At 39.3% G+C, this 144,179-nt stretch overlaps 3 protein-coding genes across 17 annotated transcripts in view; all 3 read left to right on the top strand.

Annotated features, from left to right (window-relative positions):
* SGPP1 (sphingosine-1-phosphate phosphatase 1) overlaps positions 1 to 10,639 on the top strand; it is a 20,650-nt gene extending 10,011 nt beyond the window's left edge. Inside the window, exons 2-3 of the mRNA XM_030484288.1 lie at positions 1,886 to 1,975; positions 4,298 to 10,639. Of these exons, the coding sequence (XP_030340148.1) occupies positions 1,886 to 1,975; positions 4,298 to 4,849 (642 nt within the window). The 3' untranslated portion in view covers positions 4,850 to 10,639. The remainder of the gene's footprint in view (positions 1 to 1,885; positions 1,976 to 4,297) is intronic.
* An 8,934-nt stretch (positions 10,640 to 19,573) lies between these two features.
* WDR89 (WD repeat domain 89) lies at positions 19,574 to 37,657 on the top strand. 9 transcript variants are annotated; one of them, XM_030484168.1, is made up of 4 exons: positions 19,574 to 19,614; positions 19,979 to 20,064; positions 23,886 to 23,945; positions 35,980 to 37,657. In XM_030484168.1, exon 4 carries the CDS (start codon positions 36,011 to 36,013, stop codon positions 37,178 to 37,180), a length of 1,170 nt encoding a protein of 389 aa, XP_030340028.1. In that variant the 5' UTR covers positions 19,574 to 19,614; positions 19,979 to 20,064; positions 23,886 to 23,945; positions 35,980 to 36,010; the 3' UTR covers positions 37,181 to 37,657. The 9 variants fall into 9 exon arrangements, with proteins under 9 accessions (XP_030340028.1, XP_030340025.1, XP_030340026.1 ...); XM_030484165.1 differs by lacking the exon at positions 23,886 to 23,945 and adding an exon at positions 21,149 to 21,329 and having other exon boundaries at positions 19,602 to 19,614; XM_030484166.1 differs by lacking the exon at positions 19,574 to 19,614 and adding an exon at positions 21,149 to 21,329 and having other exon boundaries at positions 19,821 to 20,064.
* A 27,490-nt stretch (positions 37,658 to 65,147) lies between these two features.
* PPP2R5E (protein phosphatase 2 regulatory subunit B'epsilon) lies at positions 65,148 to 141,069 on the top strand. 7 transcript variants are annotated; one of them, XM_030481830.1, is made up of 14 exons: positions 65,148 to 65,799; positions 68,584 to 68,744; positions 107,911 to 108,107; positions 120,219 to 120,320; positions 122,372 to 122,464; positions 126,951 to 127,081; positions 127,166 to 127,225; positions 127,867 to 127,975; positions 128,975 to 129,028; positions 129,126 to 129,176; positions 130,019 to 130,138; positions 131,263 to 131,390; positions 133,843 to 133,929; positions 136,532 to 141,069. In XM_030481830.1, exons 2-14 carry the CDS (start codon positions 68,588 to 68,590, stop codon positions 136,629 to 136,631), a joined length of 1,389 nt encoding a protein of 462 aa, XP_030337690.1. In that variant the 5' UTR covers positions 65,148 to 65,799; positions 68,584 to 68,587; the 3' UTR covers positions 136,632 to 141,069. The 7 variants fall into 7 exon arrangements, with proteins under 7 accessions (XP_030337690.1, XP_030337688.1, XP_030337689.1 ...); XM_030481828.1 differs by having other exon boundaries at positions 133,843 to 133,944; XM_030481829.1 differs by having other exon boundaries at positions 65,165 to 65,799; positions 68,581 to 68,744.
* The last annotated feature ends 3,110 nt before the right edge of the window (positions 141,070 to 144,179 follow it).

Here is a 144,179-nt window from a genome sequence, read left to right as displayed (position 1 = left end):
TTCACGTTGTGGAGCATGTAAGGATGTACTAGAAGCTCCTCTCTACTTCAGAGAATACAGGATATACCTATCCTTCTATATACAAACAGCATTTCTGCTTTGGTAGTCCTTGGGGTGGGGGGAAAGTGGAGCATCACCATGCAGGAGGTTGTGCGGTGAAGTGTCTTTCTCATGCAGGCAGCATTACTTGCACCCTGAGATCAGTGGAAATGATGGAAGAGGCATAGTGGTGTAATGTGTTCTGCAGTGGTGCTGCACAGGGTACAAGGATTGCTTTTATGGCTACTGTAACAATGTTGTCATCTGATGACTCTGCAGTCAGGTCTTGAGTGTGACCTAGTTACTGGTGTATTGCCCCTTATTAGCATAATTCTGAAAGGTAGGAAACGGAATTTGTTCCTTCATTTCAGTTAGAAATGAATCATTAAATACATAATTTTGTTGAGGGTACAATTTGTAGGTGAATGTCGTAGAAACAAAGACAAATGTTGCTATAGGAATTAGAGTTTAAACTAGATGTAACACAACTGTGAGGTGGGCATTTAGAATCGATTTTAATGTGGAATTTGTTTCTTATGTGAAGCATAAGCTTCCCAATTTTCCAGTAGTTTGAGAAAATTTCTTTAGGTTTGGCATGCTAACATGGTCCTGGAGCTGAGAATTCAAAGAATGTTGGAATAATGTGGAAGACTGATAATCTCTTCCCAAACCTTTCATTGAAAAACTGATTTAGAAGCTTGTCAATCTGTTAAGTGGCCTTCAAACGGGACATACGCCTTTCCCTAATAAGATTAAAGATACTTTCTCTCATTTGTTAGATATTCTACCCTTCAGGTTACCCATGAAAGGAGCAAGGGAGAAGGCAAGAGAACTGCCTGCAATTGTTAGTTTTTATTCCAAGGTACAGCTAGACTGCCTGTTTCTATTGAAAATGCTTATTATGTAGGAAGTGAAGCAGTTTTGGAAGCATGCTATTTTGTCTTGTGACTGTTTCTTTTATAGAACTAATAATTATTTTTAATACTGAAAGGAGGAAGCCATATCCTGTCTTGTACAATGTTTTGCAATATGGTAGTAGGGAAAGTATTTCATAATGTGCTGCAAGATGTGAATCGGTATACTTTTATCCAAAACCTGAGACAGTTAAAATGCTAAGTTTCTGCACATTCTGATAATGCTTATTAAAATGAAGTGTTTCGTTTGTTCCTGTTGAACAGTACTTATTAATTTTAAAATCTATCAGAAGATGGAAATAATTTGAAATAATTACTTGATTATTTTTGTTTGATAAATGTGGATTGCAATAGGAAATTTACATGGGTTTTGTAGAGAACAAAAACCATTACTATTCTAGGAGTTTGATACTGATGCTCAGAGATTGAGTCAAGGACTGCAGAAAGGAATTTAATTTATCTGTAAATTATTATGAGTTCTTCCTTTTCAGAAGACGGGTGAAGCTACTAGATTCTGCCTGGGTAATTGTTAACAATACTACAGTGTGAAACTCTTCTGCAGTTTATAACACAAGGCTTGTCTATGCCCATATTGCCAGTTTAGGATATCTTAGGATGGCAAAACTAACTGCTACTGAGATCTGTTAACTTCTTACTGCTTTGTCTGAGAAGATATATGAAGTTCAGGGCTTTGGTCATATCCTGAATGCAAAGGAAGAGGACAAGGAAAAACTTGAAAAGCATTAATAATGTTTAATTAATAATGAGGTGGTCTAATAGGCTTGGGTAGGCTAGGGCAAGGAAAAGGGTAAGCATAAGTTGCGTTAATAGGAATTAATTACATTATTAAGAATTCTTAGAGTGATTTCTTTTAAAATTTTTTTTTTTTTTTGAAACTCTAATACAATCTCTCACTTGTTTTTCCCTACCAGTATCCCCTTCTGTTTGGGCTGATCCTTGCATTCTGCTGGTGTTTGTTGGTTTGCTGTAGTCGAATTTACATGGGAATGCATTCAGTTTTGGTAAGAGAACAATCCTACTAAACTTTTATTTTAATGCTGTTCTAATTTCATAAACTTCCATCACACTTAAGTTTTTACAGTGCAGTAATTGTATATAGATCTTTTTATAGAATGTCCCACCATACAGGAACAGAATACTTGCATTTTTTCAGCAGAGACATGAGTACAATAACTAAAAGTAGATGTCAAACTTCTGTTAATTTATACTTTTCTTTCATAAACTCAATCCACAGCTGAAACTTAGCTGACGTTTAATAGCAGTTTTAGTGCAGAAATTGATGACTGCACTAAATCATAGATTTATGGTTTCCTCTACAGAGTAGGAATAATTTTACAGGATGAGAGAGTGGCTGTAAATGTCCCCTTGGGTTCCACATCACCTACTCAAAGCATGTGCATTTCAGAGTACCATGCCAAATGCTATTGTTTCACTTACCAAAGTCTCTAAAACCAAATAACAAAGTTGTCGTCTTTGAAAAATGGAATTGCTTATTAAAAAGGATTAAAAAATTAAAACTGAAACACAAATACAAGCAATGTAAAAATGGGAAAACAAGATCACTACAAAATGGTAATCAGAATTTAAGACCATTAATAGGGATGGTTAAAGAGGTTTTTGAGGATCACTTGCTAGAAGGAGAAAAGCTAACAGAAAACAGTAAAGCCTGGTAGTCAGTAGTAAAGCTGGTTGATGAACACAGTGTAAAAGGAGCATGTGAAAATAAGGCAGCTTGGAAAAACCGAGTGACGTATTTGCATTAGTGATTAGGAGGCTTCCCAAGTCAGAAACGTTGTGTGGGGGACAGTGGGATGAACTGATATTTTAGATGACAGTGTCAGCTGATAGATAATGTCTTTGAGTCATGCAACAAATAGTGATTCACCATTTAGAATAGGTTATTCAGCAGTTTTGTATCTGATTCCTCTGTAATGTTTGAATGAATACAATTAACCATGTGTTACCTGTAAGAAAATCAGCCACGGTGCCTAAGCTGGGGGGGAGGGGGGTGAGGTGGTAAATATGGGAGAAAGTTGTGGTTGCTTCTGAAATGAGAAAGTCTGATTTTCCTCTCAATTCTATTAGAGTTTTTATCAAGCATTCTGTTAGTGGAAGTGAATAAAAGTGATTCATTGAAGATGGAACAATACAAATACTGCTGATGCACGTCCTACTCCTGGCTCATGTGGAAAAGTTGATAAATGTGCATTAAGGTGATCTGGTTTCTACAGCTTGGATTTCTAAAAAGCTTTCAACAAATTCCTCCTTAAAAAACTAAAGATGACAAAAGCTGCAGATAATTCTGTGCATCTGAGTGATCAATCAGCAGTAACTGAAATTTAATGCTAAATTAAAAAATAATGAGGAACCTTTTAATTAAGAAAAGACATTTTAAAAACAATAATAAAACTGAAAATCAAGTATGAAGCCACAGAAGTTACCTTTTTCTCCCGTTTAATAGTGGGAAAAAATTCTCCATTCTTGCAGGGTTGTTAATTCTGAAGCTGGAGTGGAAAGTCTAAGCCGCTGTAATGCCTAGCTGCAGTGGTCCTTCACTGCCTTCCCAGCCATTGCTGCCAGTGTGCCTGTGTCTTGGCACCCAGGCACTCAGATCCAGTGTTGAGCTGTACCAGCAGACTAAGTTGGCAGAACTGACCCAGCTGGGCTAGCTAGCACTGTGCTGACTGTAGGCTGAGTGCCTGGACAAGGACCACTGTAGCCAGCAAATAGAGTCACAGAAGAATCACAGAATGGTTTGGGATGAAAGGGACCTTTAAAGGCCATCTAATCCTACCCCCTGCAATGAACAGGAACATCTTCAACATGTTGATGAGCAACCTAGATGAGGTTGCTTAGAGCCCTGTCCAACCTGACCTTGAATGTTTCCAGGGATTGGGCATCTGCCACCTCTCTGAGCAACTGGTTCCAGTGTTTGACCACCCTCACTGTAAAAAATTTCTACCTTACATCTAGTCTAAATGTACCCTCTTTTAGTTTAAAACCAGTATCCCTTGTCCGTTGCTGCAGGCCCTGTTAGAAAATCTGTAGATCTACAACTTCGATAATGGATCATTTGATCATAGTTCCATTCATGATCATTCATGATTTGATTATGATTCAGGTGTCCTATTAATAGGTGGTCAAATGCAATTCCTTATCTTTAACATAAAAAAGATGTAATTATGGACAGTAAATGGAAGAAGATGGGAATTCACAAGTTGCTTTTAACAGGTCAATGAGGCTTGTCTTCTTGCTAAAGTAACTTAAATTATTTTTTGTAATAATTAGTACACTGAATCCATATCTTTCTCTCTCTTCAACAGGATGTTATTGCTGGATTTCTGTATGCTATTCTTATCTTGGTTGTCTTCCATCCAGTTGTGGACCTGATCGATAACTTCAACTTAACGTACAAATATGCACCCTTAATTATCATCAGTCTCCATTTAGCCCTGGGCATCTTCTCTTTCACTCTAGACACCTGGAGCACGTCTCGAGGTGACACAGCTCAGATACTGGGCTGTGGTGCTGGAGTAGCCTGTGGCTCTCATGTTAACTACATGATGGGTCTAAATCTAGATCCTCCTCCCAAGACTTTACCTTTGTCACTTTCCTCTCTCACTGTGACTGTGTTTGGAAAAGCCATATTGCGGTTGTTGATTGGAGTAATAGTTCTGTTGTTAACAAAAGTAGCGATGAAAAAAGCCACTATTCCACTGGCGTGTAAAATATTTCGCATACCACATGACGATGTACGGAAAGCAAGACAACGCATGGAAGTTGAGCTTCCCTATCGTTATATTACGTATGGAACGGTTGGGTTCTCCCTCATGTTCATTGTTCCTTGCCTCTTCCACTTCATTGGTCTTTCTTGATGCAGTTTTATCACTTTCAATAGGGAGAACAGAGCTAGTTGCTTTTCAAAGAGGTGCGCAGTTTGCTAAGGCAAGGCTAGTGAGCTTGGCTTTGGCAGGGTCTTCACTTTAACAGCAATACGTAGAAGGCAAAGCATTTAAAGAACTTTGCACATCTTTGGGTATGATATGAGGTCAGAAGTCAAATATCAGTCCACAAGAAGTGCTGAACTCTATAAATGCTATGTCTAGACTTACTGCTGTAACAAAGTCTGTGTGTGTGATACAATGAATGTATATGGAATGTCTGTACCTGTATACATTGACATTTTAACAGGTATGTCCGACAGCTAATCAGAAAGCTCCATTCATGACCTGTTTGCCATTTCATAGTAACTTACTCAAGTTGTTGGACCATAGACTGCTAAATTTCTTTTCCTCTATTCTTTCCTGAAGTCCTGCTTCAAAATGTTTCAGCTAATAGGCACTTCTAATGGACCAAACTTGTAATGAGGTTGAATTTTTCTGAAGAAGTAAACAGAAGCCTTTTTCTTTAGCCCCCTCTAGAGAGTAAAATGTCTGAACTGGTATTGGTAGATGCCACTAAAGTGTATATGATCCAGGTACTGTATTTTATGGTTTAATAACTGTGCCTTTCTGTTACTAAATTAAGAAATGCCATATATACTGTGATGTAAAAATGCCAAATTTTATTTAAAATCTTACATAATTAGACAGATATTTTTAAATGTTAGATTGTCCATCATGTTGCTGGCATGGTTCAAGTTAACTGGAAAATATTCAATTTAGCCTGATCAAAATTGCATCAATGAAATAACCCGAGAATCATGTCATTAAGCTCAAGATGTTGTAAATGGACAATAATCCCTTTTATAAGTATTTTTAATGTGTATTGTAAGTTACTGGAAGAGGATCTATTTTTCTGGAGATTGTTTATATAGCGGACAGATTCAAAATTAATTATCTAAACATATAAACAATAAAAACACGCCGTTCTGCAAGAAATGGGCTTCACTTATTATTCCAAACTAATTTAGAAGGACCATTGTTTTTAGATACTTTCTTAGGAAATATAATCCTTATTCTAGAAAAAAATACATGTATTTTTATGCATTAACATATTTAAAGGTGATAATCACTTTTACTCAATTTAGATAGCTATAAGACAATATAATGATCAAATTAAATTTTTAATCATTCTGATAGATTGCGAGCAGTCAAGACAGTATGGTCAATGTATAAACAGTTTGTGCATATCTAAGTTTTACTGAATTATTATGCACTTTTCAGCTTTTCATGATCCTTTTCCCAGTGATGAGTAGAATATGACCCTTCAACTGTAATTTCACATGCCCCTCTCGTGTTTCATTTTGTCTATGTTCATGTGTTGCTTAATCTGTTCTTCCCATGTCAGGAACAGTCTTATTGTCTGGCCAGATGTGAATTACTTAGTTTTGTATTGTACTTTTTTTTTTCCCCCCCCCCCCCAGGAAAAACATAATTTGGTTAAAGCCTAGTGATAGAATACAAAGCTTAATTCTTTTTTGTAAACAATATTTGGAAATGGAAGGGGTTTTTGTATTGGAGCTCGTATCTCCAAACTGTTAATATGTAAATTAATAAAATTAATCTCTTCAGAGCAGCAAAGTTATGGTACGCCAGCACTAGATGATGTGAAAAACTAACTTTTCTGATGCATTTCTTCAGTGCACTCAGAATGCACCGCTATGAATGTATTCAAACTGATGTATTCAGAACTGATAGTGTATTAAACAACTTCTATCATTGAGAAGACCTTAGCTAGTACAAAATGGTTAACTTATTTCAGTGCGGATTTCTGGATTTGATTTTTCTATCCGTTCCTCTTTTGCAGTTTAATGCTGACTGTGCAGTAAAAGGTAAATTGGTTTCCAAGGTTTTGAGGGAGGGATTTTCACTCATTTGGCTTTGCACGCGAAGATAGGCATTAAATAAACAGCTGGGCGGAATGTACACAAAATGCCTTACACGTAAAGCCCTGACCAAGCAATGTAGTTCAAATTAGATTAAATTAGTCCGAGGACTGGTGAAAACAATATGATAACTTTCTCTGAACCTTAAGGCATATTCTCCTTAAATATCTTAGCTTTACATTTTATAGTGAAAACATGTTTAAATTCTAGCACGGAAGAGTCAAGTGAGCAAGACTGATCTTTTATGGTACATATTTGACTTCTAGGAACTTCAAGTTTGCAGCATAAGAGTATTTTTCAAGCTGTCTTTCCTAGCTGTGCTTGCTCTGTTGTACTATGAATGGAAAATAAAATCTACTGTGGAAGATCTAGGATGGGAGAAAAAAATCATACGCAGGTAGGGCTTTCAGTGGGCTAAGGAAAATTGCACTGTAGCTTATACTACTGTTACTCATAAAGATAGATTTTATATTTTTACTATATTGGGTAACTTCAAAATGTCATGTTTCATGTACCACATAGTCTAGTCCACAGGAAACGTATATCAGAATGTTTATACAGCACCTTTACAACCCTGTCTCTGAGACTGCAACAACTCTACTGAAGTTTACGTGAAAAAAAGTTACTATTTTATTTTCATGTTTTATAAGGAGTTACAGTCATGAGGGCAGTTGAGCACAAAATATCATGCAATATGAATACTGTTATAAAGAATGAAAATGCAAAAATTTAAAAATCCACTTTAAATATTTGTATTTTAATATGTTTAATAAGAAGCTGAGATCCTTCAAATCAGGCATAATGAAACAGCAGGTAGAACTGCAGCACTTCCTTTACACTAAGCAATTCGTAGAGTTGAACATGAAAACTGGTTCTTGTATAAGCATCAGCTGGTACCAAACTATTTATAAATAAATTTAACCTGACTTTAAAAGGTAGTTAAATGTCTCTTCAGAAGGACAGTACACTTGAAACCTTTCATGAAGTGGTGTGAAAACATATTTATCTCACTGCTAGTGAACTTGCTCAGTTCCAGGTCATATTGTCCCAAGGAGATAAATACTATTACCTTACAGAAGCAGATAGAAATACACATTTATTACAAAAAGCTACAAGTTAAATTTGTTTTCTTTGATTACTACATGAAATAAAACCTGAAACAGTCAGTCACGTAGAGTGTAATTTGGCACAAAATTCTATTTTCCAAGAGGCTGAAGAGACTTGAATTAGTCTGAGGCTGCATTAAACATAGGAGCGGGATTTTTTCTGACCTGGCCCTCAATCAGAACTAACATATGCATTGCATCTTGGGCAAGCTTTAGAAGCTATTCTTATGGAAAAAAAAAAAAATCATGTTTATAAAAAAACCTATTACTTCTGCTTCCCGTACCATGCACTGGGGTTAAAGCATCTTTCTCCTGAGTGATCACCTATGAAACCGTTTGGTCTTTGATCACATTTGCCTTACCACTTTCCTTGCAAACTGGGGGGAAGAGGAGGTGGATAAGCTAGTTTAAGTTAAGTTGGCAAACCAAAGGGAGTTGTATTTTGTTTACTTACTTGGAGATGTTTTTTAAGCTTATGTACAGATTTTCTGCTGTGTGAGAGAATAGTAAACAAACGAAAAACCCCAGACAAACAAAAAAGCAGAAAGATGCATTTCTTTTAAAATGGCATCTCTAAATGTGGTATGTGGCTTTTTTATTTATTACCAGAACAGTGTTAAATTGTCTGGATTTTAAAAGCTATTATGTTTTCCTTTAGTACTATCTTGTTAATACTGCTTTCAGTATTTTTTACTCCATTTCTTGCTTATTTCCCAGGGAGTGTCCTGAACTTTTTGTAAGCAATTGCTACTTATGTGAAGATTGTAATTTTAAACTTGTAAAAACTTAAGGGCTCTTAGTGGCTGTTAGCTGCTCAAATACATAGAAACAAACCTTGCATGCTGTAAGTAAATACATCTGTTGTGCTAAAAGTTGTTTCTATTTCAGTATTTACTTTCTCAAAAGAAAATCGAGATTTTCCTTTTGCACACAATACATCAGATACTTAATAACTGAGTAATATGAAGGGGCATTGCTGTCTAATTCCTGTTAACTTTACTGGGAGTTCTGCGCCTAGTTCCTTCCATGTTACATTGAGAGTGAATCCTGAAAGTCATGTCTATGCTCTAACATGTGTACACGCATCAGTGTGTGTGAAGTGACTTGCCTTCTAAGGTGTAAATGTAATAGTCTTGCTTTTGAGGTCTGAGATTGTTCTTTTTAAAGTCATACTTAGCCCAGTTTTTACAAGACTTTTAAAGGGCTTAACTTGGAAGCTGTTTCTGTAGCTGGAATTGGCTGTACGTTTGCAACACTTAATTCATGCTTTCTCTTCTGTACCATAATGGCACTGAATGACGAGATCCCAGAATAATGTCAGTAGGTAAAAGGGTGAGAGGAGAACTGATTTCTTGAGGTACTGTGACTCAAATTACTGTAATTGATTCTTGGGTGTTTTTTTGGTCAAATGTAGGATGTTTCTAGGTTATGCAATTAATTTCTATATTCCACAAATGTCTTCGAAGAAACTTTGACCTTTTTTTGTGGGAGGAAGTCTTATTGAATGACTTCATGCCAGAACTTTATTCTAGTGGAAAGCTTAAGTGGCCTTTTTGTTTCAGCAAAAATACATAAGCCTATTTTAAAGTTTACTGTAAATACTGTATTTGTCTAATTGATAGATTAGTTGGGTCACTCATGAAACAAAGGCAAACAAAGCTTAATTGAAACAGAATGTGATACTGTATGGCAGAGAAGATACAGCTCTGCAGGTGTTCTCTAGAAAGTGAATACCACATGCTGAAGTTGAAGCAAATATAACTATGCATTAGAAAAATTTCTCTGCACTCTATTCTGCACCAGAAATAATTGTACGTTGGTAAGAGTCCTTTTAACAAAACAAAGAAGTATGTGCTTGCAGTATATAATAGTAACAGTTCCCGTAGAATCAAAGAGGAATGGAGGAGTACAGAGACTTCAAGATATTGACCAATAAATGTAAGTAAAAAGTCCTGTCAAGTTCAAGAATTTTATTAGTCACTAAACTTCAACTAAATTAATCACTACAGTTTCCCCACAACTTAATTTCTATTAGAAAGTGTAATGAAAGACAAGGGTGATATTCCTGAAGTGGAAATTAGATCTTAAGGCAATTCTAGATGTCTAAAGTATTGTAACTGAGAATGATCAGCTCATGAGCCAGTAAACTGAAAAGTAAGAGCAAAGTCTAAGGAGGATTTTGTATTAATGCACTTAAAAACGATGCCAAAATTTGGCCTATACTTGATTTATATGAAATCTGTAGTATAATATAGATATATATGTAATATATTGCATATTGGAGTTTAATTTTTTATGTATAGATTTTTTTTCTTGTTACTGCATTCCCTGATCAAAGCAGGTGTTCATAAAATATAAACCAGCTTTGTCTGTATAAGGCAAGGTTTTGTGTTAGTAGTAGTTGAGGAAAGAATGCAGTTGTAACCCCCAGTATCTCAACCTCTTGGAGAACCATTAAAAAAACAAAGCAAAACAAACCAAAAAAACCCCAAACCCTTTCAAATGCAAGCCCTGAGTTAGTTGAGGATCATATAATGGTTGCTGTATAATAGTGTAGAACTGATGTTTTATAAATTAATACATCGGAACTTTTTGTTACATTATACTTAATGATTTTGTACTCATTGTACACTTCTGCAGTTGTCAACTAATATTTAAACTCATATTGACTGGTAACTGAAGTGTCTTAACTTCATCTGCAATGAGTGGGTAATAAAGCACTGTTGGATTCACTTGTGTTTTGTTGTCTTTATTCCTTCCAGTACTAAGGGGCATGTGGTTGGACACATACCACGAGCATAAAACACTGATCACAAGAAAACCTATCATCTATCAGTAACTGTTAGAACAATATTGTCTTTTAAGGTGTGGGCTTTAGATGCGTAAGTTTAGGAAAAAGAACAAGGGAATTCTGAAATGAGGTTTTTCTTTTTCCACTGCTTTAAAATCTGGACTATTCAGTTTCATATACTAAATAATGAAACAAGCTATTGATCAAACTGTAAACAAAGATATAAGTTCTGTCTTTCTACAGCTTTTGCCAATTGTTGCACGCTGATAAATGAATATGGAAGAAAGCTCTTAGTCTAACTTACAAGAAACTTGCTTTCTAGTGAAGTGCCTGTTTGGGGAAGAAGAAATCGTTTCCCAAGTTCTGGAACTATTGAGTTTCGATTTCTGGCCTGACAGCTGCTTAGACTTACGCTGAATGGTCAGTTTAATGAGGCAGCTCAGTCCTTGACTGAAATCAGAGTCCTCATGGAAAACAACCACATGAGTTTGTATCCTGTTGGATCCCCTTCTAGTAATTTCTACCCGCCTCCCGAATCTGTTCTGAAAAGTGGCCAACTGTGGGTATTTTTTTTCTCAGACTATTAAATATCTACAGATTTCCATGGAATGCATGTAGGCAATATATTTGCATGAGCTTTGCTTCCTTAGTAAACCAGACTAATTGCAGAATATTGTTAATTTCAAATGCTGTGAATTTTGTTTTACCATGGTCCCCAGATGCTTTAACTGCTATGTAATATACGGGCATGAGAAAGTATTAGTTCATGTGTGTATTTACATTACCTTTAAATAGCCTTAAGTTACTTGGAGAAGTGCAGCAAAAACACACTGGTCAGCACAACTCTTACTTCCTCTCTTCCTGCAGTGTACAGTGTCCAGTGAGGAAGTTCGAGCAGTTAAGTAATGTTTCCGAACATTGCAGAACACGCTAGAAGGGGTAGGAACTGCCCCTTGAAAAGAAGCTGTTAGGCCATTTCAGATCCATTGACTGGGCACTGTAGAGCATTCCTCCTTTTCATAGCCTGAAGGATTTATGTGGGGATAGTCCACAAGATTCTACTTGTTACATAAGGTGTAAGCACTTCTATGCTAAGCAAATGTCCTACAATTTGCAGAGATTGCCATGACTTTTTATTGTCCTACCAAGGCCTTTCTGTCCTGTTACAGCTGTCAAAAATGTAGATAACCAGGATGTTAACTCCAAGGACCACAGAAATGTATGATCCGTTGATTATGAGTTTGTTCTGTAAGTTTCAAGCTACTTCTGAAGATGCTGAGACAAATGGAGAGAAAAAAAGAGAAATCAACACAAAAACACCCCTCAAAAAACCCCAACAACAGCAAAACCCCAACAACACTCAAACCCCCAAAAGGATAAACTCAAAATATAGGATGAAAACCTCAACAAATGTAACTAAATTGCACCTCCTTGGTGGCAAGATTTTAATTCATCATTCCACTGATGTTTTAACTATGTATGGTCTTTGCTGAGGAAACAAAGGTTTATTAGAAGACTTCAGCTGTTACTAAAGTAAATCTCTGGTCCCTTGCTCCATGAAGTGGCTCGCTCAGAAGTGCTTAGTCTTTCTAATTATTAGTTCTAAATAAAATATTTTTGAAAGGATTTGGAGTAAACATTCCTCCTGCTTAAACAGCTGATGGAGCTTAATTGATAGACTCATGGCAGTTTAGTTTATGCTACTGCACTGAAACCAGAAAGGTGTAATTGGAACTCTTTTGATCAGCCAATCCTGACCAAATATTTCTGAACTGGTAATTAAATCTCCATATACCTGAGATGTGGATCTTCCTCAGTTGTGTATTGTTTGTTTCTCTTTCCATGAGACACTACAATCATAAAAGTGGATGAGATACAGGAGAACTACGTAAACCTTTATAGGTACAAATCATCTCTAATATTCCTCTGACATCAGTTTAGCCATGATTTACATGTACATTATCTAATTTGATTTTACTTTTTGCTTGTTAATTTGCAAAAATAAAAGCAAGTTCCTGCCCAAAAGCTTAAATTTGCATTCCACTGGGAACTGTCCCTCCATTTCACGTTTTGTTTCCTGTTTTGTTCCTCCATTTCACGTCACAGAGCCTTCTCTGTGCTTTGAACTTGGTCTCTGTAGAACAGCTGGATGTAGAGACACTTGGTTTTCTTTTTTGAAGGGTTTTCTTGCTATCCCTTTAATTGTCAAATATTTATTACCCCATATATTATTGACTTAACTGAATGCTCTGGTTTTATACAAGTGAATTATTCTGACTACATGCAATAAAATGCAGTAACTTTTCCAGATAGCATGGCAAATACTTGGTTTACAGATGATGTAGGTTTTGTACCGTTTATAGCATCCCTTTCCAAGTATGGCTGGTACGCTTGCATTTTACTTGCCTCTAAAGTTCCAACCGTCCCTCCCCTTCTGGGACAAATGCATTCTTTTGTCCCCACAACTAGTGAACATGGATTACACCCTGAAGAGAAATATTTTCCTTTTTTTACTACATAATAAATCTTTTAGGTATGGGAAATGATTCTAAATCTGCTAGGAATCTGGGTGGTTTGGTTCCCCCCCCCTTTAAAAGCATGTACATTGCAGCCATTTATAGAGGAGCCAAACTAGTTTTCTTAATCTCAGGAGGAAAGTAACAAGATTCCTTTACACTGCCATAAAAATCAGTGGAAAGCTGCTGCTTGAATAGATGCTTCATAATGAAATTCAGAGAAGTTTAGACCACTCAGGAGGATCTTAGTTCTGTGGATACTATTCTAAACTTGTTAGTTCAACAGAACTAAAGCACTTGTTCTACTCTAGAGAACACTACAAATTAGTGATAGAAAACAGCTAGTGTGCAGTAGGTGAAATCACCTTCAACTAGATGCCGATTAGCCTTTCCTGGGTGGGAAAGCAGTGATTTCTTGATTCTGTACAAGTGGCCACTCGCCTTCCAGCCATCTGGTGCTTTCCCGTGTGCAGCCTTCCCATGGGCTTCAGGCCATTTTCCTCACCTTCACAGACACCTACTTCTCATTTACTTTTCAGCTTTTTTCTTTCAGGTAGCTCCAAAGACCAGCATCCTACCAAGCTCTACAGCCATACTTCATGCTTGGTGACAAGCCACAGCACAAGGTTCCTTCACCTCACAATAGAGAGCATTCATGTGCCAAACTGATATCCTTCGGGTACTCATCTTCTGCATGGTCAGGTATCTCCTTTCTGCATTACGCAGTGTCTGTTCTAAAATGTGCAGAGTAAGATTGTTGAGGGTGAGAAACAGCAAGAAAGTATGTCACTAGATCATGGAAGAAAGCAAGCAGGGGAGGAATCTGTGTGTAGCAGATGCAACATATTGGCATATGGAGGAGAAAAGGGTTGTGGGAATAGATAAGGGGAGGGCATAAGGAATTACAGAGGTGTTGGGAAGTAGCAGGCTTGGGAACAAATTGAGAGTTGTGAATAAGGCAGGAGCTATAAATCCTTTCCCCTTTTCAGAACATCCTTGAGGTTAGGAACAATTCCATCTTTTAATGACTTTTTAAATAATTTTTCATTTTCTTTTTTCCCCCTAGCTGATATGCAGTTGAGTCTGGATATATTTAATGTTCAACAAGGAACTAGTTAAAGTTTCCTGAAGTTGGGAGAGTGGGGAGCAATTCTGGCTTAGAGTTGTGGTCATCTGTTATGGTAGCTAGAGAACAGTCCATTGCCTGTACTCATTCTAATGCAGTTTGATTACAGGTAGTCTCAGATTTGAGTGTGTAGATGGATTCAGCAGTTAATCTTCTCAGAATCTTAAAAAAAAAAAACACCACCCAAAAACCCCAAACAAAATCACACAACCAACCAAAAAACCCCAACCCAAACAAACAAAAAGTTTGTTTTCTGGAAGTTATATTCCTCTTAAATGTATAAGGCTAATTTGACATGATAACTTAGTAAGCATAAGCATAACATTCTGCTTCCATATCAGTTAAAGACAAAAATTCCTCTGAATTATTTAATCTATCACATGTTTGATCATCTCTCCTGGTGTGCCAACAGCCATATTTGGGTAATTCCTGCTGTGGAGAATTCAGTCCTGGTGGCTAATCAAGTCCACAACTGTCTTGGGAAGATTGCCCAAAAAATGCCTGTTATGAAGAATTACTTTGCAATTGCTGATCTCATGTTGTTAAGCAAAGGGATGTAATCATGTCTGCCTCGTACAGAATGACTGAATTTCAGAACATCATGACCCAGATTTTTACTAACTTGCAAACATTTTTAAACTGAAAATTCAGCAAGAGCATGTACTCTATAATCATTTTTGGTCATTTACTGTTTGCAGCATTAGTCATGCTGTAATGGCTACTCACTGCTTAGTGGTCATTGCTGTGGATCACAGTGGATCAGTTGCTGGAAACTATAAATTAAGTATTTATACGGATGGATGGAACTATAAATTAAGTAAAGCTATTACTCAAATTTACACTTGTTGCTTTTAGAGTTGAAATATTTTCTCTGGGCTGATGTTTATTGGACATAATGCTGTCCCTCGTAACTTTTAATAAGGTTTGAGGGAGTAAACGTTGCCAACACCTTTAAAACAGTGGTAACAGCATGAAGTCAACCAGTTCAGCATTCAGACTGCTTTCATACCAGTGCTAATTAGCACTGCATTGTGCTTGCCCTGCAGCAGCAGTTCTACTCGTTCCTGATGCGCTGGCCTTGTGACAGCACTGGTATTGTGTCTACACTTCAGGCTGACTAACCTCATTAATACATAATTGAAAGCAAAATAAAAAATTCTTCTGGTCAGATTTGGCTCTTTTCCCTTAGAGGCATGTCCAGGCATCTTTTTTAAACATCTGGTTGCTGAGTTTTCTTTCTTGTCAATGCAAATAAATGTCTATTTCAAAATTTACATAGGAGCCACTTCGGTACTTATGCAAACACTGTGTCTATGATACAGCAGTTCTGAAATGCGTACCTGGTCTGAGGGCCTAGTGCTGCCCTGAGCTGCTGCTCCTGAACTTGTTCAGGACTTTTGGGGGCTAGTCCTCTGGAATTGATCTCTATGTCAACCAATTTCAACTGCAGTTAGAACACCAGACCTTGAAGCAAAGCTAAAGATGGTACACACCAACAAAAAAGCATACAGTGTATGGGATCTGACAAATCCAGGCTCTTAAGAAATTGTCCCCAAAAAGTCAATAGGTAGCAGATTTCAGCAGCTTCATAATGCATATCTGTCCTGTATTCAGGATCCTCACACATGAATGTGTTGGCTTAATACTGAGGTTCTTAGGAAAAGCCAGGAAGAAGGGGAATAGCTCAAGCGAGGGTATCCTGTTAAGCCTTTACAAATAAAGAGCTGAGAATGCCTTTAGGTGAACTGTGTGGTTTGGGTGCCCTCTGCTACTGCTCAGATGGAAGGTTCCTGCTGTAGCATCCAGTTTGATCATTCTGCTTCAAGGAGGAATCAGGAATTCCTGCCATTAACAAAATTGCTAATAAAAACCCAAATCTCAACATGTGTGCCCCTAGCATGGGTATTCAGAGAGGATGACCAGGAAAACAGAAACACTTGTCTGCAGTCTATTTTCCCTGCCTGAACTCGCTTGGACCATCCAATCAGCCTTTTAGGGATAGTTACTAGTAACAGCTAGGGAGGCTGAGGAAGAGCCCACAGTGAATGGCCCAATCTGCTGCTTTCAACAGGATCAAATATAATATATTAAACTGGCATCCTGTGCTGCAGGTCCTGAGAAATTGTGAGCATCATTACCAAAGCAGCATTATTAAAATTAAGAATTCCTGCAGAAAAGAGATGACAGACACAGCTCTTCTACTGCAGGATGCACAGTTAGCTTAGGATCTCTTGAGCTGTAACTCTGAGCTGACCTCTAAAAACTGGTGTCCTTATCCAACAACTTGACTTTGCAATCAAAACATCCTTTTATTGTATGATGTAATTAGAGTATATAATTTAATCAACCTTTGATTTTGGTTTATTAAGTGCTTATTCAGCACTAAGTGACAATTAAAATACCTTCTGTAAATCCAAAACTTGATAATCATAATAAATGTGCCCCATTTCTACATTGTATCCAGTTCTGTAGGTAGAACTGCTAAAAGTGATTGAGGAAAGTTTGCCAACTCCCCGCCTCCCCCAATGAACAGACAAGAACTGAAAAGTGAAACGATCCAGTGATCTGTAACTTTAAAAGATGTTCAAAATAAACCTTTCTTTCTCCAGCTGCATAAATCTGCTAATGGAATTATGTCCATTAATCCCTGGTATGATCCCTGACATGGACCTGTTGGAGCGAGTCCAGCGTTGGCCATGAAAATGCTCAGAGGGCTGGAGCACCTCTCCTATGGAGACAGGATGAGAGAGTTGGCATTGTTCAGCCTGGAGAAGGCTCTGGAGAGATCTTAGAGCAGCTTTCCAGTACCTAAAGGGGCCAACAAGAAATCTGGAGAGGGACATTTTACAAGAGCATATAGTGACAGGACAAGGGGGAATGGCTTTAGACTGAAAAAGGGAGATTTAGAATAGACATTAGGAAGAAATTCTTTATTGTGAGGGTGGTGAGGCACTGGCACAGGTTGCCCAGAGAAGCTGTGGCTGCCCCATCCCTGGTAGTGTTCAAGTTGCTCTCAGCAACGCAGGGACAGTTGTGTGACAACGTGCGTTGTGGTATTATACGAACACACAGCAAAAAATTCTCACTCAGAGAACTTGCTGTGTGAGCACTTGACCTTAGTCCTGGAGTACATGACACTGAAACTCACATCTGTTTAGACTACTTTACTGTTTCTTTTTTTTAAGGTGGGGATCATAAACATTCCTTTCTCAAGATGTCTTTTGTTTTGAGTGATGTCTGTAAATGACTTTCAAGAGTTACAAGCGACCTCTGGAGCAACTGCCATGCAACTACTTTTGTGAACTTTAGATGCACTTCTACCTCATACATGCTGTGACTTCGCAGCGTTGGTGTGCTATCAAGAAAATTGTACTTTCTGTTAATATAGCTGGATCCATCTGGGAGTACTGAATAGCAAATCCGTGGCAGTAGAGCTGTATCATTCCAGTTGATCTTGCAGCTGTTTTTATTATGTTAACAATGAACAGAAGGTATTTGTTGAATTTGTGGCAATACAAACCACCCCAGGAAACTCAAGATTAAAAATTACAAAACTAAAAATATTTCTCATTGCAATATTGACATTATTATAATGTATATTGTGCTAAATTCAGTATTGTCTTCAATGAAATCATATACATCCTGTTTTCACATTTTCAGAACAGCTGTCACTAATGTGAGTAGTGATCAGTCCTGGGTGACAGACTTCAGCAGGACCAGGCTTCACCACAATGGCAGAAGGTATTTACTGTGAAAATAATAAGCATGTAATTTGGGTCTTTGATGTCATGTGCTTATATTATTTTCCTATCTTCAGTGTACCATGCAGAAACAAAATGGTCCCCAAAATGACTGTTAAGAAGCAAAAATAAAGGAAAAAGAGCTCCTCCTCAGGGCAGTTGGTGAGCTCCTGTGCCCCCTGTGATACCTGCTTGGCTAAGCAGCTGCTGTGACTCCACAAATACAAATGGCTGTTCTAGACTCTGGTCCTAACTATTTAGAGGCAGACTTTGAGCTGAAATCAAGGTGAATCATCAAGACATCTGTAAAACAGAAGCCAAGCTGACTATCTCATGGTGTTGCAGTGATGACAGAGTATTCTCTACTCATAGAAAGATTATTGTGCCAGAGGTACATAAATAGCTGCAGTAATAAAAATAACAGTAGTTATGCTGGAGCATAATGACTTAATTACAATTTTGCATGCTACTAGTGGCAGGCAACTGAAACGGTCAGTACTTTGAAGTCTCTTTTGATCAACTTTCTGCTTTCATGACACGTCAGAGGTAAGGACATGAAACTGAGGTACAATTCCTTTGTCACGTTCTGCCATTGTTATCCATGTGATCTGACCACATTATTGGGTTTAGATAAAGCTCTTTTTTATCTTGCTAGAAAAATAGTCAACTCAAAAGTTTAGATTTTAAAAATGGCAGTGGAAACTAAGCTGCTCTAAGTATTGTTTAAAAATACTTCTTGAAATAACGCATTTATGATACTGGTATTATTGCAAGAAGTTACAGCGTTAATCAGAAAAGACTACAAATCTGATTTTAACTGTTACAAAAATAAAGGTACAGATTAATTTATTCACTAACATCCAGGATTATGGACTAATGCAGTACTCTGCAGCTGCAGCCAAACTTGGTTGCTGGACAGGGAATTAAAAATAGGATTTTGAATCCCAACAGTTTCACCAGTATTAAATAAAAAGAATCAAGTGTGAAGTATGCTATCCTTTTTCTAATAACCTGTATGTGCTAGCCTGTCAAACCGTAGGTAAAAAACAGGAGGAAAAGATACTCTTTTGAACGTTGATAAAAATAAGGGTTTGTGAAGATGACAGGAGAAGCAAAGCCTCAGTAGCTCTCCTGTCCCTCTTGTTTCTCGGGTCGCTCGCAGGACACATCCTTTCCTCCTGTCCCCGCGCTGCTGCGGGGCTCAGCTCCGCGCAGCACCACACGCCTGCCTCCGCTGCACGGACCCGTCACGGCGCAGCGCTGCCCTCCCCGCGAGGCCCCGCCCCGCGCCACTGCCGGCAGCCAATACGGTCCTGGCGATTGAGACGTTGCCCCGCCCCCTCGCCTCCTGCACCAATCCCCTTCCGCTGGCTCACTTCCTCTCCCCGCCGCCAAGGAGGGAAAATGGCGGCCGGCGAAGCGACCGGGGCAGCCAATGAGGCGGCGGGGGAGGGCTCTGGGGGCGGGGCCAGCAGGGGGCGGGGCGGCGCGCACGCGGCCGGCTGTGTGGAGCGGAGGGGCGGGAGGGGCCGCGGTGAGGGGGGGAGGTCTGTGGGGCGCAGGGGCTGCCGGGGCAGGGCAGTGACTGCCGTGAGGGCCTTAGTGTGGGGAGGGCGGGGGGGTTGTGCCTCTGGGGAGGATCGTCTCTGGCGGGAGCCGGGTCGGGCGCGGGGCCTGTGTGGAGTGTGTGTGGGACGCTGGGTCCTGTGGGTTTGGTGCGGTTCGGAGAGGGGAGGATAAGGGGGTGGTTTGGGCTGGGAGAGCAAGCGCGCAGAGATGTCTCTGTGCACGGGGCTGCACATCTCTTGGTGTGTGTCATGCACTGTGCGGTGGGGAGGAGAAAAGCGGGGGTTCGTGGAGTTTCCCTATCTCACCGCTGTCTTGTCTCTTTCCATTAGGCTAAAGTGTGGCGTGTCATGCTTGGCTGATAGTGATGCTGCCTGTGTTGCTGGTAAAGTGTGAATGACAACACTCAACTTACACTGTGAGTTTATCCTTGTCCTGGCTTCAGGATACATCATCGTTGTTACTCGGTGATGCCTGGAAGCTTAGAAAGAGTAACAGCACTCTCAAAGCACGCTGGATGGGGACAGAGCAGGTGGAGGGTTGGCACTGGTCTGAGCACGCTTCCTAGCTTTGATGCTGTGTCTGGGAGGGAGTTGAAGGTTGAGCCTGGCGTGAGGATTGGGTCAGTGCATTGATAATTTGGGTAGCCACATCTGATGAGAGTTGTGACTGGCCACTTACGGGCTGTCAGGGTTAGAGTTAGAACTTGTATTGGCAGATAATATGTGTTTATTAAGCAGTTATGCTGGTAAGCACCAGCTGGCCCCCCCCAGGTCTTGTGAAGATGGGGATCTTTTAATAATACAAAACCAGAAAATCTGGAAAAGATCAGAAGGAGAAATAAACGTTTGATTTGGGGTTTTTGTTTTGTTGTTTTATTCCCCTGGGAAACAGTGAAAAGAAACTTTTTAATGTTTTTGAACCAAAACCCAGGTAAACTCCTGCTAAAGCTGTAATACGTATATCCTTAAATGATACAATATAACCGGCAGGTATTTCAAAATATGCTATGATGGAGAATTAACTTTTTCCTGCAAGATATAGGGAGTGGAATTGTCAGTGCTGTGTTATGTTACCGACTCACATCGGTTACAATTTACAATAATTACAAATGGTTACAATAATTGCAAATCCAATTTCCCTACAAACAGGTCGCATGCTTGGAAGAATGCAGAAACACAAGGTCTTTTGTTAGTAGGCTGCTTTCTGGGTCTGTGAAAACTTTGTTCTCAGAACTCAGCTATGTTATGCCTTTTATTTCCTAATATTTTAAACGTGTTTCCTATTTGAGAGCAATCACCAAATTCACTGAAGCATGTGTGTGGAGCAGATCCTATAAGATAACTGTCATTATCAATAGAGTGACTGAAAAGGTTTCTGTTTGTGTGTATCCCAAGGATTGCTTTCTAGGTGCTAATTTTACATAATGCTTGTTTAAAGTTGTGTTGGTTCCTGTTTGTTTAGAGTTAAAGGGTATGGCAGCTATTTGCGTTTTCCTCCAGCTATCTTTTTATGGGGTCAAGGAACAGCCCTAAGGCGGGCCTAGGGCTCCTCAGCAGCCTCTGCACACAGAGACAGTGACAGAGGGCCTGGCTCTTTCTTCAGCGTCCTCAGACTTCTTGGAAACAATTATCTTGTTTTTTTGCCAGTTCTGCTGTACATGGGATGATGGATGATGTTCAGGTAGATTTTTAAATGTCCTAAGTATAAGATGATTTTTTAATAATTGTTCTTTCTTTCACGGTATCAGTGTTGGGGACAATAGTCCTTTGCTGGGCAGCCCTAGGATCTGCTCTGTACCTGACTGTGGGAAGTCTCCTTGTTGTTATGTGCTGGTAGCACCTCCCCGCTGGGTTCTACAGCTTTGACATGCTTTTGCTGTAATTATACAAATAACGTGATTTCTGAGCATTTTGGGGGCGGGAGGGGAGGGGGGAGGGAGAAGCAAAGCACAAGGAAATCAGCACTACCATACCGATGAGCCATTTTGATGTAAAGTCACCTGTGTGGACTTTATAGGACTTGGCTTTAACTGGTGAGTGAAAAGATGTCTTCTATGTGAGTTGGCTTCTGTGTGGTGACAAGTCTGATAGTGGGTGTCACACCAGACATGAAAAAAGAGTGTTGAGATTTGTGAATGAAAGACTTGGCAAGGCCAGGTTTTGGAGATGAGTGTGCTTTGTGGCTTCCAAGCAGTTTGGGAGCAAGATGGACAACGGAGGACATAAGAAAGGGAGGAAGAGAGCGAGTTGCCCATAGCTGTGTGGGATTAGGAAGGTTCAATTAAAACACTCCTTCACCCTCTTCAGACATTAGCCTGACCCACTATCCACTTTTCCCTTTGCTCTTAACATTCGCATGTTCCCATACTGTCTCTTTTCCTTTAACAGAAGGCTTACATAAATTCTTGCTGGTAATTTTTCCTCTGTTACTTCCTCCTGCCACCTTTTCCTTCCCTTTTCTTCCCTTCCAAGCTGCCCTCAGACTGTTCCCTCACTCCCGCTTGCAGCTGTTGAAGCCTTTGGAAACAACAGTTCTACTGCAGCACTTTGCACCTACAAACCAAGTGGAGCTGGTGGTGGTTCAGATCTGGCAGAGGCATGTTTTGATAATTTGTGAGGCTCGCGCAGTCAGCATGTGGAGATGGGATGTGTTCAGTGCAGTCTGTAAAGAAGCTTAGAGCATTTAATTTAGGGTTGATTAGTTAAATACATGTGGAGGAACTTGGTGGTGGTCATGACTGGCCAGAGTGTGTTATATTAGCTTCCTTAGAACAGACATCCAAGCTCCTTTCCAGGGGCCTACAAGAAATATGGAGAGGGACTTTTTACAAGGGCATGTAGGAATAGGACAAGGGGAAATGGCTTTAACTTGAAAGAGCATAGTTTTAGATGAGATACTGGGAAGAAGTTCTTCACTATGAGGGTGCTGAGGCGCTGGCACAGGTTGCCCAGAGAAGCTGTGGCTGCCCCATCCCTGGTAGTGTTCAAGGTCAGGTTGGACGGGGCTTTGAGCAACCTGGTCTAGTGGAAGGTGTCCCTGCCCATGGGAGGGGGTTGGAACTAGGTGAACTTAGAGGTCCCTTCCAACCCAAACTGCCTTCAGATTAAATTTTGATGGTTTGGATGATTTGTTTCTGTGATGTATTTTTGCCTTAGCTGGTACTTTGATGCAAGTTTCAACTAAATATTCGAGTGAGAACAAAGCAGGAGATGGGGGTGGGCCCCTCACTGGAGGAAGAAAGTGAAGCCAATCTAAGGCACTGAAAAAATCATACTCAAGTTGCAGGACAAATAGTGAATAATTTACTAGGCTGTTCTGAAGGTTCGCAGCACAGAATGTGTTTTCTGTCCTGTTTCTAGGCTTTACAGGATATTTGAGTGTTTTTAAACAATCCAAACATTTTGTAAGTAGTGGCAGGAAGTGCAGCTGTCCATTGGAACAAGTTCACATTAATATTGTCTTAAAAACTGTTCAGTCTGATATGTTTTTATTCTGTTCATTATGTCAGGTCCAGAAGGACTATTGCATTATCTACTCTGAGCTGCTTTGCGAGATGAACCATCTGTACTGTTGCCTATACCCTTTACAGACTTTACATATATTTATCTCCCCTTTTCAAATTAATCCAAAGGCACTTCTTGCAGACTGTTATTCTTAGGTTTTTGTTATTATTTTTTATTACCTTGATTGTGTTGTTGAAAGTATTTTGAGGTGACCTTAATGTTTACTTTCAGACTGAAAGTTGCAACAGGTGGAGGAACTTAAGTATTTTAAAACCTCTTAGTCCCCATTGTTTTACTCTGAGACTTGTTGTTTTATCTAAGACTTCACTGTGGCTTTATAAGGGCACTTGCTATTTTTCTCTAGTTCTCTAGTTTTATACCTAAATCAAAGTTTAATGAAAAATGAAAGCTAAAGGGTTCTGGAAATCCTTTGTTTAATATAGCAACTGAATCTTATCTGTGAAAAAGCAGGTGTATTAAACTACTCATAGTTCTTATGGTGGATTGACCTAATTGCTTAAAAAAAAATCAGCTTTAAAGTAAAAGAACTTTCTTTTTCCTGTATTGTTAATCGTCTTTCTTGCAAGTTTGTGGGGTTTTTTCTTCAGCAGAATCTTCATCTTTTTTCTTTGCCTTTTTTTAGTTGATTAGCAACTTTTCACTTGCATCTGTCTCTGCAGCCAGCCATGACTCATGTGATCTTTCTTTTTCTCCCTGTGCTTATTATTTCAAGGCAAAACCATTGCTCAGCTTCTCGTGAAAAATAAGAAGATGTACAAGTGCTGTACAATTGGTAAGCAGTTAAATTGGTGAAAAGACAACCTGGCATTTAACTAAAATTGGCAACTGCTTGCTAGATGGAGCTATTTGCTGGCAGGACCTGGACTAGGAAGCTTCAAATATTGATCACTCCTCAGTAATCTTTTTGTAATAAGTATTTCTCAATGTTTGTTGCTATGGGAATGGCTGTAAGAGCTGGAATTGTTATTTTTCCTTTGTGGACTCAGAAGGGACAAGCAGATGACTGTGAAAGCAAGAATTCTTGTTTAGAAACATGCAGCTCTTTTACAAGCAAACTTGACTTACTTGGGTTTTGTGTATGGTTCGTGGAGGATTTTTCTTGAGGTAAGTGAAGTTGATTTTAGTTCACCCAATATTTGTCAATATATTTAAGGAAGTACATGGCCTGGTTTTAAAAGGGGGAAAAACATTTAAGCAAGAAAGAATTCTAGTGGTTTAATGTCTTGGGTAGCTACTACCATGAATGTGTATTGGATGTTCCTGCTTGAGGAATGTTCATAGCAGGCAGACATGAGGTGTAACAGACTGAGAGAGGAAGGGTTTTGTAGTTGTTGGATTTGGTTTGGTGTCATCTCCCCTCTCGCCTATTCTCTGGGAAAATTTAGCAACGAGCGTTTCTGATGCTTGCTGGATGCTTCAAGAGCAAACCCAAACACACCAGTCAGTTGTTCCCTGTGTGCTTCTGTGTGCATTGCATGGAAATGCGAGAGTCACATCTTGCATCCTCATGAAGTCTGAAAGATCAAAAGCTCTGAATTGGATTCACAAAAATGAGACTTTAAAGAAGTGTGTGTAACTTATTTTTGATCTCCCTGACAGATCAGAAGGAAAAGTTGCAATGTGGTTGAATTTGGGTTTGGTTTTTTATTTTCCAGGTTTTGGTGCTAGACAGTTCTAAGTGAAGGCTATGATTTGTCATTAATAGTCGGATTTGAGGAACTGAGGCTTTTCAAAGGAAATAAAAAATGCTGGTACCTTTAACAACGTTCTTTACAGTACTTCAGGCTAATTTTCTATGCCTTGCACTATAAATGAAGTTTTTCCTTCCTTGAATGCCACTCTGTTAAGGAGACAATTAGTGTATAGGAACCGATAAAAATTAGCGGATGAATATAGAGATGAAATGAAAAGAGTAAGTGCTCTCTTTTTGAGTCGTGGGGTCCAGGTCTGAAGGCTGCAGCTGCTGGACGAGGGAGCGAGCAGCTCGGGAGCGGTGGTCGTTAGTGCCATCACGCGGGCTGGGTGCGCAATGACAGCCGCTGTCCCTCGCACCCATGTCACCCAGCTCGCCGAGAGGCTGACGGTGCATGTGTCCTCTGCCACGCTGATGGCACGTTCGTGTTGCGCGGAGAGGTGCAGGCCCTGCAGGACGGACTTGAAATGTTGGACCAGATGATCCTTGAGGTCTCTTCCAACCTGGTATTCTGTGATAAATACTCAAGCTTGAGATGGAGGCATTGCATTTTCCACGCAACAGTCTTTGTAAAAAGCTGTGGCTGTTTGGAGGGGCACCGTGCAATTCCTTCAGCTTTTAGCCTGACAAATTCAAGGGCATGGGGAGAAGAAGCCACCGTAATCTGGAAGCTGCATCCTCTTTGTGCACGTACATAACCCCTTTTTACTACTGTCTTGTGCTGCTTCTGAAACTATGCAGTAAGCAAATATTGTGTCTTGTTATTGTCTGTCTGGCAATGTGGTATCTTCCAGGAAGAAGTGATGAGCCAGCTTATCTCGTAGTTGCTTGTTTTTCAGTCTGCCTTCCTATTTGTGTTCTTTGCTGTACAAGGGCAGTTGTGGGTGCCAGGCTGACGAGGTTATAAAAGTAGATGAAGATAGTCAAGGTTTTTGCCCCCACTGTTCTAATTGGGAACTGCTTTGAAAGATAAACTTTATAATTTCTGCTCTAAATTTTATTTATGGTCAGTTTATACTCTTAAACTATTGTGCCAGTATTGTTCTTGAGTGGCTCCCCTCCCTCCTCAGCATTTATGTCTTTGATGTGTTTGAAGATAGCAGTCGTATCCCCTCTCAGTCGCTGTCTTTGCCAAGCTATACAAGGCAAAGAATCCCAGCTACTTCTTGTAAAATAAACAGTCCATTACCTGGATCATCCAACCCATCCTCCTCTGCACTTGGTTATGGTTTAGTTGTCCAGAGGCTGGCTTCAGCAAAGAGCCCAGCTGGCCACATGCTATGACCCTGCAAAATATGGAGTGACTAAAGCATTAGAACCAACATGGCTTTGAGAGCAGGGTTATTAAAATGCGTAAAGCTCTCGACTTTGTTTTTGACCCTTACCTTGTTTTGGGGCAATGCCATCTGCTGAAGATGTTGGAAAGGTCTTTGTGGATCTCAGAAAAATAAATTCCCCACCCATGTCTTAGGGGTTTGTGGGTGCTAATGAAAGTATATAGTTTTTGTTGTCCTTTGCCAGCAGGGGTTGGCTGTGTTGCTGCATACAGTAGTGGTAGAGTATCAATGCTGACACACTTGCTCTTTTGCTCTTCCATTTCGTGATTCTATTTCTTACGACTGTGTCCTAAATCACTCTCATAGTGAAAAAGCAGTTGAACGTGAACTTCCAGTGCAGTGTGGTGGAAAATCACTGTGACCTTGGATGTTACAGAAAGAGAAAAATGATTTTTTTAAATCTGTGTATGGCATTGGTGAAGCTATACTGGAGTCTGCGTATGGCTCAAGTGTAAACACCATATAAAGGCTCCTGAAAACAAAGAGCTGACGAGAATGCCTTGCATGGGTACACTGTGCACATACCTGATGCCTTGTCATCTTTTGTGGAGACTGAAAAGTACGTTCTCTTGAAGTGTATAGAGTCAACATAGCTCTAAACCCCTTTATTTCAGCCTATCCCATGCTATTGTTTTCACTTAGATGACATGTTTTCCTTTTGTCTCCTCCAAAGTATTGGAAATTGACCTTAGGGCATGATAAGGATTCAGCAGAGCCTCCAACTGTCAGGCTATGCACAAAGAGCATGTTTGGAAATTGATAGTCTGTTAACTGTCATGGGCACACAAGGATCTTCAGCTTCTCCTGTTGCTTTGATACTGGAGAGGGTCTGACAAATTACCCTGATGTGGTGATGTTCTGGATTGACTAAATATATATATATATTTATTTTTGTAACCACAAACATAGGAGAGAAGATACAGAACTAATTAGTCTCCCAGTTACGTACAGCCAGCAACTGCTGAAATCAAACAGGGTACAATGAATATAAAAAGGATATTGTAGGATGTGACTGGCAAGGATACCTTACTGAGCTGCATGTTCCTGGGGAAGCAAATGAGGAAATTGAGGAGAATCTGTTTCTCCTGCTTAGCCTTGGCAGATGTTTGTACCTGTGTAATACATCTGGAACTGCAGAGAACGGCTTAAGCAGTGATGCTAAAGTAGTGTTAACAGTTGCCAAGCATACAGATATTGTGCTTGGAAAATCCTGGTGCTGCACATGTATAAGAATATCTTCTTATCAGATCACCAGCACCATCCCTAGTGAAGATGAGAACTGCAGCAACTGATTTAAGCTTGGGTTTTTAAGAAAAAAGTCTTGAAAGCATAATAGCCTTACGTTTTGAAGAATGAGCTCTGGTAACAAAGTGTACTTAAGCTAAATTACTGTTGTGAAAGAATTTCTAAAATATTCTGGTAAACAAAACATTTTATCTCATTATAGGTATTTTGGCACCAGTGTGTGGTAGTAGGAGCTATTTTTCCTGCTGTAGCTGAGTTTCTTTATATCCTTTTATTATGGTTGCTGCTAAATTTAGGCTGAAATTTCCCAGGCTTCCTGTGGTGTAGAAACAAATTCTTTGGAAGAATTTCAGCAAAACTTATTAACGTTTGGGAAGAATCTTCTTAGTTATTTCCAGTTAGTTTAATATGAGGATGTTGGTACCAAGAGGCAATGTCTACATTGAAGGAAATAAATGGTGTTATTATAGAGTCACTGAATTATTCATGCAGCTGCATAAGTAGTTTTTTCCTTTCACCTTTCTCTGTAGGGTGGATCACTGGGGTTGCCCATTCAGTGGTGGTTTTGTTCATCTTAAAACGGCTCTGAAACTCACTGCTCTTGGAGTCTTTTCTTGTAATCCCAAATTTGAAAGGACATCAGAGCGCTTTCTGATTGTGGAATTTGCAAGCGCATTGCAGTGCTACCCTGACTTCTGCATTTTATCTGGTAGTGTAGATGTTCAGAGCAAGGCTTTTTCTTTCAGAAGTCTGCTGCTTACTGTGCTTAGTAATGTTTGTGTACACAAGTGTTACTGGTTAGGCACGTACTGTCTTTTGTTTCAGTGATTGAGTGAACATTGCATCTTACTGGGAATTACTCAGTAAGCTCTTGTGCCAGAATAAGGACTAGTAAGTGTTCATAGGCCAGGCTCTTGTTCAGATGGACTCGGATGAATAGCTTTATTTCTCTCTCCTTTATCTGTGAGGTCGCAATGTTGGTGCATAACTCTAGTGCCAAGTCAAACAACAAGCTCTTTGACCTTTTAACAACAGAAAATGCTGTTGGTGAGGAGGCGTATGAGGAATAGTCCAGAGAAAGGTTTGAACCTTCTCTTAGCTGCTATATTGTGGAAATGCGAATGGAGAAAAACTTATTACTACACGCAGGATAACATTGTACCCTGTATGTTTGCTTTCCAGCAGTTGCTGCCTGTATGTAATTGGGAGACTCGTTAGTTCTCTATCTTCTCTCCTGTGTTTGTGGTTACAAAAAGTAATGTCAATGTGGTGTCTATGGTGGGAGGTGCTCACAAGAGAAGGGAAGTGACTTTTCTGTGGTCACTGTGGTCTGATGAGATAAGCACAAATGCAGAAGCTGAGACTTGGATTCTCTTCAAGTTTTGCAGCGGATTGGCTGAATAGCCATGGTTACATTACAGCACGCACCAGGACAGAGAGGTGCTGTGTCCTGAAGCTGTGAGTTATCTAGCATCTGCTGGAGTTGGGACCATTGGTGTCTGCACAGCACTTGGGCAGTGAAGTCTTCTGGAGGGGTTGGGTGTGCACATCATGCACCTTCTGTTCCTCATGAGGGTGTTAACCAGTATCCTGGGTCCCTTCACAGGAGGAGGTGGCTGCTGGAGAAAGAGGCTCTGTCGCAGAACTGGCCATGCCTTTCCTGGAAGATCCTTACCCTTCTTTTAGAGGGTGATCTGGATGCCTCACCCCATATGTTGTTTAGCGTGCTGGGTTGGAGTAAAGGTTAGATACTGTCTGTGCCTGGAGGAGAGGGGAGAAGGGAGAGCAGTAGGCACAAACCTCATATTTGACCCCCATCTTGGAGACTTGCTCCAGTGCAAAAGCCAACGCCTGGTGCTAGGATGGTTTTCCTGGCAGCTCCTGTCTGTTTTCTAGAATCTACCTGAGGATGCAGTTTGTTGTTTACCTGTTTAGAGGCTGTGAGTGTGCAATTTAGGCAGAGATGAGCTTTTGCAGAGGGTTTTTAAATACAGTATCCTTTACAAAAATAAATGAGAATATAGAGAATGTAGAAGAAAATGTCCCGATTACAGTATCTTTCTGTAATTGAACCTTTGCCTGGGACTCTTTCAGGTCTGCCTTTATAAAATAGGATTGCTTCTGCTGCCGCTTCTGTCAGCTTGATCTGAGATTTGCCATGAGAGTAAAATAGAGCATCTCTTATCCTCTTACTACTTTGCAGTCTCCTTTATTGGATGACCACCTCATCAACACCTGGATGCAGTAACATCCTGTACCTGGTGAGGGCACAGCTAGGAAACCTCCCCCTCGCAAGAAAGATTTCGGATCCAGCTGCTCATGTCATCAGTGTGACAGAGCTGACTTTGCTGCTCCTCTGTTAGTAGGTCTGTGTCACTAGCATGGAATTGGATGAAAAGAGAAGATTGAAAAATGAAAATTCTCAAAGGTGTTTGAAAGAATGTTTGACACAGCTGCTGCTTCTCTCTAGGGAAGGTAGTTTAGCTATCTGGGCATCAGATTTTAATAATTTTGGCTGAAATTTGAAGCCAAAATTAATTTGAGCATTTTTATAGCTTTGTATGGTGTTTTCTATCTTATTTGAATTTTTAAATTGTATATTGGTTTGTTTAGGATGACTTGCCATCTGGGTCCTTTGCAGCTCTTTACCGTCTCTTTAGTTCATGAATTTTATACCGGTGGGCTTTCGGTTACTCAGGCTTGAATGTTAATTCATTGCAACTTGGACCTGAAGTCATGCCTAAGTTTTCTGAATCTCGCCTGCCCCCACAGTATGGAATGGAAAGTAGAAAGGTCTTTCTACTTGAAATGCAATATCTTACACCAAAACCCAATTTTTAACATTTTCTTTTGATTAAAATATTTAATGTATGGCTTTTATGATTTATGCATTTAAAACTCCACTTGGTCAAATCCAAAAGTTGTTTTTGTGTTCTCTCTCCGTGGATGTCTGGTATAGTATTCAAAAAAAGGTTTTGTTTCTGTATTGACAAGAACACCTGCTTATGCCCCAAAAATGAGTACACAGAAGTTGTAGTTTCTTTTTGGTTTTGTAACTGTTGACCCCCAAAGCAGTGAGCACCTGTGAATTTTCCCCTCTGTTGTCTCCTAGTTCTGACTCTTATTTTTTTCCCCTCTAACCAATACTACTGTTTAGAGCCATTTCTTTGGTTCTCTCTCCCAGGTACAGCTCTTCTCCCCATTGCTGAGCAGGATTGTATCCCCAGGGTCCATACTGGTGGGATGGTAGGAATTGATTTCATGGAAGGCAGACAGTTTGACAGACCTGTTTTTCTGCTCTTCCCATAGACTTTGTGGCAGTGTTTTATCTTTTTCCTCCTTTCTTGGTACAATATTTTCTCTCTACTGCAAATGCAAAATTACATGGAGTTTTTCTTCTTGTGCTTTACGCTTGGAAACTAGGTGTAACTGATTTGAAGGGATGAAATAATTTTGTTGGCAGTTTACATCTTGTCAATGCACTTCAGTGTAGCCTCTCACACATCTTATTCCCTTCCTATTTGATAGACTAAATGCTATTCTCTTTGCTTTAAAATGGCTTTGTGGGAATGCTGGAAAAACACGTTATCTCTCTGCCTCGGTGAAAGGACAAAATCAGCTATAGGAGTTTGTATCCTGCAGAAATTCCGCATGCCTGATGGGTGTTCCGTGTTTCCCCTCAGTACTTAGATCATTTGGCTGCTCCACCTTCTGTTGGGAAGTGGTGCCAGTGAGGAGAGGTCTCTACAGGCGTTTGGTGTTAGTGAAGTGCAGCGCACTAATGCGTTCTCCTCAGCCAGCCTCGCACTTTGCATGTTTGTTTTAAAGTGCAAACCACATGTAATGTTGCATGCATGAACTGCTTTCCACTGCCCAGAGCTCCAGGTTTGTTCTTAGTTTGTTCTTGAACTTTGAATAATAGTGAAAATGAAGGGAGGGTCTGTTCGTATTGTTTATAGTAGGAAAGAACAGTGCAAGATTTCATCTACTGCTGTTCAAATCCCTTGCTATTTTTGGTATTTGACCTCTGCAAAGAAGATTGCCAAAACTACAGGTTGTTTTCATTTTTATTAGTGTTTCTACCCTCCTACTCGTAAGTTACTCTCATGTTACTGATTAAATCTTTGAGAAAGTTCCATTTCTTCCACATTTTCGATGGTATTTTTCGGAGAGGTAATTTTATGTTCCTGTATGTTGTTGAGCCGACGTTCCCTTTTGGAAATGAGAGCCATGCAATTTGGCAGCATCTTGTGTACACCACTAACAGGAGAAGGAAAATAACTTACAATTGCTCATTTATCTTTTGAAAAACTCTGGATTGAAGAGGGCTCATGAGTCTGTTGGCTTGAGTTGAGACTGCAGCGTTTAGAACACTGCACAAAGAGCACAGCACTATATGCTGGGACAGTATTGAGTGTTGAGTTTGTGCAGATGGGTGCTTACCTCCCATCTCTCTGTCATTGGAAAGGGTGGCTTTCGGCACCCCTGGATGTTTGCTTCTAATCATGCTGCATGGTTGTTTCCACACTCAACTAGTGAGAAATGTGTAACAAAAGCATCTGAAAATCCTGTCCTGCCTCTTTGGCATCTCTTCCACTTCATGCCTTCTATGGTGAAAAATCAAGCTTATTTCTTTTTTAAAGGAGCATTGGAGGTCAAAATATTTTAGGTTATTTCAGACTACTGTATTCATACTGAGTTCCCAAGATGTAATGAGTTTTGAGTGTCCTTCAAGAAGCTTGTTGTTCCTGCTAGTTGTGATACCAAGGAGATGTGCAGGGGTTGCATGTAACAGAACTTGGTTCATAGAAAAGATCACATGGATGTAGCTCCAGGCGGGTAGATATAGTTACACAGAAGTTTCTGGGTTAATTTGTAAAAGGTGGCTTTACCTTGCTCAGGGGGTGCAGATGTGAATGCAAATGAGATGCAGCTGTCACATACGAGGAATGGTGATCTCTGAGGATGGGACAGGACTCCTGTTCAAAACACAAGTGACTAGCCATAGCCAGGCACCTTCATAGAATCATAGAATCATAGAATGGTTTGGGTTGGAAAGGACCTTAAGATAACCTAGTTCCAACCCCCCTGCCACGGGCAGGGACACCTCACACGAAACCATGTCGCCCAAGGCTCTGTCCAACCTGGCCTTGAACACCGCCAGGGATGGAGCATCCACAACCTCCCTGGGCAACCCATTCCAGTGCTTCACCACCCTCACTGTAAAAAACTTCTTCCTTATATCTAATCTAAACTTCCCCTGTTTAAGTTTGAAGCCATTACCCCTTGTCCGACCACCACAGTCCCTAATGAAGAGTCCCTCCCCAGCATCCCTCTAGGCCTCCTTCAGACACTGGAAGGCTGCTGTGAGGTCTCCATGCAGCCTTCTCTTCTCCAGCCAGATACATATGTGTCATCCCGGTGGTAGTGTCTTCCTGGCACCTTAACATCATCTGGATTTTGTCTGTGTTGAGACTAGATTAAGATCGCAGGCAGCTGTGAGCTGGAATAAGTGAAGAACCTGAATTTAATTAACTACCTCACATTCTGAGCAATGGAGGTACCTTGGGGAAAGAAGAGGTTTTGACAAGTGCTCTCTGTGATCTCTTCTGAGACTGGAACAGTTCAAGAGCAAGCTGTCTGTGCCCTCCAGAGTCTTTATGTCAGCCAGTTTGTCTCGTTAACATGAGCAGTCTTCATTATTGATCATTGCAACTGGCTGTTATGCTATATCCAAAGTATGTCAGGTTCCAAAGGATTCTTCATGGCAGAAACAAAACAGATAGCTGTGGTGTTGAAGTTAAGGAGTGCTCAACTAGAAGCACTTCACTTCTGTGGTGCAGAGCACTATGTGCTTTGTAAATGGCTGCAGTCCAATGCTTAGTTATCTTCTATTGTGTTTGGAAGACCATTGTTTCCTATTTGTCTCATAAATTTAACACAGATCCTATTCCTGCCATTTAAACTTTCTCATCAAAATACAACAGTGACTTCCCCTCCTGAAAAGGAAGGGCTGGCAGCTACACCCTGAAGTTTGAGCATGAATTGTTTATATAACCTTCAATCACAATTTCATAGGAGTCTGAAGACTCTCTTACTAGGGCAGACATTTTACTGAGTTTTTAGCAAAAACCTGGCTGCCATCAAATGCAATTTTAAGGCTTCTTAGTTGTTGCAGTGGAATTGAATTGAAAACTGTACCCTCCAGCTTCCTGCTGGTATAAATTGCACATCTATCTGGAAACATGAACAGCGTTTTCTGGTATTTCTGAATAGCTGTACTGATGTCATTCGGGGGTAAAAGCTTAAGAGTTATCTTGGGCTAATTTTATTTCCCAGAAAATATTATTAAATCTGAATGAACATGCTTTTGCAGGCTCTGGCTTTTTACAACTTCTAGGTACTTGTAGAGTTTCCTCCCTTCCTCTCCCCGGCAGTAAAAGCTCTGACATGAGTGTTGTAGAAACAGCTTATTGAATAATATTCTCTATTGAAGTCAGTAATATTTAAATAACTGCAGCTTGCTTTCCAACTGGATGACATTTGTCAGGAACATGTCTGAGTTTACTTGGCCTTTTTAAGTATAAGAAGTCTGAATATTTAGAGCTTGAAATTCAGGTCAGTCTGGCAAAGAACATTTTTCTTACAAAAAGTTTACAGAGAACCCAATTTTTTTAGTAACCATAGCTCTACAGGATAGCTGGTTTATGAAGACTTCCTTCTCCACCTTCAAGCACATGCTTTTGAGATGTTATTTAAATTGAAGCTTCCATTGCAATTCTTCAGTAAATTGGATAAAGCAGAAGTTGTCCTTATTAATAATATTTAAATATTCCTTAAATTTAAATTACTATTTTGCATGGGAGTTTAATAGTTATGTGTTTAAGCAGCGTGGCACACGGGCTTTCAGAACAGTTTGCTTTATGTAATAGTTCTAGTAAAAGCTTGTTCCATTTGAGGACATACCCAGAAAAGCAAGTAAGGAGCAAGCTCTGTGCGTAGGGTTCTGCGCAGGCTAATGCCAGAAAACATGTTGAACTTCTCTTCAGAGGGGAAAGGAGTTTCCACAGGATGTCTGCGTTCTATGGCAAAAATTACTTGTAGATGTGCTCTGAAAGGTTGCTTTGATTTGAAGATTAACCTGAGGACCTCGTTGTCAGGATGTTACTGAAGCACATAGTTTAGTGAGATTATTTGTGACTTGGGAATTGAGTGTGCCTGCTTAAGCTGTTTTTAAGAATTTGCTCGTTTGTCACACGTTGTTGTGAATATTTATATGTACCAAATAGGAGGAGGGAAAGCAAAACCCTGAAAGTACAAGCAGCACCTCGAAGAAAAAAACCCCAACCAAACAGGAGAATGCAGTTTTGCCATAGCAGCCTGTACCAGTGGGAAGTCACGGGGGTGTTGACCCCCTAGAACCTGCTGTGATTCCCTCAATGTTCGGGGTGGGGGGAGTTTAACACAAGAGAGTAATCTCATTGAACCTGTAATTTTAACAGGAGCCATTCATGTGGATGGTTGTGCTTACTTAAGGTACCCGACCTACAGCTTCTTTGTCAAAATGGTTGTAGCTTGTGAACTCACTAAAACCATGTATTGTTTATGAATGCAAATATCTCTTTCAAATTTAAATTCTTCAGTACTTTTTCTGACTCTGAATTGCTGAAAGCCTTTACTGCAATCACAGAATTGAATTTGCCTTTGTGTTACAGGAGAGAACTCTCTCTTTTTTTCTTCTTGGGTTTCTAGGAGGATTCAGTTGTGCCAGAGGAGAATTGCCTCTGAAGGGAAGATTTTTATCAGTTGCACTAAGAGCCAGCATTATGTGGTTTTGTAGGAGGCTCAAAACCCATTTAGGTTCTTAGGAGAATTGATGAAAAAGGCAAAGGTGCTTAATTCCAGTGAATTCCACTGATGTCTTGTAGCCTCTTTAGGTTGTCTGTGGTATGCTCACAGGAGTTCATGTGCGTCATTGGGCACCTAAACACTTGTAAAATTTATCTCATCTGGCCATTTCAGACTGCAGTTGTATGTAATTTTGGTCTCATTGTCTGCCTACCCTTTGCACATCCCTCAGCAGAAAAGTTCTCACAAGAAGTCTCCTGCAGTTGTACTGAGGCAGCTATTTGTGGGCTGTGCCTCTAGCAAGTTCTTAGAGCACCTCCTCAGGTAGAGGTGATGACTTCGTTTTCTTTCCACTTGTGGAGAACATCACTTTACTTTGTAAAAATAATAAAGCGAATTTAGCTAAGTGGCTTCCACAGGATTTGCAGACAGACTATTGGATCTTTTAGGGGGGTTATATGACATAGTGCTTACAGTCACAAGAGGCTGAACTCCTTAACTCGGGGAGCCCTTTCCTTTTTCTCTGTTTCTGTAACTGAAGCTGTAGTGTGTAGGACATCAGGATAATTAAGTTTTGACTTCATGCGTCATTGCTGTGCAGGATGCTTTTTCACACATTTTTAAAGGTAGTATTATTTAAGAATGCTATAATTAAAACTCACCTTGGTTTGTATTTATCACAGGTTTCTGACAACATTAGGAACAGCATTTGAGATGACAGCAGTGGAGAAGATTGAGGAGCAGCTTGCTAGTCTGAGCATAGCAAAACGTTCTACGCTACTTGAGGAGCCTGCCTACTTGCTGGATATAGACGTTTCCAAACCAGCTCAATCCGAAAGCAGTCGCTTTGTGGCAGTTTCATGTTCTAATAAGTCAATTAGGGTCTATAACAGGGAAACGTTAAGCTTCTTGCGGGAGTACAATAGCCATCCTGGGATACTTAATGGAGTCCGATTTGCAAACACATGTGACAGCATAGTGTTTTCAGCATGCAGTGATGGTACAGTGAAGTGTTGGGATATTCGTTTAGCAACTCAGAAAGCTGTGCAGGTCTTCTATGGCTATCCTTCCAATGTTTTCATCAGTTTCGATATCAGCTGCAGTGATATCATACTTTGTGCTGGAACAGAAAAAGTCGAAAAGGACACATTTCTGGTGTTTTGGGATGCAAGAGGCGTTGCAAACTGTGCCAGCACAAGTAAAGAACCCTTGGGAGTCTACTCTGAAAGTCACAATGATGATATCACTAAAATTTGTTTTCATCCTATCGAACCCAGTTTGGTAGTTTCTGGGTCAACCGATGGGTTGGTTAATGTGTTTGACATTAACAAGGATAATGAAGACGATGCTTTGCTATCAACTTACAATTCAGAATCATCAGTAAGTTTTATTGGCTGGGCTGGAAAAGATTATAAACAGGTCTACTGCGTGACACATGATGAGGGATTTTGTTGGTGGGACATAGCTCAGGTAGATACCGAAGACCCAATAACACTATTGCATGTTGTGGATGTCAGAGAGGCAGTCCGCCCTGAAAACGACAGCTTACATTACCTGGTAGGTGGCTTGTACCACGAAAAGGCAGACAAACTCTTTCTTATTGGGGGAACGTCCAGAGGACACATTCACCTCATGAGCTGCAGCACCGACGGCCTGAGCCCGGTGGGTGCCCTTTGCGGAGGACACTCTGCTCCTGTTCGCTCTTTCTGCTGGAACCTGCCAGATGAGTCTCTGCTGACGGGTGGAGAGGATGCGCAGCTGCTGCTATGGAAACCCGGCGCTGCGGAAAGGGCCCTCGCAAAGAAAGCGTCTATGAAGATTGCATCTTCTGTGCAGAAGAGAGTGAGAGTTCACAAGAGCGCTCTCAAAAGCAGGAAAAGGTAACATCTGGAAAGTGGGGATCTCTGCTGTGTAGGGCTTTCCTGGTGTTTAATCTCTCAGGCAGTACTTGGCTGTGCTTTATTTGGAGGTGTTCTGTGGAAGGAACTGCGGTGCTTCAATTCTACCTGGGAATGATGTATTTCAGTCATCAGAAGAATGCCTTTTTGTGGGTTTTGTTTGTTTGCTTTGTGTATTTGCGTTTTTTAAAGTTGCTAATATTAATCAGAAAGGAGTAAATGTTTGCTCTTGAGTTCTCGAAAAATTTCTCTTACATTTTTTAAAAATGTTTCTGTGATGGTTTAATGCCTCAGCCAACACTTTTAATGTGTAATACAGGCCTGTGGCTTGCATCATTTGTTACCTTCCCACTGAAATTCCCTGGCATGTTTTAAAAGCTTTTGTATTTCATGCAGTATTTTGCTTTCTTTACAGAAACTTTAATGAAATTGCTCAGTATATTAAAAGATTTTATGTCCCATCTTTATGCCTGAAGGAATTACTTCTTGATAAAACAAAGTAAGTACCGTTTTGCACTGTCATGTCACTGGTTTATAACAGGCTCATAAAGAAGCAGTGGATTCAGCCGTATTTTTCATAGCGAAGATATGAATGTATTCAACCGTAGAGGAGCACAGCAGCTCATTTTAAGTGTATGAGAACTGTTAAACTGGCATTATTTAGGGCATATTTCCCCCATGAAAATAGCTAAGAATCTTGTAAGCAGCTTCATTCTCTCCTCGTAAGTACATCTCAGGGAGGTGCACCTGGAACATTGGGGAGATATTCCATTGGTTAAAGAAATAGATGGGTATAATTACACCAGTGGTGCTTAAAGTCCCAAGTCCTGCATTTGAAATAAGCCAGTACCACATGCTAAGAGGGGATGTTAAAAACCAAAAATGAATGCTGCCTTCTGAGACTAGATGGAGTCTCAGCCAGCCAACATAAGGAGACTATAACAAAACCTTTTAGAGGTTAGTGTGTGTCCTTTAAGAAATGTTTCTCTCTGCAGAGAGCTTTTATGCTTAGATATCTCCCACGGACAGCTTTGTTTTAGTATTCCATCAAATACCTATTATGTAATGCAAAAATTGCCCTGTACTTCCAAAACGGGCAACTCTTTATGTTTATTCTGCTCCTGTGGCAGACCACAATCTGTGCGTCTGGCTCTGCACATGCAATTACCTTCAGCCTTTTGAGGATTGTTGCAGTCACATGGTGGTTGGTAACTACGCCATAGTTAACATGTGTGGATTACAACTGAAGACAGCACAAGAGTGTTTCGGAATTGCTGTGGTATGGAATAGTTGGCAAAGGAGTTAAGAGGGGCTGGGTTTATTTTTTCACCTGAGAGCAGAGAGGTAATTGCTTCAAAACAAGCTTGAATGTCAAGTTTAGATTAGTCTGGAGTTCGGAAAGTTTCCAAGGCACAGAGGATACCTCTAGTAGATGGTTGCAACTGCGCTGAAGATGCCCTCATCATCTCTGAAAACAAATCCTATTCAACCACAAGTATCAAGTCTCCACATGATACAGTTTTATAAACTGCTCATGTCATTGAGCCACAACTATGCATCCATAGTTGTTTTTGGTCTGCCTCTTGGTGATAATTGAGATGATTCACTCGCCTTTGTTACTGCTGGTTATTTAAAAATGCAGCTTCAATTTACAAATCACATTTCTCCAAAGTCTGTTTTTTTAATGCCTGGTGTTAAAGTCAAGTTCCACCCAACATCCTTGTCTGGTGCTTTTCAAATTGCTCTGTGCTATTTTGAGACAATTTGAGCAGCGAGTGTCAGGACTGTGATGCACCTGGATCATGTGCCCTTTTGAGATTTATTCTCCCAGGTCACTTGTTATTGCCCATTTCTGTGGAATTCTGTGAGTGCACCAAAAGCCTCAGAGCCCTCTGAATTTACCGTGGTGTCCTCATGGGCCTGATGGGGTTCAGTACCAGTAGCTGGGGAGTGAGGAACTAAAGGATGATTCCGAGACCTATTTCATTGCAAGTACAGCACATCATAACTTGCTTTTCAGGTGTTCAGACACTCTCTTCCTGGTATCTTGATGCATGCAGTGGGGTAGGGTCATTGGCTCTGTCTAATGCTTGATTTGAAGAGTTTTGTTTGCTACATACAGGAATGCCCAGTGTGGGAGCTCCTGGTTGCCTCCGCCTGTTCCCAAGTGTCTGCTGAGCGAGGTGTGGGTATGTTCTGCCAGCTTGCTCTGATTTAAAGCAGCGGAGAAGGGAGTGCTGGTACTGGAGTGCTTGAAGTATGCAACCTGTATCTGGCATCTTGTTTCTGAATTAGATGGATCTGACATAACAAATCGATACCCATCACAGTTAAAGCCATGCTTTTCCCTAAGAAGTTGATTTCTCCCTTTTATATGCACAACTTCAACAGCAATGGGAGGTGAAAAATGTACCTATGTATCTTAAAATTCTGCAAAAGCACAGCAGCTATCAGGAGACTCAGGCTTGTGTTGCCTCTGAAAATACCTGATTTCTTTTGTGTTGACTTAATTTCAGGTTAACATCTATAAAATAAACACGGATGGAAACCTCATGTTAACTAGTAATTAGCATTGCTTGCTTTTGCAAACTGCAAACGCTATTTCATAGACCACAGAGCACAGGCACAATACGTATGTAATCATATAAGTAACAACAGACTTGAAATTAGGCAAGTTGACTTGTCTGACTGTGTTTAATCTCTCAAGTTAGTTTTCATGTGTGTAAATTGACTTCAGCATTGTTAAGAAACAGAGAATCATAGAATCACAGAATGGTTTGGGTTGGAAGTGACCTTTAAATGCCATTTAATCCCTTCCTCTCTGCAATGAGCAGGGACATCTTCAACTAGAGCAGGTTGCTCACAGCCCTGTCCAACCTGGCCTTGAATGTTTCCAGGGATGGGGCATCTGCCACCCCTCTGGGCGACCTGTACCAGTGGCTCACCACCCTTATCATAAAAAAGTTCTCCCTCATATCCAGTCACAATGTACCCTGTTTTAGTTTAAAACCATTGTACCTTGTTCTGTTGCTACTGGCCCTGCTAAACAGTTTGTCCCCATCTTTCTTACAAGCCACCTTTAAGTATTGAAAGGCTGCAGTAAGGTCTCCCTGGAGCCTTCTCTTCTCCAGGCGGAACAAGTCCAACTCTCTCAGCCTGTCTCCATAGGGGCTGTGCTCTCTGATCATCTTCGTGGCCTTCCTCTGGGCTTGCTCTAACAGGTTCATGTCCCTGTGTCAGAAGCTGCAGAGCTGGATGCAGTACTCCAGGTGGGCTCTCACAAGAGCAGACGGGAAGAATCACTTCTCTCAACCTGTTGGTCATACTTCGGTGGCTTTCTGGGCTGTAAGCACACGCTTCTGGGTCATGTCCAGCCTTTCATTCACCAGTACTTCCAAGTCTTTGTCCACAGGGCTGCTCTCAATCCCTTCATCCCCAGCTGGTGTTGATACCAGGGTTGTCCCAACCCAGGTGCAGGACCTTGCCCTTGCCTTCTGTAACCTCGTGAGGTTCGCATGGGCCCACCTCTCAAGCCTGTCCAGCTCCCTCTGGATGGTATCCTGGCCCTCAGGTGTGCCAACCGCACCACACAGCTTGGTGTCATCTGCAAACTTGCTGAGGAAGCACTCGATCCCATTGTCCGTGTCACTGGTGAAGATATTAAACGGTACTGGTCCCAGTACAGACCACTGATGAACATCACTCGTCACTGAGCTCCATCTGGACACTGAACTGTTGCCCACTACTCTCTGCATGTGACCGGCCATCCAATTCTTTGTCCACTGAGCAGTCCATCCATTAAACCCACACCTCTCCAATTCAGAGAGAAGGATGCGGTGGGGGACTGTGTCAAAGGCCTTACGGAAGTCCAGATTTGACCTTTATAAAACTTGCGTAATTGAAACTCTGTGCAGCAGCCGGCATTCAGGAATCATCGCCATGTGAATGTTTAACCCCAGGGGAAGCTTTCATTCCGGAAGCAGGATCAGATTTTTTCCAGTAAATGAAAAGTGAAAATCCAGATAGACTACCTAAGTGCATAAAAATGTCCATCTTCATTCAGAGATTATAGTAAACCTGTCAGGGAGTATTTCTGAACAGCAGGAGATTATCCTGCTGTGAACACATGAGACTAAACTGCCTTGCATTTGGCACGTTCCTCAATTTCCTCTTCATTTCTTTTTCTCTTCTCTGTAAGTAAAATCCAATACTTGCACCCTCACCACGTTGTGTTTAAGGTATGCTCCTATTGAATACGAGCTTGCTGTCTTTTCTTGAAGTACCAGTTTACAGTTTCATTTGTTCAAGTAAGAGGTGTATCAGGATGACGTCCCATAGTCAGTGAGTTATTTCAGCAATTCTTTCAGTAGAGTGGAGGCTTTTACCCATGCTTTGGGACTGCGGTGGAAATTATTTGACAAACTAAAGGTGTGAATTCATTTCTAGGTGGAATTCAGTTAGCTAGTTGTCAGCCATAAACAATTTTGTGACCAGATAGTGTATGGCATGTGTGCAATGTACTCAAATGGGCATAACTGCATATCTACATTGAAATCCTTATTAGCGAAGGTGCTGATGCAATAACAGAATTTAAAGACATAAAGTGCAAGCTTTATGCTATCTTTTCGAATGGTGGCTTTCTCTTGGCCAGTGATCTTGTGCAGCTCTGTGGGCCATACACTTATATGAAGTAATACATTTTGTCATGTGAAGTGCTGACTTGGAAATGGCTTTTTCATGGTGTTCGAAGCTGGGCACCTGCATGCTCCTGTAGCTACATCTTGTGTTTGGTGGTGGGGCACCCGCCTGTTGGGAGGGAGCCTGGCCCAGGCGTCAGGGGGGTTGGTATGGATGCAGTTAATTGCTGTGTCAGTTAATCAGCAAAGCGTTTGTACTCCTGAAGGAACTGACGCTTTTGGCCCACCTCATAAAGCTTGTCTACATTCGCCATGGCTAATTTTGAGTTACTTCTTTCCATCCCTTCAGAATAGTCTTCCCTTATTTGGCTGCTTAGTCCTTTTTTGGGGGTAGTTGTGAGGTGTGCCCTGGTGTCTGCTTTTCTGGGAGGGGAATGAGTCCCGTCCCTTTCGCCATGAGCTCTCCTGTCCTGTGGGTAGGCTGGACTCTGCACTTCATATTGCACCAAATGCAGTGTGGGAAGCAGAGAGAGGGAGGAGAGAAGGGAGGCTGGCCCCTGCTCACCAGGGCTGGGTGTTCCTAGCTTGCGCTGGCAGTGAGGAAAGCTGCTGCTCAAGCCAGTACTGTTGCTCCTTGGTTCTTCAGGAACCAATGGATTTGGGCATTTCAAGTTCCTTGGAAAAAAGGGAGGGAAAAGTGAGTGTGGAGATGACAGCTGAAGGCAGCAGTTCAGCCTGTGAACTGAGAGCTGTCAGGCGACAATGCAGTGCTGCATTCCTTGGTTCCTTATCAGAATTATTTGCAGATAACGTGACAATCAGTTGTGAGGATCTTTGGTACTTCTTATTTTCTGTTTCCTTTTTCGATACCAATTTGTAAACAGCACAGGTATGTTGGCTGATGGCAGCGGAGTGGGGTCAACTTCAGCTACTGCCACTGCCTGTGTCTCCTCAGCTTGCCGTTAATGTGTTCTGTCCTGCTTGATTTCAGCACATGCATTTCTTCCAGTTGTACATCCTCATGCCTTTAGATACTTTGAAATCTGTATTTTGGAAGTTACCTACTTTTCTGGAAACAGAATGACAGAAAATACTACTCTGTACACTTCTGCTGCAATCTTGGCACCAAAATTTTTATGGGAATGTGTTACATTTTCAATTCAGTATAAATTTCAGTCTTACTCTCTCGTGCTCTGATTGAAGACTTGATGCTGCTAAAATCCCATAAAGGTGATACTTGAGCAGCCTTTTGCCACAGGAACTCAGAACTGGCAGTGAGGAATGCTGGAGGTGTTCACGAGAGTTCTCAGTGCTTAATTGTAAATGATCATTTGGGGAAGTCTAGTAAAAGTGGAAAAAACCAAGGTCCAGGGAACTCAAGCAGTAGATCACCAAGGTTCTGTCGCATCCCAGATGGGGTACTTGCTATTAGTAATGCTAGCAAGTGTGTTAGACTGAAGCTGAAGCACAAATACAGACCCACAATTCACTTTTCTGGATGGTTATAATACAGGAATGCTTAATTACTGATGGAGTTGAGTACCTGTGGGTACAATGTACAGCAGTGCTTGCCACTTCAGGTCCAGATTAAAGATTACTGAATACACACAGGGCAGGTAAACCAGCTGGAAGGATCACTTAACTTCTACTGGGACTTCTAGAAGGTGCTGGAGAACAATGCCTAGAATTGATTTCTTTGACTCCAGTAGTGTGGGTGTATGAGGAATGAAGGCAGACAGGGAAACCAATGAAGTCTAGTAACACTACCTTCAACTGTAATGATTCCTGCCCCAAATCCTGGGCTGGTGTCTGTAACGTTTGCATTCAGAGTTTCGTCTCTCGTCTTAGAGAAAAATGGTTTCTTTCTTACGTGCTTTTGTTTCTGCTTATCAGGTCAGAAGTGAGGAGGAACTGTGGACCCTGGGCTGGGAATCGTGGTTCTGCTGATGCTCTGTCAGTGCCCAGCTGCACATGCCTCTGAAAGGTGTGCCTGTGTTTGCATCTGGGAACAACTGAAGGTGTCTCTCGGGTACCTCTCAGCACGGCAAAGCCTGCAGTGCTCGCCAGAGTGCTGTGGAGGATGCTAGCTGCTAGGAGAGCTGATTGCCATGTCTTGAGAGAAACTGAGGCTGGCACGTTTTGAGGAGGGGAACTCTTATATAGGGAGATCTTAAGTGTTGCTTTAAATTCTTTTACTCGGGCATCTGGAAAATGCATAGTGCAACATTTTCTGACAGTTATTTGGGGATCACTTGAAGAAGGGAGCCTCAAGACTTCACTATAACAACGGCGTTGGTGAACTGTCTCAATTTAGGACCAAGAAATGAGGGATCAGGAGAAACAGGGGGATGTCCCTTGCTGTGCTACAGTATTTTTTCAAGTTTGTGTAGCTATGGATTTTAGGAACACGTAAAAATAGACTTGCATTTGCTATGCTACACTTTAAAAAATGTACTTCAACGTGTAAATTTAACAATTATGCTACCAAATGAGCGCTTAGATCCTGAGCAGTTGTATGTTTCAACATTAGATCTTTTGACAAAATGAAGTAGGGAACAATTATGTTTGTTATTATGCCAGCACAGGAGAGATAACACCCATGAGGACAACAGTGCCTTGCATCAACCAGGGTGCTGTTTGTGCTTCACACCCCAAAAATCAAACTCTAGCTGAGGCCAATACTGGACAACCTCATGTTTATTAGAAATAAATGAGCATTTTATAAAACAATCTTGTTTTGCTAAATAAAGGACATGAAGCTGTTGGAGCAAGTCCAGAGGGGGCCACAAAGATGATCAGAGGGCTGGAGCACCTCTGCTATGGACACAAGCTGAGAGATCTGGGGTTGTTCAGCCTGGAGAAGAGAAGGCTCCAGGGAGACCTTAGAGCAGCCTTCCAGTACCTAAAGGGGGCCTAAAAGAAGGCCAGAGAGGGACTTCTAACAAGGGCCTGTAGTGACAGGACAAGGGGGAATGGCTTTAAGCTCAAAGAGGGTAGATTTAGATTAACTATAAGGAAGAAATTCTTCCCTATGAAGGTGATGGGGCACTGGCACAGGTTGCCCAGAGAAGCTGTGGCTGCCCCATCCCTGACAGTGTTCAAGGCCAGGTGGGATGGGGCTTGGAGCAACCTGCTCTAGTGGAAGGTGTCCCTGCCCATGGCAGGGGGTTGGAACTGGATGAACTTTAATGTCGCTTCCAACCCAAACCACTCTGTGATTCTATGTATGGGTCAGAAGGAATGTCTCTAGATAGCAAATCATTAACAGGATAGCAAGAAATATCTTGGGTAGTCTTCTATACGCATATGGTACTAGAGTGACAAGACGATTAATTCTTATAGTTGGGTTGAATTTATTGAGTCTTAACTGTTGCAAAATAGAAAGTATGAAGGCAATTAAGGAATGTAATAGGAGCATGCAGGCATCCCACCACATGCCAAGGAATGAGTGGTGGCATTTTGTTAGAACATCTTGGCTAAAATAAGCCCAAATGCTTATTTATTTTTATTAGTGTTATTATTTTAACATTTCTGTTGTGGTTTATTGCCAGGATGCCTAGACAGTGAGTGAACGGTAACTCCTGGTTGTTAGGAGCTAGCTCGGTGGCATGTGCAGCATGTGCGAGCTTCTCTTCCTTTTATCCACTCACCTGCCACCCAGGACACTCGTGTTTCCCAGTTTTCACCTTGTTTCTCTTCCAGATGTTCTAAGCCTACATGTTTATTGTATTTCAGTTAAGAATTTGACTGCTTTTATTTTCTAGACTATTAGAATGCCCCAAGACTGTATTCAAATGAGACATAGCTGAAGTATTCGTGGTTTCTTACAGGGATGTGTGATGTATTCGACACATTTGCTGATTGCTAGATTTATTAACATGGTAAAGTTAGCACATGGAGAACTACCTACTTAGGCATTAATATGGCAGTTTTAACTGTCCTGTCAATACTCCTGAAATACACCAAGAAAAGGCCTGAGGCTTGATGATAGTTGACAATTTCTGTAGGTGTGGGTGTTTTTAAAGAGTTTGGTTTATGAAACAATTCCGAAAGGCTCCATAGTATCTCATAATGAAAAGCCAGCGTTTTCCAGATGGCTCTATAAATAAATCTAGTAGATGCAGAAATAAGTAAAGGTATTTCGAGAGCTCCAGGCGTGTGTTCACACATGACGCTATGGTGAGCTAACAGAGGAAATGAACTTCCTTTTGTTTGCAGAATACAAAACCCCTCAAGTTCATAACGTTTCTTCCATCCTGCTGGGCGGGGTAAGCTACTGCGCAGGTTTGTCTTGTCCATCACAGGTTTCCGTGTGTACTGCATTCACAAACCCTCCTACAAAACCTCAGAGAAGGAAGGCCACACACCATTAGCTCTAGACAGTTCCTGCTCATGGAAACCAGAGCATTCTGCTGGGTCAGAATCCAAGGTATAGGAGAATAAAGCATACGCATGTAGCTGGCCTATAGCAGAAGATACAAAGAGCAGTTACTGCTGTGTTTGTGCCATGTCTCCGTCCTTTTTCCTAGATTTTTGAAAGTTGGTTTAACTCACTATGCAATACTTACTACATCTTACTACAAAAGAGAAAGCGTTACTGAAGTATCTCTAAGAACCTCCTGTATGTGTTCCCTGCCTTGCTCTTCTTGATCTCAGAATATTTCTGTTCTTGAGGCGAAGGTGAATTTGACAGTTACCAGGATGATTTCCAACTGTCTGGCTCGCCAGTGCAAGCACTGGGACAGCACCAAAGAAACAGGAAACATACTGGTTTAAAATAGATGTTTTTAATCCCCAAACTGCAAGAATGTTCCCAAGTGCTCTAAAAGCACTGGACTTGCCTGCTGACGTTCTGGGCCACATGGCTTCATGCAGCATATTGAAAGAGGAGTGCAAAGGGATCTCATGTGTGTGCCCGCCTGTTGAAATGCCTGTCTGAGAGGGACTTCGTGTAACAGAACACACGGAGGAGCTTGGAATCGCTTGGGAATGTGATCAGCTATCGGAAAGGTTTTAAGATGGTTGATAGGAAAGCAACTGTGTAAGTGGAATAGTCTAAATATATACTTGGAATAATAAACTATTGCTGATCTTCTGGTAGAAAATGGTGCTCTGTCATTCAAAGACTGTTTTCCCCAGATTTTAGACAGGATATAATCTTTTTTTTTCCCCTCATTATCTCCAGTATAACTAAAATAAACCAGCTCATTTTTAGACATATGTTACGCAGTTATTCTCAGGGAGTGAAATTAAAACTTCTAAACTTCAGAACCCAAGTGGAACCTGGGTTTCTAAAAGTGCAGCTTTTTTATATATATATAACACGCATTCTGTTCCATTAAGATGGTTTCATTATTATACATTTCATGAGCAGAATGGTCTTGAAAACCGTTACTATATATCAATTTTAGAGGATGATACAAAATAGCATCTCTCTTTAGCTTCCCTAAGCTAGGGGAACTAACTAACTTACTTCTAACCTGTTCGATTGCTTTGTCTGGTTGGGGGCACTGGCAGAGCCAAGGCCTCCCCATACAGATTAACTGCTCTGTACCTGCTGTACGTGGTGCTGTATGGATGAACAGTGAACTGTCCTGCCAGAGAGCTCATCACTTCAGTGTGTCCAACAGAGTGGATGATGTTGTGTTTTTCACGTTCACACAGGGAAAGTGAGGCAAAAAGCTCCCCATCTGCACTGTAAGAAATCAGTACTGGAACTGCAACGGAGCTGAGAGCTCCTGCTCCTCTCGCGCTCCCCTGCACCACAAGGCCACTGCTGCTTTGGCCTCTCCTGGAGTTTATAATGCTACCATCAGAGTTAATTTGTTTTGTTAATTTAAAGCTTTAAAGCTTCCGTTGAGGTCTAGTACCCCAGAGGACAGAGAGACAAGGAGCATGCAGTCAGCACACCAGAGAGAATACACCACGCATGGACAGGAAAGGAAGGGCGGAGAGCAGAGAACAGCAGCTAGCCAAGTCAGGTGTGAAACCAGAAAACCCTGACCTTTCCCCCAGCCCTTACCAATTTTCATCAAGCTTTTGCAGACATGGGTGGCAGGGAGGGGAACGGGCACATGGCTTTAAAGAGTGCTTGAAAGAGAACAACATCATGGTTTGGTGGTTGCTTCCTGGGAGCCCCCGGGCAGCATGAAGGGTGGCAGCAGGGGAGAAAGCAGGCGAACGCTCATTTGAAAGTCAGACGAAGAGGTGATAGGAACTCCTATTAGATGTGTATCAGCAAGGCAGGAGTAAGACGGGTGTAACCTGTGTGGCCTGTCATGTGCTCCATCAAGGCTAAATTGCAAACTCAAGGGCTTCTGTAAGGATGGCAGGGGGACATTAAGGTCCCAGAGTCTGATCTTCTTAAAGCAGAAAGCCTCAGAGAGATTGTGTGTATCCAAAATGCGCCAGAGTTGTAGCGATGCCCCTGTTGGTTGTGAGACTGCAGTACCGTGCTGCAGGCAACTGATGGATAGCAACGAGCCTTCGAAGGACCCAGTGAGCAGCTGTTTGGGGAGAGAGGAGGGAAAACTGCGATAACTGTGAACATGTGCAAGAGGAGCAGCCATGTAGCAGTCACCAGTGTCAAAGGCAACAGTACCACAGAGAAGGAAGCAATGCTGTTTGGGAATCAGCTAAGATGTCACCCATGGTGTTTTATGATGATGCCCTGCAATGTGATCTCTGTTTACGTTTAATAGATCTGTTTAACAAATGCCATGGTAGGATTCCTGCCAGCTCTGTTCAACCAACTTTGTTTTCCTTGCTGATGAGTGCTGGCGGAAGGCAAGCACAGGCAAGCGACTGCTTGTGCCAGTCCAACAGGTAGCTGGGCCTGGGTACGGGGGAAGCAGGGCTCAAGTTCATCTTAGATCAACTCCTCTCCCAAGTAAGGCTTTTCACCCAGCTCTGCCCTCGGACCTCCTTATACTTTGCACCTGTATGCACATGTCATGTTACCAGAGTACAGACGATCCCAGTAAAGCACCACAGAGCCTGGTCCTGCTTTCTCTCCCACTGCCCAGCCGTGAACCCCACACCACAAACATGAGTTGCCCATTTTGCACAGTTCAGTGACGTAGGGTTGGGGAACCCTGCAGTGGGATCTGCTTGATTCAGACTCAGCAGCTCAGCAGACACGGCAGTGCCTGCGGGACTGCTGCAGTTTCAGTAGGTGGCAAAAAATGTCCAATGGCAGAGCCTGGCTCAACAGTGGGTGGTTCTTGTTGAGTGCAAGAAGCAGAAACCTGTTCAGAGAAGAGTCTGAATGCTCGTAGAAAGAACAGTTGAGGTTGTCATCTTAAGGAGCCCTGAGGTAAAGTTGAATAAAGGCTTTTTACCATGGGTGATGCTAAAGCAATCTAGTTGTTTTTTTATTTGTGTGCTTTTGTCCTTAAAGAGCCATCAGGGAGAGCAGTAACAACGAGTCTAACACATGGATATGAAGGAGATGGTGTGAACTGAGAGACTGTGAGGCACACAGAGGTTGCCACCTTCTGACCTAGTGACTGATTTGCCTGCTGTATTCCGGTGTGGATTTTATAAATAGCTCTTAATACCACACACGCTTGAGCTAACAGTGTGAGGTGTGTGCAGGAGCCAAGGCTGTGCTTGGTTGCTGCTGTACATTATATAAGAAGAGATGATAAAACAGGTTTGCTTCATTTCACTTGTTTGATAAACCCATGGAGCTCTCCTGTGGATTTGTTTGGTTACTAACAGTTTAGTAGTATTGTATCTAACACCTTGAAGGCACTGACAATCCTTTTAAAATCATCATTCTTGGAAGCCAGAGCAGATCTTAAATGGCTGTGATCATTCATAGCCTCCATCACAGGAAGGCTGAAGGTGTTTTTTAGTTCTGTGTTGGGCCTGCCTGAGATGGAGTTATTTTCCCCGTAGCAGCGCTCACAGCGCTGTGCTGTGCACTGCTACCCAGAAAGGTGTTGGTAACACACCAGTGTTTTGGCTGCTGCTGAACAGCGCTCCACAGCAGCAAGGTGCCTCTCCAACATTCCCCCCCCCACCAGCAGGCTGAGAGTGGGCAAGATTTGAGGAGGCGGCACAGCCAGGGCAGCTGAACCCGATGGACCAAAGGCACATTCCATACTGTATGACGTCTGCTCAGCAATACAAGCTAAGAGAAAGGAGGAGGAAGGAGAGCATTCATTATCACGATGTTTGTCTTCCGGAGCAACTGAAGCCCTGCTTCCCAGGAAGTGGCTACACACTGCCTGCTGATGGGAAGTAGAGAATAAATCCGTTGTTTTCCTTTGCTTCTGCACATGGCTTTTGCTTTATTAAACTGCCTTTATCTTGACCCACAAGTTATTTTCCATCTTACTTTCTCCGCTCCCTGTCCAGCTAAGGAGGGGAATGGTAGAGCGGCTTGGTGAGCACCTGGTGTAATATTTATATTTGTGTCTTGTAAAGCTTTATAATAAAATTGTACTCTGGGGTGTTTGGAGTGTACCAGTGGGTTTCAGCCACCTTCATCAGTGCCAGTGTTGCCCAAAGCCCTTTGCTGAGGCAACTGGTAGGACACTCACCTGTAAGAGCAGGGGGTGGTGGTGTTACTGTACCACTTGCGCCATCAGCCTGACTCAGACTGTGCTTACTGAAATGGATTCCCTTAGTCCTGGTCTGTATGAAATAATGAGTTTTTTCCAGAAATAAAATGGGATTGGTTGGTCAAGCTGGCAGCGCTGAGTGAGACTCAAATGCTTTCGGCTTAAAAAACCCGCCAACACTAGCTTCCTGTGAAAATTCTGCTCTCATTTTGAGGGCATTTCTGGGGTTCTGTAAGTGGGGTAGTGGTACCAGGGGCTGGATTTTACACTTACTATGTAAAACAAACTTACCTAATGTGTTTTTCACCTGGGACTAAGAATTTCCCAATTTCTTCCTGTTCTTAGTTAACTTAGCCTGACCCAGACCTAGACTTAGCTTCATATGACATCTTTGTCATGAATTTCAACATTGTCTAAATGTTTGGAGTAAGAATTTGTATTTCAGTATCTTCCCTGATGTTTGCTTTACCCTTGTTTCATTCTTATTGAAGTTTTGCATTTGTTGCTTTCTCCATAAGGAAACAAAGAGTAACAATATCATGACATACCTGCAAGTTGTAAATCCTTAGTTGGCTTGAAATGTGCACATAGCAACACAGCCTGTATTAGCAACATAGAAATATACACAACAGAATGAACTCTACAAATAATGTCATTTCCCTAAACCGTCATTTGCGGTGCTTTAACTCAAGTACAGCTTATAATACAGCTTGTGTACCACTGAAATGTACTTACATATGAGAAACTTCCAGCGTTAAATGTATAAAACTCAATTTCAGCCATGTTTAAAATTTCGTTTGGAACAGAGGCTTCTGTGAATACATTAGAATTAATGATAAAATTAATTAACAGCCAAGAATGTAAGTACCTGATCCTGCCACACCTCTGTGAGAACTGCTGAATTCAGGTTTGGTGGGGTGACTACTCAGAGTGGGAGTCCTAAACTTTCCTCACAAAGGTCATAATGCAGAGAAAAAAACCCACAACTCCCCCTCCCCTGCAGCATGTTGTGGTTTACATGTGTGTATTATAGAAATCAACCTTTGTAGAATTATGTTGCATGTAACATTAATATGATAGGAAGCTTACAGTCTCTCTGAAGCGTATGTGAGTGCGGGCCATCTAAAGAGAGGGCGTCTGCCTGGTACTGCGGGAATGTGCTGTTTTGGGACCTCAGGTTCTAATATGATCCCCTAGAACATACCAGCCCAGCTCCATGGCCTCTCCTCTGCCAGACCCTTGTGGTCCTTCACCTCCCCCATGCGCTGAAGAAAACCATGGGAGAGAAGACAGAAGGCTGCTTATGCCTACTTGAACAGCCTGTGAGCTCTGCAGACTCTGCTCTTCAGTTCATGACTGCATATAGGAATAAAATTTGGTAATAGCAATGTTCGTTACAATAATCAATGTATGACAAGACAACTGCCTGGGAGCTGAAAACGTACATCATGTGAATGAGAAATAAGGTATGTTGTAACGGCAGAGGCCAAAATTAACCATTCCATCAACTTGTCTATACCCATGCAAGACCATGGCACTGGAAATACTAAAATTAAGATTGGATTTTCTTTACAAGAAATGACAACTACTCATTTACTACAGCATCATGTTTAAAAACTGATAAATAGTTTCTTTTTTATTCCTCAAACTCATTTCACTGACAAAATGCAGAAGAAGCGATCTTTAGCTCTTTAGCCAGGGGTATTAACTTCCATTGAATTCTTCTCCCTTTTCTCCCCTCCAGTTAAGAAACCGTCACTCTTGATAACTCAGTTTAATAATTCTCTAAAAGGTCTCAGGCCCTCTACACTCCCATAAATTCTCATCTTTCTTTAATTTAAAAGATTAAATGTTTGAACTTCAAACACTTAAAAAGATGAAACTGTCTCCCTTAAAACACCTGTGCTAGCCTGACCTTGCTAAATCTAGCTCTGAAGTGACATTTGAGCCGTCAGCATCACTGGATTGTTTCAGGAGTGCATAGATATGGTCCATGGTGCAGGTGCAGCCCCGTGAGTGAACAAAGTTGCACGTGTTTAGTCTCTCTTAGATTTTGAGACTTTTCATAATAAAACTACAGACAAGAGCTCCTCCGCACAAAGAAAGGAGCCAAAGGAGCAAGTAGCTTTTGCAACCACTTCCCCATTCACTTGCTTGCCTTGATAGCAGCAGGTCATGAAAGCATTACCAGTGCTGAATACATGTTGGAAGGATTTGGTGGGTACCAAAAGAGCAAATTGTGTACAGAGGTAGTGGAGCAATAACTAAAACGATTGCTAAGGAAGGTGCCATAACTGTTAGTAAAGAATCTCCACATGTAGGACAGTGTGACCCTAAGCAAGAAAGCTCCTGGATTCACCTTCCAGAGCAGAACCAGGTGTTCCAGCTGGAGAAATAAGAAGATACATCATTATTTAAGCAACTACTCCAGTGATATCTTCACATTGCTGTCTCCTGCTGCTCACTGCCACACTGGGAGAGGGTCAGCACTCACTGGGTTTGATAAGGAACTGAAGGAAGGGTGACACCTTAAATCTGGCTTTCAGAAGATGTCTGTCTGTGCTCGTGGTGTACTTTCCATGTGTTTTGCTCAGGCGTATCATTTACCAATCTTCAGGAAAAACCTGCAAAACTGCAGTAATTTTGTGCATCCTGGGAGATGGGAATGACCAGAAGCCAGTAAAGCATGGTAGAGGGGACAGTTCTTTTCTCCTTAGAATGATGTGTAAACACACTGAAGGTTTTTAACTTGCATTTGTAACACAGATGTGAGCAGCAGGAACAAAAATGTATTTAAATATGTACTTTTATATTTCATAACTATATTTAAAAGGTGTTAAAGAACAACAAAGTTATGGGAGAAAATGACCCTGAGAAAGAAAAAGAAATAAGCTATTCACAGGAAGAGAACTACAAGATAGGAGAAATTTTCCTGCTAAATTGTGTATCGCACAGTGAGGCAGTGAGTGGTGTGGTTTTACAGTCTAGTCATGTATGTTTGACTATGGTATTTTCGCCCCAGTTTCCTCATAAGTTAAGAGCTGCAAAGAAATAGTTCTGGTTAAGCTAAAAAGAATGGAGAAACGGGTGGTATTTCTAGAGGAGAGGTATTTATCAGTTACTGGGAAGGTCTGAGAATTCTGCTTGCAACACTGTTGGCCCTGGTTCCTCTCTCTTGTTTATATTTTGAATTTTCAAGTCACATACTGAATTATGCCAAGTGACAGAAGGGAAAATATCTGTGTGGAGCAGAGTCATGCTCCCATGAAGAATTGGCTTCCTTGGCATATCAGTGTTTTCAGGCACTAGTGACCCTCTGAGTGAGAAATAGAAAGAAGAATGATGAGCCAGCTTTCCAGACAGGCATGCAATATTAAACACATTTGAATGTGCCTTACTTACGCTCATAAGGAGCGTAATTATTTGTATTTCTCTCCTAACAGTTTGAACCTACTGTAACCTTCTTTAATAGCCTCATGAGTTGCTGCCCTCTCCAAGGGCTTGATTAGCTTGACCTTGCTTTCATCCTTTCCAGCAGGGATGTAGCCTCTGACTGGGCAGAATAGATTTTGGCCGGTGGTGAGGCATGCACAACAGTTACAAACTAATGGGGGAAAACCACAAGCTAGATGTAGGATAGACATATAATGCAGGATCTGTGTGTGAGTATGGAGCAAGAAGGCGAGAAGCTGAGTGCGGTTACTAAAGGCTTCTGGCAGCACGTGTTTTAGGCTGTGATTACGGTTAGTGTTTTCATATGAAGCTTCTCTCCCACTTAAAATTTGCAAGGCTGTACACATGGCCCATTGCTTCTTAATATAGCAAACATCAGTAGAAATTATATAGGCACTCATGACTTGGCTCACACTTGAATCCAATTTTTTTGGTAAAGAGTAACTTATTCTGATGCCTCATTTGGCCACTGATATAATTTATGATGTTTTTACTCAAGCACACGTGCCAGAACCATATTTTTTTGTACAGGTGGAAAAGTTAGTCTGGTTTAGTAGTACACAGGTTTATATTATTGTCCAGCTTTCCAGATGGGAAGTCCACATGGATAAACGTGTCTTACTGTAGTAGGCAAAATGGTTCACAGATGCATTTGTTGAGTTTGAAAAACTCCGTGCAAAAGCTGGAGTGGCATGGCTGTGGTAAAAAACTGCAACAAAAGGGCAAGAAGTAGATACAACTTTGTGGTTCATTAAACACACTCGCAAGGGGGTCAGTACAAGCTGTTCTAAAATCTTCTGGATTAAAGAACCAAACTGAGAACTGGAATTGCAATTAGCAGGATATACTGAATTATGGCAGAGTTCAGTGAATGCAAGTAGTCCACCTGATTTCAGCTCATCTTTCTGTGGCCAGGACACATGAGATAAAGCAAATGGAAACTCCTCTCTATATAATGGAAAATGTTGATAGGTTGTTTTTTTAGTGTAATATTGATTTTTCTGAGCACAACCTTTTGTAGAAAAGCCATCATCTCAAGAAACTCTGGCTGCATACACCAGTCAATGACACTTAGTCCCATTAGTGGGAAAATGGACATAACCACTCAGGGAGTCTCTCCTCAAGGAAGCAGAAGAGCTGTTGGAAGACAGGCTGAACAGTCTCATTTCTTACTCAAACTAGTTAGGAGATTTTGACCAATAGTGTATTCTGTTTAACCACAGAAAAACTGCTCCAAGAGGATGTCCCCATTATGGGGAGGAACACAAGAAATACCATTGTGACCAGAATGCTGGCAAGAGACCTGTAAAATCTCTGGTTTCACAGCTCGCATCTCCTGGGTCACTCTGAAATGACCAAATAGTGAATTGAAGGACTAGACAGCTAATGATAAAATGAGAGAGTGCAATGCACATGGTCCAGAATATCTTAAAATACAATGCAATTTGGCTTAACAATAGTTTAAAAAAAAGCCAAAAAACAAAACAAAAAGAACCCCAAACAAAAATGAATGGTAAAGGAAATTGGAAATATAAATAACTTTGATTTAGGAAGTAATAAAGACTTGATGGGTTTTGGAGTGTGACCAGTCTACTGGATCCTTAATGAAAATAAGCATTCAAAAACCACTGGGAGCTTTCTATACTCTTATGACAGAGGAAAATATCCCACGTTATACGCCTATTGTGTATTTGTTTTCATGAATCGGAGAGGTTCTGGCTAATGAAGGTACCCAAGGATAGCTAATGCTACGCTAACTTGCACTCAGCCTTTTTGGTAAACAAATGGGCATTTTTAGGGCTTCTGAATGCAACAGAACAGACGTAGCCCATTGAAGATCATCCAGGCAAAAAGGTTAGTACACAAATTCTAGAAGAATGAAAGGTGGTCTTTCAAAAGCTTTTTCCTTTGATGATGAATAATCCAAAATGCAATGGGAAGTGGGTGCAAGTAGCTGAGACCAAGCCTGTTATGCAGTGGAGAAATGTTTTAAACAAGAAAAGATGAGGCCCACTCCCAAACTACCTTTCCCTCGTGACAAAATATCCTCGACATTGTTTTTAAGACTTAACAAGGACTACTTGCCTGGACTTGCAGCCAAAGTAGCTCCCTTTTTGCTTCTTTTTAGGAAAGAAATTGAGATGGGAATGGTTCCCTGAACGCACACACACACAGGGTCAAGCCTCAAGCTGACATTGCTGCCAATTCACCCTGGCATTGAAGAGCCCTTGATTCCAGAGATGGGGCTAAGCACAGACAACATCAGTGTACTGCTGCTGCATGACAACCAGGCTAAGACACACACCTGTGGCATCTGTCTCCTGAATGTTAGCTGAGGTAGGGAAAACGTGCACCACCTCCTGCAGATTCAGCCGATATCCTGAGCAGGGACTGGCTCTGAGGATTAAGATGAAATCCAGTCATTCTAAGAAATACCATCCATCTCCAAAAAATACTTATTATTGGGGAAAGAAGTAAACACACAAAGATTCTAACAAACAGAAGTATTACACAAAGGACCTTTAGGCTTGATGATCACTGACCTACCTACATGTAGAAGCTATCAGTCCTCTAACAACTTTGGATGGATGAGCAATAAAAGGTGTGCCCCATTGTACATCCATTCCAGAAAGCAAGAGGGTCTGAGCTATGAAGAGTTGCCATGTAGGATTGATTTGGGCTAAACTGCTTTGAAGTTAGATCAGTGTTCCCACCTGCAAGAAGTATACTGAGTTGGATGCCAGAAATAAGTCTGTTGCATGGGAAATGTGAGCCATGCTATTCAGCACAGTTTGTAAAAGTAGCAGCCATCTGTTGGGGTTTATAGCAGGCTGAGAAACACAGGATGTTTACTTTTATTCAGATGTGCAGTGGATGTGCCTTGTATGAGCAGACTTTTTACCATCCTAATAAAACAACTGGGACATTAAACTCAGGAGAAAAGCTTGTTTTATGTAGTAAAACGAAACTTGAGCAAGATAGAAAACATTACAAATATACATGCACGCACACATATACATGATCACTTAAGTAAAGATCAGCAGAAAACAGGCCAGACAGAAATTCAGAACAAATACAGCATTAACTCAGACACTGAACTGGCTGCTTTCCAAGGTGCTTTATAGAAACCACTCCCAGAAGAAATAATCTGCAAAAGGTAAGATAAGGAAAGGTCCAGTTTCAAAATAAATCTACATGGCAAAATTATGAGCTGAGATTAATTTAGATAAACTCTCCAAAAGGAGATTTGGCATTACTGACAAAACCGAAATGTGGGTGCATACAGCAAGAATCCAAGACCCCCAAAGATGAGACAAAGGCATTCCCTTATGATTGACAGTGATCACCAAGACCATGTAAGACACTTGAGAAGGAACTGGGTTCAGATGTCTTTGACTACAGGAAATTGTCATCCACAATGTGAATAACTTGATGCTGCTGTGAATGTTAACCACCAAAGAGGAAAAATTCCCATGAGAGTTCAGAGGATGCAAGCAGAATTCTGCAAATGCTAAGAGAACGAATCCAAGATATAACCAAAGATGCAGACAGAGATGCTGGCAAACAGCATTAGCAACAGCTAAGGTTGTTTTTGCCAACAAAGGAAAAAGTTAACTATAGTAAATCAAATAAAATTAAACATGTAGCAGCAGTAGATGCCCTACTTTTGTCTGCAAATGTCTTTTATTTTTTTTTTTCCAGGAGGCAATGAGTATTTTTGTAAATCTCAGTTGAAAGCAGACTACCTTACTTATATTTCTGACTAATGGCTTGAACCAGCAGGTAGCGTTTCATAGGGCAACTATTTTTGCGACTAAAATAAAACAAAGAATTCTGCATGCATGGCTTTCTGGTTGAAACATCCTGTAGATGATCACCAGCAGGACCAATGCTAGATGGTAATTTTCTTGAAGAATGAATTTGAATGGGATGACAGGCAACGGTACCATATGAAAGCTTTGGCATGCATATTTGTTATAATTCTGTCAATTTGTTAAAAGCAAAAGTGGGGAACAGGAGGCAACTTAAATTGCTTACATATATATATCAAAACAGTTTGCTAAGTGCAATGCTACCAGGAATTACGAAAAAAAGTCTAAAGCATACTCACTATTGTGTATTACAATGGTAGTGTGTAACTTCCTATAAAATCCCCCCAAAATGGTGGGATCACGTAGGGAAAAGGCCTGAGGTTGGTTTCAGTGGGTGTGGAATTACATTTGATGCAATCAGAACACTTTGAATGTCAAGGAATTAAATTCTGGGTCAAAACCAGTGTACTTTGGAAGAAAGTTTGGTAATTCAGAAAGGATGTTTTATGTAGAAGATGGAGAAAATCTATTTTCGTATTTTCCAGGATGCGGCTTACGTAGTATTTTAAGATCCTAAATGAAGCTGCAGTGAGTTTTCAAGAAAGGAACATAAGATCATAATATGAATTTGACCTAGGCATAAATCAGTGAAAAAGAAAAAAATCACACTTAAAAATTGTACTCAAGCAGGCATTGAACAGTGCTGCCCAGGAATATCTCACACTCAGGCTACAAGATGGTGATAAAATTTTAAGAGCTAAGCTCTACAAAGATTACAGGACTAAAAAAAACCCATCTCAACAGCCTATCATTAAAATCCAGTAACTGAATTTAATTATTCTAAATTCTTCTAAATTCTTCTAAAACAAACTTGCGAGGGAGAGCTTGTTTGAAGGGTTCTCATTAGCCATTTGTGCCCTAAAAGCTCTCAGTATTAGAATTTCATTATCTAGTGTATTTTTCATGGACTTTAACACACAAAGTACAGATGCACACCTATAGAATCACAGTTAGAGATGAATCTGCTCAGAGGTAGGAGCTCACTTAGAAAGACACATATTGGAACTAAATATGACTCAGAAGTGCACAGTTTCATTAAAATATTTATTTACTCAAGACAAGCGAACACTCCATGAGATCTGATTATTTTTTATCTGTATCAGCTGAAATGGCTCAAGTGGGAGCCACGATTTCTTTGAATGTACTAAATATAGCTTAAGATTAATTTTCCAGAGGTGTCAGCTGGTGCTACTTGGTGCCTTAGCAAATCATGGTTTTAACTCCTCTATGCATCTTCTTAAAAAGGAAAATCTCAACTCTATTTTTGATCTTCTCTCATTCAAGTCTTGGCTATTGATTCTTTCTATAAACTCTTCCTGGACCCACCTGACACCAGATAATGTTGAAAATTCTCTAAGTGTGGGGACTGGATAACATGTCAAAGAAGCCAGTCAATAATAATATGCCAAATCTTACCACAGCATATCACAGATTTCATACTGGCTCAAATTCTTCTATATTTACCAAGTTTTCTTACCCTAAATCTGGTGTCTAGACTTGTCTCTAGAACACATTTTTCAAGTTAATAGTGGCGCATTTTTATTTAATGGCAAATAAGCTTCTAAACTTATTAATGTGTTGTATATGTCATGTATATTGCAATTATGGTAGCCTCTTAAAGTACAAGGACATTTAATCTCCTTGGTGCCCTTGGGTTTTTAAAATTTTGTTTCATTTTAACCTGTTCATACCTTTTGTTTCTGCAGCAGGACATGAAAAGTTGCAATATTCTGTCTTGTCAGATAACACAAGAACAAATAATACAAGCGATTTTGAAAAATAAGTCACTCACCCATCTCCATTCCATTGAAGGTCTTGACAGACCTCAAATTGAGCCTGGAGCTTTTTTCTTCTGAGCTCAATATCCCCCATGTATTAAAACCTCTCCCTGTGCAGGAATTGTAGCAAGCCATTTTATTTCTCAGTTTTCTCTGTATTCTCTTTTCTAAACACAGTCTACACCAAATTACACAGAGTTAAAGATAAGGAAGGGTGCATGATGGGTTTGCACAATGGCAGATTGATGTTTCCTGTTTTATTCACTATTCCTTTCCTACCCTTAGCATCCTCATCTCTCTTTGTCATCAAGTACTGGAGAGGCTTTAATGCCATTCCTCCTCAGAGTTTTCTAAATATCAGTTCTATCAATGTGCTCACTTAAAGTGGGACGTTCTCATCTCTTCAACCAAGTTTTTAAACACCAGTTTTGTTCTTGTTCCAGTTATCTATTTTTGTGTGGTCTGCTTGGTCAGGAGATTGTTCAGGTGGCTCTTTGCTATTTTCTGTCTAAATCTAATCAATTTCTTTTTCTAGGATTCGTACCTTTTGGATTTCAAGTCCAGTTCTTTTCTCATGTAAAATCCTTTACTACAGGTCATTTATAGGGTATCTGTAATTCCTCTACAGCATCATGAAGGAATTAGAAGCCTCCTTATTCACGTAACTTTCTCAGTGGTGAAACTATCCTATTTGTTTAACCTTGACAGTGGAACTGGGAAGATTTTAGAAGATGCTCTTATAAGCCTTCTTTTCCTGTCCTTCCTATTTCAGCAGTATTCAGGTTCCTTTCCAGTGCTTCCCTAGAGTAACATCTCTACTGCTATATCTGCCAGCCAGGGAACAGATAGCCACCTAAAGTGGATATGGAGGGGACTACTTGGTTTTGCTCCATGTGAGGGCATACCTGTGTGTGCAGCAGACTCCCAGGAAGATTTGTGTTTCGACCTGTAACTAACACTCAGCCACTTCTTTCCAAGTAGCTTTATTTCCAATGCTTCTTAACAAGTTGTTCAAAAGCTCTGTGGAAGCGCCCTCAGCACCTGTACAGCCCTTCCTCTGCCCAACTTCGTACCGCATGCTTTGGAACCCATTAGGACTTATATTTTAAACTTATTTAAGTGCAGTAAGACTCCCTCTGTTTTTAAGCATTCCCTACAATCCTGAGCTGATCTACAGAACACTTCTATTTGCCATAATTTGAAAACTCCAGAAGTATCTAATAGGGCACTGACAAGTATTACTGCACAGCTGATACAAGGGGGAGTAGGCAAAAAGTAATAAGCATGTGCTTGTTATTACAAAAACTTGGTAGGGCTGTTACAAATGTTGCCCAAAAGTTGAACAAAACCGTTCCTCCCCAAAATGTAAACGTACGAATCGGAAGTCAACTGCAGGGTAAACAGACTAAGTAGAATGGTTTTTTCTTACACATGAAATTGATTCAAAAGGAAACAAAAAAATCTCAGATTGTGCTGTTTCAATCAAATTGATGGAGCAGGACAGTTACTTTGATGCACTATTCCACCGTGTTCATTTCTGTTAAGAGGTGTATCAGAAAAGCCTTGTTCGCATGCTGATTTGCCTCTTCAAACAGCACTCCTGCTTCCTCCACAACACTTTCTCTTTCTGGTCTTTTTCTTGCTGGTCTGAATAATTAGTTCTCTGGGGAGATCAAGTCTTTTCTTGCTTACTGGTATTGGAACAGGGAATATCTGAACTAATCCCACAGCACCCCCGATAATGCTCCTTTTGACACATAGGAGATCCTTTACGGGGCATTATATGACCTTTACTGTAGACAAATACGTGTCAGATGTGCTACATGAAACATTTACAAGCTCCAGCTCGATCCATTTATGTTTATTGCTCAATGGAGCAGGACTTCCACAGTGGTATCTACGTAGCAATCCTGTTTGATAAGCTGCTACGTAAAGAGCGGAATGCCAATGTGGATGAGAGCTCTGTATTTCTGCCTGGGTGGCCATAACAGATGGTCTATAGTGGAACTTCAGTCACATAAAAAAAAAAAACCCATGAAGCGGCACAAATCTGAGTCACTGGTACAAAATCTCTGTTTTGGAGGACTCTTCACTGATATTCTGATTGTTTGGGTGCTAAAAAGCACAGTGCCTACTGCTGAGGAGCTGGCCTTGGAAATGCCACTCTAAGCTATATTTTAAAATCCCTTTTATAGGACAGTAAGGCAGTATAACTTTTTAAAAAGATAGGCTTGTCTTATGTCTTTGATAACAATGGAGAACCAGTGATCAAATAACTTATTATTGCTTGTGGGTCTTCAGGAAGGACTGCAGGTATTGAACACATATATATTTTTATATATATATATGCCTACACACTTGTCTGTGAGATGTTGGTCATGTGAACTTTATCTGATGACAGTTATTTTTTATACTTGCAAATTGATATTGTACGTATTTATACAAATGCATATATAAACAGATAACACATCTATGTAAAACACCTGTATTACTTGTTTCTTCTCCATCTTTGCTTGGGATTCATGTAATCATTTTTAAAGTAGCAATTTTTACAAAATACGGACTAAAGAGAGTAGCAGAAGGCCACATAACAGTGCTCCTTTGAAATATTAGCAGTTTTACATTCATATCTTCTGTTGTGGTCTTAAATCTCCTCACAGATGGAGACTTCAAAGACCAAAGTGGAAAAATAGAACGCAACCTGGAAATAAAAGGGAAGGCAACTCTGTAAACTCTGCTGGACAAGTGATAAAACAAAAAGGCAAGACTGCTGTTTATTCACTGATAAAGCTTGTATTTTTCTTGAATTGTTACCATACAAACATCACCTGATATAGAATACATCATAGAAATGCTTTACACAATCAAAATGGACAAAACATACCACATGATGCATTTTTCATATACGAAATAAACTAGCTGAATGCATTATTTACCAGCTTGTTCAGCTATACCGAAAAACTAATTCTGTAGCTTCTAAAGACATCATGAGAAGTAAAAAGCTTTGTGTACACAGGCCAGTGGACCTGGACAGTGGTCAGTCTTGATTTTTATCCCTTCTGTGGCAGTTATTTTAAGAAACGCCCACATCACACGCTTCAGGTTTAGATTCTTAGTGGTTTAAAAAGACGGATTTCATTTCATACTGCGAAGACCAAAGCATGACCATATAAAATGACATGCTCAGTTTCATCTATAAAGCCAGTCTAGCCATCAGACTGCACTAGGACTTACCATTTGCAAAGCACACTATCAATAACTTTACAAGCTGCTCATTGCACTATTCAGTCCAGATCAGAAGCAGCACACAGGGCAGTGAATAACTCTGAGAATTAAAGTATGCCACTGATGAACACAACTAACAGAATTAAGTACATATAACAAAGCAAAACACATGTATATGCAGGTTCTGTCCCTCACTGACAGGAGCAAAGGAAGTTACACCGTTTTTTGCCAAATGTTACCTTATATTGGTATAAAATCCCCTGACCTACATTCTTTGTTATCAGAGAATCATGAAGTCATAGAATGGTTTGGTTTGGAAGGTATCTTAAAGCTCACCTAGTTCCAACCCCGCTGCCATGGGCAGGGACACCTTCCACTAGACCAGGTTGCCCAAAGCCTCATCCAGCCTGGCCTTGAACACTTACCAGTTGTGGTTATCAACCACTGCTTGCACTTAGACTGTTTAGGTGGTTTGGTTTAAGTTGGTTTAAGTGAATTTACAAATATGTACACATATCTCTTCCAAATTTGACTTACACAACTATTCTGTAACCGTGGAACAGTTCAATTTTAGTTAAGTTTTGGCTTTTAAATACAATTCTTCGGAGGAATGCAACTGATTTACAAAGAATGACAAATTCTACAGTTTTCTGACATAAAATCATGTGGAATTTCATTTTAAAAGATGTCTTGACTGCTTGATTGTCCATCTGTCCAGCGAGAAAAATGAAAGGATAGTGTTTGGGCTGTTGCAGAAAAATCTCAAGTAGCATTTCTGTCTACTTGAGGGAGAAATGACTGGCATGGTAGGTCAACAGAAATGGATGCAAGGGTAAAACAGGTGAGCAAAATTGTGAGTAGATCATACTGACTCAAAAGTATTTGTATTGGCATGTGTAAACAGGAATGTAGTCTGCAACAGGCATGACAGCAGATGTTGGAGTTGTTGAGTCTTTAACTGTAGTACTGTTTCCAGTCTTGGGTGCTGCAGTTCAAAAAAGATGTGAATGATTTTGAAACAACACAGAGATAAGAAATAAGCATCTTAAGAGGTTTACAACTGCGACACACAAGGATTGAAATGATGTGGAATTGCTTAGTCTACAGTTAAAAAAAGATAGGGAGAGATGTACTTCTTATGATACGCAAGAAGCATACTGTTCATGTCCATTACAGCTGTACTTCGGTAGCATTGAGCTTTTATTTTAATTAATGTTCCAGGTTCCTCGGTGTGAGCTAGACCAGGGAATTTACCTGGCTGAAAATCAGCAATTATGAAAATAGCTTCACAACAGCTTAAATCACTCTAAATCGAGCCTGCCAGAGTCCCACATCCTCTGTTAGGCCGACATTGGTACTCATGTACCTGGAAGGTAAGCTGAATCAAGAAGCTGAGTGGGACAGAAACTAGGTGTCCTCTGTAGGATCAGAAACGTTCAGAAGGTTCAGGTACTCATTACCTGCACAAACAGGGGGGAATGTGATTGACCCATCAAAGCAACCAGCTCTCAAACTGCCCTTGAAGCCATTTCCTAAAAAAAAAAATGACTGTACCTCAGAGGTTTTTGGTCATATCAACACAGGAGCACTGCTGCTCATACGAATAGTTGTTTGGGTTTTTTTTCTTCCAGAAACACAGAGGAAATAGTGGATATTATTTACAAACATGACAGACATATCAACACCATTAGTTTTATTTGAAAAAGAAAAAAAGGAGCAAGAAGACAGAACCAGCAAACACCAAGCTACCAGGTAAATGAGTTTAAACAAAATTTATGATACTTAACAATATCTACAAACACTCGTTGTGCTGGCCGCTATATATATAAATACACTTAAAAAAAAAAAAAGGCGCAAGAGGATTCAGAAAGCAATCACACAGCGGCTAAAGAAACCCAAAGGCAGGGAATGCAGGGCTGCAGAACCCTGCCGCCGAGAAGCGAGCCGCTGCTGCGGGGCGAACCGAGGGCACTGCGGGCCGTGCCTCAGGCGGTTCGGTCCCTCCGGCGGCCGCACAGCCTCTAGCACGGCGGGGCCAGCCTCAGGGCTCGGCGTCGGGCCGGAGGGAGACGCCTCCCGCCCACTGACCTCCCCGGGAAGAGGGCTCTGGGCCCCCGTCACAGGCCCAGTGCGGCGGGACAGGAGCTTTACCTCAACGTTAGCAGGGTTTTACCTCAGCCTTGCCGGGTTTTTTACCTCAGCCGACGGGCCTCGCTCTGGCGGCAGCCGCCGCTGCTCGTCCGCCGCGCCCCCGACCCGCGGAGAGACGAGAAGAGAGATGGCGATGACGAGCCACCCGGCTCAGCCGCCGCCCCAGCCAGCACCGCCTCCTCCTCCGGCAGCGATCCCCTTTCCCGACTGTCCCGGCGGCGGCGGCGGGCGCCAATGAGGCGGCGCGTCCCGGCGGCAGGCTCCAGTGGGCGGGCGCGGGGGGCGGGCCGCGGGCCGGGGGGCGGTGGCAGCACGCTCGGTTGTGAGTGAGTGAGTGAGTGTGTGAGAGTGAGTGCCATGGCCGGAGCCCGCTGAGAGTGACAATAGGAGTGAGCCGGAGCGCGAATCCGAAGCCCACCGCGATCCCCCCTCTCACCTGAGCCAGTCGCCGGCGGAAGAGGCCTTCCCTCCCCTCGCAGCACCGCCGCGCCGCCCGCCCGGCCTGCCCCCCCCACGGCCGCCCGCGCCGCGCCCGCCGCTCCCCCTCGGCTCGGCCCGCACTCGGCTCCCCTCGCGCCCCCCCCCCCCCGCCTCCTCAGGGCCCCTCCGCAGGGCTCCGCCGGGAATGTGAAAGAGGCAGCAGCCATCGCAGGCAGCGGGCCGCGCCGAGTGCATGGGACTGAGCGGAGCCCGAGCAGCCGCCCGCTCCTGAACCCGCCGCCAACGCCGCCCTGCGCTGGGGAGGCCGCCAACGCCGCCGAGGCCTACAGGCTCCTGCGCCGCCGCCGCGGCAGGGACCGAGCCCGGCGCTTACTATACTCGGGCCGCCGCCGCCGCCAGGCATCGGCCGCGCTTCGCCAAGCCCGGCTCAAGCCGCCGCCTCCCTCCCGTCTCCGGCTTCTCTACCAGGAGAGTCAAGGTAACTCCATCCCTCCGTCCCTCTGCGCCGGCCCGCGGGGGAGCGGTGAGGCGGCGGCGGTGCGGGCAGGAGGCGCGGGCGGGCCGGGGGGGGAGGCCGGGCGGCGGTGAGGAGGCGCGGGGGGCTGCGGGGAGGACATGTTCCAGCTGCGGTGCTCCGCGGCTCCCTTCTGGAAATGACAGCCGATAGCAGCAGGCGGGAGGCAGCTAATTACACCTCTGCTTCCCCGGGCGGGGAGCGAGCCTCCGGCTCCTTCCCCGGTGGTGATATCCGTCGGTATTTTCACGTCCACTCGCCTCTCCGTGCATTGCACCCCCCCATCCCCGGGGACCAGCAGATCTGATGTGCGTGGCTTCCTATTTACCAAAATACTTGGGGAATAAATTAAGATCCCCTGCTGAAAGAACCAAGAAGCAGTGGCTGTGTTTGCAGCTTTCCCACTCGCACACAATAAATAATCCCCCCCCCGCCCCCCGCCGTTCTTTGAAACAGTGTATTTCACTGTGATAGTGTATTCAGGGAAGCGAATGTTCATTTGGAGAGATGAAAAAAAGATCAGTGTTTACTGTAAGGTTGTTAGGCTGGATGTAGTCTTGTTGAATTAGAATTAGATTTTAATAATTTATAAAGCAGGTTAGGGAAACTGTTACTAAATTTACAGCAGAGAAGTGTCAGTAAAGCTTCTTGCTGACACAATGATCCTGCAGTTTGAGTGATCTACTTTAGCCCCTGCCCATTATTATTTTTATTTTTTTTTTGTAATTTAATTTTGAGAGAGCATGGAAACATTTCTGCAGAAATGGTTCCACTTTACTGATGCACGTGATGAGGAGGTGAATCTTTTTTTATGAGATGAAGTAGGGCCAAGCAATTCAGGTTTTAAGAATATATTTTTGCTGATATTTCCAAAATTTGGTTTATGTAACAGGTAACTTTGTGTTTCTATGTTTTTTTGGTGGACTGTTGAAATCTTAGAAGTGGATTGGTAAAGTACAGGCCATTCCATTTCAGTTTATCTGACTTTTTAATTTATTAATCTTGGCTGGGGCCTGAATGCCCTGGTGATGGTGGCATTTTTTTCCCCCAGATGATAAACAAGACCAGTTTAAGGTGTGGGCTCATGTTGCTGATAGTATATTATATTTAGAAAGCGTATCTACAAATCAAAAAGATGGAACAAGGCTTTTTCATTATTGTAATGCCAGCTGCACAGTTCAGCTTCTGGGTGCTGCACATGCTTCCTTGAAGAAGCTATGGAGTTTATACTTCCATTTTTGATAGATTTAGTGCATGTATACGTAATTTTGCATTAAATAGTTCTTATCTTTTGGAACTTGTTTACACTGTTGCAATAAATCATACTTTCTAAAGCTTTTCTTACAAAAGACAAACCCAAACATGTCTCTTTCAATGGATTTAATAATTTATGAAGCATATGAGTAACCAAATATTTTAATAAAACCAGCACTCAAAAGTGTTCTCTATATTGTGGAATCAACTTCTTTTAGCATACGAGTCACTTTGGTAATTGAAGTCAACAGACACTGAGGATGAGTAATGCTTTCCAAGGACATGTTCTAAGACCCTGATCCTGCAAATGCTTATGCCGATGCTTAACTTTGAACAAGTGGGTAGCCTTACTGAAATCAACAGAGCTGCTCTTGTTAATGATCCTGTTATTAACACAGATAGCTCTGTCGATTTCAGCAGAGGTACACATGCCGGTGAAGTTAACTGTACACAGAGCTGCTTGGAATATGTAGGCCTAAATTCCTCCTGTCTCGTTTCCCTGAAGTATTACTCATGTGTTTCACCAAGATGTGATGGGCCTTTTTAGCAGCCAGGGCAAGGCTGGTAAATACAATAGCTGGATGATTAATTCACTGTTTAGATGTTTCCTTTCTGTATTTCATAGTAGTATGGAATCAGATGCAGGAGTACTACAAAGGCAAGTTTTTTAGGAAGGAGCAACACTTATTTCTTAGACTAGCTGACAGAGCTGGGAAACAAACTTTTGCTTGCGGAAACCTTTTTTTGGCTCTTTGCCTCTCCTGCAAACCTTGTCTGCTTTATGCCCTTAGAATAGTTATGGTTACCACACTGCAATTCTTAGAGAAATGCCAGAAGGTGGAATAACTGTATATAAAGAGACTCACAAGAAAATAACTGAGTATTTCTAAAATGGAGAATAAATAATAAAGTAATATGTAGAATTTGTCAGTGTTAGTGAAATTGTGAAGCATAGCAGTACTTTTTGCTATGCTTTCTTAAATTTCCATAAAATCTTGTATGCAGGTGTGGCAAATAAACTGAATATTTCTTCTGTCATATTTTTTTTTGTCCTGTGCATATTGATGACTGTAATGGCAAAAAACCAGTTGCGCTTTTTGTATACCCATCCCGTAACACGTGTGGTCCCTTGCAGAATAAGTTGAAATTACTTTAACCCAAAGAATAAGTAGTTAAGGCTACAATCCTACATCCAGTCTACAGGTTGATGAAGTTCTTTTGACTTAATGATGTCAGCATTAGGTCTGAATATTTCTGTGGCGGGATTTTTGGCAAATGGGAGACACAGATGAAAAAAGTGGGTGAGAAGAATTATTACACTGTTGCATTAAGTTTATTCCGTACAATTTGTTCATATGTTGGTGGGTTAGCTCCCAGTCTGTCTGGGTGAGTTCTCAATAGGACAGTGGTGCAGAAAGAAGATGATTTTTTGAAAATTTAGGTTAATCTTTACCCACTTGGAATATGTTGGTAACGTTTGTTTTCCTTCAGTAGGGATATGTCCTCAGCACCAACTACTCCTCCATCAGTGGATAAAGTAGACGGATTTTCTCGGAAGTCCGTCAGAAAAGCCAGACAGAAGAGGTCACAAAGCTCCTCCCAGTTTAGGTCTCAGGGCAAGCCTATCGAGTTAACTCCCCTGCCTCTGCTAAAAGGTAAGATCAAGAATGACTTTTAATAAATAAAACAATAACAATTTTACTCTACAGCCAACTTCTAAACTCAAAGTATTCTATTGCCAGAAATCGCAGGGAGATTTTGTCAGCAGTGAGAAGTGTTACATGCCAGAAATGTATGTATTTAAACTCTACAAAATATTTTATCTGTGATTTGAGGGTGTGGTAATTGTTTGCAATACTTTTGAAAGTTTTGAATGCTAATGGTGACCTGTACCATGACTTGAATTTTCAAGGCACTCAGGCTATGTATGAGTATTGTAGTGAATCCTCAACAGTTGATGTAAATGAAGAATAATTTTGGTAAGGGTAAATTGACTTGTGAGCAGAGGGAAACTGTTTTTTAGTATCTTTCCTTGACGTGTGGGTTTGCAACCTGAGACAGTGGTGCCAAATTCAGCCCACAGGCATATTTTGAATGCCCTACAGCAAGGTGTTAGTGGGGAGATGGGACTCCCTCTCATACCTTTTGTGAATGGATAGCTCCCAGCTCCTGGCTTCTGCTGAGTTTTGAAATTGAAAGGTCCCATGAGCTGCAGCCTCTCAAGGGGGAAGATGCTGCCAATCAGGCCTTAGGCAAGACACTGCAGTTTTGAGAGCCTGTGTATCCCAGCTCTGGTTGAGTTTCTGCTGGCAGATTTAACCTCTAATTTGGGAAAGAAAATTATGATCCAGCATAGTACTCTTGAAAGAATGCCAATATCTCTGTAATATCTTGAATGCTTCCCCTAAATTCCAGTTGTCACTGAATTTCAGTACAAATCCAGGGGCCAAAACCACCTTTCAGAATTATGTCTCCCTGTTAAAGAAGTGGGAATTGCCTTTCAGAAGCATTTCTTTTACACTGAATTCTCAAATGGTTTATTTAGATTTGTGAATCTCTTTCATTGCTATTCTTATTTTCTGCTATAAGTAGTGAAAATAAGCATAGTTAGTGCTGATAATTCTGGAAAATAGGAAGATTAATAGGTTTATTATTATGTTTGTCCCATTTTTGCGTAGTGGGCAAGTGTAACTCCCACTTTCCCTCCTCTACCTATTTGATAGATTTGTTAATCAGAGTATTGAAATACGTAATAAATGTGTAATTGCACTTTGGTTTCATTCTTAATCCCACTTTTTTATAAGAAGAGAGAAGTTGCAAAAATCCTCCCACAAAACAAAACCAGCCCTCCCCCCCAAACTTTACACCTTAATGTGCGTCTTTTAATTTAGTAAAAAGTAGGATTCCGGGATTAGTTCTAGTGGAGTTGTCATTAAAATATTGGGGACTTCTTTCTGTGAGATACCTGTAAGAATGCACAAATGGCCATACTGGGTCAAAAGAAAGGTACATCCAGCCCCACCGCATTATGCCTGACAGTGACCAACTTGGAAGCAGAGAGGAGAGTAGAAGAACAGGAGGCACAAAGTGATGCTATACCGGAATGCTTCACCTCTTCAGCATTTCTCAGTGTAGGATCGGTTGGTGCCAGTGGCTTTGACTTTGTAGTCTGCAGTGAGTATTATCTTCTGACTTTTTCTCATTTTGTGACAGATAAAGAAGCAAATGCACCTTTAAAGTAATTTTAAAGCTCAGTTTTATACTCTTGTAGGTCATTTTGGTATATAGGTGATTTCCTTTGAAAATACTAGTTGCTACACTTCAGAAGGTGAATGGAGTTTATCCTTTGGCTTAAATGGCTGGATTAGTGGGAAAAATTGAGATTTGTATAAATGAAGAAATTGATGTTACGATTATTCCATTCTATTGTGTAGCCCCATTCAGGGAATAAACCAGGCATGTGCACAAGCATAAGAAAAATGTTGCCTTTGTCTGAGGACCTGATCTTGCAGAAACAGAGGCATATACAAGTGCTTAATTTGATGGCTGTAGTTAGTCCCCTGGATTGAGATATAAAACTATAATAAGATAAAGTAAACAGATGGGGAGCAGAGATCGGTGATGAGGCATTTATGATTAGTGTCATAATGAGTTACAGTGGTCCAGCTTCAAATTAAGAATCTGATCCTGTGAGTTAGTTTTCCCTCTTTGACTTAATGCGGATTCCCAGAGGCACAGGGATCTACCTGTGCAGATTAATTTGCAGGATTTGGGCCTAACAATCTATCTGAAACAGCAATGGTGTCAGTCTCTGCTGAAGAGATACCTGCAGTTAAAAATCATGCTACTGTTTGGAAATATTCTTGACCTACATTAGATTTGTAACATTCAGGATTATTAAACCTGAAGGAAGTGAGGAAAAATTTTCTCCTGCATTTTTCATACTTTTCTTGGCCAATTGCCCGAAAATCCTAATTTTTTAAACTCTTAGGTTTACACTTACGTTGAAACAAGTGACTATTACTTAAGTCCGGTAACCATATGATTTCCAGTTTTATCCTTATTGTTTGGGTCTTTCAAACCAAACTAGAGCAGAGATTTCAGCAAAATAGCTTTTTAAAGCCTCAGAAAAATGAAATCTGTTTGGAAATCTATAGTTGCTTATTTAAACTTCTTATTTTGGGTGAATTTCAAGTTTAATTAAACCTCTTCAGAAATACTTCAGTACAGGAAATTTTTAGAGGACAGACTTTGAATTCAACCTTAGATGTATTTCATATTCATGATGCAGGAGCTTTGCTGACAGAAACATACATGCTATGCTCCCTCTTCTTTTTTTTTTCTTTTTTCTTTTTTAAATATCTGTGTTGCATATTGACATTTCCAGGCTGTCTTCTCTCAAACAGCACTTTTATGGACTTCAGTATCTTCTTTGATTACAAGAATCGTGTATGCAGAAAGCTAGATAAATGCTTAGTCCATTCTTTGCAAGTTTTTATACTATGCCTGTCACCATAATGATTTGAGCACCTTCCAGTAGTGTATTAAGTGACGTGACTACACATCTGTCACATCTTATCTGCTCTCATTCCTTTCCCTAGGGGCAGAGTCATATATAGTGAAATGGCTTGTTTTGGTACTGTTTTAATGCAGTCTGTTGCCTTCTGTGAACATACATGCCTGTATTGCAAAAACAGATAGATAAGTCAGTGTTGTTGTTCATTTGGTAATAAAAATGTTTCATGAAAGAAAAATAGAAAAGACACTATATTTTGATGCTATGTACAAGTCTGAAGGATAAGCTGCTACTTAGAAAATGTAATAAGAAGAACTGGAATTTTCCATATTGCTTATTCTAAGAAAAAAAAGTATAGAGAAATTAAGTTGTTGCTGGGGTGTTTGTCTGTTTTAATTAACAGAAATGTGTGTATTGTATTTTTTGTAAACAAACATTTAATGTATTTAGAAAATAAGATGAGGCTCTGCTGGGCTGGGTTTAGGCTTTCAAAAGCCACAAGCCAAAAAGCGGTTCTGTTTGCCTACTAAAGTCTTAACTTTTCAGAAAATTTAATTTTTATTTGTTGTGTTGTGACTCTAATTTGGAGTTATCTTTTTAAACATGACTAATGCCCAATAGAACATATTAAACCCAGCCTTTCTCCTTTGTTTAAAGCGTAGAGGAATGGGATGAGAAGTGCATATGGGAATTGTTATACATTTGTCCTTCATTTTCAATATGTGTACTCTTATGTATGTTTCAATCTCACATGCATTTTTAAATGTTTGCAGGCACTTGCCTGGTGTATGTTGCAGTGCATTATGGCTTTTGATTTTTGCTGTATTTTTAAAGGGGCTGTTGGTATCATCAATGCTGGCCGGTGCCCTAGGTAACTGGTATGTGGAAGAGCAGTCCTGGTGAAAGGCCCTTTTCCAGGATTGAGTATTTCCACCTCTGAGCCTAAGTCAAACCCAGCCCAAATTTGTCAACCAAGTTTGTGACATGCATCGAATCATGCTTGCTCTGTAGAGGAAGACAGTATTGTGTGTGCATTGGATAGGTGTATTATTTTACTTTTATTTTGTGCTCTTTTTACTTGGTCTCAGTAGGAGTGCAATGTTAGAAAGCAATTGGTTGGAAAAAAGTATATTGTAGTACTGGACACATGAAAACAGAGTAGTTTTAGTATTACCTGTATAAGGGGGAGTTAATTTGTGTTTCTGCCAGTATCTGTAATGGTAGGGGAGTGTTCAGAGGATGAAGACATACATATAGATGACTAAAAAGATCATATGCCTTATGAATACGTTTAGCATCTTGAGAAATTGGATGGAACGCTTCATAGAATTCACAGTATTGTTCCCATCCCGCTTGCCCTCATTAAAAATACAGAAGTTGGGTAAAGCAAACCATCCGAAAGTAAGACTGTTTTAAATTTTAAATCGATGTATCCCATTTTTGTAATTTCAAGGTGTGCCTACGTTTTCCTATCATCCTCCCACATTTTCCAGTGATCTAATATGATTAGTGTAGGTTACTTGCAGGTTTTCTGAAACTATTGTGTATTTTTGTTGAAAACAGCTCAAAGTATGATTTTTATTTTTAGATATTTTTTCTTCCTTAAAATAAGCACTTGGAACAGAAGTGCTCTGTCAACAAGACCAATTGCTTTGCTACCTCAATATTATGAAATTTATTGAGCTTCTAATACAATTGTCAGTTCCCATGGCATTAAAGAATTGCTGTAGTGGCAACAAAAGGGCATTGCATAGTCAAAAAGGGAAAATAGAAAATACCTTTTTCACTTGTTTGCTTTTGATCATTATATTATGGGAATAGGACCACAATCCCAAATGGGAGAAGGACTTCATAGAATCATAGAATGGTTTGGGATGGAAGCGACCTTAAAGCTCATCTAGTTCCACCCCCCCTGACACAGACAGGGACACCTTCCATTAGACCAAATTGCTCCAAGCGCTGTCCAACCTGGCCTTGAGCATTTCAGGGATGGGGCAGCCACAGCTTCTCTGGGCGACCTGTTCCACTGTCTGAGCTCACTTTCTTCCTAATATCTATCCTAAACCTCCCCTCCGTCAGTTTAAAGCCATCTCCTCTTGTCCTATTACTACTTGCTCTTACAAAAAGTCTCTCTCCAGCTTTCCTTATGAGGTATTGATGTATGAGGTTCTTGTTATATGTAATTAATTTCTTCACTTTTCTTGTGGTCTTAGCGGTTGTTTTTTTAATATATACTTTATTTTTTTCAACATCTAGTGGTTGTAGAATAATTCTTTGCAATAATCTTAAAGGTTTCTGATTGTTTCTAGAAAGTGTGTGTTTGATGGTGTTTAGAAAGGGCCATATACTAATAACATTCTGTCCTTTTGAATTTTTCTCTGCTTGTTATTGTCTCCCACAATTGAAATGTAGTTTTGTGTAGCTACATTTGTAGAGAATGTGTAGAAATGCTGACTTGAAATTAAGATCATAATAAAAGAATACCTCCTTATCTTAACAGTGTATTAGTGAAACTATGGTTGCTGAGAAACTCTGTCGGCTTAGCCTTGATCCTCTAATATTTTCATTCAGTTGTCTTTATTTCTAAGTCTCTTTGGGTCTGATGATTTTCCTATAGCTGTAGTGGTGGTGGTTTTTTGTTTGGTTGGGGTTTTTTTGGGTCTTTTTTGGGGGGGGGGGGGGAAGGAGGGTGAGAAAGTGGGGAAGGTGGGTTTGTTTTGGTTTGCTTTGCTTTTTAATTTGAAGCCTTCAGTGTAATTGTTTTACTTCCAGAATTTCTCAGTCTACCTGCTGGAAATGTGGAAATGTTAAGGAATGATCATCATTCCTGCATCTTCCTTTTCTCTTTTCTTTTTTTTTTCTTCTTTCTCTCTCTCTTTTTTTTTTTAAATTTATTTAAACAATTAAGTAACTTGTAATCACTACGTAAAATGTATTTCTGTACTTTTCACAACATTGAGTCTAAAATCTTGGTAATTTTCTGCAGGAGCACTTAGACTTTACCGTCATTAGAAACTTTTGTTTTCAGTCTGTATTTGTACAATGGGTCTCTCTAATATGTTTACCAGCATTATTTATTTCTATAATAATCTTACAATTTTCTTCTCTGTGTTCAAGTGTAACCCTATGGGTCTGTAATAGAACCTCCTATTTCTGTAAGAAGTACCTCCTTTACTTTCCTTTCCTTTGAGAAATAAAAGTTCTGGCTTAGCCATGCAATTATTTCTATGTAGTATACATGATTGTTGAAGTATAGTGCTGCCTTCATTGATTTTGCTATGGAACTTTACTGTTGTGAGAGGTAAATTTTTTCATATCTCTGGAATTTTGTGTATGTAAAATTTGTATTTGTATATCAAATGTGTATAATAGTAAGTATATATAATTTATATACACAGATATATGTCATATATAAAGTGTAGAGTTTGAGCTTATTTAATTTTCTGTTCTGTTTTTAAAACTAAATACTTTTAGTGAGGTACTAATCCTGTTCATTGATAAAGCTCTATAGTAAGGAAGCAGTCCCTTCACATTCATCTGTTGTAAGCTATTACCTCCCTGAGAAAAGAGCACTTTCATTTATGCTTTCTGGGGAGTGGGAGGAGGACAGAAAACTATTTTTACATGCAGGGTAACTCCCTTTCACCTACAGTTTTTTCATTCAAGTTATTACTGTTTCTTTGGCTCAATCAGGCAAAAATCCTTAAAAGTAATAGATGAGGGGACTCGGAGTTCAATGAGTTTTGGTAGGGTTGGACATTTATGGATTAGTGGTGGGACTGTGTAATCTTGGTAATCTTTGCCTAATTCACAAATATCAGCAGTGGGCAAACATTAAGAAGTTAAAGAAAATCTCTTAGAAAAATACTACAGTCTTCTTTCAGAAGGATATGGCAGAGCTTGTCTTAGTTTGAAACTTCACTGGTTATGTCAGTCTTCATTGCAGGTGCAGTTACATGAGGGGTTTTTTCTGATGGTGAAGCTTCTTTGAGAAGTTCCCAAGCACACACCACAGTGCACTGCCTCTCATCTGTGCTGAGACAAGTGTCTGTGGGGCCACAGTATAAACAGATTGTTAAAAACATCTCGCCTCCTCCAAATTTTAGTGATGTGGTCGATCCAGTGTCTTCTCAAACAGTTAATTCAGAAGAACTGAAATGGTGGTGAACTTTTACATAGGGTTGATGGCTTCTGTGTGTGTGGTTATCTACTTAAAAATAGAAAAACCAAAAATTGCTGCAGCTACAGTCTCAGGATCTTTATCAAGTGTTTTCAAAAGATAAGGTGGCCGTCCAAAGAACTGGCATAAAATACTTTTGTGCCCTTAAGTTGTTGCACTTGATTGAAAAAATTGTCTGTTTTGAACAGTCTTGAAGTCAAGCTACAGAGAAATCAGTTGTCACAGTATGTCTAATAGTAACGCTTATAGGAAGTTGGATTGCTTGAAAACAAAGTATGTAATAGAATTATTTTATTTTAAAACACTTTAACTGGAGCACCACCCGTATGACTACAGGCTGAGAAAGTTGGGGCTGTTCAGCCTGGAGAAGAGAAGGCTGCGTGGAGACCTCATAGCAGCCTTCCATATCTGAAGAGAGCCTATAAAGATGCTGGAGAGGGACTTTTCATCAGGGACTGTAGCGATAGGACAAGGCGTAATGGCTTTAAACTTAAACAGGGGAAGTTCAGGTTGGCTATGAAGAAGTTCTTTACTGTGAGGGTGCTGAGGCACTGGAACAGATTGCCAGAAGAAGTGGTAAATGCTCTGTCCCTGGCAGTGTTCAAAGCCAGGTTGGGCAGAGCTTTGGGCAACATGGTCTAGTGTGAAAAAGTATGTTTAGTGTCTTTAAGAAAAAATAACTGTGGTTTGCATTGTATGTGGGCTGTAGTTTTCTGTGGGATTCCTGAAAGATTTTCAGGAAGTTCTAACAATACGTTGTATGAGAGCTCTCATTTTTTCACCACGCTTGTGGTATTTATCTACCTGATCTGAACTGGCCTTTTGTGGTTTGGGCTTTTTGTACCTCTTTGCAGTGTCATGAGTTTAATATTATCGTGACTTTCTTAGCTTCTTTTTTGTGTGTACTTGTGCCAAACTTGGATTTTCAAGTTTTAAAATGCAGGTGGCAGTAAATTCGTTTGTTGCTTTCAAGGTTTTTAATATAATGTCATATGGATTAGGTTGTAAAGGAAAACTACTGCAAGTAAAGTTTCTCACATTACAAATTGATATTGAGAATAGTCAGAAACTGACAAAAGGATGATTCCAGATTTTAGAGGAATTAAATATTGTTATTTTTCTTCTATGTTGCCCAGTAGGATGTAATGTGAATGCATAAACTTCCATTAGTTTTCTTGGCAAGTTTAGCTCACATGCTCTCCACTTTCACATTCCAACAGCAGGGCACAGATGTTAGATGCGGTCTCTTTAGAAATTATAAAGTCTATCTTGTATGTGTTTTCTGACTTCACACAAGGTTAACTGTTCAGAGCTGTTTACAGAGAATCTGTTTTCCCATCTATGTGGAAACAAAGGTACAAAAGATGGTGATTACAGCTGAGACTGTACTTGAATCACTGTAGAGAACATAACTTATTTGTTGAATATTGTCAGTGTTACTAAGGGAGTAAATTTGGCAGCGTGTTATCTTTGGTGTTTTCAAATAACATTTTTGGGATAGCTTTTTGCAGAAGTTGAGGTGGTACTGTGTGACTAGTCATATTGGTTCTCCTTCACTTTGCCTTGATTTCACCTGGCCCATACTTCTTTCGGTTCTTTGCTTGTTTATCACTGCTTTCCTTACTCCCACTTCTACTTCCTGGAACGTCTGATGGATACAATTCACTTGTTTTTCCACAAGAGGGTGATAAAACTCACCGATACATGTACAAACAAGCTCCAGGTGGGGTGGATAGCAGAGGTTATTGAAAATCTCAATATGATGAAATTAGCTATATTTCTGAAGAAAAAAGCATAGTCTGTTCTTCTTCCCAAGCTCCATCACTGTGTTATAGTGGTTGTTTGCACTTCTGGAGACAAGACTGGACCTGTCAGGATGGAGATCCACCCCGTGAAAAGCGTGCCAGCTCCATCCTCCCTCTGTTGCAGTAATCAGACCATACTGCAAGACAGTCTTCCCTTTCTGTTATTCGTGCCATAGTTTTCCCTGTCCTTTCTCTTCCATGCACTCTCTTGATTTCCACACCCCACCTCCCCCCCCCATGCCTATTATTAGAGGAAACAGAACCTTCTTCTTCACCAGTGCTAAGAAACTGCAGTGGTTGAAATTTCTATTCATGTTTTAAGAGTGCAAAAAGGGTGAAAAGGCAAGGCAAAGCGGGCGAGAAAATAAATAACCACTGCTGTGATTTACCTTTTATAGAGGATCTTAGTAGAAATCTGTATCTGTTTTTTGGCAGAACCTAGACCTTAACAGGTATTTTAGTCAAGATTAAACGCCACTCTAGTTTTAGTTTCTGTTTTTAGTACTAGAAACGATGATGGAGAGAAGTGGTTATTAGTCCTTCTGAGAAGAGTAGCTCCAGAATTGTCTGTCTTGTGATGGATATTGTGTCTAAAGTTCTGGCACCTGCCTTTGGCTCTTGGAAAAGCAGTGCAATTGTCTCATGTATGTCAGATGCAAAGGAGCAGATCTGTTAGGTTTGTTGGGAGGGCTGGGATGCAAGGCTTTTTAGATGCACTTTGAGGAAGAGACAGCATATCAACAAGGTTGTTAGCCTGTATTTTGGATGCTATCATCTTAAAAAAAAAAAAACCTCCATTGCTGTAAACTGCTTTAGAATATCATCTGAGCTGCCTGATTTTACTTGTGGCTAACGAGATTTAAAGAATTGCAGCGAGTCCCTTAATATTAAGGGAAAAGGGCAAATGGAATCTATGTTGTGGGTTAGGCATAAGCTAGGCAGTGAAAAGGCTCCTGGAAAATTCTAGATGCTTCATTGTGATGAGTCAAAGGAATTGTGGCAAGGAAGGAGAAAGGAACAAAATGTCTGAGGTTATGTTTACCCCATCCTCCTATTAACTGTGAAATTCCAGGTCACAGAGGGAAATTTCTCACTCTTTCTTAATTTCAGGAAGAACAAATGGCTCAAATAATAAATCAAAAGGATTCAGTCTTTTAACAAAAAGACAGCCGCAGAGTCAGTAATCTCATTAGAGTATCTCAATATTTTGTCTCCTTCTAATAGAAGGGAATTTCCAAAGGCAGGAAAAATGTGTTGAATTCCACAGGACAAGTCTGTTCCTCTTCCTGTTCTTTCAGAGTCCTGTTGTCCCTAAACTACCTCATCCATAATGCACACAGTCAAGTTCAACAAACAGCATTTGGAGCACCGTTCTTCATGGGCAAAAAGGGCTAAGTTTAAAGTTTGGTTCAGGTAGCTCTGAATCTCAAGTGGGACAGATTCTTCCAACTAACACACTCGAGGGGGCTATCCCCACCCCAAAGCAGCCATCTACAAAAGAAGAACTAACCCTCATGAAACCCAAATAATGCTTAGGCTTTCTGTATATACTTCTGAGCTGCTTCTGAGAGAGTGTAAGGGAATTGGAGAGACTCAAATTTATATTAGCAATGTAACAGTATTTTTCTTACGTTTTCAGGGTATTCTCCACATGAAAGAATGGCATAATATCTAGAACAGAGGTGGCTAAAAGCAGGTTTTGAAGTGTGTCCTCAGCAAGTTTCTTTTATTTTCTGCTTGGTAAGGAACAATCATTCATGTTGCAGAAACTCTCCCAATCCAGAATTTTGCAGAGATGAGGATTGACATGCCCTTCAGAACAGACGCTGAGGTGGCCTCATTTGACAGGAGTGCATCATTGGTCTCCCCTTGTTTTGCAGAGTTGATCCTAGCATGAACAGGTATTGCACTACAGCAAAAAGTCATTTGAGAGCCAGTGTCTTCAAAGTTATTTCACTTGTGGTGAAATGTGCCAAACCTTCATGGTCAATAAAAAGCACATAGTTTGGAAATGAACATATTTTCATGTTTATTTGGTTTTGGGGTACTTCTGGATGAAAACCCCCTGATATTTCCAATATAACAGAAAAGCTCTACAATACCACATAATATTCAAAAATAAAGCACAGACTATTTTTCATTACAGTTAGTCTTTTTAGAGGAAGCATTCAGTACTTAATAATATTTTTGTCCATGTTGTCTTAAATGTCTAGAGCAACAGGACCTATCTTGTGTCCAGAGCTGCAGCAAAGATAGTTGGATAGAGTGCCCACCCACATGTGCTTATTTTCGGGAGAGGACTCAAGTAAGTGAAAGGAAAGTAATTCAGCCTTCTCCCCTGTTCCTAGGTTCAGTGGCCAGATAGACTTCCCCTCTTTTTGAGCTCATGCTGCATTTGTGGTTAATGCAGTTCTTCTGCATTGTTGTTTCCCAGGTTTCTTGTCCATATTGAATATCTATATGTGGGATTATTTTTCCCAGATGTATTAGTTGGTGTTTTTCCATACTGAGTTTCACTTTATTTTCAGGCCATGTAAGGAATTTGCTTAAGTTCCTTTGTATTATTTCTGACTTTACTGCTACTCAAAGTTCCTTATTTAATATCCTCAGTAGATGTTATCTATATGCTATTTTAATCATATAGATCATTAAGGAAGTTATTAATGTCTGGACTAAATTGAATCTTATATCTCACTGGCATTTCTTTCCAGCTGGGTTCTTTGAGATTTTTATCCTTTTATTTCTAGACTTTTCGGCAGTACAGTGTTTCTCAGCCTCTCCTGCCCCCAAAAATTGGAATGAGTTTTAGACGTAGGCCTGTAGGGGAAAACAGAAGTGTGATTCATGGTGGAATAGAGTAAACTTTGTAAATCCAATCACAATCAAAATTGAAGCTGTATTATAATTCTGTATATATCTTCACATTGATTTCAGCATGCTGTCTTTGTACTTTAATTTGTACAGTAGTAGTTCTTAAATGATAAATTATTAAGTAAATATTTTCCTAGTGGAATGTGCTTTCTATTTTTATATATCATCTTGAGAACAGAATGTGATTCCTTTCTGTAGGGTCAGCTATTTGAAATACTTGCCTGTGTTTGTTCTAACTGCATAATCTATAATCCTCAATATGTCTTTAATCCACTTTATCTCCTACAGAACTACGTCTTTGGAATAGGGAAGAATATAGTGTGAGAGATAGAATCTAGGGGTATAAAGTTTAGGAAGATTAAATCCATTTCTGAGGTCAGCATTGATAGATTTTGCCAAATAACTGGTAGAAGAAATAACTAGTGAAGAAAATTAAATACTACTCATATTTTCATTCCTATTAAAGGAACAAATAATAAATAAGTTTTACAGTATTTCATATCTGGAAATAGGATGAAATTAAAGGTGGAATTTACCACCTGGCTAATCTGAAACTTCTACAGTGTTAAGGGAAAGGAATTGATTTATTTTTCTTCTGATTCTTTACGGTTATTGTGTGAAGTTGAATCGAACTTAAAAATGTTTACCTTTGTTTACCTTAGTGTGCATGACTCAGGTAGAAACCAGAGCGCATGTTTCTTAGCGCTGACCGCTTGAGATTGACTGGATGCATTAATGTGAAACTCATTTAGCTGTGCGTTCAAGGAGGGCAGTGCATGCACATGCGTCTTTAGAAGTCTATTCTTGGAAGAATGAGTGTGCCCTGGTCTTGGTTAGTAGTCTTTTTGCCAGTTTGGTGTGCTGGTTTTGTTAAGGATTGCACAAAGAGCTTCTGTTGCGATTGCTTCGTTCGAATAAGGGAGGAGAAAAACCTTGGAAAAAAATTGGCTGTAGCTTAAATGTAATAATAGGCAAAACGTGACCCTTGAACAGAATTGTTGGTGCTGCTGGGGATGTCTGTTTTGAAGGACTTGATAAGCCACACATTTTTCAAGTGGGAGAATAGGGAAGACCAGTCATCAACAATCAGCTATCAAAATTTCAGGAGCTTTTTTTTTTTTTTTTTTTTTTTTATTAACCCCAAACAAGCTTTATTTAAAACTACTATTTTGGGGTGTAAATTTCAGCTAGAGTATTTTATTAGGTGAGTATTGCAGTATTAAATGCAAATACAGCTGTGTCTTTTTTCCAAGTGTTGCTGTTGCTTTTGTAGTTTTTGGTAACAGACAGCAATTGAAGATTATTAAATGAAACAAGTTGTTAAAGGTCAGGTTTCTGTGTTTGTCTGCTACTGAAGTATTAGGTACCATTTGTCAGGGGACGATTGATTTCTCATTTCACCTGGTGACAAATAATCTGATCTTACATGGTCTTTGGGTTTGGGGAGGGATGCGGATAGTGATCATGTGAAACGACAAACTTCCATAGCAGTTTTTTGATATCGAAGCCACACTACATAGCAGGCCTGGGTTCAGACACCATCAGTACTTCTGGTTTTTTTTTAAGTAGTTGGTGTTAAGCACAAGTATTCCTGGTTTCATATTTAGAAGATGATGAAGATCAGCAATGTTAAATAAATCTGGCATATCTCTCCTAATGTTTGTTGTTCTTACAAATGGTTAGGAACATGCATGACACTGAAACTCCCACATTCTTATAATACTAAACAGAAGGAAAAAGATAGTGTGGAATTTCAGCATTCTATATTTGTAAAACTTCTGAGAATCCTGTGAGGAGATGTAAATTGCAGGGAAGCTTATTTAGTTGAGTAGAGATTTACTTTATATAAAAAAAAGGTACCGTGTAAAGCAGCATGGTCATAGTCTGCTACTTGCCCTTACATGATTCCATCTAATCCATTCCCTGGAACGGATGGGAACTGGCTAGCAGGGCAGCAAGGGAATCTGAACACTGAAATGTTTATTTTGTGCCGGCAGATGCCATTGCAATAGCGTCCATGTGGCTGTAGGGAGGGACGGCCTGCGTTTTAGTTTTTCCAGTGAGGAAATAAGTGGGAATTTGCATTTTTTTTCCATTTAGACAACGAGAAGTTTTCTACCAGGTTCACTGCTTAAATTCATGTTGTGCTTTCTGTGATGCCGTACCATTTTCAGTAAAAGAGCAGTTGCATGGAGACAAAGAGGCTGCTGATTTAAGTCTCAATAGAGAAGTCTGGTAGGCTTCAACTGTGGGAGGATACTAAATGTAGCTAAGAGGTTGGCAGATGCTACCTGGACCAAAACTACTTGACAATATTAAGCAGCTGTTTAGTAGGTTTGCCTAAAAACCATTTAATGGCTGGAAGAATTGCTGGGCAAAATATGACAGAGGAGTTTTGATTTAAAAATGTACTTATTGCCTGGATGCATTTTCTGTTCAGGTTGAATAAAAAAGGCAGAGTTCAGCTACAAATATTTTGCTAGTGTTGATGTGAGGGAAGAAAAATCCGACTGCAAGCCCTTCTTTCTCTTCTCACCTGTCCTTTTTTTTTTTTTTTTTTTGGTGAATTATGTCAGTTTATGCAACATTTTGACTTTCCTTTTCAAGGGGAGTAATACCATTTCTGATTATGTAAGTTAGGCTGAAAGCTGTGGAGTGTTGTCTTCTGAAGTTTTCAGAAAGCTCAGAGCAGCAGCTGCTGTTAATGTTTTTCTAAGCTATAACAATGTGAAAATTTACTTCAAAGGGTTTATTTTGCACTGCAACCTGTGAGAGCACCATAAGGAGGCCAGAAGTGAGGTAGTGGGACTGGGCCTGAATTTCTACTGGCTGCATGTGGAGCTCTGTGTGTAGCCCAAGAGGGAAATCTTTCTCCATCTGCACCTTCACCATCCCTTGCATTGGCCTCCTCTGCAGATTGCATGGTCCTGGGAGCAGCCCTTGTTTCTTGCCGAGCCAGAGTGTGAATGCTCTTTAGCCATACCATTTCTGACCTGTGAGATGCTGTGTGGGACTCATGAAATAAGCTACCCCAGCTTTTTTTGGTTTTGCATTTGGTGGGTGAAGGAGGAAGATAAAGAAGTTGTGTGAAGCTGTTGTGCAGTGTGACTAAGCAGAGAGAAGCAGCCTAGGAAGCCATTGCTCAGGACCAGGGTAGTTGATTCTAGCAGGGAGTATGAACTTCTAATTAATTTCTAAGTGCGGTTCCCTTTATGACCTGTTCCGTGGGGAGACTTGATTACAGAATCTCTGTGCTGGGTCATTAAATAGTTAACATCAATGGAGATATTTATGCTTCAGAAGCTGAGATTTGCACACGTGTGGGTATAAGCATTTCCAGATCCACTTAACCTGGAAAAAAGTCAAAAGAGGTGATTAATGTTTTGTACCTTTTGAAATAGGTTTAATTTTGTGTGCCTAAAGCTTCTAGCAGGTGCTGTATAGAAACTGAGGGAAAAAAAATTACCTTTTCAGTGTGTCTTCACATTGAGCCACAAAATAATATTCAAATGAACAAGAATCTCTTGTCTGAATCTAAATGAAAAATGCAGTTTTCCATGTCCTAATGACTCCAGAAATGATCATTTTATTGTAGGCAAGTTGAACTAAAACCTAGGAGATTTCTGCAGAACTACCTGAAAGAAAAAAATACTATCCTTTTCTAAAGTGAGGCAAAGAGAGAGCAAGAACTTTCTTACAGAGTCTTTGTTGATCTGTCTCAGCTAGTAGTTCTGCTTCTGATAGAAAAGAGTTTTCAGTTTTCATAAATATGTTCTGTGTCATTTACTTACTATTCTGCTTGTTACTACACTATACAGTAATGTGGCTAAGGTTTCTGTACACAGTTTCATAAATTTTCACTATTTTTTGCAGAATTTCTAAAAACTTATTTCTGAAAGAGTGCCCCTCTGCCCATGTGAAATGGTTGCTTTAGAATTTCTCTAGCGGTCCCTTGTTATTTGTCAGGGATGGTTTTTGTGCCCTGGGTCAGCCTTTTGCTTTGTCCATGAATACCAGCCCAAATTTGACAGAGTTCTGAGATGACGTAAGATTATTTTGTGAGTAACAGAGAGAGATAGGGTTATCATAATTAAGAATCATCATGCAATTTAGCATCTGTTATTAACCAGAGCGTACTTGCAGAGCAAATGATTTGTTTCCTCTTAGGTGTGACAGAGGCATCAGTGTTACTCCTGTGTGTGGCCCTAGTAAGATCAATACCAGGATGCATCATGGAGTCTGGGACTTGGCATAATTGAAGAAGCTATAGGAGGGTGAGAGACCCCCATTAAATGATCGAAGACCCAGAGAAAATGCTTTATTCAATACAACTAAAAAAATATAATCTTTTTGAATAGTTTATCAAAAAGCTTGAGGTCTGATATAGTCATAGTGTCTTATGTGGAGAAAATACTGGTCAAACATAAGAAGAACTAATGCTGTCGGCTAAAGCCAGAAATTAGGCATGCGTTTTTAATGACAAGGAGAAATATGTGCTGGCAGGAACTATTAAAAGTGATTTCTGGTTCTATGCTTCCAAATCAAGAGTCACGACTGTTAGTAAAGTTGTATCGTAGTTGAGCACAAGTTATTAGACTGAATTCACAGAGGATTGCTTCATTAGGGAATCTTAGGGGCTGTTTCATTTAGGTTGGGCTATCTGGTCTGGTAGCCCCTTCTGGCTTGCAGTTTCCTACATCTGCAGCTCTGACAGCCCCAGCTTTACCCATTTCAGAAGCTTTAAAAGTCTGTAGGAAAGGCAGTGAGGGATTTGGGAAGAAAAGCGAGGCTTTCACTTGTTAGAGTAGTTGGATTATTTCCTCGAGGAATTAGAATTTGTTGATTCCTCTGCTCTTTATATCTTCAATTATACTCTGCTTGTTGTTCAGAAATGCTTGCTCTTTTTGCTGCTCAGTCTGAGACGCTGGGTCGTGATTTACAGAATGGGTGATGACTCAAAATACAAGTGAACTTGGTGGGAACTAGTCCTAAATACTACACAGTGCTAAGTAAACATTCAGAAAAATCAGGATGTCTTAAATTGGGCATTGAAAATTAATGGATGCTTTCAATCTGAATCTTTTTATTTCTCAGTGTTCTTTTAAATTAATATCTTGTGAGTAATACAGCATGAAAATGACAGTCTTCAAAAATGTCTTTTGGTTTGAGAAAAACAAGAGATAAAAATTTAATACGACAGTATACAAACTCTGAGATTCTTTGCTTTTATTACAGCTAAGTAACTGAAAGATTGCTCTAATCTTATTTTAATAGAAACAAATCTGATTTAATTATTTTTGTTTTTCTTTTCAAAAATCACAGACTGTCATGAACATTTTTTTAAAGTCCAAGCTAAAGGTGATGATACAGCCTAGTGAAATTTGGGTATGAGCCAGACTGGAGCACTGTTGCTTCATTGGCTCATGTGGAGCATGAGGTTCCTTCCTTCTCAATCAGATTTTTTATTTGTTTAAAGTAATAAAACTTCTAAATGAATTATTCTGGTTTTTAACTCACTATAATAATTCATTGTTGCATTAATTTTTCTTCCTGAGGGTAGTGTAGTGTGGGTTTAAAAAAAAAAATAATTTCTTTTTTAACTGAAACCCATAGTTGGTTTTGTTGCTTCACAGAATCTGTTCCTTCTCATTAGCACATGTTTAGCAAACCTCACCAGGTTAAATTAGGGCTGTAGATTTAAAATAATTTTAAACTGCGATTCTGCTTAAGCTCTTCTATTTTTCTCACTTCCCTCTGCCTGTCCTGAGCACAACTGTCTCTGCATGCCCTTTCTCTCCTCTTCCTTTACTGCTGGGGAGAATGCTGTTGCCACCTGCATTTGTGATCTTCATTGTTAGCTGTAAACGGTTTGGTAGCAAATGCCTCTATGTTTGCTTTGGTATTCCCTTCTTAGAGAACATTGAACAACATTTCCCAGTGCTGTGAAATAATATTTTATAGAGCCAAGAAGTTCATCTATGTGGACTTTTGGTATGTTTGTTCCACTAATTTTGTGGTGTTACATGCAGTAATTTATTGTGATGTGTTACATGTCCTTACAGTAACTTTTGTCCTTCTTAGGCATTTGCCTTCCCATTTCTAAACATGTGTTAAAAACAGTCAAGCAGATCATTGACGGTAGAAGGGAACCACAATGAAATGAGAGAAACCTCAGATGATGTGATTTAAAAAACAAAAGAAAAAGAAAGAAAAAATAAAGAAAAAAGAGGTTTAATGGCTGGTGTATACAGACTCCTTAAAACTCACTTTTTGATTTGTTCTTTTTATGAATTTGGGGAAATGAAACACAATATGCTGATGAATCCAAAAGTTGTGGGGATTTGATATATACTTACATAGAGGCAGTGAGTTGCTGAAATGAAAGCTGTTCAGTGTAGCTTGTTGAAAAATGATTATGCTTTTGTGTTTGAAAATAAAGGGCTGTAATCTGAGGCTGCCTTTTTAAAAGAAGAGTTTCTTCTGACGTTGTTTCAAAGTAGAGTCTGAGAAAGGAAGTCATTTGTGAGCTGTTGAAATACAGTTCAAAGCAACCGAAGAAGAAAATTACTCAAAATAAATAGTTGCTCTTATTTTGAAAGAGTGTCAAAGTGGAGGAGCTTTATGCATAGTTGCTACTGGCTGCACAAACCTCTCGTTTCTGCGGCTAATGATAGATAGGAATAATATAATTCATGCCTTGTCATATTTTGCTACTTAATCATCTTGTTTGGCACTCCCCTCGTCATGTTCTATGTGGCCATAATTCAGGAATGAAAGCTCACTCGGGCACTGGTATTACAGTCCAGTAATCAAAGAGGCTTGGGATTATGCAGATAATGAAAGGACTGGCCAGCGTGTGTTTACCCACGAGAACTGGAATGAAGTTAGAGGCAGTAAACAGCTGAGGAGCTGCCTTCAGTGCCGGACGATGGCCGTCACTCCTACGTCACGGCTGCTCTAGAGATCCAGGGTGGGTAAGCAGAAACCGAGAGCGCTCTCGAGTTCAGAGCCGTGTGTCAGCACTACTACTTGGAGTTTCCGCCATGAAAAACTTAATCTCTTACAAATCTATAGTAATGTTGTCTTTTGTATGCTGTTGCTGCTGTCAGAAGTAGTATTTGAAGGAGGTTACTAACATTTGGTTAGAAAATACTTGATTTATAAGCCAGCAGTTTCCTGGACATTAACATAGATTAGAAAGATAGAGAGGGGGTGTAACATGAATCTGAATGCAAATAAAATAGAAAACCAGTTTTGGTTTCCTTTTTTTTATTTTTTTTTTTATTTTTTTTTTTTTAAACTATGTTTTTTTTTTTAATTGACAACTACAATTTTAGATTCTAAACCTAACATTTTTCTCAGAGGCCAGCACTGAACCTTTATGAGTCACTTGTCATTCAAAGTGGTGTTATCTTTGAATAACTTTATTTTAAATTTTGGAGTAGAAGGCAATTGCTTGGCTTGATACTTGAATGTGGGTGTAGTTGGGGGGCAGTGTAATGGATAAAGGGAAGTATCTAAACAAGTGAAAGGGGAAAATAAGTTTGGTTGGGGTTTGTTTTGTGGTTTTTTGTGTGGGTTTTTTTTTTTTTTTTAACTCAGGCCCTTTCCCTCTCTTGTTTTTTAAATGGTGTTTCATCTCTAAGCAGTGTAAGTTCTTCCAAGCTACCTATGATTTTTTTTTGTGAAGTGGTTTTCATGCTCTTGTCAATGCATGAATAACAAATAATAGAATGGGTGGGGAGGAAGTTGATTGTAATTTGACTTAAAAGCATGGATGTTTTGACCTCAAGGATTGGCAGTTTGAAAAGAATGATTTGCTGTGCTGTTTGTGTGAGTGTTGGGTTGTTTAATGTTAATCACCATCCAGTTACGAATATAATTCACTTGTTAGACAAGTGAATTAGTCTATAGGCTAGTGTTGGACTTTCAAGCATACCTTCAGTCAGCACTCAGGTTAGAAGGAGGTATGTTCTTTGGAGTGCTACATTGGTGGAAAGAAGCGATACTCATCCTGTGGATGTAATGAAGGTAAGGTTCCTAAAGGTGTAGAGGTCTGAAAGATAAGATTTTTTTATTTTTTTTAATTATTACTGTTTCTTATATACTTAAAAGATGAATTTCCTAAGATATTATTTTGAGTGACTACCTGTCAAATTTTCAAGCATAAGCAAAGGGTAAGGTGTTGTCGGGTTTTTTGTAGGGCTTTGTTGTTTTTTTAATTTGCTTTTTCTAATTATTCACGTTTCAGGTGCTAAGGTTTGAATGGGATGCTTTTTTGTTTGCTTTACAACTTGAGACGGCTATCTTTAGCAGCTGTAAACTTTCAGTGGCTGGTATCACTTAAAAATACTGTCTGTGCATGCTGTAGCAAAGCAGTGGACTCAGAGGAAAGCTGATCCTTATTTTTATATAATGGTTTTGTTTGGCTTGTATTTGCAGAGCTTTATGAGACAGTGAGTCAAAATTAGATCAACTTATAACCTGATCCTATATTCAGAATTCTTCTAGCCTTGAGAGCCCTAAGATCTAAGGATGCGTAGGATCAGTCTTCACGTTGTAACAGTTTTTCCTGCATTTCAGAATGAAGGCCAGTTTCTGTGTTATTCAGAACCAAGCGTAATTTGATTATGTTAACACTTTGCCTGATTAAGGATTGCTGAATCAGGTTCACTATTTGACAGGTAGGCATGTAAAGGGAGATGTGTGTTAATGTGTGTGTTACCCTGGCTAGTGGTAACATCAACAAGGCAAAGTCTGATCACTGTGTTGAAGAACGTTAAGAGGGACTGTACTTGTATTTATATTCAAAAGAGAGATTGCAGTGTATTTTATTTTTTGCACATATTTTTGCTGAAGTGGAGATGAGTTTTGAAGTTGTCATTGAACATGCCAGGTCCTGACTTGGTTCTCCTCCAGTTGGAGGTAGCGTATTATGTGCAGAACAGAGGTAAAATTGTAAAAACAAGTTGGATTAGCAGTTTTCCAAGTTTTTATGTGAAAGTTATAAATCCAGATGCTTTTGTACCAGTCATGTGTTCTCAAATATTTCCATAGGAAAAAATACTGTGTTTCTGTTTGGTTTAAGAAAGGACATCAGCATTGCTTATTAGGTATAATAAAAAAGAAGCCTACTTTCAAAATAGCAGTCCAACAAGAATTTTGTACAGCTTGTGTTTTCTACTCCTTGAACATTCAGAAAACGTTAGGAGTTTCAATTATTATGATTCAGACATTTCTTCAGTCATGAGGTTTTGTTTTGGTGGTTTGTTTTTTACCTAAATATTTTCAAATAGTTGTAAAATTCTTCTTCCTACAGATTTAAATGAGTTCATTACTTATACCAAGAAAAAAAAAAGCGTCCTTTTTTTATTTTTTTGTTTTTAATTTTCTTTTTAATTTTTTTTTTTTTTTTTTAAGGTGCAGGAAGCCCAGAAACATAAAATGGCCAATGTTTGTTAGCTTAGACCTACCCAAAAGTAGGTAGCAGCTTGCTAAGTAGTGACAAGAAAAGGTAGGATGATCAGGGAAGGGAAAGCAAAGGGGAGTTATTGCTCAGTCACAGAATCAGGAAGCAGAGAGAAACTGGACAGACCTGTTGTATGAGAGGAATTGGGCTGTAACAGGTGCAGGGCAGCGGAGGGGAATTCAAGCATACTGGTTCCAGAACTGGGCTGAGTACTGAGGAACAGAGAGCTCTGCTTGAGTGAATATATTCTGTGTGAGACAGAAGGGAAGTGCTACTGCAGGCAAACTGCTGAGGTATCTGAGCCTGCTCTAATATCTAAACCACTTTTCCCTCGACTTTTTAAAACACTGAGCATTTTGTAACATTGGAAAAATAAGAAGAAAATTCAAGGATTACTTAGTATGCTGTTACTTGGAGATAGTGAGGATGTGGAAAAATGATAATAAAATTTTATTCCTGAACAGGTGAAGTACATTATCGTAGTTTTGTTTACCTTACAAGTACTTTAATCAAAAATACCAATGAATTTGCATCTGCCTACAAGCTGGTTGAGTTTTGGGGTAATTAAATTTTTTTTTCAGGTGATCTGAGCTATTGCAGGGAGGGCCGGGGATGAATACTTGCACCATGAGTGCCCTAAGGTGGTGCTGATGCCTCAAGCAAGGATTATCTCATAGCTGGGAAGAGTAGGGCCCAAAACAGAAGAACCTGCCATTTTCCTCTTCATTGCACAAGCAAGCCTTTTTTAATTTCCTCTGCCTTGCTGTATCCTGATCAAACCCTTGCATTAGACCAAGAAAACCTGTGTGTCCAGGTAAGGCTGCGTGCAGTGAGAGAGGACAAACTGGGCTGCTCTTTGCACCTTATCTCAGTGGGGACAAACAACTCAGGAGAGCTCAGCCATCTCTGGTAGGCCTGGCTGAGTGCAGGAGATGGCACTGAAATGGCAGAAAAGCCCCATGGGCGGCAGGGACCTGTGAGTCCCAAGCCGGGAGGGAAGCATGCCATGGAAAGTCAGGGGGGTGGTGTCTGCTCCTGTGGCTGAGCCCAGCCCAGGACATTTGGGTTGATTGAAGTAGAATATCCTCAGAGATCCCTTGAGTTTCTAGGCTGGTCACAGATCACTATAGCACTTGCCTGCCACATCTGCTTTGAACATTGGAGAATAGCCTCCTGTAAAATGATCAACAACCATCAGGTCTTCGTCTCTGTAGAAACTACTTTGGCTGTGCCTGTACACCCCATGGATAATCCGAGAATGTAACTGGGAATAACCATGTCCTGTCCCATCACAGTTGTGTCCACAGCTAGAAACTCCTACATTTTTCCAACATTTTGGATCAACAAGCATGAGGTTTAGGACTCGAACAGTGAGAGGGATGCTCTTGAGCTGGGTTTGAGGGCCCAGATTGCCTGGTGCTCCTGTGATGGGCTCTGCTTGTCCTGTGGGAGCTTGCTCTCCCTCTGCTCACTCCTTGCTCCTTCCAGGAACGGAATGTCCATTACGGTGCTGTCATAGGAAGCAAGGATTCCTCGTTGGTTTTGAGGCACCATACATTTGAACCCAAATAGATGTGCATACCTTTTCTGTAATATAATTAACTGGAGTTCTTGCTGTATTACTGGAGTCCTCACTCTGGACCAAAGTTGTACACAGCCATACAGACCTGTTTTTTTAAAGACAAAAATAACTAGACCCAAACCAGACTAATTGAGGGAGTGGGAAGTAGGGATGTGCAGGGCTAATGGTGGTGGTTTGCAGGGCAAGGATTTTGCAGTCTGCTGTACGTGTTCATGCTTTTTAGCAGAATCACATTTAAAGCAGATCCTTTTTTTCAAGTGAAAAGAAGTTCCTTTCTCAGCAAAACAGACCATCATAGGAGCATTCAGTTTCTCATTTGCAGAATAAATGATTTCAAGTTCTCTTGGGTCCACATGGAAAACGTACTCCACCGTTTTACCGGATGCTGTGTTCTCCAAAACATCCAATTTTTTTAAATGGCTGTTTCTTAATGATCCACAGCTGAAGGCCCTTCCCTGTTCTCTTGGCAGTGTGTGCCGTCTTCATGGGGTGGAGCAGGATCTTACTTTCGTCCTAGGAAATAGTATTAATCCTGCCAGTATTTAACTGGATCCAGGATTTCCAATGTGTGGAAAAGCTCTGCTTTTAGTTTTTACAGATGATGTTCAGGGCATCTTATAGTTGCATTTATGTTGTCAAAAGCGCATGCTGTGTTTGTCTGTGGTAACCTCAGAATTTCTAGAAGGGATTCATTATATTAGTATTAAACGATTGCGGTCTTCATTAGTGAGAACGATCCAAGTTCTCTTAATAAATGGTAATTTTCTCATTTATGTTCTATATTTCTGAAGTAATGGCTTTTAAATACTCAGCATTTAAATTTGCCTTTCTAGTCGAATAATAAAGTATTACCATGACTTTAAAGTAATTTAGAATGAATTTAGATAATTTAGTTATTTAGTTTTCCCAGTGTTTTCCTAGCAAAAGCTGCCTAACTAGCCTGTCTGTTTCATGATCTGTTTTTCCTGTTCATACTAATTTGGTTGATAACTATGCAGAAGCAGAATAGTTAGGAGGAAATTCCAAGATGCTTCAACTTAACTTTTCGTGAGCAAAGTGATTAAGAAGCAAGCAGGGCTTGCTGAGTTGTCTGAAACATCATTCTGTAGCTGTGAAGTCAGCTGTTTTCTGTCAAGTACATAAGAAAGAAGTCTGTGTGGAAAAACACCTGTTTCAGAATGGATTGCTTGTGTCTGTGCATTGTCATCACTTGTTTCACTCATTAAAAATCTAACTTAACATGTTTTCTGTCACTTCTTTTGAGTAGATAGCTGCAAGTTTACAGGTCAGTCTAGGTAATAGGTGGGGAAAAAAAAAAAGACTGGTGAATAGGTCGAGTACAATTGATCTCTAGTACTACAGTTATCTCCTGTGTTATGTGGTGCTTCCTTACAGGATTTAGAACTTTAAATGCATAAAATTCTTGTGTGGGAAGGTTATTGCCTCAAAAAAAAAAAAAAAAAGGTGTGTGAGTGAACTCGATATAGAATCTTAGAGGCTAAATTCTGGTTAAATTGTGTTACACTTTGGGCTTTATATTGCATGGGAACAAATTCACTGAAAGCTTCCTCATTTGAATTAATGCAAGTACGAGACATACAGATTCCTCAGTGCAGCAGCTCAGAAAGAGTTACTCAACTAGGTTATTTCTCCAGTTGTGACTAAGGGGCCAATTAGCAGCATCCGGAGTGAGACGGCAGCGCCTAGGTAAAAATAGATGGCATTTGGAGAAGCTGGGGGCTGTTTTGGAGAAGGTCTTCAGCTGCAGACTGAGAGAAGCAAGACAAAGAGGCAAGCTTCAGAAAGGAGTATTACAGACATGACTGTGAGAAACTCCACAAGCAGGCAAAGGTAGGAGCAGCCCAGAGAAATGTCATGAGGCAATACCAGATTGGACCCGCAAACTGAAGGGCCTCTGCTGCTGACGGAATGCCTGAGGTGGATTCTTCACTCCCTTCTGACAAGACAGATAATGCTGGTCTTGATATTAAAATGAAACAAGCTGTAATATCCTCTGAAAATGACAGGAACCAGAGGGATGGGTGTGCAGCTCTCCAGATTGTTAGGTCTTCTGTTAGGGATTGATACTTTAATGCCTCTGTCAGAGGAAGGAGTAAGGCACACAGAAGTGCTGCTTCAGTAGGTTTACTTGAAGACAAATTAGTTGACTACTGCCAGAGTCTCCTAGACCAAACAATTAATATTCCAGGTACAGGGCAGAGAACTTATGGCACGGGATTGTATTTTGCTTTCTAGTCTTTACAGTTATAACTTTGTCCTGTGACGAGAGTTTTGGTGGTCCTTGTCTGTCATTTCTGTAGGATACTGAAGCCACTGGATTAGTGTAGTTTAAAACTCTTTTGTTCCTCACTCACCTACTTTGACTGTTAGACATTGGATTGGGGAAAGGCCATCTGTACATGTGCCTGCTGATACAGCCTGAATGTAAAGTAAAGAGAATGTAGAATGCTATTCTCCTCCTCCTGATAAACTTCAGTTCAGTGGCGCTAATTACTTATTTTTGTTTTAAATGGCATGCTTTACTTGTCATTTAATAGTGTATTAGTGAATTTGATATTTCATGGGGGAAAAAAAACCAACAAAGGCAAGAAGGATGCATCTGAAGTCCTAGCTTTAAATGCACAATGGATGTGCGCCAGTTCAGAGTTCTTGCTGGTAGTCTAATAGTGAGACTGCCAATTCCTGAAAAGTATGGCCAAGCTAGAGAGTGTTCTATGATCTATGTATTCATATGATCAGGTAGAAAGCATGTTTGCTGTACTATACATGCATTCCTTATCAGTGATCTGTACCTGCAGAGACTCTCTAAAAATGCCCTTTAAAGGTTATGCTAATTCACCAATAGTGTATTTGGATCCTCTCACTTACGAAGAGGAGCTTTCAGATTCTACCTATGTATGTATACACCTGCAAAATACACGCTTTTCCTGCTGAGTTTTTCTCCATTAATTTTTCATGGAACACAAAACTGCTGAGATTGCTCTTCCTTTTTTTGGTTAGTAAGCACTGAGCGTTCTGCCAATTAGAGCAAAGGTGTAATTGCAGTTATAAAGAACCAGTGTAACACTCCCATTGACTTCAGTTTGGCCAGGATGCCAACTGAAGATGAAGTGTGTGACCACAGCATAGCTGAGGATAAATGCTGTTGGTAATCAGCTTATCTTCAACAGAGAAGCACCTTTACTGATGAGTAGCTTGGAAGATATAGAGAGGGTAGCAGTGTTATTTGGTAACCACGGAAAATATGTTTTAATTGTATTTAATGCCTAAACTGTTATGTCTGGTTAATATTTGTAACAGTCTAAACTAAAAACGTTTTGCTAAGTGACTTTGCTAAGCACAGCAGAGCGATACCTTTGGTTGTATTAGTTGTGTGACATAACCTTGTCTCTGTAGTTTTCAGTTTTCTCAAACTTGTTTATGAATCTGAAGAGCATAATACTCTATTTGTAATGGGTCAAATATTTATTTTAAAGGTGATACACTGTTGTAGAGTGATAGTCATATTGCAGAGGAACTAAGTAATCTCTAGAGAAATTCACTTCAGTTGCCAAGGCCCAGTGATAGATTTGTCTGTCCAGTAGCAGGTGGCATTTCTCAGGCACAAACCCCCTATGACTGATGTGTTTGCATGCAGGTAAATATATTCTCCCAAAAGAAAACTGCATTTTTTAAATTCAGTGTTTCTGGAAGAAGTCAGAAGTAAAGCTGTTTTGAAAAAAGCATCCATGCACATTATGGTAATGCAGAGCTATGATAAGGGTGGTTCTTTAGACAGTTACACATATTCAGAAAGGAAGTCTTTGCTCTCTAGAACCTTGTGTTGGGGAGATAAAATGTCTACCCTGTTTAGGATTCCAGCAGCAAAAATAAGGTTGCTGTTTAAAAGGTAGAAAAGTGGCCTAAATATTCTATGTCAGTCAAGTTTCCAAGTTTTAGCAATAATACCTGGTTTAGGTATAACAGAACAGTGGACTCTAAAGGTGAATGATAATTACTAGTAAATGAGTCTCTCATTTACATTCTTTTAAAACTGAGCTGAGCCGTTCTGTGATGGAGGAGATCCTGATTTTTAAAGGAACAGCTGGTATTTTTATTTAGATGTATGTAAAGATACTACAAGTAACATAAAATATCCAGCATAACACAGATTTAACTTGACAGGGTATAGGGGCGAGTTATATAAAGTCATGTTTTTCCTTTCTATTGGTGAATTGTTCCAGATCCTGAATAATCTGAAGATCAAGACTGCTGTAGACATGGTCTGGAATGGGGATGTATTTCTGTGCACCAGGGAATCTGAGACAATCTACAGTAACTACAAAAGCAAAATAAAATAGATTTATTTATTTATTTTCTGTCATTCAGACAGATCTCCTGGGCTTGGCCACATGAGAAGGGCGTTCCCTTAACTAACAGCTTGACTAATTTGAGTTATTGTCATAAGGCATTGAATAACATAGACTGAGCCTTACAAATGGCCATATCGCAGGGCAGCTGGTTAAGCCAAAGCACTGGAAGGCCTTATGCAAGGAACGTATCTTGAAGGAGGGAATGATGTGGTAACCTCCTTTTTTGACAAAGAAACCATGTGGTTTGCTTGTGGGTGCAAAGTCCTCACGTAGCATCTTTTGAGTAATGCTTTCTAGTTTCGAAGTTGTCAAGGAGATGTTATTCCAGTGTGATCAAGATATACCTTCAGGTTTTCCTGTGTTTTCTCGTGGCTCAGCCAGGATGTAGCAGGGGTTAGGTTCTTGTGCTCAGGAAATGCAGATGAGCAGTGAGTGCTGTGACTGGTATTCCTGAGGGACATGTCGCTGCAGATGCATCATGCCCTGCAACCCCAGCTTGTCTTTGGCATACATTTGAATCCAGCTTGAGGTGTTGATTCTGATCTCAGAAGATCTCAGTGGGCTGAAACTATTATTTAGAAGATTAAATGAATAATAAAAGCCAAACCAAATAATTCTGTCATTCTGTCATGCCCAAGTTTCTGCAGCAAAGAAGGAACGTGTGTAAGAAGTTGAGCATTCAGGGGGGTCCATTTTGGGACTTTAGATTGAACTCCCAGCTTGTTTCCATGTCTTCCATCATAACTTTGGGGTATGTTTATTAAATCCTGTCTTTTTCTTTCACAAACATAGCATCTTACACATGTGCACTTCCATAAAATCATAAAATTCTTAATCCATTACAAACATTGCTCCTTCTGTGGAAAGAATGAGAGAGCAAACTAATGACAGACAATTGGATTGCATAGCGCATTACTGGAAAATGCTGGGAGACTATTGTGGTAAATTAGCATAGAGTAGAGTATGTTCTTGACTAAATTTATACTACCAAATGAGAAGGGAATGGAAGTTATGTTTTCAGGGTTCAATTAAACTCTTTTCAATGTATAAATAGGGTTAGAGAAATCTATATTTTATATGTATGTATATTATTTAAGTTAATAAATGTAAATATTTTTAAATATAAGTCTGAGCTCTTACTGGGTTGTGTTTGTAGAATAGTTTTCACTTAGTTACTTCTTTCACTGGGAATGAAATACTCCTGTGACTTCTGGGATAAATTAGCGGGTCAGTATCAAGCAGAGTAGCAATCCTGGCACTGATTCTGACCCCATTTGGGTGAGAGTTATGTTTTGGGTTTCCTGTGCTCTTAGTTCAGGTTTTTTTGCAAGAGTCTAAGTGTTTCTGCATAAGTTTCATAGAGCAACTCTTGTAGTTTGAGCAAAATGAATACTGCATTTTTTTATTTGGAGGTTGGAACTAGTTGATCTTAAGGTCCTTTCCAACCCTAACTATTCTATGATTTGGAAGGATGGCAGTTTCAGAGCACTTGCTAAGCAAGGTGTAATTTTTGGAGTCTCAGAAAACCCAACTACAAAGATTTTTCATGTAGAATCAGTTTTTTGTTTGTAATGGGGCATGTTGTTAGAATTCTTAGATCTTTAAGTTTGTGGATATTTTGATTCTTAGACTAAGGATGTCATAACACAGCTCTGGGAGCTGATGAACTGGGTCTTAGTGTTGTCTCCCAGGAAGCATGTACAGATACGTAATTAATCATTATTTTGTTATGTACTTAATGCACCAGACAAATAAATTCCAATGCAAATCCTGAACTGCCTTGTGACCCCAGTTAGAATGGAAAGTAACTGTAAGACTGCTGTGACATGTTTGTGTTCTTACATACAGTGATCATTATAGTGCAAAAGCTTCTCATGTCATGCAGGAAAAATAAGAAAGTCATCTGGTAAGAATCTTATGAAAAGGAAGACAATCCTCTTCGGATTCTTCTGTCTTAGTTCAGCAGGCCGTCATGGGTTTTTTTGCAGAGGTGTTTCTTACTAGCCTGGAACTTAGAAACCTTTTTCTGGGTTTTAGATTTCTTGCCATCCAAAGAACCTGGAATCATAGAATGGCTTGGGTTGGAAGGGATGTTAAAGATCATCTAGTTCTATGGGCAGGGACACCTTCCACTAGACCAGGTTGCTCAAAGCCCCGTCCAACCTGGCCTTGAACACTGCCAGGAATGGGGCAGCCAGAGCTTCTCTGGGCAACCTGTGCCAGTGCCCCATCACCCCCACAATGAAGAATTTCTTCTTTATGCCTAATCTAAATCTGCCCTCTGCCAGTTTAAAGCCATTTCCCCTTGTTCTGTCACTACATGCTCTTGTCAGAAGTCTCTTTCCATCTTTCTTGTAGCCCCCCTGTAGGTACTGGAAGGCTGCTGTAAGGTCTCCCCAGAACCTTCTCTTCTCCAGGCTGAACAACCCCAGCTCTCTCAGCCTGTCTTCATAGGAGAAGTGCTCCATCCCTCTGATCACCTTCGTGGCTTTCTCTGGACTTGCTGCAACACATCCACATTCTTCTTGTGGGGGCCCCAGAGCTGAACAGAGTTCTCCAGCTGGGGTCTCACAAGGCCAGAGTAGAGTGAAATAATGAGATGTTCATTATAAATTGCTAATCTTGTCATCTTGTGATATTTGCTGTTAATTTACATTGGGGAAAAAAAGAAAAAAAAAAAAAAGCACATGGTGTTGGCAGAGAAAGTTGGAGCTGCAGTGTAATCCATCATTCTCCCTAAAATTAACAGAAACAAACTATAAAAGTGGTTTAAGCATAGCATGGCGAAGTAATGAGCTGAGACTTGTGTCTCTATTGACGTTTGGAATTCCTGTGCTCTACTAAGAATTTAGGAATGGATGGAGGATGGCAGGGTCCTAGAGACTAGCTAGGCAGTTAAAAATATGCTGAAAACCAGCCTGAAGGACTGGTGGTGATTTTAAAGGAAAGGAAGATAACAGGAGGGTGACCCAGTGGAGCACTAAGTTGCTATTGTGTAGCTTTGCTCTATGCTGTAATTTGAGGAATCACTTGGAAAACTGAGATGACTCGGTTTACATTGTGTTCCTATCTCTGGTCTTCTCCTTTAGTGAAGAGGAGCTGAGCAAGTAGGTAAGTTCAGCTTGGTTTAGATTTACATTTGTTCTACCTATAGCTTTTGCTGTTGAAATGTCTCCAGGAAAACCTGCCTTCAGTTCTGGTGTACAGCTCCTCCTGCAACAGGTGAAAGGAACCAGTTGAAAGTTCAGCACTGAAGGCATTACCAGCTAGAATTGTGCAAAGGTGTAAGGAGTAATGCTTACTAACCCTGGAGTCTCAGAAAACCCAACTACAAAGATTTTTCATGTAGAATCAGATTTTTGTTTGTAGTGGAGCATGTTGTTAGAATTCTTAGATCTTTAAGTTTGTGGATATTTTGATTCTTAGACTAAGGATGTTATAACACAGCTCTGGAAGCTAGTGAACTGGGTTTTAGTGTTGTCTCCCAGCATAGCTAGGCATGTTAAAAAAACCAACCCAGTATACTAAATTAACAGGTCAGTGCCTAAAAAATCCTTAAGAAAACACCAACCAACAAACAAAACCCTAAACAGCCACAAATCCTGTAAGTATAGATATGCTTATGTTTATACAAACATAGAAAAAAGATGACAAACAGGGGTTTTATCCTTCGATTGGTTTTGGGTTTGTTTTTTTGGTTTTGTTTTTGTTGTGTGGGGGGTTTTTTGGGGTTTTTTTTGTTTGTTTGTTTGATTTGTTTGAAGAACATTTGGAATTAGTCTCTTTCTTTTTTCTCTCCCTCTTGGAGAAGACTTTGAAAAATAACAATTATGTCTTTCATATCTAATGGTAGAAGATGAGGCAGAAGGTTAGGCAGAAGGATGTCTGGGTATTTTCACTACCTCAGGTCAGTATTCTCAAGTGACAGGCCAAACATGGGCAGCAGCTCTCTCTGGTGACTGTTCAGCAAACCTAGTGACTTCGACTCTTCTGAATAAAGGTTAGCTTGTACTTAAAAAGTGCAGTTCAGTAATAACCTACTTACCTAGCATATAAACTTTCTGAGCCAGTATAAAAACCGTTGAGTCAGTCCAGGAAAATTGGCCACAATAGCTCTCGGTCTTTCAGCAAAGTATTTTTGTCTTATTTTGGGATTTTATGCCACGTGTTCAGTTTGGGAAATTAAAATGACATTTCTGTATTTTTGCCAGCCTTTTTGTTTCCCTTAAAAACAAAAATTGCTAATAATTGTTTTTGAAATATTAGTAAAAATTTGGGAGGTAGGGAGCAGAGAGAAAGCAACTTACAAGACGTCATCAGCTTGGAGCTACAAAATAAGTGTTCATTTGATGTCTAGGCAAACTTACCATAAATAATATAATGGGATATATTAAAGATGTCACAAGACTCTCAGAACCTCCAGGTATGTAGATGTTTAATCAAATCTAGCCCCTAACAACTAACTCATTCTTGTTTGCTTAAACGCTTTGAGTTCCTGGTTTTTTCCTTTAAAAATACTCTGCTACTTTCTTTGTGTTACCTATTCTCCAAACAATTTTTTCCTCTCTTTTACAAGCTTTTTGCTCATGCTCTACCTCATTCTTTTTCTCTCTTGATCTTTTATGATGTTGCTCTGCCTTCTTTGGCTTCCCATTCTGTCCCTTTCTCATAATACTCACAGCTGCTTTGCTGTTCTTCCATCTCTTTTGAAATTTTTTGGTCCACTCATCTATTTGCTTTTCTCCTATCAATTTTTGTCTAAAATTAGTGTAATCTCAGTCCTTTTCCGTACCTTCTCTGTTATTTTCTTTGACCTGCATGATTTTGGCTTGAACGTACTTGTAGGTAGAATAGGTAAACTTTGTCTTGGATTACTCCATTAGTCTAAACTCTTCCCATTCCTTGAAGAACTCGTGAGGAGGGGTTGAAAACTGCTGTCAGCTTACCTGAGGAAGAAGACATTGCTGCTCCACTATGAAAAGACATGGTTACTACTAAGTGGTTATTATTAGTACTAGTGTGACAGACACTGTATACTACCAAAACTCTTGTGAGTATTTTTGTGGGACCCAGAACAACAATTGGTGTATCCAAATACCCTCATAATTTTGTCTTCCATTAGTTGCTCGTGAATTCAAGTGTATTTACTTGATTGCTTATTATTGTCCTAGGTGTTTGATATAACTCTGCTTCATAATGTATTCATCATGTTGGGTTAGTGATGAGTAAGAGGACCCAAACCTTTAAAACCTAGGGAACCCTGGAGCTCTCTACTCACTTGAGGGTGACACATCATTGGTGCTAATTTGCAGTAATACAGTCTTTTTGCAACAAGTATGGATATAATAGTACTTTGCTATGGCCCATCAGTAGCTTTGACAACCAAGCTTGTGATCTTTGTGCACTTTCAGGTTGAAAAGTGAACAGCACAGACACCACTGATGTAGTCAGCAGTGGGATGAACAAGTGTTGGTCACAGATTGACAAAGCGTAGCCTAAAGGATTCTTTTCACTGACTGCTTTACTGCTGTGGCTCTGGATTGAGCCATATGGGTGAAAGTGAGGAGGCTTAAACTGTCGCCTGCACTTTGACTGCTGTGGAAGTAGGAAAAAAGTATAATTGATGTTTAACAAAATTTAAAAGTATGTGGTTTAAAAATACGCTTTATTGAAATTCTTTTTTTTATTGTCCATTTGGTTTTAATTCTTGGTCTTGTGGTGGAGACAGGAGCCCTTCATCCATGTGTTCCATTAAGGAGCTGAAGCTTGTCAGATTATATACATGATTAAAGGCAGAATTTCGATTAATATGTTTAAAAGTGTATCTATGCTATAAAATTCGGCAGTGTATATATCTAATAAGGAGTATCCCCTGTTGCTTGTAATGCTGCTCCATGTACTCAAGGCACTCAAATGCTAGATCACTGCATTCAGACTACTCATCCCAGTAAATGATGTTTGTTGAAAACCTCTGTGAGATGATCGGGGGTCATTGGCAAGCAGTAGAGGGATTTGCAGTATCCTGGATCCCTGTGAAACTACCCAGGAGACTCCCACTTGGTGAGAACTTGGTTCAGCTTGATCAGAAGAAATTTATGGTCAGGGAACTAATACTCAATTTTGTGATTGATTATCTGGAGAGACACTGATTAGCAGGAAAACTGAGTATGTCCTATGTTGCACTTCTAATAGTGCATTTTGAATGTGCTGGAAATAGTATGTTCATGTTGTACTTACCGTTTTGTGCATGTTCACTCATGAAAGTTAGCTTGAGTTTGTCACACTATATTTATTGCTGTGTGAATGATGTTGGTAGTGGTTAGACTATGTATTTTGAACACAGTGCCTAACTGCTGCCCTGCCTGTATAATTATTAAGTAGAGAGAATGGTTTGGGAAAACAGCTTTGAAAAAAGCACCTATTATAAATGAATGATTACTGACTTCACAAAGCGTTCATAATATTGACAGCCAGTCAGGAAAATTAAATGAACGTAATCAGAATAGTGATTACTTTTCTCAAGAAGTGTGTGTAAGAAAGAGAGGGCAAACATTTGTACTTCTTGGCATCTTAAGACCAATATTCTACTGTGAAAAGTGGCTTGTAGAAATGTGGCTTGTTATGTACTTGGGTATATATATGACAGGACCTTGAGTTAGTGAAAGCTTTGAGCTGGGTGTTGCTAGACCTCCTCTCGAAGTCAGCTTCTCAAAGCAGAGAAAAAGGCTTTTAAATTCAAATTTGCAAGTTTTATTTGAACAAAAACTAGAAAGTTAGCTTCTTACAAAATAGAGTCTTCATAATGACCTGCGGGGGACAGATTTATGCACAACTGCCTGCTTTGTTCAGGTAGGTTCTTGCTTCAATAGTTGGTTGTGTTTAAGTTGGCTTGGCAAGTGGCAGCAAAGTGGGAGCAGTTTCTTTGGTTTTTTAGGGCTTTTTTGTCATAAGTAAATTTTAGTCAACTAGAAAAATACTAGTCCTAGGTTTATTTAATAACTGGGAGATAGGGAAACTGAAGAAAAGTTGGGGAATTATTTTGCCATTAAGTTGATAGGGGAAGAATATAGGAAAGAATCCCAGTGCGCACACGCAATTGAATATGGAGTTCTCAGATGTTGGGAAATTGTAAGGAAGTTCTTAAAATTGACGTAAGAAAGTTACTGTTAATCTCACTGTCCCACATTCTGGACATCCTTTGGGTTTGGTATGTGTGTTCTTACTTTTCATGCTTAATGTGGTGGTTGCTTTTACTATCAAACAAGAAGGTGATGCTAGTTCCTTACGCAAATGTCACCTTCAAGCTGATTAATAACAGTAATTTATATACTGGAAGCAATAGTTAATTCTGTGAGGGCATTTTGGTTTTAATTATTAATAAAAGTTTGATAGTACATATGTGGGTGCAGGGTAGCATGTGTGAGCATATCCTAGTTTTGCTTAATATTTTATATGTGATCTGCATAATTTGTCCTGTTTTCTTTTAATTCAAAGCCCTATTACCTCTTGCGTGTGCAATTCTGGGACTTTTCCTTACAGTTGCCGCGCTGGTCTTAAGCAGCTCAGTCCCTTCCCCCATCTTCACTTTCTGGCATTATACCCTTCATTGGAAAACTACAGGCTGAAGTGGAACAGGGAACTGATCCATGTGTTTAGTTTCTCCCCATTCTTGGCTTTTCACTACCACTGAGAGGAGAACCACAGCTCAGTTCTCTAGATGCAGTTTTGCTGGTCTAATGCATAGTTTTCTATGATCCAAAATCATTTACTTGTAAATAACTTTAATTAAAATATGAATGTAGTCTAAACATGAATATTTTTTATGTATGTTAGAGATTTGCAGTAGAAGTATGGTATCAGATTTTTATTCTTTCTTTGCTAAAAGATGCAGAAGGCAGAAACTGCAGAGATGGCTGATGAGAAGGGATGGGCTGCTTGGATTAGGATTATTTTGGGAAAGGCTATTAAGAGAGAAACTGGGATTGCTTTGGCCGTTTTAGAATTAGTATTTCAGCCCTTGTAGTAACAATTATTTGTTCATGTCTAAAAAAAAATTACACTACTTTCAGACAATTTTTCTGATAACTTTATGAAAGAGTTGCTTTTGTTAAAGGCTCTTATGCTTTCTTGATTATCATTGTTCAGATGTATTAGTACTTGCTTTCACTAAGCCAGTTTCCTTTGAATCTTTGAATATGGAGTGTATTTCAAAAGCTCTGTATAGGTTTAAATGGCTAGAAAGAAAACTGATAAGCCTGAAAATTAACTTGTAGCAAAGACCTGAAAATGAGAGAGTTCTCACAGTCATCCAGATGGAAGTTTATCTTTCTTTAAATCCTTATTTTAATAAATACATACTCTCCGGTGCATTCGACATAAATCACAGGTACCACTTAGTTGTATCATTTCAATTTTATTAGATTATTAAAGTATTATAGGTATTTACACAGATTTATCAGAGCAGTTGCTCAGTTTTCAGTTCTTTTAACTCAAAGTAGTTACAATGTAATATTGCAGGTTGTTAAATTTTGGGGCCTAAATGTTTGGCTGCAAGTTAGCGCGAGAGTAAGATGTTGCAGAATTGATTGAATGCTCCAAGTATCCTTCTGCCAGAAGAAAATGATTCGCTGGTTTTCATCAGCGAAGTGTGAACATCTGTAAGGAACTGCATGTTTTGTTTCAAGTCATTGGATTAAGGAGCTCAGCTCTGCTATGGAGCTCAATAGGTCTGTACCCCAAGCACCAGTGCGCTTTCTGCTCCAAATAGCAAAAGGGTGGCTGGGGAAGTCTGCTCTTAGTGATCTTTTGGTAAGGTCTGTACAGCTGTGAAACACACACAAAAAACCCCCAAACCACACCCCTCTCTCCTCCTCCCCCCCGCCTCCCCAACAAACAAACACACAAACACAAAAAAAAAAACCCCAAACCCAAGCCAACTAATGACATGGTCTCTGTGAGAAGGTTGGGAACATGGAATGCTGCTTTTACTGATGTCTGCTGCCCTTTTCTTGTGCTGTGCATATTAGGATCCCGTTAAAATTTATTCTCATATATTTTTGCTGTTTCCAAGTAGGAAAAACGGAGGCATGAGGTGTTACCCTATTCCCAAGGCACCCCGAATCCTCAAGAACAATGAGAAATATTATTGCGTGAAATTTCTTCCAGTTTTGTTTTGCAGTGTAAATGGCAACTTGCTTAATAAAGAAAAGCAGATCTGACCAGAACAATTGATTTGTGGGGTTTTATTTTGTGGGGCTTTGGTGTTGGTTGTTTTCTTTTTGTTGGTTGGTTGTGGAGTTTTTTGATTGGGTTTATTTTTTTAGTTTACCACTATAGTTCGCATGGCTCGTTGATGTAGTAAGGCAGCAATGAATTTCATATACTGTTCTAGAGTGGTTTTTCTTGAGAAGAACTTAATTATTTTTTTCATTCTGTTCCCACACCTCCAGACACTTAACTGGAGGAAAAATGAAAACAAACTTTTATTAGTTATTTTAATGCTTTAGTAATTTTTAAATTTTTATTTAATACCAACCCTACCTTAAAATGAGTGTTGTCTTGAGTCATATGAGTCTGGTTATAACTTGTGCTGAATTGTATCTTAATGGAGTCCCATTTGATTTCAGCCTGTTTTTTTCTTTGACCGTAATACTCTTGTTGGTCAAAGTGAATGTGTGAAAGCCATGTAGAACAATGCAACTAAAATGACGTTCATGTAACATCATAGATTTTGTGGATACCATTTACATGTTGTGAAGTTCTTTGATGGATTATAGATCGTATAGGAAAGAGTGGAAGCTAGAATTAAAAATAATACTCTTGAAAAGTAACTAATTGCAATTTTATCTCTCTCTCTTCTTTCGTCTTGTTCTTCTTTTTTCAGCCTGGATTTATGGTCTGGCTTTGGAAAGAAATTGTTAATTGATTAACTGTTGCCTGCATGCTAATAACACTGAATTCTGAAGCCCACTCTACTTTCTTGTATTATTTGAAGGCAGGTAGTCAAGAAAGCAGTCACAAGTACTTTGCTTCCCCAGGCCCTTTATCTCCTGTGAGGCTGAAACCTTAGAAAGGCTGCTCACAGAAGTGGTCGGTTTTTGTTGTGGATGGAGGCTAATGAGTTTCTCTGGCTCCCTGGCTTATCTTAGGTTTCAGCACTGCCTGCTGTGAGGCATTCGAACCTGTGAGAGAGAACTGGCCAGTGGAATGGCTTTAGGGTGACCTGGTTTTGGGACCTTCATTTTTCCAGAGGTGTTTGGGGAGGATTCTTTTGCTGCATAGCTGCTGTTGTTGGCATTCTGTGGGACCATGTTTCTTGCATCTTCTGTGCCACAGATGTTCCACTGTTCCTTTGGGAACATGGGGTGAACAATTCCAATGATATGAAGTGTGGTGTCATAACTGCAATGCTTTCCTCCTCCCCCTTAATTTCCCTTGGACACAGCTGTTGCAGAGCTTACCCAAGCCTAATGATTAAGAGATTGGTGTGTACTGCCTGATACCATCAATTAAACTTTACCCAGATCCTGGTTGGTTTTCGTGGGATGCAGTTTACACAACCTATGGGATCCTGTCACTACTGCAGTACTATAAGCAGAAAAAGGTTGAATAAACTGTTGTACCTCATCATGTCAGGTCAGAAACCATGTAGCATCTTTATTTGTACTGCAATCCATATTTATTCTTTCCAGTGTTTAAGCAATACAGAGAGTTGATGTGAAGTGCCTTGGGGTCCTTGCATCTCTATCAGTACTTTTAAAAACTATATACTATGATGTTGTAATATTTCATAGGTCTTTTGAACTTCAAACTAGTAACTGTTGTGTATGTTTTAATGAAAACAGATTCATGCTAACTTTGTCCTTAAAACTACTATACAATTACTAACAGTTTCCAGTGTTTGACAAGTATTCCTTAACTTGACATACTCTTGTGTCAGCCATAAGAAGTTCTGTCTTAGGCTGGCTTTTTACAAGTATGTCCAAGTTTTAGGAAATGAACATCAGTTCTTTACTATTACAATTTTCTGGTTGAAATCAGTAAAAGTTCTCATTTACATGTTGTATTGTGGCTTGGAAGGTCGTTTGCTGTTTTCTGGTGCTGACAGAGCATTTGTGCCTTTAAAAAGTTGACCAAAGGAAGTGAAGTGCTCTCTTGTTTAGGGGCATACTTTCAGAGTAAAAGTGCATATTTCATTTCTGCAACTTTCTGCTGTTGTTAGCATCTTGTGTACATGAATGTTGGATAAACTAAGCTTTCTGTGTGCTCTTTTGATGCACTTGGTAAACTAACAAACCATGAGAAAGTTTACATTCATTTTCCTATTTTATTAAGTAAGTCTTTTATCTGCTGAGAATTAAGAAAACAGCAAAAGTAGTAAGTAGTACATTCCGCTTACTGTACTGGTCAAGCACATACTATTATTTTCTGTGAAAATGTTCCTATTGATCTATGTTATGTCTTCATAGTACAGCAAATAGTCCTCACTGTGTTTCAGTAAAATTGATTTTGCTGTGGAAGTGTCAACATTGGGGTAATGATTGAATCTGAAAGCTTGTTTGCAGAATTATGGTCTTGCTTTGTATTCATATACATATTTATGTATATTCATATAGGGGTTTTAGAAATATAAATTAATCAAGCTTGATCTGTTTGACAGTTCTTTCATCCTTCTTCAGAGTGTAAGTTATTGATGGGGAATGTCAGCCTCCAGTGAAAGCAGTGGTATATCACAGAATTACATCTTGAATGCTGTTGTGTGTGCATTGGCCGCTTCAGCCTGCACTTTTTTGGTGAACTTTATTTTCTTAATAGCAGGTGATGATTAAATGACTTCTACAGCATGTTGTTTGAGATCTGAAACACACAATAGTAATAGAGTTCCTATAAGGGGTTTGTTAATCTGAGCTCTGTTTTACAAAAATTGTATGAATGCTGCTTTCCTTTGAAATTGATCTTCAAAAAGAAATCCTGTTTTGTATAATAAGATGCCAGACTCACAAAGATTTCCTTTCTTGTTTCATAGACGTTCCATCTTCAGAGCAGCCTGAACTGTTCCTAAAGAAACTTCAACAGTGCTGTGTCATTTTTGACTTCATGGACACGCTTTCAGACCTTAAAATGAAAGAATACAAGCGCTCCACTCTTAATGAACTGGTGGACTACATTACAATAAGCAGAGGCTGTTTGACAGAGCAGACTTACCCTGAAGTAGTTAGAATGGTGAGTTCCTTCTTTCTCATGGTCTCTTTAAATCCACTTGCAATTCCAGTTACGCATTGTGGGCGAAATTGAACGCTGGAGTAGGTGGATTAAATGAGGCCTTTGGTTTGTTTTTTCTAGTAGACATCACTTGGAGATAATTCTCCAAAGACAAAAATATTAATTTTTGTATATTCTTAATTAAAGTCAAGTAGATGATGGTTATTACAGTGTCACAAATGCATGAAAGGAAACCTGGATTGTTTCTTGATGGAGAAAGACAGCAGCTGTAAAATCAGAGTTCCTCACGTTTTCCCTATCTATCCACCCGCTCCCCCACCCTAGTATAAATAATGTAATGTCTTTGAAATTTATCCAAGGTCTCGAGAGCATACTGTAGGTGGAGATAGCCTAGAGTACACACAGGTAATGATTTTTAAAGCATACATGCTAAAAATGTTGTATATGGTCAGCGTGGAAATTTCCTGGTTGTATTATGTGGGTTCTTTGTAGCTGCCATTAGAGTGAGCAAGATTATGTGGCAATAAAGCCATACCTTGTATATATAGATTGTAAAATAGTAGTGTTTTGAATGTAAAAATGGAAACAGTAGCAGATACTGGCTATATGGTGAAGAACGTTTATTGCGATGGGCGAAATTAGTCACTACTTTCATAATGTTTATTCTATACCATCATACAGAACCCTTATAACCTGTTATCTAAATGAGAAGGCAGTTAGTTAAATATAAATCTGATGATGTTGGTTTCCTAATGGTAGTGTGTGATCATGGAATCCACTGGCTATGTGCTGTAAGAAGGAAAACATGAATAGATTTTACATTGCATTATAGATGCTCATTATTTCTTTTCTGACACATGGACACATGCTGTGTTGCTTGTCTGAAGTACTTAAAAATAGCTGTAAATAGTGACAGAACCATCAAGCAGTTAATAATGAAGAAAAATAAAACAGTGTTAAGGGTGTATAGAAAAATCTTGATATGGCTGCTTTGTGTGTGTGCATTGTCAGAAAGCCTATAATTATGTGATCAGATTCTTTCCCTTCTCCCTCACCCTCTCTTTCTCCCTTCCATACTGGACCAATCTTCTGAATGAACTGCTTTCAATCTGTTGTGCTATTTTATTCAGCATGTGGTCTAATGCATCATTCAAATACCAGTCTGAATACAGAATTACTACTACTTTGCTCAGTTCTTCCACTGGTGCTGCACTGTAGTATCTAAAGGGTTTGCAAATGTTAGCTTAATCTTACTTGTACCCCTTGTGATGAACAAAGTATATCATACCCTTTGTATAGACAGGACACTGGTGCACAGGTAACTTCAATAAAATCAGGTATTTTTTCTGTGTGTAGGAGATGCCTCCAAACTCACCTCCTGGGAGAATTTGGTATTTATTTTAGCATTTCTGTTATTGAGGTTGTGTTCTCGTATTGACTTTGGTTATAGTTGTTTACTGCAGCAATATTTGTAGAATATAGATGCTGCAAGTTAGTGTTGTCTGTTGGGTCCCAAGAAAGAAGAATTTGATCTGTAACTGCTCATCAAGTTCAGTTTGAATCATAAATCATAACCTGTAAAGCAGTCTGAACTTGAACTGTAGAAGAGACACAACACCTCTTTGCTGTGTGTCCGACTGTCTTTGCAGTCACTTATGTTCATTCATAAAACAGCTTTTATCTTAAGGAAGTGACACATTGCCTAAATAGTTTGAAAAGCATGGTTCTAAGTAATTTTCTTTAAATATAGTTTGTAACTGCAGTATGGAGGAGTCGCTGGAAGTAAAGATACCGTGTGAATTTTTCCAGTGGATTTTACAAATACTTGCTAATGGAGCTTCAGGAGTTCCAGTTTCAGCTTTACTCATTTTTGATGGAATACTGTTCTGTCTTTTCTCCAGTATTCCCCTGATCCTTTCATTGCATCATGCCCTTCATATTTCTTGCTTCTGCCTTGCATTTGGGCTTCAGTGCTGAGCTCAAGGTATGTTTTCTTTTCAGTGCCAGGGTACCTAAGTAGGAGAGGACTGAGAATATTCTCAAGTCCTGTATCTGGCTACTCTGTGGCACCTGACTGCCCAAACCTGGGGTTTTTTGTTTGGAGGTTTTTTTTTTTGTTTGTTTTTTGTGTTTGGTTCCCCGCCCCCCCCCCCAATAAAAAGATACCTGAATAGTTAGGGAAGTAGACATGCTTTTTTCTCTAAAGAATTTCCTGAGAAAGTCCTAATATTTAAGTTTTGTAAGAAACTCCAGCCTGCAACAGACACCTGTGTGTTGATGAAGCTGTTGGAAAGTTGGAGTCCAGTAATTGTGCCTGTTGCAGCCAGCAGTGTTCTTGGTGCATGTGCTCTTGGAAAAACCCTTTGGTGGTTGTATTCCATGTGGGCAGGATGCTGTGCTCCGGAATTGAATTTGTGAGAGTGAATCCATGGCAAACGCATGAATGATTTCTGTCTATCACCCCAGCGAATGCTAATGAAGTGTTTCCATTGAACCACATCATCAGGGGTTTTGTGGGTTGCAGGTATTTTGTATTTTACAGGTAAAAATGCTTTTTTCCTCCTTGTCTTTGCTTATAAAAGCGAGACTTCCCCATCACATTGACTTCAGTTGTACAGGCCCTAGAGGGAAAGGAAGGACTTCTAATATTGTATGAAAGAAGTTTTCAGTGCATATTGCTTAGTGAAGAGACAGCATTAGTCACTTTGTTCTGAAGCATGATGTTTGGTGTAACTTGTTTTTTCAGGAAGTGCATGTTCTTGTTTCAAGAGGAACTGTGCTTGTAATCATATACCAAGAGAGACTCAACTGCACACAGTTGACTTCGTGAGTGCAACTGCTGCCTTTATCTGCTTTTGCAGATTTTCATCTAGGTCTCCAACTGTGTTCACAAAGGAGCTGTCACATTGACAATCTCAGATCTGTCATGATAGTGAAGAAAACAGCAGTATCTATGTCCTGAGCAAATGAGTGTCCCCATGGACTGCCTGCTACAATTGTCACAGGAGTGTTGTGATTGAAAAAACAGTATCTTAAAACTGATCAAAATGGAGCACAAGTGTTCTTTGTCCCGTTGGAAGGTCTCCTCCCCGTTACATTTTGTGTTTTTGAATCCAGGAATTAATATTTCCTGCTTGGTCCTTTGGGCTTCACCTTTTAGAGGTGAAGGGAAGTACTGTAAAGAGGGAAAAAAGAAAGAAACTATTTTGTGAGTTTTGTTATCATTTAAGAGCATAAGACAAGGTGCACCACTCCAAAGCTGGTATTTTAAAAATTAGTAGTATTTATAAAGAAGTATTAACGGCTAAAAAGTGTTTTCCTATCTTAATTATTTAAAACATCAAAAAAAAGTAGTATCTGTTGAAGAGCCTTTTTTGTTTTAAAGTTTTATAAGATATGTTTATGTTGGTGTTCTCTGTTCATGACCTAAAAGGAGTTTGGCTTTGTAGATGCTAGAATAGAGAAAGGTTGCCTGTAAAGTTCTTCAGAAACTCTGAGATTTTTAATTACTTCTAAAATGTAATGGTGTTATGTTATAAGGGTCTGAAAAAGTCATTTGTGGTAGCCAGCATAACAGCTCCTCGATATTTTTACTGCCAGTTATCCTAAGTTCATGGCATTAAAACCTAAATCCCTAATTGTAATATCACGTTTTCATCTTGTTCTCTTGAGCATATAATATGCTGCTGTATATAGCTAAATGTGAAATCATTTGGCTGTTTGTCACCCTGTGCTTCTTTAAACTGCTCTCTTTAGCTTGATAACATACACAAGTGCTTGGCATGTTATTGGTTATTTTAAAAAAGAGAATGAAATTGAATTTACTAATGGCCACCAAAGCAAGCTTGCAGTGTCCTCGTCACTGTCATCAATATCAGTTGATGGGAAGAGCAGTTGGGATTTGTGTTAATGGCCATAAGCTGGACAGATTTATTCAGGAGGGTATTGCTCAGCGTGCTTCCCCTGCAGTTTGATGTGTTGTTCAGAACGGCATATGACATTCTTTAGAATTAGGCTAGTCCTAGGAAAAAAGGCCCTTGCCAATTAAACCACACTCTGCTAAGAAGGAAATGCCAGTAATGTGGCTTTATGAGCCAATAATTGGACGCTTAATCTAAAATGTGTTCCTGTCTGAGCAAAATGTGGAGGCTAAACTAATGATGCTGATATTGCTGGTAGATTAAGCAATGGTAGTTGAATGAATTAAATGTTTGTTATTATCTGTGGTATCCTAAAGGGTGTATGTAGTAGAGCTTTTTGTTTCCTGGGTATTAAAACATAGATTGAAGAAGCTGATCTCTTTCAATTTAAAAATCGGATGGGAAAAATTGACAAGCTGTTAAACTGAGAAGTCTCGGTGAAGCTCTTTGTTGGTGAGCAGCATTTCAGCTCTCCTGTTGCTGCTTCAAAAATTGTAAACCTGACTGCTGACGTTTACCATGCTTTTTATGCAGCAGCTGTGGATGATTGGCAACCCATAAGAGATGGCTAATGAAACTTTTTTGAGATACACCTTTTAAAATGGAATAGTATTACTTTGTTCTCTCTTTTAAGTGCAGAAATGCCTTTGGCTTCCTGTTGTCTTTATTTTTTCTGTAATGACAAATCAAGTTAAATAAGACTCTAATCTCTATAGCCAAAGTGAAGCATCAATTTAGACATCTTGTGGCTTAGAAGCTGTGTTGAGGTACACAGTGAAAGAAACTTGGTTAAATGAATACCCAGATAAATACCAAATCTGCATTTTTATTTATTTTTCTTCTCAACAGAAGGGAGGGCAGAATCTGATCAGGAGTTTTTGTGACAGACCTGTTAAACATGAAGACTATCTTGTTAACATGATAAAACCCCCATGTCTTAAGGCATGTTTTTGGAAGTGTTCTAGCTGTTCAACTTCATAGGAATTATGAATTTTTAAATTTTCAATGGCTTTAGCTGTAGTTTCTGGCTAAGTATGATACCCTGCTTGCTAACTGGTCATCCTATATAGGGTTTTCTATGTTAAAATGTTCTTGGATAGAGATTTTTGTGCAAGTGTACCTATACTCAGTCTTACCTTTTTGATTTAGCAAAAACCATGTGTGTATGTTCCTGTTGGTTCTTGTATTAGATTTAAAAATATAATACTGAATGTTATTTCAAGTTACAGTCTTACAAGGATTTACAAATAAAGTTTCTTTTCTAATATGAATTTTATATAACATTAGGAATTCTGTAAAATGTTAGGAATTAATTTTAAACTCTAATTAGTAGAAGTTGAATGGATTGTTTTGAAACCATCTGAAATGCTGAAAGGAAGATGCAATGTTCTTTGACCCCCAGAACGGACTTGGATTAAAAATTGTCACGTAGATGCAGCCATGATGGAGCAAGCATGCTATGAAAAAAAAAAAAGATAAACAGCACATTATATTTTATTTCTGTTCTTGTTTCTTTAGTGTGAGGGTTATCAATTCTATAGAAGCAGGAAAAGAATCTAACTTTGGTTTCTTTTATGCATTATTTGCAAATCCCTCTGTTAGATGCATTTTATTATTCCCATTCTTTATACACCTAGTTTGTACAAAACCCACAATGCTTATTAAAATAAGAGGCTCTGATGTTCTGTACTCCTCTCAAAAAATCAGTTGGAGGCAGCTTCTCTTGCAGTAGTTGTCCCTAATAATTTTTCCCGACAGTATGTAATTACATTTACCCGTATCCATTATTCTTCCTGCTGGTTACATAGGCCTTTCATTTGTCAGACTTTATCTGCATAATAGTACAGTTACTAGGTCTAAAACAAAGAAATAAACTGGAAAAACAGTTTCTTGTTTCTTTTTCCAAGAAGAACTTGTGTTGACTGCAGCTGGTTTTTTGAGGTTTTTTTTAAGGAGTGCACATCCTCACCCCCATTTTAGCTGTGTTGTCTTCTAAAATACCTTTCAAGCATTGTGTCTGTAGATAAGCACAATATGAATCTTCTGGGGGATTGTTTTCTTGGGGTTTGAATTTGTTCTGTTTTGTTCTTCAGTTTGGAGTCTGAGACAGTATGAGTTTTGTAATGCTGTCTAGAGTTCAGGTTCAGATATTGGCAGGCTTTCACTTCATCTGATGTCTGCTCTAGAGTTGAGGGGCTCTTTCTGCTGGTGCTGTGCTTTAATTTGTCCAAGATACTTGAGTTTGTGCTGTGAATTTTTAGATTGTATTGTATAGAATTAGCTGGGGACACATTAAATAAATAAGCGTTCACTGGATCATCTCAAACCAGAGTTACGTGGAGGTAGTGAGGAGCAGGATTGTTACTAATAGGGGTACCCTGTTATGGTTCAGGTTTAGGTGACACAGAGTGGGATTTCAGAGCTCCAGTTTCCGGCAGTTTCCAGGGGTGCTGCCTGGGGATGGGTTCTGTGCTGGTCTGATCCTGAGTGTGCTCTTGAAGTGGATCTCCCATTTGTTCTCACTCCGCTTAGATGTCTGTGACAGAGAAGTCTTAGAGTTTGAAAATTCAGTTCATTTTGGACAAAATGACTACTCCAGGAGCGTATCTAATGCTTTCCAACTTGCTCATAGGCTTCAGTGCAAGAGATCACTAGAAAAACTCTTCTCTCCAAACATTCATATTGTGGACATTGCAGCTGAGCACCAGAAATTTTGTTCCACAAACTTGCTCCTGTTGCACTTGTTGGCCAACAGAGCTCTAAGGATCTCAGTTTTGCTACTTGCTCTTCTCTATGGATGGAAGCTGCTACCACCATGGAAGTAGGTGATGGTAAGCTGACAAGTTTAGGAGCCCTGATCTAGAGCTAAATTCTTGCAGGTTATTGGTTAAATCTTTGGAAGACTTAAAGCTCAAGAAAAGATGAGAAGGACTGTTTTCCCCCCACCCTGTGATCTGGTTTGTTGACTGTGTTTGCAGTCCAATGTAGTTAATTTAGTGCAGCCAAGTCAGAAGCAATGCTGCTGGGCAAAAAGAAGGTGCGTAATATTAAGCCTTGAAAGACTATATTCAGGCAAGCAGTGGTGCAGAAAAGGACCTGAGCGTTGTGGATTACTATCATGAGTATCTTAATGTGAGTTTCTGGTACAGTCACTGTTCAAAGAAATGAATGTTGATAAATTAAAATGGCAACATGCAGCAAAAAAAGAGGGAGAAGGTCTGGCATTTTATACCTACCCCAGTATACTTGCTGCGCACAGGTGGGAGCTCAAAGGAAGGAAGCAAGAGTAATCACAGGATTATAAACAAACAAGGAAACTAACAACTGCCAGGGTTCAGAAGCTCTAGCTCTCCGTTTAGCAGCACAGAGGTCAAGAAGTGTCATGTCTATATAAAAATACCTACATATAAATAGATACATACTGCATATGTAAATATATATACAGATGTAAAATAGATCTGGTGGTTTAACGAGAACCGACAAGGAATCAGGCAGATTCAACCTTGAAATCTGAAGCAAGGCTGTTGTTAGATTAGTAGTAAAACTTCAGGAGAAGAGAGTTGGTGAAATCATTTATAATGTTTTAAGATAAAACTAGATGTTACTTTGTGTAAGATGTACTTTAGTCAAGCTTCTGGGAACAATTCAATGGGTTATATAGAGACATTATAGCTGAGTGACTGCAGTAGTCACTTCAGGCTCTAAAATATGTGAATTCACAAACAATATTAAATAATATTAAAAAGCCATACACAGAAATACATTTAAGAAGGACAAGCTTAGTGTCTGTTCCATGGGCCATCGTTGTCTCCCAGTTAGTATGGCTTCACGTTATGGCTTAATTACATGTTATTGTTACTGTATGTTGTTAGTATGTACAGTAATTCAAACATTGCATGCGCAGAGATACTCGATTTCAATTTCGTATGTACATAGGGTTTATTTAGATGGTTCCACATATTGATAATAGAAGAAGAGGTATCTCCTGTGACCTAATAGGTTATTCACTTATCCTGGTTTTTTTATAGCTAATACATTAAGCTTCCCTGTGTACATGTTTGTTTTCAGGTTCCATTCAGGAAAACTATTACTGATAAAAATCTTTGTTTCAGACAGCACAGAGTAGGAGTGCTGAGCTGAAATTAAATTTGTGAAGTGTTTCTGTTACAGCATCATCATTTTTATAGCACTCTTGTGAGGGACAGAGAATGGACTTCTCAAAACATTTATTCCTACCTTCAGACTTACGCTTTTTGGTATTTTCTTTTCTAAAAGCTATTACAAATATAAATGTGGTGATAAAATCAAAGCTTTCCTGAAGCTCATTACTTCTAACTGTATATTCACAGTTCTGCATTGCCAGGTACCAGTCGTCAGATCTATTTAGAATTTGCTGCTCATTCTTTGTGGGAGTATCAGAGCAGCCTTCCCTATCTTGTTGTTTGTTTTTAATGAATTGACTTAAGTCAATGGGATTGTCTGGAAAGGTTTTTATAGAATGGTTTGGGTTGGAAGGGACATTAAAGCTCATCTTGTTCCAACCCCCCTGCCATGGGCAGGGGCACCTTCCACTAGACCAGGTTGCTCCAAGCCCCGTCCAACCTGGCCTTGAACACTGCCAGGGATGGGGCAGGCACAGCTTCTCTGGGTAACCTGTGGCAGTGCCTCAGCACCCTCACAGCGAAGAACTTATTTTTGTTTTTCTTCTGGTCAGAGTTGTGCCTGACTGACACACTGACATGGAGCATCGAGGTTTCTGGTATCTCAAATTTAAAAATCTATCATTTTAGCATTTTCGACGCGATCTTGGAAATTTTAGATTCAATGCCAATTAGTAGATATTACTGATTTGTTAAATTGGTTTCTGGCACTTGGGTGATTAAATTCTGCATAGCAGGGGAGCAGTGATGTACTTTTCTACATCCAGTTTGATGTGTGCTTCTGAAAGAGACAGTAATGGAGGATATAAGAGGAGATCTGTCATCATACAACTTTCTACAACATTAGAGTTTGCTTTACAAAAATAACATCCAGGCTTGGAGGTGTTCCTAACCAGTGGAAGACGGAAGTCAGTATGATCAATAGTCATTTGTGTTGGCTATGGGAGAGGAATCATCAGGGACTGTATATGCTGGCTGGCAGGGATGTCCTTTGGCTTGATGATCCAACAGAGGTCAGAAGAGAAATGACTCAGCTATCCAGCTGAAAGAATTTTGGCATGCTACATGGGCCCAGGGATAAATACTAAATAGATACCTTCTGCCCATCTGAGAAAAAATTGTTCTTTTGGATTTGATGAGTGTATTCCCATCTTTGTGTGGTGGCTGTCAAAGTCTCTAATGTACAGCTGGGCAGTTCATGCATGGAAGAACTTGTTGCCTGCGCTTCTCCCTTAGAGGCTTATAACATTAGCCACCCAGAGGCTACTGATTCAGATAAGCATGCTAGAAATTGACACTCTATGTAAATGAGCTATCATGCTGTGTTGTGGTGATTAATGTAACAGTAATGACACACATTATCTTTTAAAATTATGATAACCTGGGGAAATCACTTAAAGATAACCTGTTCTGTCTGTTCTTCTCCGGAGAATATCTGCATTTTGGTTTCATATAGCTTATCTTTTCTCCTAATGCAAAAAAGAAAATGAAAGAGAGCAAGCTGTATACTAGGACCATATTTTACCTTGTTCATTTACTCTTGCATGTTAATTTTCTTATGCAAAAAGACTGCTTTAGAGTTGCCTTGAGACTGGCCTCTTTTTAATAGGCACTCTCCAGAAATACTGGTTTTGTTACAAGCTCAAGACTCAGGTGTCAGTGGTGGCACTTAACTAATTGTTGCTGAACCCGTCATACGTCTGTCATGCTATTAAGGCCCTGGCACTAACTGCTTGAGGCTTGGTTTGACTTAATTTAAATCTTACAGGAATTTGTCTTAGTTTAGCTTTTCGTTCTGAAAGTAGACACTTTTCCTTGCAGGATTTACTTGTGCCATAATTCAGTATCTGTTTGAGTTTCTAAACACAACAGCTGATGAATACACTTACCTCTTCTCTGATCTGTTGGTACAAGTTTCAGTAACTTATGTATGGTTAAATTTGGAGGAAAATTTTTTTCTCGTTCCAAATAGTTTAAAGCAGGGGGGGAGAAAAAAAAAAAAAGCTACAGAATGCCTTTGGTTTTGCTAGTTTCCTATTTTGGTCCAAATCCTGGGAAGGCCGGGATTTTTGCGTGTGAAGCATTAACCAAAAATGCTTCAGTAAGTATTGCAGAATCCCAGATGTTCAGATCCAAGGCACCAGTAGGTACATTTTCCCTTTTTTACTTGGGAATCCTTTGGGCCATCTACCCTCTTTTGCTATGTGCTCTTAACACAAGAACAACTCTGTCATGCTAATTCTGATAACTTTCCTCCTCTCCCTGTTTTTTTTTGTTTTTTTTAAATCAGGGATAGTAGAAGGAGGAGCTCAGGAATGTGTGTTTTCCTGGAATAGTTATTTGACCTCTCCTCCTGAAAGTCTTTTCATGAGGGGCTCTTGAGAGAAGTGAATGAGTTGGGGGAAGAGGATGAAGAAGGGAGAAAAAGAGTATCTCATAGTAAACATTAGTAATCTCTTGGTAGGTATGCGCACAGGGCAAGCAGAGTTCAGTATCAGCACAGACTATGGTAAGTGCTCTATCTGTTAAGGTTGAAAGCCACGTGACTTGAAAACATGAGATTTACATATACAGTGAAAGCTTCTGTAAAAGTGTGTTTTACTGTAACTGTAGTGAAATACACCCTCTTGTGGCAAGAAGGGAAAAGTCCAAGCAGAAACCTGGTGTGACCCCTTTTTTGTTTGCGTTGGGTTTGGTTTTGGTTTTGTTTTCTTTTTCTTTTTCCTGGGCTCACTGGTTTGCCTTACTTACTCTTCTTTTATCTTTCCTTTGTGCTCAGTGAATATTCCTCACTGATATGCACCACATGTGCTTTCCTACAGTTTTCTGTTGTTTCATCTTTCTGTTTATGCAGTACCTGAAACTGTTCCAATTTTCTTGCAAGTATTTTCTTGCAAAGCTTTACTCTTTCTATTTCAATCCTTTCTTTTCAGTGTTTGAGCTGTATTTGAACTCTTGGCTTTAAAGTGTCCTTTCTTACTAAGTTGCCAATATATTGAAAATATGCCTTACAAACTAACTTCTAAACTTTTACAGGAGTAAAATGCTGGAAAAATTAATAGGGATGTTGCAGAATATACTAGCTTTGTTTCTTAAATAGCTTAGTTTGTCTGAACTACAATGGAGGGGTCATGTATAGACAGGATTAGGAGATAATATGCTGCTTTTCCCAGCTGTTTGATTAACAGCTTAGAAATGGGTCAAATGCAGTAGCAGAGTGCAAAGGCGGCACAACATCACCTTCAAAGTGAAGAAAAGTCTCTACACTATGCAGTTTATCAGATTTGCTGCATAATAAGCTGTGCACTCCATTCAGCACTATAATTAACCCAGGAAAGCACTCTCGTTCGGTCTTTGCTGGTAGCATGAACCTCACAAAGCCAATCAATCTCAGCAAAATTCCTCTAAATAAGATTAGGCAAAGTGAAACAACCATGAAATAAAACGTAGGCTAACTGTTGAGCAAATACTATTTGTTGCTTTTATTTAATACCAATTTCTGTACTTGGCACGAGGTGTCCAGGCATATAATGTGTAAGTAGCACTCGCAATTCTTAACAAGAGCTGATAGATGAGACCTTAATCAGATATCATCAATGTTTTCTCTGCGTACAGAAAATAACTTAAGTGTTGTATGAAAACACTTGTAAGTGTGTGCTGATGGCATTTCCCGCAACTCCTAAACAGTCGTGGCTCTCAGCTCATTGATGCCTGGCAGGGTTGGGAATGACTTGTTGGTAGGCTCATCTGGAACATGGTGGACAGAAATGGTGGCAGACTGGGTAATGCAAGCATAGTAATGGAAAGAAGAAACAAAAACACCTGGAGAAGGGAAAGGCAAGGCTTGTGGCAGGTTTGTAAAGTGTCAGGTTCCTTAGACCTGTGCTGTTGCTGAAGAACTTTGTTGGATAGCAGGAAAAAGAAACACTGCTTGTGTGACAGAGGAGAGAGTAAGTATAGACATACGGAGTCCTGAGATCTAGTACCTATTTGAAAAACAGATCTCATAATTCTTTCTTTTCACTTTCCAGGTATCTTGCAATATATTCAGAACTCTCCCACCTAGTGACAGCAATGAATTCGATCCAGAAGAAGACGAGCCCACCTTGGAGGCATCGTGGCCACATTTACAGGTTTTGATAATTTCTCTCAGAAATGCGTATCACCGCTTAAGTAGCTAATAATTTTCTCAGCTGCTTTTTAACCTGTGAATCTGAACTAGTCTATGAGACACATTTATTAATATTGTTCATGGTTCTAATATAGTACCTACAAAGATGGAAGAGTACTTTGAAATTTGCAAAATTTTGAAACTTTCTTTCACAATAGTATTGGTGGTGCCACTCATATTCTTATTTTCCTTCACTGATTTAAAAATTATTCTGCTTTCCAAACTGCTCCATTGAACAAGTGTCTTTCTGCAATTTCAGCAAGAGCATTGTGGGGATGATACTGCTCACAGTTTTGCTTTACGGAGGGTAGTTAATTTTCATACAAAAGTACACAGGTGTTGGTAGGTGATCAGAAATATGAATGAGAAGCTGGATCCTTATCTGAGTCTTCCTTCCTCTCACCTGGTCAAGGTTTGCTTTCAGGTGTTTGTAGCAGGATGCATGTTCAACTGTTGTGTATCATCCCTTCCTCTGTACCTTGAGTGTCAACGCAAGGTATTTTGAACAAAGACCATAAACTAATTTTGGAGAAAATGCCACTGATGCTAATGCAGTAAAATTCTTTATAGAAAATACAGATGCAGGTCCTGTCTGTGTTAGTCAGGACAAGGACTTACACCATTTAAGTAAATTTAGAAGAAGTTTGCCTGAGAAGTAATGGTTTGTGGAATCGGGAAGTTTCTGTGAGAAAAGGAGCACAATTGATCTCAGCTTGAAATGAGGATTTTATTGGACAGTTGCATGCACAGTCCTTGTCTGTGGGCAGTTTGTTTCACTCTTTTGTGCTACAAGTTTAGAATTTGTTGAAATGTAGGTTTCATCTCTCATATGAAAAAAAAAAGAATCTTCAGAGCTGCTCAGAGCTGCCTTGAAGCTTTTCCTTCCTGGAAACAGCACAGGCATATGTGTCTGCTATCTTATGTTCGTTGACACCAGTGCTGTAGTTTTAAAAGTCAGTATTTACATGGAAATGATGGCATTTCTTAGCTGGTGGATGATTTACTGTTGTCAGGAAGAAAGAAATGCACCAAAGTATTTGTCAGGAGTTGATGGAATTGATTTCCTGATGACTTAATATTAGTTGTGTAAGCTGTCACTTTTTCCATATCATATTTCTAAACCTCTCTCCCCCTTTTTGGTTTCCTATCCTTTTAGAAGTCAGAGAACACTGACGTAAAGCAGCAGCAGTATTTCAGCATATTGGTGTTAGCATGGAAAAGTTCGAAATTATTTTAAAGTGTAATTTTTAGCTTCCTTTCTCTTTTCGGTATCAATATTCATACTCACTGAAGTCAGAAAGGAAGAAGTTTTAAATAGCTGCTCTTCTTGAAAAGGTTCAACAAAAAGGCCACAGCAGTCTCTGTTTCACTTCCTTTTTGCCTGGTTTTCATACTCTTCTTTTTCTCCACTATATTAAAAGTCTGTTACTGTCCCACTGAATAGTTTAGGCAGAGACGGAATTGCTTGAAAGTAAGCAGGTTTTCTCCAGCCCTGAGGCTAATCTTAACAGTAAGTTAGGAACTTCTGAATAAATTCTGGTTTGTATTCTTCTTTTCTGTTTCCCGTTGTAGTAGAAAGCTACTCTAAGCAGTTTCTAATTTAATTTAAATATTTCCAACTGTTTCACCAGCCCTTTCAGAATTGTAATGTCTGTATTTGATGTGACTTAGCCATTCAGAGGCCAGTTTAAATGTGCTTTCCAATTACTCTCGGAAGCTTTACAAGATGATAACAAGCATTACAAAATGGCAATGCCTGTTCTTGGTGATGAAATGTCTTTGACTGGACTTTAATAAAGAAAACTAACTTTAAAAGCTCATATAATTAATTGTAACTCTAAGATAGCAATTTGATAAAGGAGAAAAATCTTTTTCATTTTTTTTAACCTTTTGTTCTGTGGAAAAATATTTTATCTTCTAGCAAAAGAATTTAGAGAAATACTTTAAAATATAAAGAGTAATCAAGTCATAAACGAAACCATGGATTTTTTCTTTTTTCCTATTCTTTTGCAGCTTGTATATGAGTTTTTCATACGATTTTTGGAAAGCCAAGAATTTCAGCCCAGCATTGCCAAAAAATACATAGATCAGAAATTTGTATTGCAGGTAAGCTGACCTTTTTTCTTTAAGGCTTCATTTTGCTTTTAATAAAATATATTTAAAAATATTTTGCTTAGAATTTGAAAGTGTAATTTTATTTGCATCAGAAAAAGGCTAAACAAGCATGTACAATGAAAGTTTTCAGTCTATGGAGGTAGGGGGAATATGTGTGTGTCTTTGTATGTCAGTCTCGTTGCTATAGATATATAAAATGGATGGTTTGTATCCAGTTTTGATACCTTAATCAAAATGTTTGACTTACTGGTTATGAGAGGGAGCTGAAGCAGTAATTGTTGAAAAATGAAAGGTTTGCTATCAAGTAGTCCAAAAATGCTGATATCTAGAAAGACTACTTAAATGCCTGTTTTAATGTGTCTTAATATTGTTAAAATGTTTCTGTTGGAAAGGGAGAGCGTTTCTCTCTTCTATCTCTGCTGGAGAGCTAGCAAGAGGGGCAGAAGTTTATTACAAAACCTATTCCCAGTGCAGTTCTGAAAACTGTGATTCTGTAGTGGTCGGGGAGGAAGTAAATAAAAAGTCCATGTGAAGTTCAAGCTCTATTAAAAGCATGGAAGAAATAGTATCAATAATAAACAACATTGGCAAAGAATGGGTACCTTTGTATTTGTAGTTTGCTTGCCATTGTTTTGGACAAATGGAAGAAATGGCTGCTGTCACTGTCAGCTGGTAGCCAGGCTATTTGTGTTTCAAATTTAATCTTCTTCCCTTCTTTCTCCTTTTGTACAAGCTAGGCTTCTTGTATGCTTTGTTATTTCACTTGAAACTACAGTACTTACTCGTCTTTGGTGAGGAATTTTTGTCAAGGCCTTGACAGACACCAGAACAGAGGTGGCTGATGGACGATGTTTTCTGGGATAAGCCAGGAAATGCCACAGATATGACTTTTGTCTTCAGCTTTTGGGAATAGGCCTGTCTTGTGTTCTCTGTTCCCATAATGAATTTTTGTATAACTGCAAAGTCAGAAAGAACTTCCAGTTTAGTGCTGTCTATAGCTTGCTTTTGAAATCAGGGAAATTTAGAAAGATTCCTACTTAGTCAAAAAAGGAAGTTTCCTTGTGGGCTGTGACTTGAATAAAAGTCAAGCTAAAAGTGACAGGAGACACTCAGCATTTGTGAAGACCATTCTCCACCCCTTTGTCCTACAGCTTTTATATTTCCCTGTAGTGGTCAGGCAGTAAAAGTAGTGCTTTTACTGCCTGTGTATATTATTTTTATGGATAACTAAAAACCATACCAAAGAGAGCAACTTCTGTCCTTAAATTCAAAGATTCAAAGGAGGGACTTCAGTTTCCTTCTCAATATCACAGACCTTCTTCACCCTACAAAAGCAACAGGATATTTATATTTTACCCATCTTCTAAATACAACGGTGTTTTTCATCCAGATCAAACCTCTGTGGTGAAGTTCCCTTTTTTGTTCATCTAAATGCTGACTTGAACAAGGGGCTACACCAGTCTGATCATACAGTTACCTAGTGGAGACATAAGAATATGCATGGGGAGATAATCAGTCTTTACAGGTTTTTTCAGAGTGATTTTATTTTCTTTAGCAGGATTGCATTAGAAGACACATTTGTGTTCCACTAAGAAATCTAGAGAAAATAATTCCTGGATGCTCCTGTTATGTGCTGCTGGACTTGGTCATGACTGGTGGCATCCCACTCATGCCCTTTCAAGGTGTTCAAACATGTTAGGAGTTTGGAACAGTAGAATGGGTCTAAACCAAGGCTTTTGTTTTTTTCTTTTAAGTCCTGTTAGTGTTTATTAAATCTACTAAGTGAAAGAATGGTATCTACTGAAAGAGGGAAATACAACATTTTAAAACTTATGTATCTGAAAATGTATGATATCATAGTTAAGAGTTTAAAAGAATTCTAAGAAGTCCGAAGTTCTGGCCATATGGTTAAGTGAGGCATTTTTACATATTGCTATGCACGATGTGTCGATTTACTTTTTTTCTATAAAAAGTTACGTTGAACTGTATATGTATATATGCAAGGAGATACATTTCTGTGTGTATGTTTGTCTTCAGCCTGTAGGAACCAGGTTGTCCTTCCACTTCTTACTGTATTTGTTCTGTGTCTACAGTAATTCTTTAGAATCTGTGACTATAGATCACTTACATAGGAAACCAGTTTGAGACTTAAGGACATGAAGCATGTTTGATGTTCCATGACAGTGACAACACAGGTGTTGACAGTCTGAAATCAGCTTTCTCTCTAAATTATTTTCTTTTCACATGTGTGGAACTTTAATGAAGTATTTCTTGGCAATAAGAATGCCTATATAAAAAAAAGATACAGGTTTTTTTTAATGGGCATTTTTGAGGCTTTTTCTTATTTGCTTGTTTTTTGCCTTTTTTTTTTTCTTTTTTTGAATATGGATATGTTTCTGGATTTCAGCTGTGTGTTTTGATAAAATGCTGTATTTAACAATGTAACTGTTCATTTCCAAAGCCTGCGTATATACAGTCTGAAATGGTTGGCAGTGGTTGCTAAGAGACATACTATTCTAATATATCCACAAGTGTCTGTGTTATGTAGGTTGCTATTTTGGAAAATTTATTTCCCTTCTCTACGTATGCTTAGTGTCAGAACAGTCACATAAATTACGGAAGTCTTGCAGCTTATCCATAAAAATAAGACTTTATTGTTGAAACCTGGTAACAAATTTGGCATATCAAAATAATTGTCTGTCTTTAAATGAGAGACCGAGTCTTAGTTCAGCAATGTTTCCATAGAGGATCTGTGTAAGAGAACTGGAAATATAAATACTTTGCTCCTAAAAGCAGTCCAATAAGAAAATTAAAAATGTAAGTGTTTCCAGCTGTTTGCTGGGTTTGGGTGAAATTTACTGTTTGGGAAAGGATGAGGTGACTATTTATTTAACTGTAGAACTAATTGAACAATGCAATGTGTTTATAACCTCTGGAGGGCAGCTGACATACCTTATGAAATTCCCACTACAGATTCTTACTGCAAGGAAAGATAGTGGGATCTCATTACAAGCTACAGAAAAATCCAAAACAGTGTGGAAGAATACGTATGTCAGTCCTAAACCTGGATATTAGAAAGCAAAATGCCAGACACCTTAACAAATTTTAATAATATTTTTCTGTCTCTTTTTTTCTTTTTTTTTTTTTTTTTTTTTTTAATTTTTACCTTCTGAAAGTTGTGTAAGAGTTTAACACAGAACGGGTAGTATACGTACACTGACGTATGTACTTATGATAGGTATTTATACTGTATCCATTTGTGAATCCAAGATAATATTGTTTCCTACCATTCCTGTAATAATTTTCTGACAGCATTTTATACATTTGTCAGACGTCTTTGTCAAACTCTTCATTTCTCTTACAAGACAGGTACTGGTTGACAGTTAATTTCTTTCTCATGCAAATGAGTGGTTGCTTATGATTACTGCCTTAAACTTACCTTTTTTCTGTGCACTAGGGGGGTGGTGTTTGGGTTTTGTGTTTGGTTGGTTGGTTTTGTTTTTTTAAATAAAGTTTACTTTCTAACTTATCCCAACTGTCTGCCAGAATAGCCAATGCTGTATTGTCAAAAAGGATGAAGAAGGGCTAAGGGGAAGCTCATACTTTTGCGGTAGAGGATTCAAGGGGAATAGAAGAAGGATCTGCAGGTGATATTCCTGCTGCTTTAATTCTCAGAGACAACTTCAGGTGTCAGTGTTTCAGAATATATTTTGTACTGTAAAAGACACCGGGTGGCGTTCTCTTTTGACTGAGTACCACGTAATCATTCTGCTGTTTTAAAATGTTACTTACAAGTTCCTTAGGAAAGGTAGGTTTTCTGTTGTAGGGATTTGTTTGTTTAAACTGGATATTGAAGTTACCAATTTGTTTAACCTGGAGGATTAATTCCACCTGATGCTTTGATTTATGTTGATTGGTGGAGATCGTGTAACTGCAGATCCAGTGCTGGCATAGACTTCACTGTTGAGCCTTTTCACAGTGTGAAGGCCATGCAATCACTAGGAAGGCTTAAGAACTTGCAATGTAAATTGCAAGCAATTAGAAAAATGTGACCTTAACACAATGTTGTGGGAACAAATAAGATCAAATGAGGATCTTTTAGTTGTGCAGAGTGAGGGAATGGTGGATGGTAAGAGGCAAACTGTCCTATTTTGTAGATAATGACAACATCTAAGAATTTATTTATTTGAAAAAGGAGAATGAAGGCAGCATTTTGGAGCCAGTTAATCGAAAGTTTATTAGTTGTTTGAGAGTGCCAAAGTTTTGTTATGCCAGAAGTGGAAATTAATAAACTGAGTTTCGTGGTGATGTAGTGGGGTTACAACTACGGATTTTTTTAGTAGTGTATTGCTACACCTTGGGTAACTGACATGGCATTTTTACATGCATGAATATGTAATTTTTCTTTTATATAGAAGTCTGTGTGTCATACTTGTCAAATGTCTACTGCTTCAGTTCTCTTTTTCCTTAAACACAGCTGTTGGAGCTGTTTGACAGCGAAGACCCTCGAGAACGAGACTACCTGAAAACAGTCTTGCACAGAATTTATGGCAAGTTTCTGGGTCTTAGAGCATTTATCCGAAAACAGATTAATAATATTTTTCTACGGTAAGTTGTGGAAGAAGGTACGTTTTGCTTGTGAACATTTTAGGAAACCGATATATTGCTTATATTTAACTTTTCTTTTTTTAGATTTGTTTATGAAACTGAACACTTCAATGGCGTAGCTGAACTGTTGGAAATTTTAGGAAGGTAAATGAGTCTTTATTTGTTATCTATCTCAAACTTCCCTTCTGGACGCATCAGAATAGTGTCAGATTTGGAAAAAGTATCTACTATAAGCCCCAATTCTGAAAACAGATGTGTGCACATGTTCATCTTTGTGCCCGTGTGCAAATCTCTGTCATGTCTTTGCCAAGAATTATAACTGGATGCAAGTTAGAGCCAAAAGTGTTGGATTGACTTTCTGTATGTGTGTGTTAAATTTTGTGCACTTCATCCTTACAAGCTGTAGAAATAATTACATTATTTTGAGCACACTAACAGTGTGAATATTCTAAGTAAATCTAATTTTCTAAATTAATTGCTCCAGAACATCTTGCTTACATGAATTTACAGACCACATACCCAAGGTCTTATCTGTTTGGCAACAGGTTTGTGCAGCTGCTTATATGATTATTCCTAAGTCAGAGCTGAATTGCTACCTAGATATGTACTGCAGTGCTAATATAAAGCAGGACGAAAGTCAGCACCTGTTTACAAATAGCAGGCTTATGCCATTTGTAAACAGGTGCTGACTGCTAAATTGTTTTAATCTAGAAAGTGCTTGTTCAGACTTCAAGAATGTTTTCTGTGATGATAACACTAACAAATATTTCTCTTCTAATTTCCAGTATTATCAATGGGTTTGCTTTACCTCTTAAGGCAGAGCATAAACAGTTTCTGGTGAAGGTGCTGATCCCTTTACATACTGTCAGGAGTTTATCACTCTTCCATGCACAGGTAGAAATTAATAAAAATATTTTCTGCTCAGTTGGGTGATAAAGGATGATACTTTTTTTAAGGTTGCTTTGGAAATTTAATTGCTTATTACATAAAAGATGGGGGGAAAGTTTTGAAATTTAGAAAAAATGTGATAGATTTTTTTCCTCCCATTTCATTTAATGTGCTTTGTATGATAAATGTTTTGCTTCTGATTAGATAATTTAAAGTGTAACAAAAATTGGTAATATTTTTGAGATTTTGTTTAGTAAACTCTCTTTAGATTTCTCTCTGATACTTTCTCATTCTCACAAGTTTGCCTTTCCCATTCCCTCTCCCAAGAGGATATCTGGGTTTCCTTAGTCTTGTGCTGTTTCCTTAGTCTTGTGCTGTCAAGGCTCTTCTTCACCCTGGCAACTTTCTGAATACCAATACTCACATTTTTGCATAATCTTTAACATTCTCCCTCACAGATTTCTTAATACTGTATTTATGCTCTCATGTATCTTTTTATACATTCAGCTTTCATGACTTAGTTTAGTTTTTCCGCTGATAAGTGATACCTGTTGCCTTTTTCTCTGATTTTCAGGTAGTGCTGATAAAGCTGTGCTTTCTAAATGCTATTCCAGTTTTTAGCTGTCTCAGGTCATTTTGCCAAGAGTTTTCGTGATTTTGCTGATGTATAAAATATGTAAAAAGACACAGTTTCAGAGAGTAACAGAAGCTTCAAAACATTGGTTGTATGGCTGTATTTAGAATTCCAAGTTGCTCTGATTGTTATTGTGTATCCTACTTTGTCACCCTAATTTGTTTTTTTTGTAATGTGTTCTGTTGTTTCTTATGAACTGATCTTGGGGTTTGCACAGTGCAAACGATACATCTCAGTTTAAAATTGGGTGCAATTTGAGAAAGCTGTGTGGCATCTTGTCTTGAGTCCTTCTTTTAAAAATAATTGTTTCTTTGTGGTTTCTTTATAGAAATGTTCTAACTTCATTTTCTTAAATCTTTACTGCTTCACAGCTGGCGTATTGCATAGTACAGTTTCTGGAGAAAGACCCTTCACTCACAGAACCAGTAAATATTTCTTTCATACTTTTTCTTTTTCATCATAAATGGCTTACCCTGTTGAGAGAAAAGTAAAAAAATGTAACTTTTTTCCCCTCTAATTTAGGTCATTAGAGGTTTAATGAAATTCTGGCCAAAAACCTGCAGTCAGAAAGAGGTAAGTGATATTCTAGTGTTAACAAAACACAACTATTATTTTGTTCTACAATATAACAGGCAGGCAGATATTTCCAGGGAGATAGCACATGCTGTGGTGGATCCTGATATTAATTCTTGTAGGTGATATTCCATACTTGAATTCTGGGGTTTTTTTTGGACAGTTTTAAGTGTGGAAGGTTTGATATTCATGGGTTCTATTCACAAAACAAACACTGGTTCTTCTGCAGAGAATTTCTTTTTGTTTTAGGAGGAGGAAATAAAGTTGAGGATAGATTGGTAAATTCTGTTAGATTTGGAATTGTTTATATGTGAGAATAGTATTTTTCCAGGGAGGATTAAAGATATTTTATTGTCTAGCGCTTACCTACTAAACATGTAAAAGGTGCAGTTAGACCTTTGTATTTTTGTTTCAAATCCTTGATGCAAATCTGAGTTTCCCTAATGAGATGTTGTGGCACAGTGAAACTGTTATTTTGAACATTGCTTCCAAAAATGAGGTGAAATTAAGAGACTCTCCTTGCTTAACAAACTTAAAGCGTTGACCAAGTTCTTTGACTGTATTAGGCTAGGTTTTCAGCATGGATATACAGGTGCAATTCTGAATTTTGTTGTAAAGGACTACTTTAAATACAGCATTTGCACACACTGGTCCTCATTCTTTTTAGGAGACTCAATCTAGAAGCTGCTAAAGGTAGAACTGATCATGGTTTTTGAGGGAGGGTCTTGCTGAGCTAGTGTGGCTTCCATTTCTCCCTAAAGTAGAATTTGAGAGTTATCAGCATTTTGCTGATCAAGATGATTTGAAGGTTTTATATTCAGTTCTTCCGTCCTTGTCTTTAGGTCATGTTCCTTGGAGAGCTGGAGGAAATCTTGGATGTAATCGAACCATCACAATTTGTCAAAATCCAGGAACCCTTGTTTAAACAAATTGCCAAGTGTGTTTCTAGCCCTCATTTTCAGGTCAGTCGTAGAGGTTATTGTTTGTATAGGAATGTATTGTCTCAGTTTCAAACATAACACCCCTCCAAATGTATATATAATTTCATTTTACATGGTTTTAAATACTTGTCTTCTGGATTTCTATGGAAGAGGGTATGTTGCTGTGGAAGTTTAGTTCTGAGCTCCATGAATAACTTGTTAGATGTATCTGGGGTTACAGTACAGAACTTGCTGTTCTGAGCCATGTAAGGCCTTAAACTGTATCCAAGCAGACTTTGAGCCCTTCTGACTGTAGGTGATGTGTACTCACCATATGGCCTTGGGTCTGATAGACCATGTAGGATGTATTTGCTCCTTTTTTAACGCAGTATTGTGCACCATTCTTGTTTTCCTACTTACTTCCTTCTGTAAGGAGGTGTCTGGTTAGAGGTGATAGAACCCATAGCCCATTCACGTTGCATAACAGAAAGGAGGGGAATGAATAGGGTTTAAATTGAATCATATGTGAAGAGGAGGTAGGATATATGGCCTGTAGTGTCTTCATATTAAGCTAGGTGACCTATCCTGGGTCAAAGGCATCTGTGTCTGTTTTCATCTCTTCCTTGGACTACATTTGTTTTTAGCATAATTTAGGTCAGTGTTCCCTCCTAACACAACCCTTCCCCCCGCCCAGCTCCTCCCCAAAATGATTATTATCATTGGTACCTTCCCCACATTGAAGATCTCTCCTCCCTTGTTCAGGCCAGCTACTGGGCCTTTCCCTTCTCCTTCCTGTGGTATCCCAGCACAGCTCTCTTCCTTCTGGCTGCAGTCACAGAATTGAGGGAAAGGGGCGATGGGAAGTCAGTCTGCCCTCCCTTCCCCTCTGCAGCTGCAGCATTAATGCACTGTCTGCACCTGGTCTTCAGTGAGTAACAACATATCCACTTCAGAGAGTGGATGCTGTGGGATTTGAATTATAGGATAAAAACTTAATTCCATTAATGCGTGTTATGCTACTGATTAAAGTAGAGTTTTAATTCCAAAGTTAATGATTCCTGTTAAAACATCTTCACAAAATTTCTCTGTGTTTTATTTTTCCTTGAGAAAATTGCAAAATTATAGCTATCTGAATTCCTGTTAATATTTATTCCTTTGACTCAAAGGTGGCCGAAAGAGCGCTGTATTATTGGAATAATGAGTACATCATGAGTTTGATAGAGGAAAATTCAAATGTTATACTTCCCATAATGTTTTCCAGCCTTTATAGGATTTCTAAAGAGCACTGGAATCCGTAAGTTTTTTGCCATTACACTTTATCTTACCATTTGACATGCCATTGATAAACCTGGGGAATGTCTGCTGAGGAACATCAGAAAGGGAGAGATCCAGATTCAAAGCTGGCATAAACAGGTGCAACTCTGTTAATGCCAGGATAAATTGGTCTATACTTGAGTTTGTCTCAAAATGTTTTTAATTATCTGGTATGTGTACAAAAATCAGTACCTTGGGAGATAAAAATAGACTTTGTCACAAGTTGGAAAAAGAAATTAGATGTTACCTTGTTATTGAAGAAAAAGTGTTGCTCATCAAGCATTTCACCTACACAGTTTTTTATAAACTGGTTAACATCTTAAACCTGGTTGTAAATTGTCTAGAAGAATGTTGCTTGGCATTAATAAAGCTTTGTGGCTGTATCATGGATGATACTGATACTTCCGGTAGACCTCTGGTACTGGCATTTTTCTAAACATCTTATGAAGCATATAGACATCAGGCTGGGTTGTTTTTTCCTCAATTGATTTAAACACAGCTGATCTCTATTACACGCAGTAACAGAGCAGTTGCTTCATATTGAGATCCTCTTAATTTTGCATTTTCATTTTTAAACTGAATGACCTAGTAAAAAGTGGTTTAATGAAAAATACTATTACACTTGGATGCCATCTATTCTATAGTTGAAAAGTTTTTTGAAGCCAAGATGATTACCATTTAATAAACCCAGTATTTTTAATGAGCCGTGCTACGTTAAAGTCCCAGTTGCTTTAAGACCTTACTGTAAAGCATTTGTAAAATATTTCGTCTTTTCAAACATAAGTCTTTTTGTTCTGTACCTAGCCAAACTCTCAAGTTTGTGAGAATGAATGATGAATCTAGTGCTACTGGAAAGCTTTAAATAATGCTGGTCACAAAAAGACACTTTTCATGGCATTACTGCATTACCAGTCTCCAACCTGCCCGTGCTCCTTTTATATTTATACTTTTATGTTTATACTGTGCACTGGGATGCTTTTGGTAATGAAAATATTCCAGTTATCCCAGTTTGCAGAGTTTTCATACCTTCAGGAATTTTGTGCCTTTGGCACACAAGTCAGGTTAAGACACATGTAAAATAAAGAAGGTATTTAAAGAATTTTTATATTTGTAAGATCATTTTTAAATGTAGGCAACAAAACCGAAAGTTTATTGAAAGAAGTGAATGATAGACATAGGTGCAAGGGAAATGGCACAGAATTTGCCTGCCATATAGGTTAGTCCCAAAGGTTCCTGACACCTGTAGTGATGATTCACTGTCTCCCAGCTGATTCACTGTCTTCTAAGCTGTTTTTTAAGCAGTCCCATGTTCCAACCCTTACGATTCTATGATTCTATGATTCTATGAATATAACCACCGTAGTAGTGGATCAGGAACTAGGATCTCTTGACTGATAATCTATTCTAAATTCTTCAAGAGGGTTTTAGATTTGTTTCTTTTCCTTCTCCCTTTTCAGTTGCTTTGTTGTTTCTTTATCTTCAACTCTGCCAGAAAGAAATTTTGACCTCTAGATAATCAGAGGATTGGCAGATCCATCTTTGGAAATTTTAGCATATTTTAGGTTAGTTATCCAGTCAAATGGTATAAAAGCGTAAAATGTGTTTACCTTTTTGGAACCTTTGTGGGATAGAATGCCTTTGAAGCCTTTGTGAAATTATGATTATACATCGTTTCTTCTTGTATGAACAGATCATGCCTGTTATGTTTTATGCAATTAAGCAACTTGAATTCAAATAAGCAGTGGTGTACTGGCTCTTGGGTAAGGTCAGTAACAGCAATATGTAAGGAGGCAGAGGTTATCTAGAGACAGGTACATAGATATATATATATATATGAAAAAATCATTTATGTACATGTATTTATATATAAACACAGAGTTTTACACAGGTACTGCAAGGATCTGTGGAGTTTTTTTTAAAGAGTTTTTTTCAGTATCTAAGTCAAAACGAATATGAAATGTATGAGTACAAGGAAATCACGCTTGAAATACAGCTTTATTTTGCATAGATGCACTGAATGTTCAGCTTCATAGAAAAATCATAAGGAAATATGAATCACTCCCATTTCATGTTTAAATTCTATTCTTTCTGCCAGCATTGATGATTTGAATCCCTAGAGATGAATTCAGAATTGTTCCACAGCATGAGGGAAAGAGTCTGTAGTTATATGTAATAGCTTTCTGTTGTTACCTTTTACCCTAGAGTTTTGGGTTGCTCCATTTAAATAGTCAGTAGAGACATGAAAGCTGATTCTCACCTTTAAATATGTTAATCAAAAGTAGTTTCACTGAAATCAAGGAATTTACATTATCATACTTGCAAGAGCAGAATTGGTTGTGGCAATGCCAGTAAGAGAAGACACTTATATTTCACATTTGATTTCGTCTGAAACTAATAGACTCCTTTCTTTTTTCTTTTTTAATGTTTCACAGGGCTATTGTGGCTTTAGTCTACAATGTGTTGAAGGCATTCATGGAAATGAACAGCACCATGTTTGATGAGCTCACAGCCACTTACAAGTCAGATCGTCAGCGGTAACTTTTTAAAGCTTTTTTTTCAGCTGTGCATAAGGGCTGCAGTTTAGTTTTTCCCTTACACTCAGGTGCAATTGCATAATCTCACATATAATAGACACAGTGCCTCATTTTTCCCCTTGCGTGCTCTTCAGCCTTCTCCTTGGAAGATGCAAGATAATATGATAAACAAGTTGTTCTTTATCCCTTATGAAATACAGTATCCATTGCATTGCTTGGGAATCGCATTCTTCATGGAATTCCTTTTGACTCCACATTCTGAAAGACTTAAGTATATCAAGATCTTCAATAGTAAAAGAAAAACAAGGGTTTAAAGCTAACACTTTGCTTAAAGACTTTAAAATTGTTATGCTGAGGTTTGGAAACATGAGGGGAACATCCTAAGATTTGATTTTCCAAACTACTGTCCATAGGCTAGATACAGTCTTAAAGCAAAAAGGTGTCTCTCAACCGTTTCATTTCTTATTCATGGGTCTTGCTATATCTGAGTCTTCTAGCATGCAGGATCCATTAGATACACCAATCATACATACATTAGTTCTACCCTAGTAAAATGCTTTTTGGCTTTTCTCCTGTTTTCTTTAATCTTAATTTTCCAATTAAAGAGCAGCATCTTTTTTCCAAAGTGTCAGGTGAAAAAAATGAGGAAACTTCAGGAACTCTGACCAGTTTGCAACTTTATTTGTCATGCTTTTTTATGACTCAGGGTTCTCCCAAGCAAAGCAAAGGGTACTGTATGCCATCTAAACTTGTTAGTTAGCATTGTCTCTGAAGTCTTGGAGGACATGTTTTTTGAATTGTGTGACTGGAGTCACACTGTCCTTTTGTTCTGCTTCATTTTTGTAAAATAGAAAGTTTTATGCACACAAAAATCTACGCTTAACAGGTTAGTTTATTAATACAGTATTTTAATTTTAGAGACTTGGATATGTATTTGAGCTAAGATGCCTGATCAATTCCAGATAGGTGTGGATAAATAAGGCTCAATCTGTTAGTGCAGTTGAGACAATGCTGCGTGGTTTTCTAGCAGAAACGGCAGAGAATCTTAGGACTGGTCATCTAATCCACCCATTTACTGAAGGAGCTCAGTGGCTTAAATCAATTTGAGATTTCAGTTTGCTCCTTAAGATGAGGAACTCTGCCCTTTAGAGGACCAGACACTACCAGTATGTCCGATGTCTGGATAATGAGTGAGGCTTACTGTCTGAGCTACACAAAGAAGTTTCCTTGCACCTGCTGGTGTTGTAGCTCCTATCAAGGCTGATGCTAACCATTTAATCATTTTTATGTACTACTTAGAATTTTAAAACATGTAGAGCCTTAATGTTTACAGAAAATCTTTAGCATCTGAATAGAACTGCATTTCAAAAGGGTAACTTTGATACCACTTAAAGCTTGAGGAGAAATATGTTAGATATTAATGACTTTGATAGGTCAAATAGGTAAGTTAAATAAGGTCATCGTCCTCTAACAGTCTTTTAGGTAAACAGGCATATGATTAAAAGATAAATATCGGTAAGTAGCCTGAAAATATGAGGCTATTTCACTTATTCTTATATTTAATTTGAAATACTTTTTAGTGGCTGTGGGCTTGTTTGTTTGTTTTTCTTTTTCCCTTAAACGTTCTTCAGGGATTTATCTGAAAGTTGATTATATTTTTATATGTTTAAAATAAACTTGGGAAATTAAAATTTCAAATAAATGAGCCAGATACTGGCATTTTGGCTGAATCAAGATGTATAGGAATGCTTCTAATCCACTGAAATATTTTTCAAGAATTCTTTAATGTGACTGTCAGAGAATCTGTCTGTAATTGTTAAGATTTCCATTTCATCTGAACCTACAAGGTGATGTAGTAGAAATTGAAAGGATTTTGTACCTTGCAATATCAAGGAGATTTATTCAAAGTAAGCCATGGCAGAGACAGGAAGTTCAGAAAGTAAATAGTGCAGGTAAAGTAAATGTTAGGTTAGTTGTTAAAGTCTGTTGTTAAAGCAAATGCTACATAGATCTTGTAAGAATTTGTAAGGAAAAAGAGTAAATTACTGAAAGGCACATCTTGTAGCTTGAACTTTTCCTTGGGTGCTACCTAAGTGATATGAAAGCCACCAGTCAATGTAAGTTAGAACAGTGATTCTAAAAGAATAAGGGAATGCTTGTTCTAGAAAGTGGCTGCTATTTATAAGATTAAAAAATACCTTTCTTAAAGGTATCTTGAAAATAATTAAATGCAAGCTAGTCCTGAAATGTTAATTTTTATAATCATGATATCTTCGTTCCATAATATATCAAATATTTTAAAAATGTTCCATAATAAAAGCCCTTTTTTTTCTTCTACATTACAAATTAGTGTCAGTGCGTACTGTCACTTCAGTCAGCTTACGTTTTATGTTCTTTTCATACTGCTTTGTTCAGTGATATTTATGTAGGTAACAATATTTTTTAAAAAATTAAATACATGTTAGGAAAATTGCAGTTGTATTCAACAAAATTAGTGCTTCTAATTGATGTCAGCTATATGTATTTTTAACATAAATATTCTACAATATTCTATCCTGCTAACTTTTTGTTTTATTTCATCTGTCAGTGAGAAGAAGAAAGAGAAGGAACGTGAAGAACTGTGGAAAAAACTGGAGGATTTGGAATTAAAGAGAGGTCTTAGACGTGATGGAATAATTCCAACTTAACAAAAAAATCAAAACAGCATTATTAACCTGTGGAGTCACACATTTATGTAGTAGAAGATGGAGCAACAGTTTTCTGTATTGTGCAACTTTACAGTAGATTTCACATTTGTTTCATTATTACAACAGCACTGTATATACCTGTCTCTAAGTAAAGGAAAAAAATAAGGACTTTAATCCAAAGTTTGGACAGCAGATGGACTTCTCAGAACTTTGCAAACATAGTCATTGTTTTAACCCTTCTTTAAAACCAGTCTTCAAAGATCTGTTGATGAAAATTGCGATGTCAAATTCCATTGTCAGGACCTGTTCCTTATTTATCGTTAGCAGAGAGTATAATACAACTTTCAAATGTGAACAATCTTAAAATTTAGCTTGTCTTTCTGCTAAACTGTTAAGTGTATTTATAGTAAAAGAGAAAAAAGACTGTCATTTCCTTACGAGTTTGTGTAACATCCTCCTTCTCTGGATAACTTTACTGTAATTTGACTTTTTTTTTCCTTTTGCACATCTTCATAAGTTGAATGTCCATTCAGATCAGGGCCATGAAAAACATAGGTCCTGAATAAAAGTTTTGTTTACTGGTGTGAGCATTTTTTTTAGTACCAGGCTGTCTCTGGTGCTTCCTTAATTTGAACATTAGGAGTTAAAAAAACAAGTAGGTGATAAACATAGTAGGCAAGGGAGCTTTGGATTTGTGCACCGATTTATTGCAAATCCAAATCAGTGTCCACAATCCTTTAAAAACAGGCAGTGGTAACACCCTGGACTTCAGTACCTAACCAGTATTAGTGATGTGGCATGGGACACGCATACCGGAGTTGTTTTAGAAATACTAATTGCTAAATTATTACAGTATGTTTTTATTGGACCATTTTGAAAGAATAAAGACAAATGCTAAACAGTGTGAGCATGAAATTAGTCTCTCCAGTGGTCATGGATCTAATTGGAAATTGAGTTGAGATAGCAGTTTGGACTGTTTGGAGTTGTTGCCTTACTTTTTAATATGTATTTATAAAGTGTTCCAGCAAAAGAGGATGTAGCCTCTAAGAAACATACTATAGTGTTTTTGTGGTTCTAGTACTATTATGCATCACAGCACCAGCCCTATGGTCTTAGCTGGAAAGGATTCTGGATAATATACTTCTGCATTCTCATCTGGATGCTCATTCCTAACTACTGTATTTGTTACCAAAAGTGGTTCTACAAATGCTACTGAAAAAAATTCTGGAAATCCTAATGTTCTGAGTATTAATAATAAAGTTTAAAATGCTTTTATATCAAAGGTGCATTGTGACCAAATTGTTTAAAACGAAAGAAAAAAAATACAAAAACAAAAGAGAGGGCTGTATTATAAGTATACATTATTGGCTATCTGCTTTGTATTTGAAAGTGGAATCTTACATCTTTGGTAGGTAAAATGCTGATAAGACTTATGTACAGTATGTATTTAGCTAATGCAGTTGCATTATTATATACCGAAAGGTATGTGTTTCAGGATTTTTCTCCAGGATGCTTTTGAACTGTTATAGACATATGACAACAGTGAATTGATAATCCTAAACCATCAATCCAGCAGTATTTACAGTATAAAACTGAATTGGTGTTCATGAGTCTTTGTGATAGTTGCAAACATGAATTTATGACCTGTTGCCATTGGTAGAAATACAGTATAAATACAAGCTTGTATATTTTTCTTCCTGCCATTTAAATATACAGTAGGATTTGAAGTTTTCTTGTTTTCAGGCACGGAAAAGAGGTAAAAAAGAATTCCCTCCTAGACTACTGACTGTTTCAGGATTATCAGGTCACGGTTTGTATTCCTGGGTCTGCGCACACAAATGTTGTAAACTCAACGATTTTGTAAAAACTTGACACTGTTAATTCTGGAAAAGAAAAGTGGAACTAGTCATATGCAACACCAAACACAACATGGTTTAGTGGGATTAATACAAGCTTCTTTTAAGAACATTGACTGGGACGCAATGTAAATTAGGCAGTTACTGTCATAGTTGAAACATTTTATTTTAAAGTGCTGAAGCAAAGGTGCAAGCTGAAATACTGAAGATTAAATAAATTTATAACAAATCGTGTCCCTTAGCCCATTGATTTTGACAGTCTTTTATTTCTGTTACCAAAAAAATACTTGCTAATGTGATTTCTGTGTGAAATGACCATGCTTTACAAGAGGGGTGGACCCAAACTCATGCTCAAAGACTAATGTTCAGTTGTGAAAAACTGAGATAGAATGGAGGAAAAAAGATTAATGTTTTCCACCTGGTGGAGTAGAACACAACAATATGAAATTAGAAAAAGCACCTTGTCCTGTACTTAGAGTTTAGGTGAGTGTTGTTTGTTCATAACTATTTTTGGTTTTGAGATGACATTCTGGCATTGATCATACGAAACTGACGAGAACCTGATGGGTTGCAATATTTTGTTACCTCTAATGTTACCTCTGATGTGGGGATGGTGGGAAGTATCTAAAGTTTATAGATGATTTATCACTTCCAAGAAGGGATGTTTCTTTAAAGTGAATGAGACGATGTGATATTAGTCACTTGACTCTAGAAGGCTGATACGACACTAGGTTGCACTGTACGATGTACATGAAGAAGCACTTGCCACAATGATACGACCGCACCCCTGGGATCCACTGTTTGCCGCAATCCAAATGCAATGTCCTGCCACTCTGCAATACTCCCATTGTTATCAATTGGAGTTGTAGGCAAAGAAGGCGGCAGTGTATGGGCCCAAGTGTGATCAGTGTGTCTATTTAATTATGCTTTCATTTGCTTCTTGAGTTCCAGAAACTACCTTTATTTGTGTAAATGTTTTTATTAACTGCTCATACAGCGGTTGTTGGATGGTCACTCGTGTCCTGTACCATATTGGTTTCAGGAGAAAGGATTGAATGCTCTCTGGTAAAAGGAAAGAGCTGCATTTTCAATGCTAGGGCATTGCATCAGGTCATGGGGATATACCAACTGTAAAAGTAAAGTTTCTCTCATGTACTTTAAATTGAGCACACATTGCTTTCTTCATGTTGCAAGTCTCTGTTATTGTTTTTATTTCCTTGCTTTCGAGTGTTTTTTGTGTCTCTTCCAAAGGTTGGAATGCTTTAAATAAAAGTATTCTAATGCCATTGGAGTGTTCACTAGAAGGGTTACAGTAAATTTAATCTTGGTTTCGTTAGCATAAATAAAAGGATTTAATTTATTATTTTTATTTCCTCCTATATGTGGAAAAATTTAGGGTGTTAGAGCCAAGAATTGCTCGAGTAAGAACGATAGCAGCTGTACTTACATTGTAAGTGCATTAAGTACAGCCTCAGGCTCTCTCACTCTATGGAAAGGAGAATACATTAGGAGTTTTAAAAACTTTATTGTTTTTGAAGAGGGAGAAAGACAAGATTCTTCTCCCTCTCGAGTAAAACCGAAATAATTTGCTTTTATTTCCGTCTTGGAAAACAAAGATGGCCTATTCTCTTAACCATGTTACAATACCCTCCTAGTTGCCCTAAAACAAGACGAAGGTGACAATGCTCAAGATTGAAGAACGTTTTTATTTAGACATGGGGTTTTTATTTTGGCACACCCTCTTCCCTTAGCAGCTCTGGAGTGAGCCATGGATTTGTTTTGCTAGTTGTTATGCGAGCAGATTTTGTATAGCCCAGTTTTTCATTTTGAAGTCTATGAAACAGTATCTTGAAACAGAATGGAACTAATTCTGATTGAAAACTTTTATCCAAGTGTTGCTTCCCATCCACAGAAGCAAACAGTTTTTATCATGACCTCTCTGAATACAAGTTTTTGTTACTCGGATCACTTACTGTAAATATGTTGTATTCATAACCTCATGTAATGATGAGGAGTTTTCAAATATAAATAGTACCGATACGTTTCTTGTTGTTGTCCTATTTTTGATTGTAGTATAGCGAATGACCTGTCATGCTTTTTGTTCAAGGTTAGCATTAGACTCATAGATCTTAATATTTTAGCATTTCATTGTTTAAGCAGGAGAGGGCAGCAAAAGTTCATTTTTCCCCATAGGAATGCTCTGGTCGATTACTGTTTTTAAATTTAGATGCATTTAACTATCTGTGGGTGGGGGGGGAAATGAAACCTTTTTTATATAAATTAAAAGGTGCATATGAAAATATATAGACTGGTCCAACCAGACTGTGAAAATGTCTTCTACTTTACATCGAAGTAATAATAAAAGGAAAATAACTTCCACTGCTGGATAAAGTACAAGCAGGTGTTAAGCTCTTGGGTTCAAATGTAATTCTTTGGAAATAGTTTACTTTCTTAAAAATGGTATCAAAGAAACTCGAACTCAGTGGTGCTCCCAGCTATAAATGTGTGATCTTCCTCTTCTGCACATGCTCAAGAGGCTCTGTATTGTGGGTGCATCTAAATAAAAGAAGCAATGAAGTGTTTTCCAGGTGCTTGGCTTTTTTTTCCACCTCCTCCCATCTAAACTTCCTGTACCTTTTCAACAGTGGCCTTCCAGCGATCAGATACCCATTCTGTATTTACTGTAAGGACTGAGGAAAAAAACCAATCAAACAATGAGATGCGAATGTAAGTTTCTGCCAGATTTACCATAGCAAATACTCATTTCATGAAGCTGGGTTTTTTTTTAAGGTCCTTTCATGATGATGAGCATCCTCATACTGCACACAGCCACACCTGTAAGGGAGGTAAAGGGCAGTGGATATAGAAGAGAGGCTTTAGAGCTACACAATGTTCTTTATAAACCCTTCGAGCTTTACACTTCACAGCTGGTGAAGGAACTTGTTCTTTTATAGCGTCATCCTGCTGTTTCAGTCCTCATGCTACTCTGTCTTGCAGTTTGGAAGCGAAGAGAAAGGCTTAAGATGGTCATGTATGTGGAAAACACCCTCTGGAGAGAACCACACATACAGCCTGGTAAGGGTCAATGCTGGTTTTAAAATGGTTTTACTAGAAGTGTGGCAGATATGGATGCTGCAATAAAACTGGGGACAAGATGAATTTAACATTTACCTCTGATTTTAAAATATCAATTTCCTATGTGGATTATTCCAGTAGCTTAATTCTTAAAAATTCTTTCCATTTTGATTTTTTCCAAACTAGATTTTCAGCAGTTTCATCTTGTGTGCCTTTGTTAGAAGAGCTCATTGTCACAAATCACTTCAGATACTTGTAAGACAGTATTCAGATCACTTAACAACTCATGTCTCTCTATTATTGCAAGGCAAGTATTTTCCAAAGAAGTTAAACTGAGAACATTCAGTAAGTGGGCCTTCAAGGTAGAATTTGTCTTCAGTACTTGCAAGTTAGAAAACAACCTTTAAAGGATTGAAATTAAAAATTTAAGTTACTTTTCTACTTTTGGTAATGATAGTTGCTTTGCTAATTTTTCATCGTTGTCTTTCTTCTCAGGAATGTTTTGGTTTCTCATATAATAGCAGAGCACCTAGTTTTATCTTACATTGTTTAGACCCCAGATCACAAGTCTGTGGCTTACAAAAGTAGTTTTGTGTGCAGTAAAGGCTGTTGACAATTAAGTCTGCTCAATTGTTGCTTCAGTATACAGTAAAGCAATAGCGTGGATATTAAACTAGAAACTGGTACAAGGTCTTCCATTATGAATCTGGAGCTATCTATGGTTTTAAAGATTAAATGCTGAAACCAAAGCAAATATCCTGAATTTGTTAGTAAATACCTTAAAGAAAGTGTACTAACTGTGAGTAGTGACTGCAGGCTTTTCTGGAAGTCTCCATCAGATGAAAAATTGTCATGCTGAAGCTTGATCTTCTACTGTTTTTCTGTTTGTGTTGCTCTCTTGCCCCTTTTGTTTTGACTCTTCAGCACTTACCCCTACCTCCCCGCCCCTCAAAATCACTGAAGGTGTGAGAAGTTTGGGGTCGCTCAGGGAAGATGGAAAGCTTGTGAGGCATTTAAAGAAATATGTATTTTTGTGTTGCTGGACAATGGCTTATACCTTTGATACACACTTGAAAATGTCTGGGAACTTGTCTTGCATTACCCTTGAAGTTGGGAAGGTCTTCCAAAAAGAGAATGAGAAAGGGATAAGGGATATTCTGTACAGCCTCTGAATCTTGTTTTTGAAATTCTTACTTTGTCACCACCTGGGACAAGTCTTTTCTTGTGTAAAAAGCCTTGCACTTCACCGACAGAGAAAGCAGCAACCCAAGAGGCAGCACTTGTAGAACATCTTGCTAGTGGAGCAATGCACTGAGGATACATATGCCAACTTGGCAGTCAAAGCAGAATGAAGCTTAAGTGTAATTGCCCCTGAGAGCAAGGAAGAAAACACCATGCATTTGTAAAGGGATGTGTGGAGACTTCCAGCAACAAAAAGCAGAAGTTACCTGTAAATCTTATTTGAATTGAGCAGGCTTGAGTCAATTTTGAATCTTCACCTTCTGGTGAAGCGCACATGATTTAGCTGTGTAAGGAAATTGGTTAAACAGTCCAGCTCAATTTTTGGGTATCTTTTAATATTTTAATTTTAATATTAGTTCTGCAAATGTACTGAGTAGGACCACAGCTTATGCTCATCTGTCATCACTAAGACTATGTGATGACTCTCGTGCTCTTCTAGATACTACTTTAGCTATGTAGATAATGTGCATAAGTGGAAAATCACTGTGTACTTAAACTATCTCAAACCAAGATGGGTGTCTGCATTAGGTAGCTTTCCATTTCAGGCAGCTTGGAGGCAGCAGGCTAAAGTCTCCAGTTGGCAGATCTCAGAGTAAACTGAAACTTGGCAAAACACACTCGATTTCTGAAACAAGGAAATGTGGAATTCAAGGAGTGGTAATTATTAGTCCACACACATTATTTCACAAATGCACAGGGATGTTATTACAATTTGCTGTCCGTGACACTCATCAGGCAGTAATTGTCATGGTTAGTGATTATACACTAGATTTCAAATGCCAGTTCTGGCGAGACAAAAATTACTCTGTGATACAAAGGGAAGAATATTTACTACTGTAGTGTGATGCTTCATACCGCTGCCCCCCCTTCTCCCCATGCTGCTGAGAGATGCTGGCCTCCTGTACCAAGGCACTGCAAACACAATCCTAGGTGCTTGCAATGGACTAAATTTCAGCAAAATTTCCTATTTTATTTGGTTTAATTCCAAAATTGTCATAAGGGGGCAGGGTTGGTGATGATGGACCAGTGGGTATTTTAGTCTTATACCAAGCAAATGCTTTTCCATGCACTAGACTTAGCTAAAAAACAAAGGTTTATCGAGAGGTCCTGTGGAGCTGTGTTAATCACCTGACCTCGCAATGTAACTCTGCTTTAGCATAAACTGTGTTGAAGCTTTTTTCAGATGCAGTTCTATTTCTATAATGACCTTCAATCTATTAAATCCCCCTAAATTTTCCAACATGAATCATTAAAAAGCCCCTCCCCTACTTCAAATGCTATTGCTCTCTATTTGATTATTCAGTTTGTTGGTAAAGTTCTTTGAAAATGTTGAAATCTATAAATTTGCTCCAATATTTAGAAATGCCTCTGCAAT

This window comes from Strigops habroptila, chromosome 4 (genome assembly GCF_004027225.2).
Source record: "Strigops habroptila isolate Jane chromosome 4, bStrHab1.2.pri, whole genome shotgun sequence".
Taxonomy (NCBI): domain Eukaryota; kingdom Metazoa; phylum Chordata; class Aves; order Psittaciformes; family Psittacidae; genus Strigops; species Strigops habroptila.
The sequence above is the reverse complement of the archived record's forward strand: the minus strand, read 5'-3'. Positions and strand labels throughout refer to the sequence as shown.

Excerpts from the sequence above, each read along its gene's own strand:
- PPP2R5E (XM_030481828.1), top strand. The coding sequence starts at position 68,588 with ATGTCCTCAGCACCAACTACTCCTCCATCAGTGGATAAAGTAGACGGA. Across the intron at positions 127,082-127,165 it reads ATTAATAATATTTTTCTACG|ATTTGTTTATGAAACTGAAC; the intron begins GTAAGTTGTGGA and ends TTCTTTTTTTAG. Across the intron at positions 127,976-128,974 it reads TATCACTCTTCCATGCACAG|CTGGCGTATTGCATAGTACA; the intron begins GTAGAAATTAAT and ends ACTGCTTCACAG.